Consider the following 144179-nt stretch of genomic DNA (forward strand, 5'->3'; position numbering starts at 1 on the left):
TGAAGGTTCCTTCAGTGCAGCCTCTCGAGATTCATCTCAGATCGTAAAATTTCAGTCTTCACCTGACGTCTGCAAGATGAAGACAAATCCCGATTTTCAACTATGCACGATGGAAAGCATACTCAAAAATATCAGATGAAAGCCATCTTTCTTCTTCTCCAGAGTCACGTACCACCATTTGTGCGACTCTAGGTGCCGCTTGAGGTTGAAGAGAAAATAAAAAAATATGACATTTGGCACAATTTCAGTTAGCATGCATACCTTGGTGAAGCTGCAGATATGTCGCCATACATTCGGCATAATCATACATAGTAATATTTCAAAGTACTGGAGGAGCACCATAAAAAAAAGGTGGAGAGGAAGCCTCACCCAGCCTGGAAGCACTCCTCGTAGAAGCCCATACGTCCTGAAAGCGGACAACAGACTCAATCGTCCGATCCTGAGACTTCAAGTTGAAATATGGGAGGTATTTGATATTGCTCATGCAATATGATTATGTTATGCTCTGTCAACTCTGATTTGAAGCCCAGCGGAGCAAAGTCAGGCTCCATGGTGGCCATCTCTATCTCTCTCTCTCTCATATCATGTGGGAAAGCCGTGAAAGGGTGAAGAATAGAAGAACTCACAGTAGAAGGAGAAAATAACTAGAACTTGATGAGGTCCCCCTCTCATTCTATCTGAGGATTTTAAATAACCTCAGACTTGAATGGGATCTTCAAAAACTGCCTCCCATTGGCTCATTAATTGCAAGAGATGTGAATCGATAGAAGACTAGCGTACGCATGACACGTGGAGACTACGAATGGATATGATTGCTGTCGTCGATATGGTAGTTAATGTCAATGGCAGACGAATCACACTTTACACCACTTTGAAGGAATGTGTGCAGATGTGCACCAATTCCTCCCATGCGGATGTAATTCGAATTTCGATCTTTTCAAAATCTATACGATAGGTATGAAAATTCATCCCGGATCGGAATGAGAATTATAATCTCTACTACATTTGTAATTCTCAATTCTAACTACAACCAGTGCTGGTTCAAATTTTTGTCCTAATTTTATCTCGGCTCAAGCCTTGCTTGAAGCATAATACAGGTTAAGTATTCGTCTAGGCTATTACTTTAATCAAATTTTGTAGTTATAGCCAGGGGCCAAACATATGTTAAGAATTTTGATTCTCATATTTAAAAATATGATTCGTATTCATTAGAAGAAAAAGAATACATCTGTTTCTATGGAGATTCTATTACATAACCAGGAGCCTCATATCACAAAAAATAAGAAAGAAGAGGGCATAAATCATTCCTCAGGGGGATTATCGGGGTGGTCACCTGTGGGATGGTATTCTTCGATACTAATGATGCTTTCAGTTTGGATGGCTGCATCGATCTTATCCACCTCATCTGAAAAGTGGAATGACATTATGAACCTCGATCAGTTATTCAATGATATTGTCTGTAAATCTTTATCCAGACAATCGATTTAAAGATGCTTGATGAAGTCAGGAGGAAGGTGCACCTGGATAATGAACTTGTCCTTCTCGAAGCCCACGAAGAACATCGCTTTGCAATCTTGGACTATGATCTTAACCCCTTCCTTCTCCAGCTGCTTTCTCATGCTTTCAACGCATTTGAGTAAAATCTTCTGATTTATAAATTTGCCCCAGAGAAGCTTATGATTTATCTTTCTCTCTTCCAACCTCTTCTTCAGGTGCTCCACCACCGATCCAGTCTCCTAGACTCTCAAGAGCGGCTCTGGAGAGGCTTGAACTTTCTTGGAAGCAGAGCGTCCGTCTCTTCGAGGAGCTCTCCCTCCATGGCTCATCCCTTCGAAAGTTCTGATCCTCTTGGATGGACCACCACTGGGGCTCCTTCGAGAGTGAGTTTCAAGATAAGGAGAACCTCTTCTCATCTCAAGTGTCCTTCTCAGATGCTCTAGGTCATCACGGGTCGGGCGATAGTCTCTCTCAGCCTCAGACTTCTGTCTCTTGAGGGTTCTAATCCATCCTTCGAGATATTCAACCCTCTTATCAGCTCTAGATTTTTATTGTTCAAAGTCCTCAATCTGTCTTTCGATTTATCGCAGTTTTTCATCTCGATGGAGAATCGACTCCTGGGCCTCATGAAGAGCCTCCTCTATAAAGCTGAGCTCCTTGACCAGCTCAGCATTATCCTTCTCCACATGCTCTAACCTGTACTGAACAAGTCGATCTCCTCTTTCTCCATCGTTGGAACATCAAGATTGAAATTGGTAAGACTCGTTAGACATTGACCTACATGCACCAGGGATTTTAAAGCATCGGTAGATCACTTCTCCCCCCTTTGTTCATTGAGGAGCAACCTTTTGACTGGCAGTAAGAGGTTCCTCTAGTACTATACCGTAAATTGAAGGCTCTCTTTTGTGGATGGAGCATAAGGGGTCAAATCTGAGGGCCCCATATGAGAAGTGGATGCAAGAAAGCATCTAGTAGGAGTCACCATCTCCAGAGATCCTCCAATCTCCATCATCATCGTCAGATCTTTCTTCGAAAGATTGTCGATCGCCTTCTCCATCTGCACTATCTCAGTCAGATCTTTTTTGGAGCGTTCCTCGATGCTCATTTTTGGTGCCATCTCCGTCAGCACCCCATCGATCAAAACTTTCTTTGGAGAATCCTACATCATGGCTTCCAATGGTTGGGTAGTGGGTTCAATGGTAGGAGCAGTATGTTCTTCTTTCCTGATCGTGGGTCCCATTTCAGCAATTGAAACCACGACCTACCTCCTACGAGCTAGAATTTGCTCAAGTCTCTTCATGCACCGTGAATCCACCTGGCTTCAAGAAATTACGATAAATAATCAGCACAAAAAAAAGATCTGTGGCTATCTGTGCCTTCAAAGCGCAAGTTAAAAAGAGAAAGAAAATGAAAAGTCACCATAAAGTAATTAAAACCTCGAAGAAACTATCGTCTAAGTGGTTCCATCAGTTATGCCCATCCGCGTCAATCACGTTAGGCTAACATCACACGCTTTAAATACAGAAGACAGGCGTGAAGGTAGAAGCGCATGGTATTAGATCCGAGATACTTCAGGAGTACTCATTTCGTCTGATTCTCAGACTTAGGAGTAGAGGGATAGTGTTATGGTGGTTACTATGAGCGTCTCGGATCAGTGCTATATCATAAGGCATCTCAAGTTCTCGAGTCATCAATATAATCGCTAACTGATGCGTATCGTAGCACACCAAAATTAATCCTACTCACTACTATGTAGATAGGATGAGTCGGAATCGTATCCACAGGGATATTAGGTCGATTATTTCAAAAATATAAAAGAAAAGAATAAAGATTATAGGAAACTAAGAAAGAAACAAAGAAATTATAATAAAAATATTTTTCATTAATCAAATGAAGAAGCATTCACAATGGGAAAGAAATAAAAGTGAGATACAAGATAACGAAATAAAATTGATCTTCTTGCTGCATCCGATAGTGGATGTGCTTCCTTGAATCCTTCATCTTCTTCTGTGCAGACAGCGGCAGGATGACTGAAAGGCTTGGTCTAAAAATTCCAAGGAAGAAAGGTAGATGAAAGAAGGTATGAAAATGTGGAAATGATAGCAGTACTAGGATTAGGACCTCTCATAGATTTATTAGAATGTGGAGAAGGGATCTATAGAGAAATATAGTGATGGGTAAGGAAGAAGAAGATGGATTGCTAGGATTAGTACCTCCCCTAGACTTACGGAGAAGAGAAAGAGTGAGAGAGGGAAGCTTGAAGAAAACTTAGGGTTGGCTTGATTGGAGAAGATGGAGGCCTTGGGGTTCTATTTATAGAGTGGAGAGTGGCTGATTTCTCATAAATAGGGGCACAAGAGAATTTAGAGTTTCATAAAGAAAGGTAGGAGCATGAATAAGGACCCTTAGATCAAGCCTCTTACTTCTTCTCCGTTGATCAATAAGTCGTGTCATACTTGATTTCATTTATCTTCTAATTTGGATCCTTGATTAGAGAGATTGCTTCTTGTCCTTTGATCTTTAAGTCACGTTTACACTGGAATGGAAGCTGGTTGCTAGTTTCACTTAAATCTGATCCGATTTGAGTCCAATTTGAATCGTATGAACCCAAACTCCAATTACCTACAAAATAGACTAGAGAGTATCAAATTCTTAATAAATAAAATATAATTAAATAAAATTATATATCTCTAGTGGCTTAATTCAAGTGTTCATCATACCTCCCAACTTAAACTTTACTCGTCTTCAAGTAAAATAGATACATTAACATTGTGCACCAAATTGTCCTTGAATCGAAGGTTATCCTAGGCATTCCTAACAGTAGTAGATATCCAGTCAGATCATTAAAGAGATACTTCATTGGATTATTAATTCGATCCAATTAGTGGTTAAGTATTAGCCATATAAATTTTTAGAGATCTTCTTTTACCAACTCTCCACTCTTCTCTTTAAATCTTTTAACTTAATGTGGATTTGGTGTAGTATCTTTTTGCAGTTTATTCTCTTTATTTTTTTTTTAATTTTTATAATAAAAATATTTATATGTACAGTCGGTGCAATGTCCTAACCTTTTAAGCTTTCTAATTGACTCTTGTAGCGAGCTTTAGGTCAATGACTCCCAAATCAGTTGGTTTTAGGGGATTAGATGTAAAACATCCCTCAGGCTTACTGACTCAAGTCAAAAAGACTATGAGTTAAAACTGACTATATAAAAGGTTTCTTCACATTCTCACTTTTTGACGTGAACAACAATACTTACTTAGACGAAGGGATCCAGTTACTTAGTGAGAAATACTATAAAAAAAAATTATTAATGATTAAAGTGGATTTTTTGCATACTTTAACATTTTCATTCATATCCGCATGAAGCAAATTCTTGATTAAGATAGGTGGGAAGAGGGTTCTAGAATCATTTCAAAATTTAGTCTGGTCTAAATTCTATCATTAATCGGATATCTTTAATAATTTTTTTCTCGATACCTCTAAAATTATCGAGATCGTTAATCACTCATTGATTAGGATACCTAGTTAACTTCAAATCAAGACAAAGTTCAGATACACAAAATTAATTATTTCTGATCATACTGAAGACTTAATTAAATTTATTATTCTCTCCTTCAACTAAATTTTTATTGTCCCCAATGGAAGAAGAGAATCATAATAAAGCTAGAATAGAATGTTACAAAGAAGGACACCATTTGAGTTCAATATGTGCAATATTGATTGAGAGGTCCTTCATTGCTGGGCGTAGTGTATTTTTGACTCCATTGATCATGGTACTCCCCCCAACTTGGCTAATTATCTTTCTTAGAGATTCTTACAAAATAAAAAAAAATAAAAAAAAATAATTACATATGTTAGGTTGCCTCTCAATAAGTGCTAAGTTTAACGTCTTTAGCCAGACTATGTCCGTTATAGACTGCATCTTGCAATTCAATTAAGTCAACTTACTCGCCATCTTCGATTTTATTTACATAATATTTCAATCGTTGGCCATTCACTTTAAAGGTGTTTCCCTATTTAGGGTTTTTGATTTCAATTTCTCCATGAGGAAACACTTGAGTTACGACATATAGTCCATTCTAATGTGAACGGAGTTTTTCAGAAAATAGTCGCAACCTCGAATTATAAAGCCATACTTTTTGATTAGGTTCGAATATTTTTCATAAAATATATTTATCATGATAAGCCTTAGTTCGAGCCTTATAAATTAGTGAACTCTCATATGCTTCATTGCATACCTCTTCTAATTCGTTCAATTAAAATCTCCTATTACTATCTGTATTTTTCATATCAAAACTGAATTGTTTTATGGCCCAAAATGTGTGGTGTTTTAATTCTACCAGTAGATGACAGACTTTTTCAAAAATGAGCCGGTAAGGAGACATTGCTATCGGAGTCCTGTATGCAGTACGGTAGGCTCATAATACATCATCTAATCATTCAGATCAATCTTTTCGATTAGGTCTAACCATCTTTTCGAGAATTCGTTTGATCTCCCTATTGGAGACTTTCACTTAGCTGCTAGTTTGGGGGTGGTATGGTATAGCAACTTTGTGAATGATTTCGTATTTTTTCATTAAACTTTCAAAGTACCTATTCATGAAGTGTGCACCTCCGTCACTAGTAATGGCTCTTGGGCAATCAAATCGACTTAAGATGTTCTGTTGAATGAATTTGATTACCACCTTATGATTATTTATTCTGGTTGCCATAGCCTCAACCTATTTAGATATGTAATCTACCGCAATCAAAATATATTCATATCTATAGGATGGAGGAAAGGGGCCCATAAAATGATTTTTCAGATATCAAAAATTTTCATGACTAAGATGGGGGATAGGGGCATCACATTTTTTTAGAAATGTTTCCCATTTGCTGATAGTGCAAGCACTCAAGATAAAATTTATGTGCATTCTTAAACAATATCGGCCAATAAAATCTACTTTGTAACACTTTCGCGGTCATTCTTTTTTCACTAAAATGTCTCCCGCATGCATGAGAGTGGCAAAAGGTAAGTATACTTTGACATTCACTCTCAGAGACACAGTGTCGAATCACTTGGTCAGGATAATATTTGAACAATTTGGATTTCTCTCAATAATAATGTTTGACCTGTAAGAAGAATCGATCCTTCTCCTATTTTATCCAATGGAGAGGAACTTGCTCTATTACCAAATAGTTAATGATATAGGCAAAACATGAGATTTGATCAGAGGAGGTTGCAAAAAATTATTCGTCAGAAAATTTCTGTTTGACCTTATCTATACCCATTGTATGATCAACTAAGATTCTAGAAATATGATCAGCGACCATATTTTTGAAATCCTTCTTATCTTGAATTTTTAAATCAAAATTTTAAAGCAGAAAGATCTATTTGATCAATCATGGTTTAGTATCTTTCTTTAAGAGCCGATGTTTCAGAGCCGCGTGATTAGAATACACTAGAATCTTAAACTCTAACAAATATGAACGAAATTTTTTAAGGGCAAACACTATAGCTAGTAGCTCTTTTTTCGTTGTGGTGTAGTTCAATTGGACATTGGATAGTCTTACTAGCGTAATAGATCACATGTGGCTCTTTGTTGATTCTTTAATCTAAGACGGCTCCTATTGCGAAATTGGAAGCATCACACATGATTTCAAATAGGAAGGACCAATCATGGGATTTTATTATGGGTGCTGTTGTCAGGACTATTCATAACGTGTAGAAGGCTTGTAGACATTCTTCATTAAAGATAAATGGTGTGTTCTTGGCTAGCAGATTGTACAAGGATCTTGATATTTTGCTAAAATTTTTAATGAAGCATTTATAAAATCCAGCATGTCATAGGAAGGATCGTATTTATCGAACCAAAGTAGAGGATGGTAGTTTTGAGATGACCTCAATTTTGACTTTGTTTACCTCAATTCTCCTTTCAAAAATAATATGTCCTAATATGATTCTTTTTCGAACCATAAAATGGCTCTTTTTCCAACTTAAATCAGATTTGTTTTCGTACAGTGCTTAAGGATTTTGGAGAGGTTGTGGAGACAATCTTCAAAAGTGGTTCCAAATACAGAGAAATTATCTATGAAAATTTCGAGATATTTGTCCATCATATTCGAAAAAATGGTCAAAATACACTATTAAAATGTAGCAGATGTATTACGGAGCTCGAACAGCATGTGCCGAAAAGTGAAAGTGCCATAGGGGCAAGTAAAGGTGATCTTTTCTTAGTCATTCGAAAATACAGATATCTGATTGTATCCCAAATAACCATCTACAAAATAGAAAAAATATTAACCCACTAGCCATTCTAGGATAATGGAAAATAGTCCTTCCTAGTAACGGCGTTTAGTTTCCTATAGTCAATGCATACTGACCAACTAGATAGTGTGCAAGTGGGAAGCAATTCATCTTCTTCATTCTCTACCACAGTAATACCTGATTTTTTAGGTACTACTTGGGTGGGACTGTCTATTTACTGTCGGATATGGGATAGATAATTTCAGCATCTAATCACTTTACCATCTCTTTCTTCACTACTTTCTGCATGTTTGGGTTCAGTCTCCTCTGCATGTCTCGATGGGGTTTGGCATCTGCCTCGTAATGAATGTGGTACATACAGATGGAGGGGCCAATTGCTTTTAGATCGGCAATGGATCAGTCGATAGCCTCTTTATTTTGCTTCAGAATACCAACCAATTATGCTTCTTAATCTAGGGTCAAGTCTGATGCAATGATCATCGAGAGGGTGTCATTAGATCCTAAAAATGCATACTTGAGTGCGGTCGAAAGTTGCTTTAATTCTAATGCAAGTGATGATTCTAATGATGGGGCTGGGGTGTATTGGTTAATGCAAGCAATGGCTCATACTTGATTGTCCAAGGGAGAGTAGTTTCAATATTTGATGTATTAACTAGAGTGTTTACTTCTTCACTACCTCCCTCTATATCACAGTCATCTGCTTCAAAGTGCGTCAAGTAGGTGTCCCGAGAATCATGTGCAAAAATTATTGATGTTGCTTCCTCTATGATATTCTTGAATGTATCTATCTCGAAGCAACTATCTATTGATGGTCCCTGAGATGCACTGAACACATTCAATCTCAGTTTCTTATTCCCAAATGATACGTCCATGACTCCTATCCTATAATTAATGCACGCATTTATCATAGCTAGGAAGGGTCTGCCTAAGATAATATAAATTTATCTTGGATTGCCACTTAGTTCCATGTCAAAGACTAAAAAATTAATTAAAAAATAGAACTCATCTACCTTGACTAAAATATTCTTGATCATCCCACGTGGTATCTTAATTGATCTATCAGCTAACTGCAAAGTGATCGACATGGTTTTTAATTCTTCGAATCCAAAAAGTTCATATACCAAGCTAGGTAAAAGGTTCACACTGGCCCTTAGGTCTAGAAGAGCTTGTTCGATATGAAAGTCTCCTATAATACAAGAAATGGTAGGGGCACCTAGATCTTTAAGTTTTGGAGGGATAACGTGCTGGAAGACAGAGCTAGCTTGTTCGGTGAGGCATACTTTCTTCAGAAGTTGTGATCGGGATTTACGTTTTTGAGTGCATAATTTCTTCAAAAATTTTGCATTAACTGGGACCTATTTGATTGTGTCTAGAAGAGGGAGATTAATTTGGACTCGCTTAAATAATTCTAACATCTCATCGAGTCTTTCTCTCTTCTTATCTGCAGGAGTAGGGGCTTTTAGGGCACTCGAAAATGGAGCTTTAGGCAAGTAAGGTGATTCCGATGTAGTTGGTTCATTCTCTATTTTTGAGTCCTCCTTATTCTTGGGTGATTCAGACTTGGTTAGAGGTCTAGGGTTGGTCTCATTGGTTTTACTCGTATGTTCAATGACTTTTCCACTTCTAAAAGTCATGATTGATTTGATGTGTTCAGAAAAGATTTTTGGAGCATTGGAGCTCTCAACCATGAATTGCCCTCTCAGGTTGCTCTCAAATTTACTAGGTAATTTTTCTCCTCCTCTCCTACTGAATGCGGTTGCTAGTTGATCTATTTGGATCTCTAGCTTAGCAATGGATTGCATGTAGGAGTTAAGGGTCTGGGTGTTGATTTTTAATCGTTCTAGCACTTTCAAAACCTTCTCCTCAAAAGCTGAGCTGTGACCAGTGGTAGATGGTTAAGGAGTATTTTGGCACTGATGGTATGGTCCATGCCTATATCTCGGATCCTAATATTTGGATCTAGGTACAGCAGGGCCAACCACTGGCTGTGGTCTCCAGAAAAAAATTGGATGGTTTCTCTAGCCTGGTTTATAAGTATTCGAATATGGATCATTTTCTGATCAACGAGCTTGTTGGGTTTGAGCTTGCTGGACCTACTCAAGCATGATAAGTCATATATTTTTATATTTATTGAAAATATTTTTAGTAATTTATGGTGCTAACATCTTCTAAAAAAATCTAATTTCATAAATAAATTAGATTTTTTTGTAAAAATAAATAATTTTAAAAAATATAAACTTAGAATATATTTATGATAAATAGATGTTAATTTAATTAAATAATTTAAATATCAAAATAATGAAGAATTAATAAGAAATTTTTTTTATTTTTCAGACACAAAATCAGGGCAAAAATCAAGTCAAAATATCTAAAAAAATAATTTTTATAGCCTTCGGTGCACGGTGGATTGGTCGCTCGGTCCATAAAAGCGATTGTGTGGTCCACGAGAATGTTTCACGACACACAATGCGGTTCACAAGTGGGTGACTCATTTTTGCATGATCCGACGGCTGATATCGCTCCAAATATGTGATCGGACGGTTGATATCATGTGATCCCATATCCAATGATAGTGGCCCACTCCTAGTACGCGATCCGACAGTTCAAATTGATTTGAAATGAGATCAAACGGCTGCTATTCATTATCGGTTGAAAACTAAGCAAAGAAAAAATTAGGAGCGTGATCCAACGGCTGAAATTCAATCTAGAGTCTGATCCGATGGCTGTGAATATTTCTGACTATGAATAGGAGAGATCGAGCACTGATCAACTGCTGAAATCAAATCCGACGTGAGATCCAATGACTGGCAGAGTTTATGATCGTGATAAGGACTTAAACAGTGAATTTTGGAGTGATCTGGGCAGTCCAAATGTAATATGACAGTCAGAATTAAATGTTACGGGTATATTACGAATTCTAAAGGTTTTAGGACTCCTTTTGCTACTAAAAAAAGGTGAAAAATTCATCTATAAATAGGAGGTCTGGAAATAAAAGAAGAGAGTAGAGAAAATCAGTAAAAAAATAAAAAAAATAGAGAAAAAAATTAGAGAGGTTTAGAGATCCAAGAAAAAGAAGAAGAGAAGTCGATTCACTCTATAAAGTATGAAGGAAGAATGAGAGGTCGTCAACCATCTTTCCGATGAGACTGCGCTGATCAACTTTAGATTTTTGTTATAATTTTATTTTATTTTATTATTTTTTTTAAATTTTTTATATTTAAATTTTAATTAATAAAAAATTATTTTTTATATTTTAAATTTTTGTTATTTATTTTTATTGCAATTAGATGCTACGATCTAGTTAGTAGATCTTAGTATCAATTTATTTTATACACTTTAAATTTTTATTACTTATTTTTATTGTAAGTAAAAGTTAGGATCTAAATAGTAGATCTTAGTATCGGATTTATTTTTCATACTTTTAATTTTTATTTTTTGACTTCAATTATTTTTTCTTCAAAATTTTATTTTTTCTTTATAAAATCAAAGATTTTAAATCAAAGTACTGTCTTCTCTATGGATTCGATCTGATTCACTATTTTCTATATATTTTTTATATTTTTTTAAAAAATTAAAATTAAATTTGATAATTATGATGTCTTAACAACAACATCGCGATCCTATCAATTTTTGACGTCGTTGTCGAAGAAGGCATCAATTTTAACATTTAATTTTTTTGATTTTCTTGTAAATATAACTTACTAACTTTTTTGATTTTTTTTAATCTTTTTACAGAAAAAAGAAGGATAAAATGCTTCAATTTGATGAGATCAATCCTAACCCTAACTATTTTTTAGTATTAATTATTATTTTTTTTCAAATTAACATAAAATTCATCTACATAAACCTAATAAAAATCACATGATAAAAGTAGAAACTTAATTGTTTAGAAGCATTTATCATCTTAGATTTACTTTTAGTGATCGCTGGAGATAAGGTAAGCTTTCAAGTTTGATTAGTTTCATGCATCTAATTTAGTTACATAGAACTCCTTGTTTGAAATTGGTTGTGCATATTCATCTCAAATTAACTTAAGGACAACATCCATAACAAGATAAGGTGAAGATTTCATCATCCTTTCTTAGCCCAAAAATAACCAACCAACATCTTGCATTAACTCTAGCCTAATTAAAATTCAGTAGACATTGGCCCTTAGGACAATTGAGTTCAATTTGAGTATTGTGGTGAAGTTAAGTGCAAAATAAATTTGGACTCACCCTTGAAACTGGTGTCCAAGACAAGAGATTACAAAGTAAATTTAGACTCACCCCTGAAACTTGGCCAATCCAATTTGTGTCTAAGATAAGCAACGGGGGGACCCCCATAACCCCACCTCTTACCTGGCTAGTTAAAGGAAGTGAAAACAGACCCAACTTGCATCTAGGCTAAGCCACTCTACATTAAACTGTTAGGTCTAAGAAATTCATAGGTGTCTAGGTTTAATTGTTTACTAATTTGCTTGCAATTAACACTTAACCACAACTAATTCTTCTCATCTTTCATCTTTAGGTCTAAAACTTTCTTAAGGTTCTCATCTTTAGAATTTCTCTCTCTCTTCCTCTTCTCCTTTCTCTCTCCCTCTTTCTTAAAAAAAACTAAACCATACACATTAGGGTTTGCACTGGTACATGCACGGTAGGAGATCTCTTTATCCTGACCTAGTTGAATCCAATTCTAAAATTGAATGGCCGATCTACATTAAACCTGATAATCAAATAGCCAAAAATTTAGGAGAACCACCTAGGCAAATGAAGAAATATTTTATTCCTTCCACCTATAACCCATCAATATTTTCATCATTCTATAGGATCAAATATTCTGACTCTAGTCCTAAGATCGATTTGAATCTGATAGTCCAAAAATTAGATAAAATCGACCTTCTTATAGATAAATTTCTAGTCCTAGGTCAACAATCTCCTGCGCAATACACAGCATCTCCCAATTATCAAGAGATCTGTTCTATCTGTGCTAGCCCAGCCCATCATGTGAGTAAATATTCTATGGCTATACAGTTTTCATCTTTCATCTAAGAACAAGTTCAAGCTGTCCAAGGTTACTCCAAGCCTGTCAATGACCCATTTTCAAACACATATAATCTAGGTTGCAGGAACCATCCTAATTTTTCTTAGAGATTCCAACTGACCCAGACCTAAATTTCTCCTGTGCAAAACTTTCAAAATAGGCTCCAATACCAGAATTATGCCTATAATAGAGGTTAGCCTAGTCAGCCTATCAGTCATCCTATTATAATCAGCCTTCATACCCACCTCCTCAACAGACCTCTCTAGCCGACGATAGGTTTAGCCAACTTCAACAAATGATTATGATCCAACAGCAATCTATCGTCAGGCTAGAAATACAAATAGGACAGTTAGCTGAGTCTTCCATGAGGAGAGAACTAGGTCAATTACCGAGCCAACTAATATCGAATTTCAAAAATAATCCACCCACCCACCAATCACCTGGACTTGGTCATCAATCTAATATCCCACCTAAAAATTCTCAATTTAAAAATGACAAAGTAATCTCTAGATTAGAAGTGGTAGGATTCTTAAGGATCCATACCAAGATCAGGTGAAAAAGACTAGTACTGATGCTAGTCAAAATGAAAACTAGAAAGAAGAGGTTAGTATTGAGACTAACCATATAGAAGAATCTAAGTTCGGAACTGGTACTGATGTTAGTTCTAGTTTGAGTGAGAAAGACCAAAGGAAGAAGAGAGCAGATGAGTTATCTGAGATATATAAACCTAAAGTTTCATTTTTTCAGTCCTAGAAGCTGGTTCTTCCACTCTAGAATTATCACCTCCTGCAGAACTGTCGTCTTTGGTCATACTTAGTGCGTATGTTTAGAATCAAGTGACATCCTTCCGATACCTATTGCATCAAACTCAACTCTTAATCCAAAAATTTAATTCATGAGCATTTTAGAAGAATAAATAAGAGAAATTCTTAACAAACAAGGGTCTGTGAATGAATTTATAAATTATCTTCTTAATATTGAAAAGATGAAACTAACTAAGAATGGGGTTATGAATTACTTTTTGGAGATTGATAATAAAGTACTGAAATTTATTGTAGGCCATCTTCCTGAGATTGGCAATCCAAAATTATTGAAATTTGTCAATCCAATATTCGATACGGGATAGGTGAAAGAATCAACATGGTCTGGCTGAAGACAGTAAATTTAGCACTTTCTGAGAGGCAATTCAATTTTAGCTTTTACTTTTTAATATTTTTTATATTTTGTTTAGGTTAATCGAGTCTTGCTTCGTGTCTTTTATAAGAATTTGAGGACAATATTGGCTAAGTTAGAGAATCAATTTTGAAAAGACTTCTGGATCAGGTGATATCTCTCTTTTTCTTTCTCTTTGTATGCTCCTTTATTTTTTCTACTCCATTGAGGACAATATCGATTAAATTGAGAGGAAAAATAAAAATTTTTAAAAATTTTTAAAGTCCTCAAGTAAGCTAGTAATTAGCATTTAAGCACCTGATTATACTTAAAAATTGACTTAAATCAAGTATTTTTAAAAGAAAATTGATGCACAGACCAGAGAGTTTGTGAGATATCGAGGGATCAAGTATTAAAAAAACTCAATAAAGAGTTAAGTTTAGAACTTAGACAGTTTTTTTTGAGTATTTCTAAATATTTCTACCAGCATCAAAAAAGAATTTACTTTCTATGGGTGTGTGTAAGATAACTATACGTTTCTTCATATATATATATATATAAGAAAAAAAAAATTTAAGTACTTCATGTTGAGTAACCAGACCTCTTTGCCTAAGCAAGCATTGAGTTTCGCATCAAAAGATATGAAGGATAAAGAAGCTTTATTGTAAAACTAGTTTTAACTCATAGACTATTTGATTCGAGCAAGTAGGTCCGAGAGATATTCTATACCCAGTGTCCTAAAGCCATTTGGTTCAGAAGTCGTTAGCTAAAAACTCGCTACATTGATCAAACAGAAAGCTTAAGAGATTAAGACACTCAATAGTGGTATAATATTTAAAAAAATAATAAATAAAAGATAGAAGTAACAATATACTTGTCCATATGAAGGTTAATGATTTAGATATAAAGGTAGAAGTAATTTAGAAAAAATTTAAAAAAGATTTAGTATTCTTAATTTAACTTTCATATTGATTAGTATTAATACTCCAATGACATACCTCACTCATACTCTACTAAATATCAGTGATTTTTTTAAAAATTATTTAGTAAAATTTGAAACTTTAAGTTAAACATATTTAATTCTAAATCCTTTCTTTACTTAAGAACGAGCAAAGTTCAAGTTGGAGAGTATGATAAGTCATATATTTTTGTATTTATTGAAGATATTTTTGATAATTTATGATGCTAATATCTTCTAAAAAAATCTAATTTCATAAATAAATTAAATTTTCTTATAAAAATAAATAATTTTAAAAAATATAAAATTAGAACATATTTATAAAAAAATATTAATTTAATTGAGTAATTTAAGTACCAAAATAATGAAAGAATTAATAAAAAATTTAATACATATTTTTTTTTATTTTTTAAGCATAAAATTAAAGTAAAAATCAAGTCAAAATATTCAAAAAAATAATTTTTATAGCCTTCGATAATGGTGGACCGATCGCTCGATCCACAAAAGTGATGGCGCAATTTACGGGAATGTTTCATGATGCATGATGCGGTTTACAAGTGGGTGACTCATTTTTATACGATCCGACGATTGATATCTCTACGAATACGTGATCGGATGGCTGATATCATGTTATCCCATATCCAACAATGGTGGCCTACTCCCAGTGCACGATCCGACGATCCAAATTGATTTAAAATGAGATCGGATGGCTGCTGTTCATTGCCAGTTGAAAACTAAATGAAAAAAATTAGGAGCACGATCCGATAGCTGAAATTCAATCTGAAGTCTGATCCGACGGCTGTGGTTATTTCTGACTATGAATAGGAGAGATCGAGCACTGATCAACGACTGAAATCAAATCTAACATAAGATCCAATGGCTGACAGAGTTTCCAATCATGATAAGGACTTAAACAGTGAATTTTAGAGTGATCTGAGTGATCCAAATGTAATCCAACAGTTAGAAATAAATACTAAGAGTATATTACGAATTCTAAAGGTTTTAGGACTCCTTTTATTATCAGAAAAAGATGAAAAATTCATCTATAAATAAGAGATCCAAAAATAAGAGAAAAGAGTAAAAAAAATTAGTAAAAAAATTTTAAAAAAAAATTAAGAATATTTAAGGATCCAAGAAGAAGAAGAAGAGAAGTCGGTTCGCTCTATGGAGTATAAAAGAAAAAGAAGAGGTCGTCAACCATCTTTTCGATGAAGCTGTGCTAATCAACTTCAAATTTTTGTTACAGTTTTATTTTATTTTATTATTTTTTTAAATTTTTTGTACTTAAATTTTAATTAATAAAAATTTTATTTTCTTGTACTTTAAATTTTTGTTATTTATTTTTATTGTAATTAGATGCTAGGATCTAGTTAGTAAATCTTAGTATCAATTTATTTTATATATTTTAAATTTTTATTATTTATTTTTATTATAAATAGAAGTAAGATCTAAATAGTAGATCTTAGTACTAAATTTATTTTTATATTTTTAATTTTTAATTTTTAACTTAAATTACTTTTTTTCAAAATTTTATTTTCTCTTTATAAAATCAAAGATTTCAAATCAAAGTACTGTCTTCTCTGTCGATTCGATCTGACTCACTACTTTCTATATATTTTTAATATTTTTAAAGAAAATTAAAATTAAATTTGACAATCACGATATCCTAACGACAATATCGCGACCCTATTAGTGCACAAACTCAAAAAATTGAGGTACCATTGGGCATTCACTAACAAAATGGGCGGGCTTGCACACAATGCATAAACATCTTGGACTGGATTAGGTAGAATCAAAAAGTATCCAGTATTCAGAAGATGGTCTAATTTTTGGGACAACTCATCTACCTTACTATGGATATCCATAATGTTTCCAATCTGATAAATTCTACCTCTTTTCTGTTGAGACATGGGTTGTTCTTTAGAGGTGGCAGACATGTGATGTAGGAAGTTCTTACTAAATATTTCAAAGAGCTGCCAAGCCTCATCCTTACTCTTTAGCATGAATATCCCATCACATGATGCATCGATCATTTGTCAGTATTTTTTCGATAGACCATCATAGAAATACTGAACAAGTTGCCATTTGGGAACAGCGTGGTGGAGACATTTACGAATCAGATCCCTTAACCTTTTTCATATCTCATGAAAAAGTTCACCATCCAATTGAAAAAAATTAGTGATGACTTTTCTAATTTAATTTATTTTTTCAATTTGAAAGTATTTATTGAGAAACTCTCTCTAAAGATGATCTCAAATTGAAATGTTATAGAATCTAGGGAGTTTAACCAATGCTTGACTTTGTCTTTAAGTGAGAAAGGAAACAGTTTCAACCTGAGGGCATCATTGGAGAAATTTTGAATTTTTACTGTGGAGCATATCTTAAGAAATTCGTTCAAATATTTGTATGGATCCTCGTTCGACAGTTCATAGAATGATGGTAGTATTTGAATAATGTTGGACTTGATTTCATATTATGCCGTCTCCATAAGAGAAGGCTGGATGTATGGCGAGTAGGTGTAAGATGAGGGAGTAAAATACTCTCTCAATTATCATGGTGGATCAGTCTCTTATTTTGGATCCATGATTTTGATTCAGTTTGTTCGAATCATTCTTTCTAGCTCTAGATCTAGTGGGTGTAAATCAGATTGTAATGATCGACATTCTAGCATGCATCCAAAAGATCTCATCGAGTTTTAATTTCAGCAAGTTTTTTTTTTGAAAGAGAAGAGGAGAAAAAAAAGAGGGAGAGAGAAAAGAGTTCTAAAAAAAAAGAATCTAAGGAGTTCTATAGCTAAGAAGAGAGAGAATAATTAATTAGGTTTAATATTTTTAGTTAGCAATCAAGTGGTTCAATCAATTCTGACCATGGGTTACTCTAGATCTAGACAGCTCCCAGCTATCAAGATCATCTTCAAGCACTTCAAGTAGCAGACTAGCCACTCAACTGACTAGATAAATGTAAGGTTGGTGGGGATCCCCCCGTTGCTTTCCTTAGATACCAACTGAGTTGGTCAGATAAGCTAACGAAACTAATTAATGACCTACCTTCTTTCAGGATGTAATCTCTGAATCACTTTTCTAGACATTAGTTAAACTGACTAATCTGAATCCGATCTCACTTTTAGGATTCTTTATCCTACTGAGCTCGAGGATCCTTAGGGGTCAACGTCAACTAATCGATTTTAAATTAGAAGTTTAGGTCAATGCAATTGCAGGATGATAGTTTGTAGGCCAAAAAAGGGTGATAAAATCTTCATCTTATGTTGATTAGGATTTTGTCTTTAAGATTTTTTATAAAAATATATAATGCAAAAAGAAAAGGTGTCCAAACATGTTAAGTAGTTTTTAAAATTTAATTGATTTATTTATATTAGTCAAGTATTATGTGACGTCTTTGTATTCTTTTTATATGATGTTATCTTTAAGTAAGAAGGAATAAGAAGTAAGTTTTAAATTAGGTTAATTAGGTATGAGAAGATCTAATGAATCTAATTAAATGAAAAGTAAATAATACTAAGATTAAAAAGCAAGTAGGTAACCTACAAATAAAGCAATAAATCAAATCTACTTTTAGGACAATAAATTATTCTAAGCTATGGAAAGCAGTAAATTATTCTAAGGTATAAAATGCAGTAAATCACTAAATTATAAAAAGTAAAAAAAAATTTATACATGCAAATAAAGTAATCTAACTAGAGAGCAGTAAATCTATCATATATGAAAAGCAATATAAGATAAAAATTTAAAAATAAATAAATAAATAATAATTAAATAATTAAAATAAATTAATTAATAATAAAAAATAAATTATCAATCAGTAAAATAAAATATGAAAAATAAGAGTGCAAAAAAATCAACTAGAAATATAAAGCAGTAAATATTTTTTTTGATTTTTTTTGATTTTTTTTCAAAACATTCACGTTAAGATCTTCGACAATAGTGCCAAAATTTGATATGTGTCGTAGCATACTAAAATTAATCCTACTTACTACTATGTAGATAGGATGAGTCGGGATCGTATCCACAGAGATCTTAGGCCGATTATTTTAAAAATATAAAAAAAATAAAGATTGTAAGAAATTAAGAAAGAAATTAAAAAATTATAATAAAAATATTTTTCATTAATCAAATGAAGAAGTATATATAATGAAAAAAAAATAAAAATACGATACAAGACAACGAAATTAAGTTGATCTTCTCGCTGCACCCGATAGTGGATGTGCCTCCTTGAATTCTTCGTCTTCCTCTGTACAAATAGCGGTAGGGATGACTGAAAAGCTTGGTTTAGAAACTCCAAGGAAGAAAGATAGATAGAAGAGGGTATGAAAATACGGAAAAGATAGCGGCACCAAAATTAGGATCTCTCTTAAATTTCTTGAGATGTGGAGAAAGGATCTATGGAGGAATATGGTGATAGGTAAGGAAGAAGAAGATAGATTTCTAGGGTTAGTACCTCTCCTAGACTTATGGAGAAGAGAAAAAGGGAGAGAGAGAAGATTGAAGGAAACTTAGGGTTGGCTTGATTGGAGAAGATAGAGGCTTTGGAGTTCTATTTATAGAGTGAGGAGTGACTGATTTCTCATGAATAGGGGCACAAGAGTATTTAGGATTTCATAAAGAAAGATGGGAGTGTCAATAAAAACCCTTAGATCAAGTCTCTTACTTCTCCTCCGTTGATCAATAAGTCGTGTTTATATTTGATTCTATTTATCTTCTAATCTGAGCCCTTGATTGGAGATGTTACTTCTTGACCTTTGATCTTTAAGTCGCATTCATACTGGAATGAGAGCTGGTTGCCTGTTTCACTCAAATCTGATCCGATTTGAGTCCAATTTGAATTGTATGAACTCAAACTCCTAATTACCTGCAAAATAGACTAGAGAGCATCAAATTCTTAATAAATAAAGTATAATTAAATAAAATTATATACCTCTAGTGGCTTAATTCAAGTGTTCATCACTAACCGCCGTATGAGCTGAGGAGTCCATCTCCACATTGAGCTGAGGTGATTCCGAGGTCTAATATGTGTATGAGCTACTCAGCTGATTTATCTCTTCAACATGCGCAACAGCTGTCTATCCCGAATAGATAGGATTTGGCGTAACCGTTTCCTTTGATCTCGTGGAAGCGATTAAGGGTTGAATTATCTCGTCCAGTTTGGTATGTCTAACGATCTGCGATCTCGGGATCGTGCAATCTCACAGCTAACAACTCAGTTGTCCGACATCTTTCTATATAAATCATCAGAGCCTCGAGGACCCAGATAAGTCCAATCAAATCCCTCTCAGAGAATCCGTTGTTGCTCTTTTGTTCTCTGCTCTTCTGACTTGAGCTTCGAAGGGTTCTCATCGAGCCATAACCTCCAGTTTGGGATTTGTTTTGCAGACCACTTCAGCGCCAACGTCCCTACACAAGGATTAGATGTCCGTCTCCCGATCTCTATCAATTTCAGCAGCAACAAATGTAGTACTATTTTATAATAGTGCAGAATTATTTTATAATAATGTAGTGCTGCTTTATAATTGTAAAGACAACCGAATCATTTCATTTCATTTGGATAGATATTTTTAAGTTATATTTTAAATTTAAAAAAATTATTTAAAATTTAAATAAATAATTATTTTTAAAATTTAGATTCATTTGGTATTTCCCATTAGTCTACCCTCCGACAATCTTTTGACACACGGGTTAATCAAGAAATATGACATTATTACCGAATCTGAAGGCAAAGTACTACCATCGTTGACGCCACGGTGGCCGTGCCCTCCAACCCAACCATCCCGCACGACACCACGGCACGATCTGAGAGCGAGCAGCAGCCGGCCGGAGTGGTTTAGTTTAACTAGGTTGGAGGGGCACCGCTCACAGAGACTACGAGAACACCACCACCCTAGGCTTATTTTAGAGAGAGTGAGAATTATTCTTGAAAAGAAAGAAAAGAAGGTAGACTGAAACAACGCCTCCTCCTCTCAGAAGAAGAAAGATCTGAACGGCCGGAAGAAGGAAAAGGATCATGATGATGAGCAGCTCTTCTTCTTCTTCGTCCTCTCCAGCTAGAGTGAGTAAGCGATCTCTTTCTCCTCTGCCTTCCTCTTTCTTCAGAATAGGGACATGATTAGGGTTTACGAAGATCTGTTGCTTGCAGATCCGGATCTGGATCGGTTTCTTGCCCTTCAAATTGTTTTTACTTTCTTCCCTGAAACAAAAATTGTAATCTTGTTATCGACTTCCCCGTCTTCTTCCGATGTCCTTCACCCAATTTTGCCGTCTGCTATATCACTAGATCTCCTCCTATCTCCAAGAAGCAGTAAAGAGCAAGAGACCAATAGTCCTATAACTATACAATCATCAGTCATGGGTTGAGTGAAAAGAAGCCAAGATTGGCCTATGCAGAAACATTTCTTATAAGTCCATCGATTCATTGTATTCGAGTGATTCATTATGAGCATTGGTTGCCGAACCAGTTAATGGGGGTGTGATATTGATTGGTATACTAACCAAGTGCTGTTTATTGGATTTGAATGTATTGAAAGAACCATAAATTATGAAAATTTGTAAGAAACTAGAAATCAAGACAGTTACAAGCAGTAACAAGTTTTGAACAAGGAAAAGCAATGAACTTTGGGAGGAAAGTATCTCAATATTTTAAGTTTCCTTGCAATAACCCCAGTACCTAGTGATCCTAGCATTGGGAATTGGACAATATTTATGACTATGTGCTTGTCATGCTTATGTATGAATGATTATGTCACTAGTTTATAATTCTATAACAAGGAAAATAGATGACAACCCATAAATTTATTTCATGGACTTTCTGTGGGCTCCATGAATCGTTTCTAGACTAGAAGAGTTTTAATCACTTTCAAACTCATATCTAGAGCTTAGTGCCGTGAAGAATCTGCTTGTTTCAATTTACATACAAGAAGTAATGGATGTGAGCCCCTTGGGATTGATGTTCACTTACAAGCGTTTGACATAGTAGAGGTCGTTTGTCATATAGGTTTCTTGAATACACTTCAATCACTTGGTTTACAATTTCTCAATCGTAATAAAGAGGCTGCATGAAGTGGGATTGGAAAGCAGGATTACTATTTAATGGAAGTTGTTGGTAGTTATGCAAGTGGGAGGCATAGGTTGCGAGATTTTACAGGTTAACCAGATTCCTGGAAGTTGATTATTTGATTTTTTTCTGGAGTTACACCATCCTCACGCATAAGTATGGCATGGTTTATAAACTTGATTGCAAAGTTGTTGGTGAGGTTCTGCATATAACTTTGTTCCTTTCTATTTATTTCTTTTTGAACTTGTTTTTCATTTGTAGGAACATTTGGAGCTCTATTACCATTCTGCTTTCAAGTCTGAACCAATATACCTTCGCAATCATTCATTTTCTTGCTTGGAATTATGTGACAACTGATAAGTTGACAGAGGACCATCTAATAAGAAATCCAGGCACACTTGTCTTCTGTGCAAACATAGAAATTAGAAAATTTTATTTTATTTGGAAATTAGGATTTTTTTAAAAAAATTTGGAACTAGAATTTTGTGGACTCTAGAATTAGAATTTTATGTGGATTCTAGTATTTTATTTTATGCAAACTCTTATTAGGGTTTTGGATTGTCTATATAAATCCATTTGCTTTGTTAATTAAGAATATAACTTGAATTATTGAGATCACAAAATATTAAAAATTTCTCCTTTCTCTCCTCATCTGCCTTCCTCTCTTCTCTTTTTCTTCTCCTCTTCTCTCTCCTTGTCTTCTCTCCCTTATTCTCCTTCTTCTCCCTCTGTCCTTTATTAGAAGTATTTATTATATAAAAGCTTCTTGAGTAAATTGTTAGATTTGAGAAAATATTGTGATAATTAGTATTCTGACAGTACTCAAAATGTTAGTAGTGAATGATGACAGAATTTTGTGGCCACATTAAACTAGGTATTTTTGAAAGTAGTTGTTAGTTACTATTATAGTATCCTCTCCTTTGATCATGATGTTCTAAAGAAAGCTTGTTAATTATTCATTTCCATTTTAAGTTGAGATGTTTGTGCATTTATGGATACACGTTGCTTAGGTTATCCAGTTTGTGTAATGGATTAATCTTTCATTAATGAAATCTTTTATGATTTTTGCATGTGCAATGCACTGGTGATCTTGTGATATCAGCTCAGGTATGCTTTGGTTTTTGATTCAGGGCAGCAGATTTTTCACAGGATTTACCCGATTGTGCAAAGGCCTTTCTGTGATACTTGTTGGAGGATATGTTTTACTGCAAATCTTTCCTTCAGCTGTCAATTATGTCGCACTTATTCCTGCAAGGTAACCATTGAAACATCATAATATCATAATTACTTGTATATTTCATTTTGCATAACTCTTCACACTTTTCATGAGGGTCTTTGCGTCTTACATTTGCATTAAACTTTTGTCATATTATGAGTGTATTGCATTACAGTCTTGCAATTTTACTATATTCTCTTAGTTTTGTGGTATTGGACATTGGATATGTGCTTGATAATTTCAAAGATTCTTTCTGAACAGGATTACAGGTTATCAGAGCATCATTATGCCACTTCCACCGTTAGATGTGATAACTGTGTTGAGACAAATGCGTAGCCATCTTTGTCAAACTTAACCATCTTTGAGTTTGATCATCAATGGTTAAGTGGCCAGCCAACAGCAGAACTGCTAAATCATACTGGAATTTGCATATATGCCCTGCTATGCACTCCGGCAGATGGAAAACAGTCTTTGAATGAGAATTTATGTGACATAGTATTTACCATTTTGTCCCTTAAAAGATTTTAGCACGTATACTATATAAAAAGTGCTTGATTATTCAATTCACATCTCAAAAGATGGAAAGGAGGCATAAATTTTATGCACAAAATTTTGGATATTCAGCTTCAAATTCCAAAAGATCACATATAATCAAGGCAGATTTGCCCCTGGATAACCTAACATAATTTTTCTGTCCAAACTCAGGCAGAATGTTAGAAATGAAAGCAAAATGATGGGACTTGGAAGTACATAAATGCAAATCATAGGATTTTTTTTTTTTTCTTTGTTTGGGGGGGGGTGTGTTGTTTTTTTTTCTGGTAGATGGAAGGGCATGTATTCACTATGTACTTTTTCAATGGTAAATAATAAAAGGGGTATGCAAAATTTTCAAAAATAATATTTTTGATTTTCTTCATGTGAAAACACTGAAACAATATCTGTTAAGGTCCCAAAAAGAAAAATATTTTTGATTTGTTTTTATTATTTTTGTATTTTAAGGCAGATTTAATTTTGATTTTTCAAATATATTTCAACTAAAAATCTCAAAACTTAAGAGGAAACCAAACCACTGTAACTAGAGAAATCAATTGTCATGTTAAATCAACAAGAAAACTGAAACCCAATTTTCTAATCTTCAATGAGAATGTGAAATAACTGTGCCCATCTTTGATCCTTGATGATACTGCTGACTGCTGAAAATCTAAAAGTAACTGATGATGTGTTCTTGACTGCTGACAAGTTGGGCATTGAACTGTATTTATACTTTGCCAGGAAAACCTGAATTTGACCAACTACATTTTTGATCATATGAATGCTGAATAAGCCATAAGTGCCTCCTTACATAAGACTTCTGTTTCTTCAATGATCGAGTAAGTCTGTGTTCCTTCGGACATCTTTGATTCTTAATCATGAAGTCACAATCTTCTCAAAATTGAAAAAAGAGTAATATGAACTTGCTAGGCAATGATAAGATTCATAAGCTTGGAACTTTGCCTAGATTTTCATCCATCTTGTGTATTTTCTTTTATCAAGATTGGTAACTGGAAGGTGGAAACTGAACTCCAGTGTGCCAACTTTCTTTCTAATGACTGTTTCATATGAAATTAAGCCTATCTGCATTCACTCTTGCTATTAATTAGTTCAGAATTTTTGCATCCTCATCTTTTAACTATAGGATTGCAACATGCAAGCTCAAATATGTCATCTTGAAACTCCTCTCTGTAATTCATAACACCATACTTTTGGATTCGGATACAACTCTCTTTCTAAAAGTATAATATATAGCTCTTTATTATGCATCTTTATTCATGTATGAAACAGAGTACTCTGCTAGTCTATAATAGCTAACTCTCTAAATTCTACTTAACCATAAGAGAACTAGCTTTCTTAAATCTTATATGCTGCTTACTTTCATGGAACCAATAATTAGTAACTGCTGGCCGTGCAAATGAGCTTAGGTATCAATTTCATTATGAACTACTTTTGAGAAGTCGTGAATTTTGTAGGACAATTCCATTTGCGTGGAACCTCATCACTGCTGGCTACCTTGAGCAATCACTTCCTGGGGTATATCCTTTTTGCCTCATTTGTATTTAATGTGCACTCTGTCGTGAATATCATATTTTCATAGAATATTTTATCTCATAGAGTGTTTCTTATGCCAATTGTTACCCTCTGGTTCAAGATTTTAGTCAATGGTGTTCTTATCTGCCAGTGTTTTTTCTGTCTTGTGTTCCAATATTTTCACTGTGCTCCTTCTATGGTAGGAAGTGAAAAAAGACAGGCTATGAAACTTGCTTCAAGCTTTATTTGTAGATGATATCATAGAATCTTTACCAAACGTTGGTCACAGAGAAATTGTTTAGTCATGACTTACTAGGGAGGCATTTCTTATTGCTTTCCTTTAATATGAACATCGGATAAATAGTAATCTAATAATGTCAAATTTATACTCTGCATTAAAAAATGTTAGTCCAGGTACACTTATGTGTAGCCCATTTTGCTCACATAAGTTACACCAATTTAAGTAAAACTTGAAATATTAATAAGCTTTTGTTTTGTTGGATATGTATCATGTTTGCAGGGTCGTTAGCTCTCTCTTTTTTCATTTGTTGCAGACGTTGCGCAAGAAAGGAAGTACTAAAATACAACATTTTGTTGCAGGATCGTATGCATTTTGTTACTAATAGATATACTAGGACTATTCGCAACATCCTAATTTTTCCAGCTACCAATGATATAAGACTTATTATAATAGTAGAATAAAAATATTATGTACTATAAACATTGTTTTGGATCTTTATTTGAATCCTTTGGGTTTGACTTTTTTAAATATCGTAAAGCAGGTGTGGGTACATATGCATGTATGCAGAATTGCCAAGTTTTAAAAAGCTGGGGCCAGAAGTGTCTAGGAAGTAGGAACTCATATGAATCTATATATATAATTTGTTTTCTTATGCTCTTTCCTTTCCTTATTTACTGTAGAAAGAACGTGAATGGGTGTATTTGTTAAAAAATGTAGTGTATATAGTCAGCAGTCCAGCATTATCAATTCAATATTCCAGCACCAAGCAAAACTGAGATAAAAGAAAAAAGTTACAACTCAGTTTTCCATGTTCACCGACATGCAGTTACAGTAACTGCTCAATTGCACCCTTTTCTTTCCTTTCAATTTTTTTTCAAAGAAATTCCATGTTTTTTAGTGTACCCACCTAAGCTATCCCTGAAGTAACAGTATTAAACACCACTATTTACCTGCTTAGTTAACTTTTTTGATGTGTCAGGAGAGATAGGCAGGTGCAACGCACGAGGGGTTGCACTGTTCATGGAAAGGCACAGTAACCCCATATAGTGTTCGTCTCCTTTTCTTCACCCTCATTGCCTTCATCTTTCACCTTTCCATCTGAGACTGTAACACCTCCTCCCCCTCATCTCTCTCTCTCTCTCTCTCTCTCTCCCCCTCACACACACACACACACACATACACACGCACGCACACATTCATCACCCTCATAAAGAATTCCACAGCTAGCTCTCTTCTGGAATGCTGCCAGCCCTGAGTTGTCCTCTGCCTGGCACTTCAACTACTTCACTTCCAACTTGAGGCCCTTTTAAGTGCATTGCTATTGGGATCTTGCGACTGGCTTTGTTCCCTATCTGGTCTCCATGGAAAAGCCTGCCATGATGGCCAGATTTGCATTCTCTCTCTAAGGGACTTGCGTCTTTGGATGGTTGAATTGCGCTTCTATGCTAATATTGTTCCGAAAAGCCAATTTGTGTTTCTAGATTGGGAGTGCCAAAGGGTTTGCATGTTTCCTGCATTTATATTTTATTTACCAAAAGGATCTTGATTTGTATTAGGTTGGCCATGTATTTATAGTATATTGCTTGTTCCTTGACGAGTAAAGTCCTCAGAATGGAATTTGTGACTTCTTGAGATTTAGGAGCACTTGTACATGTCAAGGATTAAACTATTGCATATTGTGCCCATGCTGGACAGGTGTCCTGTAGCTAGGCTATTATAACATTTGGTACTTGTCCTGGCAAGCAATGGTACAAAAAGTTCCACAAACTTGGAAAATTGTTCTCATTTAACATACTAAGATCTGCTACTTTATTCAATCTTTTAGGACATAGATCCATGTTAATTGCTTTATACTATATGAAAGCCATATTTTTTATAGGAAATTAATCTATATGATGAAGAAAATAGGGGAAAGTAAAGTAGTACCAGGATGAAGAGTATAAACACTGACTTACATAGACGATCCATTTGGTCAAGTTACTAGTGAACTAGAATGATGTCTGCTGAAAGAAGAATAGGTAGCATACTCACAGTTATGTTCTTGATTTACGTGACTCAGAGCCCTGTGTCTGTGGGTTTGCATATCTGTAAAGTTAGCGAAGCAGTTGGATGAGGACTTACCTACATATGTCAAAGTTATAAAGCAACTCTTACAACTATTTGGGTTGCCTGTACCAATCATTGTTCAAGTAATATTACTATCAGTGTCTAGCTGTCTTTGATATTAATACAAACTTTTCTAAATCTTTTCTCATTATTCATCTATCTTAGCCTAGTTCTTCACCTTCTCTTTCCTGACACATCAACAATAATTCAAGAGCCTCTATTTACCATGTTCATCTCAATTGGTTCTCAATTACATTGCCACAACTCCTACTAGTCTTACACCTCCTCCAACATGCTCATTCCTATGTCTTCCAACTTTTACTAGACATGCATCTTGTCTCACGTCATCTGTGCAATGTTATATTTATATTTGCTCGAGCCTTTCTCTATTGCCCAACATTTTGAATCATACCACTTCACTGGGCATATTATCTTCTGATTTCTTTTCCTCAAATTGCTGAGGCAAGCATTTGTCACCATAAGACTCCTGATGAAACACTTTACGTCATTCACAAAGCTCTAATTCTGTTGGACAAAGTTTCTTATTTTGCATGACAGCTTTTAACCTTTATATGGTAATGATCGTTTAGTTCCACTAATTTTTTATTTAACATGAAATATGCTTAGATTATAACACCCATGCACTTGCAGGTGGTCATCAGCATGGTTGGTCTTCTTTTATTTGGGAAATTGCTGGAACCCCTATGGGGTTCCAAGGAGTTCTTGAAGTTCATTATTTTGGTGAATTTTTTAACTGCAGTCTGCGTCTTTCTCACTGCCATTACATTGTACTACGTAACAAGGCAGGAAAGTTACCTGTAAGTTTCAATATACTCCAGAAACTATCAATTGATTATTGCAGCATATTCTATTCTTCGCCAAGACTGCACATTTTCCCGACCTGTTTTTTGTTTTTCACTAAATTATCTGGTGCATCTTACAAATTGTCATTTCTTTTTGGTAGTTCTGAGTAAGATTGGATGGATACTGAAAACCAAAATCTATATTATAAGAATCACTTATTTCCCTGGATCACTAAGTCTGCCACAAGGACATAATAGCTCTACCGATATGAGAAAGACACTTTCTAGTTTCTGCATTATTGCATGTTTGGTTTCAGTTGGTCCTTTAATTTCAACACTTGTAAAAGTATTTTCTGCAAGAATGCTTGCAACAGGCAGACATTAACTGTCAGTATGCTACATGAATATATTAGCTTTTTAATCATCCTAAGTTTGATTTTAGTGGTTGCTTTGCATCATACACTGATAGAGTATTTTTCTGCAAGAACACTTGCAGCAGGCCAATTTTCGCTCAGTGTGCTCATGCTGCTTTGGCAGTGATTTGATTGAGGTGTTATACCATTATAATCTGTTTTGCCTATGCAATAGTTCATCTGTTTTGTAAATTTACATGATATGACTGCTGAGTTCTCTTTTCGCATACTTTTGTTACAGTTATACCCCTCTTTCTGGCTTCCATGGGGTTCTCTCTGGATTTCTAGTAGGGACAAAACAAATTATACCAGACCAGGAGTTGAGTCTAGTTTTTCTTTTGAAGATCAAAGCAAAGGCATGTTTACCTTAAATAATTATTTTTAATATCATCCATAATGTTTCCTGGGGATTTTTCTGATTATTTGTTAATGCCTTTCTTACATTCCTCAGTGGATGCCAACTATTGTTGCATTGGTCTCAGTAGCTATAAGTTTTTTTACAACAGAGCCTGTATCTTTTGTTCCAACTATACTATTTGGCATTTATATGGGTTGGATTTACCTGCGTTACTTCCAAAAGAAGCCAGAAACAGGCCTTAAAGGAGATCCAAGTGATGAGTTTTCTTTCTCCAGCTTCTTTCCTGAATTTTTGCGGTAAGATTTGCTCCTCATCATTTTCATTGAATATCTTCAAGCTGATAATTTCTTATAATGATCTGCATAATAAAACTTGCAGGCCAATTTTGGACCCTATCGCTTCATTATTTCATCGGGCTCTTTGTGGAAGATCTGAAACTTATTCTGAAATGAGAGGTGATACATTGACTCCATTGCCTGGTTCAGATCCTATTGAGGCATCTAGGAGAAGGTGGGTTTCTGTCTGTTCTTGACTTCATTTTTCATTTTCTGTTTTGTCAATTGATTTTTGATGCTTTAAAATTGCATGATAATCCAAAAGGTATAGCTTGTCTTCATCTAATCTTCATATAACTCAGCATTTTGCATTGGGCTTCCAGCTCCCAAACTGTTGTAACATTCAGATCCTTCGCAGCATTGATAAAATGTAAACTGGAGGAAAACAAAATGCTTCTTAAAGTTGTTCATCATTTTTTTTTTTTTTTTGTTTACTTTTTTCATGCATTTAGTGGAAAAATTAATTGGATGTTATTTTTAGCTCTAAATCTTTTGATGCGTTCACTTGTGACAATTGAGACTTGAAACCCTTTATTTTTTTTCACTGCTGCAGAGAACGGGGAGCAAGGGCACTGGAACAAAGGTTGGCAGCTGAGAAACTAGCTGTTACAGGGAGCATAGAGGTTACATCACATGAAAAGGCTGCTGAAAATGTTTGAGAACTCATCGAGGAATCTGATAAATTCACTGCTGCTATATGTCACTGCAAACAAATTCTGTAGGAAAAAATGCATTCATTTGCTAGTGCAAATGGCTGCAGTCTTCATGTGGAGAGGCCATCAGTTTACAAGGGTTTTTTGTACTGTTTTTACTATTTTACGTGGTAGTATTTAAAGGAAAATCTTTTTAAATACAATATAGAAAAGCAATATGATATCATATTTAGCTTTTGTTTTCCAATGAGTGATCAGGGCAACCTTCAAATGTTGAAGATTTGCATGAGACGTCAACCTCGATATGAAACGGACACAGGAGCCAAAAGAAATGTGAAGTTACTAATATGAATCACATCTTTATTCATGTATGGGCATTTACATTGTCTTTCAGACTCCTTCATGTGTAACCCTAGGGTAGGAAAGTGAGCCCAGATCAAAGATTCCAGGTCTGGACATTTGTTCGTTGTTCAAGTGCAAGTGCAATATCCGGTCCAATCTGATCATGTTTGTCCTAGAGAAGCTCGTTACTCTGGAGATGCTGCGCAAAGCCTAGACCACTGCCAGAGGGGAAAAAGGAAAAGATTAAAAGCGTGAGCTTTGCTTTCTGGTTGCACGCAGCAAGACTTGCTGCAGGTCCGGTCGCCGCAACAGCTCCATTTCTACTGTATTTTGCTGCAACTACATAATTTCCCTGCCTTCGGTTGTGAAGAGATCCAGGCATCCAAGTGTGATGGATGTGATATTTTAGAGCTCGAAACGAACCAGAGTAATAGTGCCTGGTTGGATAGATGAAGGAGGAATGTGATACCTGTTTACATGAGCGGACAATTTCAGAGTATCTGAAAGTTTCGGGGAAGATGCAATTTCCGAATTCAAGAGACTGCAATTCTTACGTCATTTGTCCGAATTGCAAGCTCCCTTATTATTGCAGGTACAGCCACTCTGTGAAAAGAAATATACGTTGGCCAGAAGCGCCCGCTGCTCTGCCCATTCGCCCATGCCTCACCCTTTCCGTTCCTGTGAAGTCTTCTATTGCAGATTGAATCATTGCCCTGTGGGGCATCATTAGAAATATGAGATGATCGGCAGTTAAAAAGGTAGAACTTAAACACCATCAGATATTACGTGAATTGAAAAAAATAAGGGATGTCATGAGCTGCATTTCGCTACAGACATAAGGCGTGCAACATGTGTTGATGATTTGAATGCCTCTGAACTTAGAGAGGGGAAAAAGTAAGTAAATCTAATTTCCATAGCAGACCGTCTTATGAGAACGATGCAGTTTATGGCCTCATGCAAGATTAAAAGCCATAAAAGGGCAGAACTATGTCAGATAACCTATCATTTTATTTTTATTTGTCACACTTGATGAATATTAAATGTGCAGAACGGTAGAACAGAGACGCGAGCAACTTACCGGAAGCTTGTAGACAGGTGGCAAAATCACTGGAGCTGATGCACATAGCAACAGTATCGGCTGCATGCACGAATTTTCAGATCTGATAGAGAAAAGCTGACTTAGATTCTTTGTTTGTTTTGGTTGCTTGTCAAACTCTGCATGGGCATCTGCCTTAATCTTACTAGTGGGTCTTCAACTACTCTTGCTTTCTTAGGTAAGAACTAAGTGGGTTCAATGAGCGGGTCAAGCATTAAAGTTTTTGCTTATTTATTATTTGATTATCGATTTTAGTTACTTGCTGAATTGTTAGCTCATTTTTTTGATGCCTACATTTTTCAGAGCCCAAGGCATAGGAGAAAACATGTAGACGTTGCATTGTGAGATTAAAATGAGACTCTAGATTTAGTTGCATCAAATCAATCTTTGCAATTTTGCTTGGAATCCTCCACCATTTGACCATGGAGCACTACATGCTTGGTCGTTTCCACACAAAAATAAATTGTTGCCCTCAACATGGCCTCCCTTAAATCTTCATCACACAAGCTCGCACCGCCGAAGCAGTCCTATTTAAAGCCTCCCTGATAATTATATATATATATATATATATAATATATATATATATATATATATATATATATATATATATAATATATATATATATATAAAAGACGGTCACACCATTTTAGTGCAAGTACAGTTTAAAAAGTCAGAGTTTAGAGTATCTTTTAGGTCCCGGGGACAAATATCACCTTAGCATCAAGTCCAATCTCCAATATGCTCAGCAATAAAGGGAGTAATCCAGTCCATGGTACTGTTAGCCTTCCAAAAAATATACCGAACAATCATCATAGTGGAGTGACGAAGGGATCTCCAGATATCATATAGAAATGGGTGAATATCCAGATGCTTCGCCTCATCCTGGATCTAGTCGATGATTGTGGTGGAGTCACCCTCAATGAAGATCCTCTTAACCTGCAACTCCTGTCTCATGCAAATAATGTTCGTCCAAGTGATATGAAGCTCGGCACCGGAGATGGCTGGTTCAAAGGGCTGTGAGCCCCCCACTACCAACAACATAGCATTTGGGCCCCCACTGCCAACAACATAGCATTTGGGCCTTGGACGACATAGCCCAAACCACCTCTGTCATTTCTGACACTGTCATCGAAGTTGACCTTGATAAACCTCGAGTGAGGAAATTTTCAGAAAATGAACAGAACCCTCTAGATCGCCACGCGTAGCAAGAGAGTCTCAGAAATTTAGGACGATAAGGCTCAAACTACCAGTATCGAAGTGGCAGTACTCCACAGCTAAATATTAAGCTCTCTTAAGCACTCGCTGTATAGGTACAATTTCAATGTCGAACACAATGCTATTCTTAGATAGTCAAATCTGATAAGCGACATACATCATCCTACCGTCCCTAAGCGAATCCTTGGTCATGCTCTGATGGATCACATCTAGAAAGAGAGGAAGCCAAGGGCACTAATTGCTCCCTACGGTTGGCCCATCCACCATCTTCCAAATCAAACTCGCCTTCGGAGAGCGAAAGAGTATATGCTCTATCGACTCCTTTAGCCCAGATGCTGGGTAGGTAGTCGGAATCTCCATATCTCTATCTTTGATAAGTGTCCAAGTTGGGAGTCGATCCCAAGCAAGCTTTTAAAAGAAGAGCTTAATCTTGAGATGGGCAGTCACTCTCCAGATCTAAGTCACATCGATCTTTTTGTCTGGCATTAGTCCTCTCATATCAATGAGATTTCTGACAGGAACTTTAGGATAGTAAGATCGCACCCACATCCTCAAGTCCTGGCTCCGGTGAACAGGAATTGGGATGGCAAAAATTCTGTCAGCTAGTTGCCTACCAAATAAGCAGATGACTTCTTGAGCCCTCCAACCTCCGTCATTTGCAGTGATCAAATTATAGACCCGTAGGTAGTCATCCACCTTCATATTGATGTAGATCGGTTAATGAGAGATAGGTAGATTGGAGATCCAAGCATCCTAGCTCACATCAATCGAAGTCGTATCTCCAATCAGCCACTTGATCTGAGTTACCACTGTTGGAGCGCAAGCACAAGTCTCTCTCTAGATGAATGAGCAGTCATAATCAATCCGGATATGGGACCCAGGGCTCTAAGCTCTATATCGAGTTCTCATCACTTTACTTCACAAACAATCAGGCTGGGTGAGGAATTTAGCTGCATGTCTGGAAATCATAGCCTTCCTCCTGACCAACAAGGACTGGATCCCAAGACCCCCATCCTGCATCGACTGGTAGATCACATCCCAGGATAGCAAGTGAAGCCCATGCCCTCATATCGAGTACCCCATAAGAAATTTTGGAATTGCTACTTCAGACCCTAAGAGAAGATTATGGCACTATAGTATTCACTAATAGGTAGATCGGAATGGAATTCAAGACCAATCTCATGAGGATAGTCTTGTCCATTATAGAGAGAGTATTGGCATGCCAGCCATCGAGGTGCTCTCGGATTCACTGCTCCATGAGCCTGTAGTCAGCTCTCCGAAGTCTCCATTTCGTGATAGAGATCCTCAAATTTGTCTCAAATCACTTGCTTCACTTGGGCCCTTATATTGGGGCTAAAGGTGACATTGGACTTTTATAGATTCACAAGCTAGCCAGAAGTTCGACAATAGGCCTTAACAATAGTCGCAAAGTACATTGCGTTTCGGATCGAGACCTGACTAATGAGCAAGCAGTCATCTGCAAAAAGAAGGTGCGAGAGTGGTTGACTCTCAAGAGCAGATTGGTAGGGCTCCAGCTCCGTCCTCTGGACCATCGCCTAAAGAGTACGGAAAAGAGCATCATCACACAAAATAAAAGATAGGGGACAGAGAGCATCCTTAGTGAAGACTGTCCGTCGAGTGAAAAAAGTCCGTTAGGAAATCATTGATTAAGATGGTAAAGCTTGGGATCTTCACATAGTCCATAATCCAGTCGATCCATCTGTCCTAAAAACCAACTTTATAGAGTGTTTGATACAAAAATTGCTAGCTCATCTGACTATAAAACTGCTCCATATCCAGCTTGATTACCATTAAACTCTGATGAATTGGTAGGCTTATTAATTAGGTTAATCTTAACCGGTGTGGACTCATGCCAGTTTCTCTTTTTTTTTTTTTAATTTAGTACAGAGAGTGCCAGTTCCTTCTTTGCTGGATGGTTTGTGTATACGTTTAAAATCATGTTTTCAATCTCTTTGTTATCTTATTTATCAAAAAAGCACAAAAAAATCTTCCTTACTATCTTCAAATCTTTCTATCTCGAAAGGTTATCTGTCTAAATTTATGCTTTATTTATCTCATATTATTTATTTATTTATTTTTTTGCTCCCATGAGAAATTCTTTGTACACCACCCTCGATGCAGAAAACCTGACATGGAGCATTTAAACCATTTTGTCCGATTGGTCTATGTAGTCACCACTTTCCAACGTGCATTTAATATCTGGAGTTTTATTTTTTCATTTAAAATTTTGAATAATAAAAATATCTTTCCACATCTGAAAAAATTATGATATTCTGTGTTGATATTATAACATCCTGTGGTGAACTTATGAATTCCTACACATAATTTCATAATTTTTTCACAGAATGTCATAATAAGAGAGGGGCATTTTCATATTCAAAAATTTTATAAATTTTTAATAATAAAAATATCTTTCCTATTTTATAATTTTTTTAAAAAAAATTATGATATCTTGTGCAGTATGCAGGAAGTCATAATTTGATCGTAGAATATTATAATATGATGATAGGATGTTATAATTTTTTTTGAAGAAGAGAGATATTTTTATCATTCAAAATTTTAAATAAAAAACTAAAAAATAAAATATTAAATATATATATTATAAATATTAAATATATATTAAAAAATAATATTATATAATTCAATCAAATGGAATAGTGTATTTTTTGTATAGGAAAGGATCGACGGCCGAACAAGCCGTGGAAAGTCCTGGACGGCTAGACCGGCCCAGTTGGGCCTGCTTTGCGTCAAGGCTGCTGTCCTCCGCCAACGGGCCTGGTATCGCAGTTTTTTCACTCCACCTTCACCCCATCGTCCTGCTCTTGCCCACCCCCTATCAAGCCTCAAATCTCAAGAATCTGAATACCCCAACCACCGTTCCCGTTATCATCTCTGTCTGGATCGTCCAAGATGTACATGGCCTACGGATGGCCCCAGGTCATCCCTCTGCAGCCGGGCGTCTGCCCTTCCCCCTCTCCCGACCGCATCGTCTACCTCAAGGTCATCGGTCGCCTCCTCCTCGCCGTTGCTCCCACCCGCCTCGAGCTCTGGAGTGCCTCCCAGGTTCCCTTCGCTTCCTTCCTTCCTTCCTTGCGTTATCACCCTTTCCCATGCATGTGCCTTCCCTTCGCTTGCTTACATGCTGATTGCTGCCGCCTTCTCTGTGGTTTTTTTCGGGGGAGCGCAGCATAAGGTGAGACTGGGCAGCTATGCGAGGGACGTCGATTCCGTGCAACGAGAGGGCGAGAATCTGCAGGCCATCTGGAGCCCCGACACCAAGACCATCGCCGTTCTTGTGAGTCCCTTTTTTTTAAAAAAAAAGAAAAAAAGGAAAAAATTAATTCTTTAGATCTTGAATTCTTGGTTCATCTTTTGGTACTCCGATCTCGAGATCCACTGGTGATATGGTCTCCCAAGATCATATCAATTCGTCTGATTCCTGAAACCGGACGGCGGAGGCAAGCATGTTTTGCCTTTTGCTGTAACGCCATTTTCCGTCGTCCCCATCTCCCCTTTTGTATTTGAAGTATTCAAAGTTTCTTGCTAAAGTGGGCAATTACATTCCGTCACAGCGATGCTAGAACTCAAGATTTAATATATTTAGAAATTATTGGACACGAGTATTAACATGCTAGGAACCTGAATTGTCTAGTTTGACATCTAGGTTTTGCTTTTGGATCTTTTGAGCTCGCAAGAAAATGCGATTTCATAGGTTATGATTACTTTGATGCCTCTCACACTTGGTTGATACAGCTAGAAAGTCCACCACGCATGATATGATCTGAACCATTACATTGTGTAATAGAAAAACACCAACTCAACCTCCAGGAGCCCAGATGATAACATGACCTATTTAATCATGATTTAAGGAACGCTTTCCCATTTGACACCTTACCTCATTTATGGGTGACAAGGCCAAGTGGTTGTTACATATGAAATCTTTGCATGCACAGACGTTCTTTATGTTGACTGCAGTGGTGAATCCATACAGGTACCAACCTATATTATTACTTGGATTTAGCTTTTAGCAATACGAGACCCTCCAAGTAATAAACTCAGCTGTTCTGAGAGTATTTTGCTGTTACCAACAAATGTTCAAGGACTGGTTTTTGACTTAGATATTGGTCAGACCAAATGAACTTTCATTTTGGCCATATTTATACTTTCAGTGATTTTTGTGCTTTGTCTCTTGTCAGAAAATACAAAGAAGTCAAAAATAAGAGAAATTATAAAGGAAAAGTGTATGATATAAATTTTAGAGTATCACATATTGAAGTGCACATTCCGTAACACCTTCACAACAAACATTTTTGTTGTAATGTCTCATTATAACCTATATTTAGCCTTGTTGCAGACTTCTTCATCATTCTTCCACATTTATAAGGTCCAATTCTCTGGAAAGAGACTGCTAATTGGAGGCAAACATCTCCCTGGGCTGTTTCTCGCTACCGTATCTCTAGTTATCACCGAGAAGGCACCTTTTTCAGAGAACTTAGTAACGTATAATTTCTTTATGATCAATATAGGCTCACTTTCTGTTCCATTTAAAATATTAATTTGTCTGTTTTCCTATTATCTGTTTCCTAGGAGCAATTTTGTCTGCGACAGCAAAAACGTGCTCCTTGGACTTCCTGATGGGCGGTTACAGCTGTTTTCCTGGAATGGAGAGGTACGTACAAATGCCATTTCTCTTTTGCTATTATCTTCTTGCACTTTGATATCATACATCAGCTATTATCAACATTCTGATTATACTTTGTGGCCGTGAAAGAACTTATATTTCTTGCTTGTTTCCCATCTAATTTCTATCGTATATTCACTTGACATATTCTTTCTATGTCCAGTTATCTGGCATCTCCAGACTTTGTTGCCATCCTTGTACCTCTGAGAATTTGACTGCACCTATTCATTCTTTAGTGGATGTGTCCTCTGCTTGTGAAGGGGGTCCAAGCATCCCAACATCTGCTCCCTGCTGTGCAAGAAGCTCTGCGGTCATCCAGCTCGAGTTGTCATTGCAGTTGAGGTTGCTAATTGTGTTGTATTCTGGCTGTCAGATTGCGCTATGTTCAATAAATAAGAAGGGTCTAAAGCAAATCAATTCCATTAAAGCTGAAAGATGGTTAAGCACTGATGATGCTATGTGCGCTTCTATAGCTTCCGATCAGCAGATCCTTGCTGTTGGTTGTAGTAGAGGTGTGGTGGAGTTATATGACCTTGCAGATGGTGCAATGCATCTTCGTACGATATCTTTGTACGATTGGGGGTAAGTATTGGAATCATTTTTTCAGGCTACTGAATTGCTACTAGTAATCTCCGAATTTCTTGTTTTTTTACCAACCTAAATGGTTGTGATTTTAGGGCAATGTGTGCATGTTTGAACATAACTCTTTTAGGCGAAGAACATTAGTTGTCTGGCACCTTTTCTTTCCTCTGTTCTGATCATTCAAACATGGTGGGATATTATGTTTCATCGTGCTAAAATGGTTGAAAAGCTGTCGGGTTTAGGGTACAGATGTATGTACCTAGTTTTTGATGCAAACATATGGTTGCTGATAGGCTGGAAGTAGTTTCCATTGAGACTTGTTCATGGGCCAGGTTGGGCTTTGCCCCAAAATTAACATAATTTACTTAGACCTAGGCCCTGCCCGGCCTGGCTTTGCCTTGGGGCCTACTTTCTAGGCCCAAGCCTAGTGCTTACTTGGGCTTCAGGTTCCTTGCTTGGCCTCAGGCTTCTGGAACATTTTTTTTTTCCAATTTCTAAAAAATGCTTAAAAAACTAATTATGAATCATTAGACATTTTTAACAGCAATTTCATCTCAATACTTAATAACTACTCTAAGATTCTAGATCTTCTTCTATTAAATTACATCAATAAGACCTACAATTTAATCATAAAAGCCTAGAGTTTAAAAATTTTGAGGCAGACCGGGATTGGGCCGGGCTTTAATCCCCAAGTCCGATCCTAGCCTGTTTAAGAAACAGGCTTATTTTGCAAGCCCGGCCCGGTCCGTTGAGCCTAAAACCTTGGCCGAAGCTCATGCAAAAGGCTTCAGGCTTGATCAGGCCGGGCCCGTGAACAAGTCTACTTAAGACATTTTCTTTCCTAGCTGATAATTTCTTATGAATTTGCACTATTAAGTTTCATGTAAAATAGTTACTGTATTTAACACAATCTGATATGCTCTATTTTTGCTTTTCCTAATCTATCATTGCTAGATTTGAAATATTTTTGGTTTCTATTCTATTTGAACATCTTGTGAATTAGGAAATTGGCTGGTAGTGGTGTATGTACATGGTTTGTGGGTTCATCAAAAAATCAACTGAATTGAAAGTTTGGGTTCAGCTAGAATTCAATTGGAAACTGGGTTTGGTTTCAAAAATTCAGCTGAAACTGATTTTTAGGACCAAATTAATGTATATATGAGTTGTTTATTCCAATTATTTGCATTTTATTTTTTTTTCAGATTTCAAAAAAATCATTTTCCTCTGTACCATAGCATGAATTATTCGCACAGCACAGGACACATGTATTGTTCTGCAATTAATTTGCTGATCCACGAATGGATTGTAAATAGTTCACAAGATTTTCAAAATTAATGAACAAACCACAAAATAACAAATTATTCAAAATAGATTATCATATTCTGGAGTTGCAGATGGGTGGATATGTCTCGATTCAAAGTTGTGGATAGGTAGAGGAATTTGGGAGTTTGCATTGAAATGGGTGTGCAGGAAGGTTTTGGGGAGTATGAAACATTTTCCATCCTGATGATGTTCAAGATTTTTGGGAAACAGGTGTGCAAAATATAGCTATGTGTAGTGGAGCCCATGCTCCAGTGCACTGGTGTTTGAAACATGGAAAATATTCCTTTTCTCTCCTTCCTTTCTAAATTCCAATTATTTCCTATTCAATTTTTTTTTAAAATTTTTGAAGTCTATAAATCTATTGAACATTTAATTATTTTTACTTTTAAATTAAATTTTAATTTTGAATTTCTTCCAAATTCTTCCTGGATCGTGGATTTTTTTTTTTCCAAATTATGCAATTGTTCACCTTGTGGAATTATTCCTAAATACCAAACTTCTGACTATGCTCTGTACTAAATTTAAATGTTAAAAATTTTGAGAACACTTGGAAGCACTATGAATCTATGATGTTATATGAAAGAGAGACTTATAAGAGAAGTGCTATCCTAGAGCTTGAATTTCATAGGTTTCTTTATCTTATGTTGGATTGTTAACGACATTATGCACTCTAAATATGGTTTTTTGAACATTTTATTTTGAAAAAGTAGTTTTCTAGTTATTTCATTGTAAAATGACCAGAAAACATGCAGATATCAAGATAAAACATTCCAAAATGGTGTCAGATTTATTGTTCATGACTGGTCTTAGTTTATTCTATCATTATTTATTTTCCTTAATTATGATAAACATTTGTTGAATTTCCTTATGATTTCAATCAAAATTCATATTACCTAAAAATTTAAAATTTTGAAATCAATTATTTAGTTAACTTGTTATTTAGAGCTAAAGCTGTTAGAGGCTATGGGTTCAAATCCTTGCCTAGCCAGTTATTTATTTAACTAATTTGGTTGTTTTTCCTACTCATCTCATGTTTTGATTTCTTTATCCATCTACATGGTCCAGGCCACAAAAGACGGAGGGGTTTAGCTTGATATACATTGTTGGTCTATTCACTTGCTTAAGCTTTTAGCTTTAAGTAGTTAATACACTCAAAGCTTGTCCAGGTTATGAAGATTGTGAATGTGATGAGAAAATCATTGTTCGTAAAACTTTCAATATGCATGTTGCGAATATGGGACTGGAAATGGATGACTAATTGGCTTAGGGGGCTAGTGGAACTTTTTTTAAATAGTGCCTTAAGAAGCAATTGTGTTATTATTAAAATGAATGTTATAGTATATTATGTCATCCTTTTGTGATGAGTTTGATTGCCACCATGTTCCGAAGGTTGCACTATATGATAAGTGATCAAAGTTTAGATGATTGGGAGGATTGGTCTTTCAGTTTCTCATACTTGGATCATTTATGGATGAGGCTGGACAAACATGGTTCCTTTTTAGAACGTTGTAAATATCAGGGGGTGCAATTTATCACCTGACCTCTTAACTCGACCTGCAACTGACCCGAGATAAGTGAGTTCAGGTTTAGCATAAACAAGTTCACATTCAAATGGATCACCCGAGTAAAACCAATTGTTTAATGTGTTAGATTTATGTTTAGATTCCTGACTCATCTAACTTGTTTTGATCTATTTAGTAATTGGGTTGGGTCGACACAGTTTGAAATTGACCTATTTAAGATCCATTTAATTCATTTAAACTTTTTAAGACATGTTTAACCTATTATCATAGAGCTAACCCAATCTGACCTGTTTATTTAATGAGTTACATGTGTTAGGTTGGATTACAAATTCAATAAGCAGGTCTGGCTTGATTTTAGAGATCTGTTGCGGTCAGGCTGACAAGTTTTCCATAATGTCTGTGTCTCAACCTGAAGCCATCTGAGTGAGACTTGCCAAACATGAAAGTGAATTGCTAGAGTTGAGAATTTGGATGGAACCCCAATTGGCATGGGAAATATTGATTTGGCACTGGACTTCTAGACTTCTGAATCTATCTTGTTCCATTTTTCCTTCAGTCTTAGCTCATGGTAATAACTAGTTCTTCCTACTAATTGCGATACGGCCAAACAAAAATATTATCAATATTTTATTGATTGGAGCACATTGGGTGGCTAGGATGGTTTTCAAGTGGAAATTTGGAACCAAATATTTGATCAAGAGATTTATTACTTTAGTGTATCCATGTCAGATCATGTTCTACATCATTTCTAATTGTTCCATGCATCTGATTAGATACTGATCTTCTTGACATTGTCATGTAGCAACTTTGACTTAGAGAATGCTCTCATTGTAGCAAAAGACCTGTAAGATAATGTTGTATCATACAGGGATTTTATTGCAAAATATGTCAATGTTATGTATGGAGTGACCTAATTCTAAAGCTTATGTACTACATTGACATCAACTCTTCCTAAACTCTCCACATCTTTACCAACATTGGCTGGCACCCTAGGAAGGTACACCCTTGGTCAAAACCTAGGAGAGAGAAAGAGGAGACAGTAACTCATGGAGGATCATATAATTATAGCCCAATGTTGGTTATTTATCTAACTGAGCCCTCTCGAACACCCTTTTTTAAAAATTATCTTAGGTTATGTGCCCTAATATGCACTTGGGTGATGCATTTTTTTTTAATTGTTTGATGGACTATTATATTGGAAAATTGCTTACCCTGATCATCTAAACTGTTTGTTTGCAACAACATGCTGCCAAGATCAGCTAATGTGTTCTTCCATACTTGATTATAACTCACTAATGTGGGCTGCTGTACATGCTTTTTTCCATTGTCCATTGAAAAAGCAATATGCTAGTTTAACATTTTTTCCCCATTAAATGCAGTTACTCTATGGAGGATACTGGTCCTGTTACTTGTATAGCCTGGACGCCTGACAATTGCGCTTTTGCAGTAGGGTGGAAATTTAGAGGACTTACTGTCTGGTCTACGTCAGGGTGTCGTTTGATGTGCACGATACGTCAAACTGGAATTAATTCTGCTTTCTCTCCTGTGGCGAAACCCAGTCAGGATTTAAAATTTGAGCCTCTTATGGGTGGAACCTCACATGTGCAATGGGATGAGTATGGATACAAGCTCTATTCTGTTGAAGAAAACTCATCAGAGAGAATTCTTGCATTTTCATTTGGAAAATGCTGCCTTAACAGAGGACTTTCAGGCACAAGTTATGTTCGTCAAATTATTTATGGTGAAGATCGGGTTCTGGTGGTGCAACCTGACGATACAGATGAGCTAAAAATAATGCATCTTAATCTTCCAGTTAGGTTTTGCAATAGAACAGCTATTGCTTTCTTTTACATCCTTTAGATATGGAATGTTTCACCAGTTTTCTTAGATGATTGTATTTCTGGACCAGGTTTCTTATATTTCCCAAAACTGGCCAGTTTTGCATGTTGTGGCTAGCAAAGATGGCATGTACTTGGCAGTTGCAGGTCTCCATGGGCTCATCTTGTATGACTTACGCTACAAAAGATGGCGTGTTTTTGGAGATGTTACCCAAGAACAAAAAATTGAGTGCAAAGGCTTGTTATGGCTTGGCAAAGTTATTGTTGTATGCAACTACAATGATTCTTCCAATATGTGAGAACTTCAACCTCTTTGCTTTGTTTCTTTCCCTGTTATTATTTCTCAAGTTTTGCACTGCCCAAGTATCTAGTCAAAGTGGAAACGAGCAATCCAGTATAAGGTGGTATTGGCATATTAATCCTTAGAGTTGCTTTGATCAAGCAATTGCTTTGATGAAGCAATGTTGTGTTCAGTCTTGAGTTCTCCCAGTTGGAAATGTTGTTTTATTGGCCAACTACCTTCATGGTCATTGTCTTTGTGACTGCATGTTGCATACTTTGATCCTCACAGTCCTGTCTAATGCTTATAAGTCTCACTTTACTGGAATTATTTTGGATTTGGGCAGGGTTTTGGTTTCTGCATGTGTGGGTGCTGTAATGTGTGTGTTTTCTCCACCTTATTTCATGAGAAAAATTCTTTTTTTTTTTTTTTTAAATTTTTTTTGCCAAACTCTATTGTTTTTGAAAAAAACATATCACCTGAAGTCTAGAGTTTTAGCTTCGAAGTGAACGGTAGAATTCATTGACTATAGGATCTGTTTGGTTGTGGAGAAAATAAATGCAACAAAAGAAATTACAATGAAGATAAGAAGATTTATATTTTTCTTCTTTGTTCTAACTGAGAAAACTGCACTGAAAATAATACAAAACTGATTGGCATATGGATTGTTGTCATAATCCACCTGCATTTTCACATAAACTCACTGCCTAAAAGGAGGAAAGGGTTATGCCATTTTGAACTGTAACTTTCCTTAAGCTTTTCTATGGATATTTTTCATTTACTGCTAGACAAGAAAAATGCTGGTTACCCTGTATCTTCTTTTCTTTTACTTTCTAAGCAGCCTACTGGAGTCTTGAAGTTTGCTAGTTAGAATTTCCAGCAAGCTCTAACCCTGCTTGATGTATTTTAGTATTCTATTTGAATATGGTAGTCTATCTTTTTGTTTGAAAAAGAGAGTATATCATGTTAATTTGTAATTCATGCTATTTCTCAGCAAACATGTCTAGTTCAGCTTGAGCTGGTTATTGATGAAATTCTTTTTAATTTGAATGCCTTTGGAACTTTTTCCCACAAATAACTGGCATTGAGTTATGAACTACATCATGAAGAAGACTTAGTAATTCCTTGTAGGTATGAGTTGCTGTTTTTTCCAAGATATCATCTTGATCAGAGCTCTTTACTTTGTCGGAGAACATTACTCGGGAAACCTATGGTCATGGATGTTTTCCAAGACTATATACTTGTTACTTATCGCCCATTTGATGTTCATATCTTCCATGTGAAGATCTCAGGAGAATTATCTCCAAATAGCTCTCCAGTTTTACAGGTAAGAGAAATCTCTTTGAGCTCCTTCGATTTACTATTCGTTGAGAAAGCTATCAGTTTCTTTTTTAAGTTTGGGTACACTCAGCAAAGCAGCATTATTCTCTGTACATTTGTAGCTAATTAAATGAATAACAGCTTTCTACAGTAAGAGAGCTTTCAATCATGAGTGCAAAGAGCCACCCTGCATCAATGCGTTTTATTCCTGATCTGTTTTCCCAACAACCGTCCAGGTATATATGTTTTTCCAACTACAATTATAACTTCTAGTGTATATTGGGCTTCTCGTCAAGGCTTTCATATAATGTCAGATGTCTAATATTACGGACCAATGGAGAGCTTTCTGTTCTTGATTTGGATGATGGACATGAACAAGTGCTCACAAATTCGGTTGAATTATTTTGGGTGACTTGTGGTCAATCAGAGGAGAAGGCAAATCTAATTGAGGAGGTTTCCTGGTTAGACTATGGCCACCGAGGCATGCAGGTAAGAAGATACAGAAGTGCATGATTTTCATAGTTTTCCAATCTTTGTTGCAGTAAACAGTATGCAATCCATGTTATTTCTGTATTGATTTTATGGAATGGCATATTTTGCCGGTTTTGCTTTCTGATACAATTTTCAAATGGAAGCTGATCATTGCAGGTTTGGTATCCATCTCCTGGTGTTGATCCTTACAAACAGGAGGATTTCTTGCAGGTACATATATATTCTGATGGATGGTTTTTAAAACAGTATCAGTAAATTTCATAGTCGAAAATGCATAAAATCAGGTGCAATCTGTGACCTATTTAGTCAAGGGAGTGACAAACTTTTAGTCACATGACCTATTTAATCACATAAATTCATGTTTTTTTGACTGTAGGCTTTGTGGTGTCATGGTACTGCCTTAAGGCCTCAAACAGTGAAACAATCCCTTCAAGCAATGATAAACAACAGAAAGGGTAAAATAGAACATAATAGATCAAAGAAATGATCAGTAGTTAATAGAAAGAAGAAATGAAGAATATAGAAGAAAAGAGAATAAGAATAGATGGGAGAGAATGTTCCCAGCTTAAGTATACAGTCATGCATGACAATGTTCATTGTGGAAAAGCCAGGAGCAATGGCTTGTAACAGGTGGTGGATCAAAATGGAAGCAGTTTGCCTTGTATACAGATACAATCATCTCTAGATGCTGATGCATGTAATGTGGGCCAAGGAGCACATCAACTGGCCCTGTCTGAATGGTTTCCTTGAGGTGTGGCTGGCTGATCCACATGGGGCCATTTGACACATTCCACTGACCATCCCAGCATGCATCAGCAGCTAAGTGTGATTGTATTTGGGTTGAGCTTAACTGTTTCCGCTAGAGGTGGCTGGCCACTGCATGTTATTTTTGCAGATTTTTTTTTTCACCTGAATTTCAACTTTGAGTCAGATCAACCACTCTATTAGCTCTTAAACCTTTAGATTCCCTATCCTAGAACTCTCTACACTCCAGTCCTAAGAGCAGCTTTAAAAACCTCTTCCATTTCTCATAATGTTCAAAATATATGACTTACTTTTTGTTTACAGAATCTGTATAACACGCTTACAAACTTGCTTTAAGATTTCCCCTTTCATATGGCCTAACCTTGAAGCTCTGATGACTTGGGTGATGTGTCAGATAACCAACCATAACCATAACCATCAAGCTTTATCCAAGTATTTGAACCAGCTTTGTGGTTCTTCATTTGGTAATAATTCTTATTTGAGGCCACCTATGAAGTAATTTCAAGCTTTTCCACATTTTTTCTCACAATCTCCATCCATGTCATCTTAGATCTTTCCTTTTTCCTTCATCCTACAGTAGTTAAATTACATCTTGTTATTGGAGCTTCCTCATGTCTTCATTGCACTTGCCCAAACCATCTTAATCAAATTTTCATCTTTTTGTCTTTAATTTGTGCAGCCAACAACTTCTATGTGCCAGAAACCTGTCAAAAACAATGAATGAAGAGAAATGGCAATTTAAATTTGTCTGTTGTGTATTGCCCCACCTATATCGACCAAAGGTGGCAGATATGTTGGATAATGCATCAACGCATTTCTCTCATGCTTGACAATTTCCTAACACTCTCTAATAGTCAGCCAAATACTAAAGCTGTCTATTATTACCATCAAACAAATTGCACATTTAAAGTTAACTTCTTCAACCAAATTTTCCACATGGATGGTTTGCAGTGTCCATAAGCTCTAAGCTCCGAGGGCAAATCTAAAGTTTGGATCAAATTTCAGTAATATGCTCCAAAGATATTGGATTCTGAAATTTTATGTATTCTGCTGTTTCTTGCTTGTTGCACAGCTTGCTTTATGAATATCTTTCCACCATTTATCTCTTTGCACTCATGAATGCACGTTGTATTCTCGAGTCTTACATATGGAGACATTTGTGATATTACTGAAACTTAAAATGTAAAGTTTTCCTCAATTTCATTTAGTTTATTCCAAGAATACAATATCTTTGCATATTATAAGAGTAATATTTTGGTTCTGTCTTCAATTGCAGTTATTGAACGACCATTTATTGTACATTAACTGTTTCAATTTATGATGAATTTGATTTTGAGGTAATGAAGAGCTTAATATTTGACTTGTAGTTGGATCCAGAGCTTGAATTTGATCGTGAGGTTTATCCTCTTGGCCTTCTTCCAAATGTCGGGGTTGTTGTTGGTGTTTCTCAGCGAATGTCATTTTCAGCATGCACCGAGTTTCCATGCTTTGAGCCTTCTCCTCAAGCTCAAACCATACTGCATTGTTTACTGAGACATCTTCTTCAGGTACTGATCAGTGTGTTACTCTCAAGATCTATTGAATGTAGAATATAGCTTTTTATTATGCTTCAGACTATGCTTATACTAATAGCATTTAGAATGGTCTTAAGGTGAATTAATGATGTTCAGATTTCATCAGTGACTTAACTGTAGAGCAGCATAGGCTTTTTAGCTCTGTCACTAGGATGTTCTTGAATGTTGAAAAGAATACATCATGGAGGAATCATAAAACAACTTAATGAAGGTGGTCTGATAATCATGCTGGGACAGTTATTGATATTGTTTTACATAACTAGAATCATAAGAGGAAAAGGAGTAAAGGGCATTAATGAGACCATGCAAATGACGATGCAGCAAAGCATTGAGGGTTTTGATAGAGTAAGGGAATAAAACCAGTATCTATCATGTCAGCTGGTACAGTTATTGACATTTGCTTGGTTTGCCATCTCAGTACTGGACTTTTTACTGGTAACATGCTGGTACAGTATTGTTATGCACCGTACGGGGTCGGTTTGGCATACCTAGACTTGGTTCACCACTGTATTGAGTTTGGGTTCAGTGCCGTTATGGTATGGTGTGGGTGGTATGGGGTGCCATGCACCGGTACAATGAACCTTGTGTCCAAATGTTAATATGGCATTCACTTGCCATAGATTTTTGGTGGATGGTGATCGCGCTGGTGGTCCAAGCCTCACCTTCATCTTAGTTAATGCATATACTTGGACTCCTTTGGATTTTAGTTCATTGAGTGGGCAAAATATCACCTTATTGAGTCTGTAGCCATAGACCTTTGCACTATATATAAGATATATCAAAATACAAAATTATATTCTGTAATCATTAAAAAAAGTGCAACATCTAACTGATAATTAGAAATTTTCATTTAAATAATTTAATAAAACCAAATGTCTTGTTATTAATCTTTTTAGTTCAGATATTTTAAATTTTTAATCAGGGTTAGTTCTATAATTCATATTGAATAACAAACACATACACTTGATTGCAGTAACTAATCAATTAAATTGTTGCCAAAATATCTGACTCGATATTATTGTTTTTCACTGTTATGTTTTGTTTTGTGCTTGGCTTTTTGAATCCTTATTTTCTGAAATTACTGAACAGCAATACTGCATGCTTTTCCAATTCATTTATCACAGCATCCGTTATAGCTTAATGGTAGCAATGTAGTTTTCTGCATGGTTCTGTTCTGTTTAGTATCATATAATTAGCATAGATATATTTTGTGTATATAGGAAAATCTAATTTGGAGTTTTGTAGGTTGGACAGGACCAAGGTTTGCCATACCGTGCCGAACCGGCCGGTACATCCCATCTCGTACCGGACCGGCAGGGAACCTGCACGATTCGGCCGGTAAAATCAGTACACCAGCGGTACCGAAGAATAAAGAATGGAAAGTGAGAAAGAGAGAGATAGGGGAGGGAAGGGAGGGAGGTGGGAGCCGCCGGAGGCCGGCGGTGGCTGGCTGCGGCCGTCGGAGGGCTTCCGAGCCCCGTATCGTCCGATAGAGCTTTCAAGAGAGCAAAAAAGAGAGAGAGAGCGCTCGGAGGGGGGGCGGAGAACCTACCGGACAGACGGTGCCTCCATTGTGAGGCTCTCGGTGGCCGACGAGCCGACGTCGACGGCCTGAGGGCGGTCGAGCGGGCGGAGCCGCGGAGCGGCTCTGTCCCTTTTTCTTTTTCGAAACAGACGACGTCGGTTTCGATTTTTTCTTTTTTTTTTATATTTTAAACTTATGAAGTCGGCAATTGGGTTGCCAACTTAAGAATTTAAAAAAAAAAAAAACAAAAATCGTGAAGTCGGCAAACGAGTTGCCGATTTAAGAATTAAAAAAAAAAACAAAAATCGTGAAGCTGGCAAATCGTTTGCCGACTTCACTTAAAATCATGTTTTTTAAAAAAATTGCGAAACAGGGGCGATGCCCCTGTTTCACGCCTGCGGTGCCACACGCGTGGATGGCACCCTCCGACGGCCAGTCGGAGGCCATCCGGCGGCCTCGCCGGCTCCTTCCCCTCCCTCTTTTTTTTTTTCTTCCTCTTTCTCTCTCTCTATTTCTCTCAATTTCTCTCTTTTTTCTTCCGATTCGGGTCGTCGGTATGGTATGAAACCATACCGAATTGTACCATCGGCCGGCCGAAACGGCCGGCGGTACCGGTTCGGCAAACCTTGGACAGGACCCAATAACAATATCAAAATGTACACCCATTTGGATGGGGTTGTTTTTCAAAATTTTTAAATTACGAGTGATGGCCAATTTCATGTTAAAGTTTCTGGCTATTTACGTAGTTTTAACTTTTAAGGATATACTACTCAATGCTTTCACTCTTATTTTTCATGGTTTGGAATTTTTGGATTACCAACATGATTGGAACTTTTTTTTTCTTTAGTGTTGTATACAAAAACTACAGGAGTAACATATTTCTTCTATCTGATACTTGAAATGGAGCTTTCCCAACCTAAATGGAGTCATTTTGATTAGATTCCAATAATAATTAAGCTCTGGGAATTATTTTGGTAGGGGATGGTGCTTGCAAATGGGCCGAACTCAAACAATTGAGTCCTAGTTGCAGGTGACTTTAAAGTTTAAATAAGTTATTTATATGTTTTAATCGGTGCCAACCTGTATTGTCACATTCAGGTGTGGTATCAGTGCATCAATTACACTGTTAAAAGATATCAATGTCTCAGTTCTTTGAAGAGAGCCTTCATGTGACATGTTTTATTAGTGATGATTGATGACCATGCCTCTTTATTTTATCATATCATAAGTTCTTGGGAATGCAGATATCCACTGCTTTATTATATCTATTTTCTCAAGGCTGGATATATATTTTCTTGCTTTCTTTTGTTTCACCCTTATATCTCTGTATTTTGCTGATGTTTCTGTTAGAATATTTTCCAATGCTAATCAAAATTTCTGCATTTTCTGCTGGAATGCTGTGTAGCTCTGAGGGGCATCGTTCTTCTTGAAATCCAATGGAAATTATGACCAATTACATGGACCAAGTTTTTCGTGCCCATCTCATAATACTGTGAAGAAAGCTTCCTTTTACATAGCCGTTGTTAGATGCACAAAATGTATACTTTAGTAGGTGATATCTAGAACTTTGTGGTCATGGTTTTAGACTTGAATACTTAGATACTCCTTGGTATTTATGTTGCCTCATGCCTGTTATCTCTCTTAAGTTATGTTTTGGGACTCTCTATGTAAGTCTATAATTTCATTGTTTCTCTCGTTAGAATTATTGATTGAACTTAAACTATATCTCAGGGAGCAATTTATCTTTGATTTGTTACAACTTGCAACAGATATTTGCTTTGAATTGATTTGGTTCTCTGTATTGGGATTCTGTTATGTATCATATATACCATTCTAGGATACTATAATTTTACTGTTGCCTTTTGAGTTGCTTTTCTTATTTACTTGCTTCTCTTTTCTAGAGGGACAAAAGTGAAGAAGCTCTGCGGTTGGCATACTTATCAGCAGAAAAACCACACTTCTCCCACTGCTTGGAGTGGCTCCTTTTTACAGTATTTGATGCGGAGATATCAAGGTATGCTAGGACAAAAATTTGTATCTAGAGTTTAACAAAACTGATTTCATATCACTTAATGGACATGTATTGGTTGTTGGTATATTGTAATTCCAATTTTCCCATTTAGACTGCTGATGAGTGGCATTCTTTGAAAGGAGTAACATCTCTTGTGGTGGTTGATCATGAAGAGGAACGATGTCATTCAGTCTTTTAAAATGAAGATCAAAATACTGCACAAAATTAAGGCAATTTAAAAATCCGGTCTTACAATTTGTTAATGAATTCATATTTGGTATATGTACCAACATGACTGGCAGAAGCAATGTCTTCTCTGCAATTGTTTTTCCTTGATACAAGTTATTATTTCAAATTATTCTTTTTCTTGAATTTCTGTTCTCGTGTGAACCATTTTAATGATTTTCTCTTTGGACCATTATCATTTGTGTTGGCATATGTTATTGATTAATTGTTTTCATGTGTCAGTTCATTAGGACTAGTGTATTTGGGCCTTGTTTTAGGGCATGTTTAGATGATGCAATTGGCCAGCCGCCTTCATCGTTTTCCTTCAACAGTCTGCAGAGAAGAAATGGAGGGCCGGGCTTCCACTTGAGCTATGACAATCCCTGTGTTTAAGGGATAATAGAGTCAACCTTAGAGATGAATAGACGATTCATGCTATTCCTAAGACAGAGATTAGTTATGATCGGTGCATTCTCCCATTCCTCTAACTTCACCAGTCAAAAATGCCACTATCTCTTCGCTCGGAGTTATTCCCTGTATTAAAGTCCTTAGTTGCAGAAAATTACCACCTAGGGTGACACACTCGCTTCAGAATCTCTCTAGAAACTCATACCTGCACCTGTCTCCTAAGCATTTCCTCATTCAAATTTTTCTAAGAGATCCACATTGGTGTATTTGCAGCCAAACTTGTGCCCTAATTCTGGAAACCAAGGATTAGACATTCCAGTAGCCAAACAAGCCCTTAATGTTAAATATAAACAATTGTGGTATGCCGACACGTCTGCTAATGGAGACTCTTGCTGATATATGCAAGGGTGATGCATGTACATATATTATGCATGTGTGGAACATCAACAAATCTCTTGCCTGTTTTTAGGTTAACATGATTAGCCCTCAATCAAAACAAATTCAAGTTAAGAAGAGCAACTCATTTGCTGTCCTGAACTGGGATCCAGTCCAGTTAACCTGTTCAAAAAAATCATGGAGTTCCATGGGCATAATGAGTGATGTAGATTCAACCTTTTGATGGTTGTATGTATGTTATGTGTGGATGTATGTATGCAAGACAAGGTCCACAATCTCGGGCCGGGTACCATATTAGTACCTTATCGATACGGTACGGACGGCTGGTATGGTATGGTGTACATTCTATACTGAAACAACTCTCTAACCATTTTTCTCACTTTTTACCTCAGTATACTTCGGTACACCTCGGTACGCTTTAGTAAAGTCTTGGTATGGGGCAATGCACCTCGATATGGGGCAGTATGGGGCCTGTACTAATCTAAACTTGAGTTTCATATGGGTTCCCTCCCAATGTGGTATGATACGGTACGCTCTGTATTGGATGGTGTGGGGTGGTATGGCAGACCATTTGCAAGCTCTCTCTGGCTATTGGAGCAGGATTTTCTATATATCATTCTTATTCATAGCCTGTATCATTATGGATTCTGGGATGTGTATATGTATGTAAGCTTTGTCTGGATGAATTCCATCTAACTATTTAAATTCTCCCATTTTTCTTATCAAACTTCTCAAGTTGTCCTAGATTTCATGTTACATGAGCTATTACACTTTTTCACTAGCACACTAAGTGCTTATTATTGTTAGAAATGCTCCTGCCATTCCCCCTTTCAGTATAGCAGAATTTTGGTCTTGAAATGCTGTATTATTAGAACAGCTTGTTGTTTGACCATATGTTAGTAATATCACATTACCTTTTCCCATGTTTTTATGCATGTTATAGCTAAAAAGTATACATCCTTAAAATGCATGCCCTTCCATATTTTCTCCCTGATGTTTTGTGATGGTGTTCACAGGCAAAGTGCAACCAAGAACCAGTTATCTGCTTCTACAAATTCTTCAGGCAATTCACTTTTGGAGAAGGCATGTGATCTGATCAGAAATTTTTCTGAATATGTGGATGTGGTTGTTAGTGTTGCGAGGAAAACTGATGGCCGGCATTGGGCAGATTTGTTTTCTGCTGCTGGACGATCGACTGAGTACGTTGCGGCATATTACCATGAAGACTTATGAATGATTTTCTTCAATCTTTTAGTGCTTGTAATTCTTTATTCTATTAATGCTGCATACCAGTTCATGAACTTCTTATGCTTTCGATACAGTTTTTTTTTTTTTTTTGTGTGTTTTTGACTTTTCTTAGTACAAAAAAGTATAACCTTACTCAACGGACATCTAGCATCGTGCTTACCATTAAATTGAGTAGTTTCTTTTGTAGTTATTAGTGATGTTATATGATAGAAATGCTTACTTCTCTTTTGTGTACAGTGTTTTCCTTTCAATTCCTCAGCATGCATTTCCATAGTAAGCATCCAGAAATCTTTTTTGGATGTTAGACTTTTAATACTTTTTCTTGTGCATATTCAAATTACTGATGCTGGATTTGTTAGCTTTTCTACCCATGCTTGTTTTGGAAACTAATGGATGGGGGCCATGATGTTGCCAATTCATGGCATGGTTTGTCGAACTGCCCCGAACCGGGCTGTTTGAGGTGTGCTGAACCATATTGGCGGCTAACCAATGTGATTTGGGCGTTCGATTCGGAACAACAGTGAAAACGTAGTGAGGGAGAAAGAAAGAGAGGAAAAGAGAGAGAATAGAAGGCAAGGAGAGAAAGAGGCTGGTGGTGGCCCGCTGAGGCCGTCAAGGCCTCTGGGGCTTCGGGCTCCTCTGTGAGATGCAAGAAAAGAGAGAGAGATAGAGAGAGAAGGGAAGGGAGAGAAGAGGAGTGAGAGAAGACGGTCGGGAGGCTGCTAGGTGGCCGTCGTGATTGCTGGACAGCTCAAAACCGTCCCACGGCCGCCGAGGCCTCGGACAAATCCTTTGTCACCTTCACTATTTATTGTGTTTTTTAAAAAACACAACGAAATAGGGGCTTCGCCTCTGTTTTGAAGCCGTGGTAGCCGCGGTGTGGTTTTGGGCTATCTGGCAGCCACGGCAACCACCCTGGCAGCCTCCCCGCTGCCTTCCCTTCACTTTTCTCTTTGCTTCTCTCTCTATCTCTCTCTTCTCATTTCCTCTTGTGGAGGATCGTGGAGCCTGGGAGGCTTTAACGGCCCTCTAATGGTCACCGCCAGCATCTCTTTCCTTCTCTCCCTCCCCTGTCTCTATTTCTCTCTTCTTTTTTTTCCGGTTCATCCCTCGTTTCCGTGTCATTATGGTCCGGTATGAGGGCATACCGACTTGTACTATCAATGGGCCGGCACAGGGTCCAGTTTCGAGTTGGTGAGTCTTGATTCATGGTGGTAAGAATGGTGAAAATAATACTATAAAGATTAAAATGTATGCTTAAATTACTATTATTATATGTTAGGAACTTAGGATTATATGAAAATTCGATAAAAACAAAATAGACAAGTATTTTTGAAAATAATGGTGATTGATGACTACTGTCGCTATTCATCCTCCATTGCTCCTTTATGGATAAGGTATTGTTCCATTGTCAAAATGAGGATATCGCAATCTCCACATGCCCTTTCTTATCCTGCACGGCTTACTCATTTACTTTTGCAACTCTAGCACATTTAGGTAGTCATTCTTGGTTGTGGGATCATGTCTTTTCTACTCTTAATACATTATTTTCTTTTGGTTCATCAGTTAACTTACTAGTTGGATTATCAAGTTTAGTTGTTGGTCAGGGAACTACTTGTTTCTATCCTTATATTTGTCTTCTCCATCACAACTTACTTAATTTATACATCTTCAAATAGTATGCACCATGTCTCATCACATGTTTGGTACGAAAGATAGATTGGAGGAACGATGGATAGGAGAGGAGAATGGATGAGGAAGGATGGAAAGAAGGACGAGAATGATTCCTTTGGTAGAGGAGGAATAAAAGGAAAGATAGATAATTTATATGATATTTTTACTAAATTATCTTTTGATAAAATATATTATTATTATCATTAATTTATAATACTTATTTAATAAAGAAGTAGGACAATATATAAACTTATAATCTTTGTAATTTATAATTATATAAAAAATATATAAATATTTAATTTTAATTTAATTTAATAAACTTAAAAAATATAAAAATTAATTATATGTGAATTAATTTATTTATATAAACTAATTATATAAATAACTAATTAATCTATAATTTAATTAAATAGTTTATTAATTTTATATGAATAGTTAACTAAAAATAGTGAATATTAATAATAGAAAATAGAAGAAGTGTTAGGGTATTTTCAAAAAATTAATAAGGGATAATTTTGTCAATGTAGAAATCCATCCCTCATATGCTCCTTTCATCCTTGCATCCTCTTAATTTGGGAAGATGCAAATTGGTGGTCCAGGTAAGATTTTTTTCATCCTTTTTTGAACCAAATAGTGGATGGGGTCATCTATCCTTCCTCTCATGATCCCAACCAAATACAGGGTTAATCTTGCTTTACCATACCCCCATAATCTTATTAGTGTGTTTTGTTTAGGTTTCATGTTTGGAACAAATTTGTACATTCCCTATCATCCTATAGTGATTAGTTATCTTGCTGTATGACTATAAATAAGGTTTTGAATTGAAGAAATCTTATTTTACCAATATTTTTCCAAAATTCCATCAAAATGCCATGTTGTCTTAAAGCCTTAACTTATGTATGGTCAAATTGTTCAATTTCTAGCTTACCACACACATTCTTAATGATTTTGTGGCATCATATGCAATCTCTGTGATACTAGTTTAATACTTAGTGGAAGCCAAATGATGCAATATTTTTTTTTGTACTCTATACAGAAATGCAAACTTTTGGGTCTTTAACTCATTATCAATCATCGCTTTTCAATAGTTTATGTGAAATAAAGTTTAACTGAAAATGTGGATCATTTATATTGCATGTGAATCAAATTGTAGAGATAAAGCATAATTTGAGATTTTAATAATTACAGTTACAATTTCTTGGGTCCTTAGTTTGTTTCTAAAAGCCTGTGCTGCCCCTCATTTAGGCAGAAGATTTATTGCTGCAAGTAATTAAGAATAATGGATTTCAAAATCATGTTATGCCTTCTTGACTGTGAGCAACATTTATCTCTCTGTTTCAGGTTGTTTGAAGAATGTTTCCAACGAAGATGGTACAGGACGGCTGCTTGCTATATATTGGTATGATGATTAATCTCTCCTATATCTTTTGGTTGCTTTGATGTATCATTTATTCTAATTGTGGTCCTCTGGGTTGCTTGCTCAAAGGTAGGGAACTACCGATGGTTTTGTCTGAGTTCATGGACTGTCTGTTTACCCATTGTTCTCAACATTCCTTTCTTATCCTCTAAATAGGACTGGAGCACAATTATCAATTAAGCAACCTTTCTGCAGTCTCTTGCAAACTATTTTGAAGATTTTCTCCTTTAGATATGTTCCCAATTCTGCTACCTTGTGCTCATCGCACAAAATAAACTATTGTGAAATCACACAAATACAGGTTATTGCGAAGCTAGAAGGCCCTGCTGTGAGTCAGTACTGTGCCCTTCGCTTGTTACAAGTGAGCAAACTTTACTGTTAGTGGTAGTTTTCAGATTTAATTTCTTGCTGGATTTTTGTGTATTATAATTTAGATTATCTTGTTGGAACATGTGAATGACATGCGTGCTCTTGCAGGCAACACTTGATGAATCTTTGTATGAGCTTGCTGGGGAGCTGGTATGATTTCCATGTGATATAGTATCTCCATGTTAACAGAGTTGATATATTCTAAGTTTTGGGCAGGATGTTTACTCAATTTGATGATCAGGTGCGGTTCCTGCTGAGATCTGGGAGAGAGTATGAAAATGCCTCTTCAGAGTCCGACAAGCTGTCTCCAAGATTTTTGAGCTATTTCCTTTTCCGCTCTCCATACAGGAGGCAATCATCTGACACTAAAAGGTGCAACCATCTAAAGTGTAGATCTTTTCTAGCACTATTTCTGGAAATAGTTCCAAAAGGACTCACCTTTAATTTATGTATTGGAACAGCACATCACTCAAAGAGCTTAGTCCACATGTTGCTTCTGTTAAGAACATTTTAGAGAGCCATGCTAGCTATTTGATGTCTGGAAAAGAACTTTCCAAACTTGTAGCATTTGTAAAGGGAACACAATTTGACCTTGTGGTGAGATTCTTGTAAATTTTCTCTTCAACTTGCATACTTATGCATTTGAAATCTTGATATCCACTATATTTTACTTATAACAGGATTATCTTCAGCGAGAAAGACTGGGAAGTGCTCGCCTGGACAATTTTGCTTCTGGGCTGGAACTGATTGGTCAAAAGGTCTCATCTTCATACTGTAATTCATTTTACTTTACCATATGACCAAGCAAATAAAACTAAGCCCTCTTGATTATCATGTAACTCAGACAACAATCAATCAATATTTCCAACAATCACTTCTAAAGAGAAAAAAAAAAGCGCTGTTGTGTATGGCTTCCATGGGCTTTGTATTACATAAATTAATACATATGGGATGTGGTTTTGATGTGTTCAATTGTGGGATACTAGAGCTAATTGACGATGCACAATTTGAACATTACAAGAAATTGAAAAGCTAGACTTAATGTTTTAAAGTTCAATTTGTTCTCAAATGTCCTCTTCCTTTCAACATCACTCACATACAACATACGATGTACATGCAGAGTAATGATGAATGAAACAAATTTTGGTTGGGAGATGTGGTGCAATAGTTTTTCTTAGAGGACCTTTGACCACCATTGTGACATTATCGAACAGTCCCAATGTCTCAGTGGTGGTCAAGTTTATCAGGGTATTCACTCAGTTTACTGACAGACACACATCAGAGTGTAGCTCTATCATAATGGGATATAGTTTCCAACCATGGCTAGTAGTCAACATACTTCAAGTTGGACTTTTATTTGGCAATGAAATAAATAACCCTAAATTTTTTTTGACTTGAGTATTTTTGATCCCTATCAAATTTCTCTCTATCCACTTCCAACAAAGTGGGTTTAAATTTTGATTAAGTTGAAATTTGAAACAGGTTTTTGAGCTAGGCCCTACAAGGTGAAAATTCCAGGTTGCTTTTGGATTCAAGTTCTAAATTATGTTTCACCATTCATAATATTTAATGTGACAGGGGCTAAGGCCCTGTTTAGTTTTTTAATGACTGGGAGTAAAACTTAAAAAAAAAAAAAATCACTTGTCGAGCTTTATTCTGCTAAACAACTTTTACAGATTAGAATAAAGTAGGTTAAAAGAAGGTTAAAGTGGTTTATCTGAAATAGCTTTTTGGTGAAAGGCACCTTTTTGCTCACATATTCCATAAGCTAGATGCAACTATTAAACCAGAAGGTTGCACGATTTTTTTCAGACCCATCCCTCCATTTTTTTTCTTGAATTTATTCCCCTAATTCAAATAACCTGGATAAAAATTGTGCCTGAACCAAGGAGGGCCAACATGTTGGCTTGGAAAGACACATTGGGACGCAAAGCAAAACAGTTACTTATTTAAGAATGTATGTCTATTTAGAACTTTGACAAACCACTATGGGATTTTTCTTGGATTTTTTTTTGTTATTCTGCTGATCTGTATTTTAATTTTATCTTGGTTTATAGCTCCAAATGGATACCCTGCAGAGCCGATTAGATGCAGAATTCCTTCTGGCACATATGTGCTCTGTCAAATTTAAGGAATGGATTGTAGTTCTGGCTACTCTATTGAGGCGTGCAGAGGTATTGCTGGAATTTTTTTTGCATGATTAACTCTAGTTATGCTATGTACTATGATGGCATTTTTCAATAACTACTGCTTTTCTGTTTTCACTTCTACATTTGATCATTTAGTTCATGTGTATGAAAATTTTTCTATCATTCGTAAGAGTATAATAAAGGTTCTCCTAATGCCGAATGGTACTCTTGACTAAAACCTTCTTCTAACTGTTACACATCAAGGTAATTGATGCTCTTCTTAAATTCTAGACATGTACAGATGTAAATTATGGTGCTTAAAATCATCATGTCTCCTAATTTGTCATAGAGTTTGATGCAGTTGACTCCTTTGAGAAGGAGGATTAACCTTTAACCATTGATTGAAGAACATGCTAAGTTTCAAAAGAAAATTGATTCTACTGAATTACATGGCTAAAACTTGAGCTTCATGTGCTGGGGATGGGCTAATGCACCATGGAAGTGTGGAAGTTATTGATTGCCCTGTGTTTTCTCTTACACACAACAAGACCTCCCTAGCTATTAAGTAATGCATTATTCAACACTTTTGTCAGATTGGAACTACTAGTTTTTAGGACATTTATTTTATCTTAAAGTTTATCATAATATATATGTTAACATTATATAAACCTAAAAGTTGAACATTTTAACAATTAGTGCTAGATGTCCCTGTGTATCCTTAAAAGGAAGCTTTGAAGTGATAAGATTCAAGTATGGGCATGCATTCATATCATTGGAAATTGTTGTTACTAAGGGTGTGTTTGGATGTCCATAAAATCATAATATTTGGAGACATTACATGTTTTTTGAAAATTGAAGTTATGATTTCATAGTCCTGAGTATTTGCTTGTGTGATGAAATTTCCTAATATCATGAAATTGGATAGTTTTTACTTTTCTCACTTTTTTCCTTTCTTCTTTCCCCTTCCAATTTGGAACCCTTTCCTAACAATCAAACACCTCTTAAGCAATCTTAACTCTCTCTCTCAAAAAAAAGGAAAAGAATAAAGATTTTTGAATTAAAACCTTCAAATACAACCTAAGATTTATGGGGCTATCACATGTCTCAAAGCTTTATGTGGATCTTTTGCTAAAATACTCTACTTAATTTCCTAAATGAAGCATAATAAACATTTGCCTCTTTCGTTCCATGCTTGCATGACAAGAAGCATAGAAGTTCACATTTCATGTCAAGATACAAGCCACTTGTCATTTGTACATGTATAATCATTCCAAGAGACTAATAAAATTTAATCATATTTTGGTAAATAATATTAGAATTTAAAGCATGAGAGAGAGAGAGAGTATTGTTGGGAATGCCTCGTTTTGAGTGTGCATCTGGTTGCAGGGATTTATCGAGGTGCATTTATGACTTGAGTTAATCTAGGGTCAAGTTATAGTCTTAAAACTTGTATCATTGTAAAGGAACTAACCTAGCTTACCAGCAAGTTGAGATTCATGTGCGAGGCTGGATCCAGTTTCACAGTCTGACTCTACTAGCATACTTGCACACAGGTAGGGCAGTCTCATGTGACAGCTTATAAATGATAATGGAATCAGTATCTGAAAAGAGAAAAGGTCTTCGGTTTTTACACCAATTTAATATTATTATGGTTGAACCACCAGGGTTAAAGTGAAGCTCAATGAGATATGGATATGGTTTGAGTTTTTTTTTTCTTTTTTCTTTTCTCTTTCTTTTTTTTTGGTGGGGGCGCGGGGGGGGGGGGGGGGGGTGGTGGGGTGTTGGGGCAGAATGTTGGTGCTAAGGTTTTATCAAGGCAACGATAGAGATGGTTGAATTTAGGGATGTTAGAGAATTTCGGATCATTTGTAAGGCATGGGAAGAAAAGGATGGTATAGTGAGCAATTGGTAGAGATGAGGGTTCTGTTTGATTAGATCTAGGGTATGTCTCTGTGTTTATTGAATTCAGGCTTATATCATGATCCTTGGAATATTCAACCTGATATAACTTTATCAACAAGTTATAGTTTTATCCCAAAGAATCAGGTCTTACCCCAATGGACCCACTACCTTCACCTTAACCTAGTGGGATTTGTGTGACCAAACCCTGCCCAAACTAGATTAGGTCAGGTTAGTTGGTCAGATCAGAAATTAGCCTTACAGACACATCATTGATGTACCAAAGATGTATCACAATGGATGCGCTTTGCAAAAATAGGACCTACAAACATATTGCAAGAGCATATTTATTGAAGTATAAGAAAGGAGTAATTTAGGGCCTTTTGGGATCACTAGAGATAGAAAAAATGTGTTGGTGAAAACTGCAGCTCCTGTTTATTTATATTAGGGTCATTATTAAGTTCAAATGTAACTATAATCCAGCCTCCCACATTCGTTTTTTATGAAGTAGCAGAATGGAATTTTTATTGTAGTGCCTTATTATATTTGTTTCTTTGCACACTATAAAAACAAAATTTGGATCAAGTTTAGTTAAGTAATTTGAGCTACATTATTAGGCTGGGTTGGGATGGTGAATTTGGTCAAGTTTGGTATGGTACAAATGGACTGGCACTGCTCTTTTTAGAACTTCAGATAAAGTTGGGTCCATGTGGGTTGGGTTCGAAGAAACTGCACTTGGTACAGTTTGAATGTTTCATGTAGGTCAGTTGCACGCCATGTTTTCAGCCTTTCCCGCTTCCCCAAATTTGTCTTTACCTTTTTTTTCCTCAGGTTAAAGACAGAATAATGAAGTTGAGATCCAGGTTTTGCCGTTCACTTTTTCTATAAAATGATAAGTGCCTAATTATTGGTGAAACCCCTGCCCCCATCCTCCCCCAAACCACCCAACCCCCTGCCCACAAAAAAAGAAAAAGAAAAGAAAAGAAAAGAGAGAGAGAGAGAGAATGGACTCTTAAGTGCAAATGAAGAGAGGAAAAAGAAATTAGAAGGAAATAGGAAGAGTTCCCATGAAAAGTGAGAAGAAATATAGTCAGCTTCTTTTATGAAGATCTGGTTCATAATTTTTAGCTTTGGATGTGGAGTTTGAAAAATTAGATAAGAGAAAAACTAGTATGTAACAACTACAGAAAGGAGTTGAATTAGAAGAGGGGATATTGGTAATTTTATTTTATCTGTATTAAGTCATAGAAGTTGAATGAATGGAAGAAATAGGCTTTTTTTTTTTTGGTGGGTGTTGTGCGTGGGGGGGGGGGGGGGGGAGGTGTGGTGGGGAGGGGAGTCTTACAAACCCTGCCAATTGCAACTACACACTTTAATTTAAGCACAACTCAAGAATTTGTATTTCCTTCACCCTTATGGTTGGGGTACCAAGCAGTGACAACAAGTAGGTGAACACTGATAAGTTCTTTTTGAATGGTGTGGATGGATGTGGTGTTAGTGCCAAATCCAATTCAGCACAGGCACAGCTGGTGTAAAATTTGTCAAGCTTGTTATCGGGACAGCCATCAGGTTGCCAATTGCTTGTCAACATCGTATTTACCCTAGACCAGAGAGCGTTTGGGTGGGGGCCACTTTCCACTGGGCTTTTGTATTTCTTGGATCAGGCTGACGCTGAGACTGTCGTTTGAGTGGGTTTAATGCTTAAGGGCTCTTTCCTTCCCCAGTTTCCTTACCCACAAAAGGAAAAGAATTTGCCAGCCTTGTAAAATTAAAACTCAGACATAAGGTTTGACTTAAGCTAGATCCAACATGTTAAAATTGATCCTCCTTGGTTGGGTCAGGTTTGATTGAACCAGCATTAATCAACAAGGTCAATTAGTTGAGCATGACCATAAGTTTGGCGTCTTTTGGCTGACAGGAAATTATGACAGTACTCTCAATAATTGCTTTCATCAGATTGTAATTACTGATTAATTATGGAAGCATTTGAATTAAGTATCTAGATCAATTGAGTACAAATTACACATTGATGCTAGGCTTTGCAGAACAAGGCAAATGCATTTCAAGATAAGAGCTAGAAGGTTAATGGATGTCCTATTTAGATGGTTAACAGATATGAGTGAGAAAAAGTGTTGTGGGAAGAATATGGCCAAAAGGTAGATTAAGGTCACACTAAAAAGGAAAGCAAACCTACTATAGTTTAGAGTTCATTGCAATACATTTTAGTTTCAGCAGACAGTTAAAATTTGGGGCCTTTACACGGAAGAACTAACATATGAACTACTCTTGCATAAATTGAAAGCCTTCCAATGATATGAAGATCTTTCAAGGAAATGATATGGAACATTTTTTTAACTGAACCACACAACTTGGTTAGTTCCTCTAGACTATAAAACAGTTTGTGAATTTAGGTTGAAAAGGTTTAAAATTTTTTCTGCTCTTTTATGTGTTGACTGGTTTTCTTTACCTATGTATGATAATTTTGCAGTTGATTTAGTTTCATATAGGGTATATGCTGCTCTGGTCCGAAATTTTGGCTGAAAACTTGTGCTCAATGTTGACCTTAAACCTTGAGATGCATTAACTTTTTTCTTTCTGGAGGTTCCACTAAAGGGTTGGTTTTCATGAGATCTTTAAGTTACTCTGATCCTTAAAAATGTATTAAATTACATGTTAAATATCTTGATTTTGATGTAAAAGATAATGCCTGCATATGGATGACCTACATATTAAGTTGCACTTCTTGTCAAGTATCACTTTTACTCATTGTCCAGAAAGATTTTTTTTTCTTTTAAAGGAGATTCACCAGTTTTAGTCCATAACCTCTAAACGATTAATGAAACATCTAACATAGTTCCCGAAAATGCTGCATATCTTCTCAAGTTGTGTCTTGATGCCTGGTATAGACTGAAATGACAAAGTGGCATGCACAAATTGCTCAAATTATCTGCTTATGGCTTCACGTTGAACTCATGGCATAAAAAACAAATATATTACACTGTAGTTAGTGTACTGTCTTTTTTGCACATTGTCATTAATTCTTAATTTATTCAGGTATTGATTGATTTGTTTCGACATGATTTGAGGTTATGGAAAGCATACAGTACAACTCTTCAGGTTTAGACTCTCTCCTTGAAGCTCAATAGTCACATAATATTATAATAATTAACCTTCTTGACACGTTTATTTTTTGAACTTTCCAGTCCCATCCTGCATTCAGGGAATACCTTGATCTGCTTAATGTCTTGGAAGTAGAACTTTCTTCTGTTTCAGATCTGGACATCAGGAAAGGGCCCTCCCCATCCTCCGATCACTCTTGAGGCTTTGTTAATTCATTTGCCTGCATAGCGTATCTTGCCTGTAATCTTTCTGCCTAGGAATTAATATTAGGACTTTCTGAAGATTCTGAGATGTTTGATGTTGTATCAATCAATTTCAAAAGAACAAATTTGTTAAAAATGTAACAGTGACACTCAGGAATATATATATATATATATATATATATATATATATATATATATATATATATATATATATATATATATATATATATATATATATATATATATATAATTTTTGTTGACCTTGTTTGCCATACAATTACATTGTTGGAAGATGTATCTTGATTTGAGAGCCAATCATCTACCTGCTTGGTCTCTACAAACTTGACATACTTTAGAATAGTCAGTTTATCTTTGATGTATCTTTTCTCTTTGTTGTATTATGGTTTAAATGCCGCTAATCTTATAATTGCTTTTTTAATAATTTACAATTGCCAGATTCTACCATGGACTTCGCTCATTTGGCTAGAGATATTGTTACAGCACCAGTGAAAAGCAACATTAGGGCCTCTCTGTTTTATCATGTCAAATTTGTATATCCTTGTCAGAAAAATTTTGGAAGCCCTCTATTAAAATGCGGGAGTAGCATATGAGGCTCATGGCTTGGTATTGCTCATATTTGTTTGTAATTAAATATCTAGAGCTTTTTTTTAGCCAAAAAAAAAGTTTAGTTTATATCTTGAATCTTCTTCAAACTTGACCCATCCTGCGTTCTTTAGCCGCACCGTCTTGTCTTAAGGATGGCTTATAGATTATATTAGATGGAGCATCGTAGTTGTTTGTACTTATTTGGAATATTTATATAATTCAGGAAAGGAGAGCTCTGGTCTCTTCCAACACGAGAGCATGACGCGTGTCAATATTTGAGCCTGCCGTGTGTGTGCCATCTGTCGAGCCTTTGGCTCCCTCCATGTCTTTCTTTTCTTTTTTGTTCGTCGGTGTGCACTGAAACTTTCTCGAGCCCTCCAGGCGAGGTCGGTGATGGTGATGACCCTCCTTGCTCTCTCCTCTTCCCCACTCCTCTACCCTCCCTCTCTTTCATGCCTCCACCACTATCGCCATCATGTCCGGATCTATCGTTATTATCTTTGGCTCCGTCCCCTCTGATCTCTCTCAAGTGTTTCCTTTCTCACAGAATTTTTTAAATTTTTGTCGGAGATAAGGTTAGGACTCCTATCTCTTCTTTATTTTTTTTTCTCTAGATCTTCTCCCATCTTTAGTATGCCATTGTCGGTCGGATTCTATTGAGAATCGGGATTCTATTGAGAATCACTGGAAAATTGGTTTGAAAATACACCCCTGTTTCAGGCTGTTTTTTCATCCTTCCGTTTTGGATTTTTTCGACATCGATGGTCACTGCCGACCACCGATCTGGGTTTTCTGGATTGCAGTGCAGTAGCTCTAGCTTCTGTTGGCCATCGATCATCAACAGTGGCCTCCGGTGGGGCGTGGAACGGGAGAAGATAACTCCCCTATTCATGTTTCGGGAGAAAGAAGATAGGACGCGGCCCTCTCTTTCGTAATAAAAAAAAAAAAGAGAAAAAGAAAGAAAAAAAAAATAGAAGAAGAAAAGAGAGATGCTCTCTCTTCTTTCTCTTCTACTAGACATCCACTTTCTCCATCGACCATTGTCCCTGTCACTTCTCTTGCCCTCTCCATCAGTCCGCGGTTCCGTTCCACCGCCGTCGAAAGAGGGCACGATGTGAAGAAGCTGGCGGCCGCTTTCTTTTTTTTTTGTGTTTTTTGTTTGATGGGAGGAAGACGAAGACCGAGCACAGTGGAGAGAAATTGGCGCTGGTCGTCGCAGGCAGCGCTGTGCCGGATGATCGCACGTGGGAAAAGAGGGAAGGAGTATGGCGGGGAAGAATTGTCGGCCCTCTTTTTTTCTTTTGCCTTTTTTTTTGTTTGGATCTCTCGATCCGGACGGGATCATCGGCCTCCACCGCCACCAGATCCCGATTGCCGTCGGACTTTGATCCACCGGAGATGGGTTCGATCGATGAGGTCGCGACTAGGGCCTCACGCGGTGGGGGCGGCGGGTGGGTTGGGGGCTGGGGTGGGGTGGCGGGAGGAAGGGAAGGGGGAAGGGAACGAAAGAAAAAAAATATTTGGGGAGGAAAGAAAAAAATAATTATTTTAATAATAATAATAATTTAAAATATTTTTTTAAAAATAATAATAAAGTAGTATTTTAAAAAATTAAAAAAATAATATTTTAAAAAATAAAAGTAGGGGAGGCATAAGAGATGAAAACAAAATTTTTTCAAAAAATATTAAAAAATATTATTATTTTATGCTTAATAATAATTTAAAATATTATTTTTAAATAATAATATAATAATATTTTAAAAAATAAACGTGGGGAAGGGATAAGAGCCGAGATGAAGGGGCTCGGTGCCATCACCACACGAGCACTACAGGAGTGGGGTTGGCATGCATGAAGCCGTTGCGGTGGTGGTGGGGCTCGAGATAGTTTTTCCCTCTGTTTCGTGAAGAAGAGAGGAAAAAGAGAAAGAAAGAAAAAAAGAAAGAGAAAAAAATTTGATTATGATTTTGTTTCAAAACTTTGATTTCATTCATGGTGATTCATTTGTAGTGTGTTGCTTCAGCTGTCTCTCTCAACTTCTCTCACTGTTTGATCTGATGCTCAAGGAGTCTTTTAGTTTTGCTCTTAGAATCGTGGAAGTTAGTTTTTTTTCTCTCCTTTTGGGTTTGGTCAAAGGATCTAATTTTTTCTTTTTAAAGGTTTGGATCTGATCACAATGTGTCCTGCATAGGAAAGCTGAGATTTTTACTTTTGATGCTTTCAAAATTTATTCTAGAGACCGGTTTATGTTTGGTTAACATCTGATTTCAATTATGAGGATACATATGTGAAGAGTTTAAGAAACAGATTGACATGTTTTTGATGAATCATGTATTTTTGATGTTGTTTTTGGTGGATTTTGATTAGAGCTCTAGCTTTTGTTTTGCCTGTGATAAGAGATTTATTTAGGACCCATCATATTATGTTCTCCATATCATTTTCATGAAAATTATTGTAGATCTGTTGCACATATTGTTGTCGTCTGGATTTTGTTGTTGGTTTTGTTTTTAGCATGTTTATTTTTGCTTATGATAATTTGTCTTTTGGATTTTTTTTTCTTTAAGAAAATCTATTATATGATGTTTTTTCATTTGTGAGTGGTCATAGGCACAATAAATAAAAAAATAAGTAAAATTTGTTTCTATGGTCTACCATTTTATATCAGACATTTCAGATTTTGGACCTCACGTGGTGGGGATAGAGTGTGGGGGGAGGCGGCAAGGAGGAAGGGAAGGAAAAGGAGAAAAGAGAAAGAAAGAAAAAAAAAATTGGAGAGGGATAAGAGATGAAAACAATATTTTTTATTATTTTATTAATAATAATAATTTAAAATATAATTTTTAAATAATAATAAGGTAGTATTTTAAAAAATAAAAAAAATAATATTTTAAAAAATAAAAGTAGGCGAGGGATAAGAGATGAAAACAAGATTTTTAAAAATATTTAAAAAATATGATTATTTTATTATTAATAATAATTTAAAATATTATTTTTAAGTAATAATAAAGTAGTATTTTAAAAAATTAGAAAAAAATAATTTTTTAAAAATAAAGTGGGGGAGGGATAAGAGATGAAAATAATATTTTTAAAAAATATTATAAAAATAATAATAATATTTTTTTTAAAAAAATACTAATTTATTATTATTTAAAAATAATAAATATTATTTTTTACTTTTAAAAATAATAACATACTAATTTATTTTTTTTAAAAATAATATTTTTATTATTTTTTTAAAAATAATATTTTTATTATTTTTTTAAAAATAATATGGTTCGAGATCTGAAACAATCCACTCGATCAGTTCAAACAATGTTATCTTATTTTATATTGATTGTTATTATAATTATCTTTATATATTTTATAGTATAATGAATAATTTTATTATCTTATTGTTGGTATTTTTGTTAGGATATTTTGTAAATTTAACTTATAGTATCATCTTATTTTATATTAATTATTTTGATAATTATCTTTTTATATTTTGTAGCTGCACTTATTTTGTTATTTATTTTATGTTGTTGGTATTTAATTATAAGTCTCTTAGTAAGCAAGATTTAAGATATATTTAATACAGACTTATAAGAATAATATTAGTCTTAATTTTTGTTTGAGATTTTTTTATTTTCATGGATATGATGGATGGCCGCTAAATTCTAGCAGCAACCTCTGTTTAAGTTTATAGGCACCGGAAGGCTGCTGCACTATAGCGGCAACCGTGCTTCAAAATTTTCTGTGGGGATAGTAAGACTACTATATCGTGCCAGCAACTGTGTCTGGATCCTCTAACTGTCCTTCCCCTCAAAATAATATTATAAAACAAGGAGCGGAAGGCTGTTGTTATTAAAATAGTGACCCTTCTATATAGCTGATGAGAAATCGAATTAGATTTCTCATACGATGCTAAAAACTACATAATATTGATGGAGAACAAAAAAATTATTTGATCCTACTTTGGCTACAAACTCTCTCGCTCAAACCAAGATATGGTTAGTGGTATTATTTCTTGCTGATTGTTCTTTTCCTTCTAATTATTGTTGTTTGGTTGTTTCACCAGTTTGCTCGAAAAGAAGCTTAGAGAATTGAGCCATGAAAGATGAGTTGCATATCTTTTTCTTTTTTATTAGTTTGTTTGATCATTCATTATATTTTGTATTTCCTCATTCGCTTAATGAAATGATGTCGATGCAAATCTGACAACTTCTAGATTTTAGGAGAGTTCAATATAGCATAATGAAGTTGATATTGAATATGTAAATTTAAAGTTTGATATAACATAATGAAATTATCGACTGCACTTAGCAGGTAAGACGGTGAATCTCATTGCTATTTTTTTATTATTAATTTTTTTATTATATTTCAAAAGTATGTTATTATTTTATGGATTTTAATTCATGGAAAAAATAAATTTTAAATCTATGCAAGAATATCTTGCATTTTATTTTTTTCATCTTCTTTATTTTTGTTGATTTTTTATATTTTTAAAATTATTTTTTTACTTTTTTCATTTGTAGAAGTCTCAATCAGGTGAGAGGTTTGAAGTCGCTGAATAGAAAAGTTTAGATCCATATCAATCGGATAGAACATTTTGAGCAGATAAGGTAGCTTTTTCTTCTTCTCTCAATAAAATTTATTGAAATCTATTATTTCTTAAAGATTATTTTTTTCTATTATTTAGTAATTAAAAAAATTATTATTGTCTTGATGTTAATTCAATTTTCAGATTGAACAGCTTGAAGGTAATTAAATGATGATAGAAAAATTTATTAGTATAAATATAATTTTAAAATTATAAGTTTTTCTATAATCTGAATGGATTTTTCAATAATAAAAATAATATTTATGGTATAAATATATTTTTTTGTTAGAAAAAAGTGAGTTATAAGTTTTTTTTTAAAGGATTTTGTAGTTTTGCATCCATCTATTGAGTATATATCTTTAAGAAGGTATTTGTTATATTTTACTCTATATTAATTTATTGATAATTTAAAAAATTATAATTTTTTTAATTTTTATTTTATTAAAATTTATTTTATTATATTATTTATTATTAGAGTAAGTAAATCGAGTATTTTTTTCATATTTTTAGGTAAATAATAATATATTATTTTTTTAAATACTAATTCATTATTATTTAAAAATAATAACATATTATTTTTTAATTTTAAAAATAATAATATACTAATTTATTTTTAAAAAAATAATATTATATTATTTTTCGAGATCTGAATTAATCCATCGAATTGGATTAGATCAAACAGTGTTGTCTTATTTTATGTTGATTGTTATTGTAATTATCTTTTTATATTTTATAGTATAATGAATAATTTTATTATCTTATTATTGGTATTTTATTAGGATATTTTCTAAATTTAACTTATAGTATCATCTTATTTTACATTGACTGATATTGTAATTATTTTTTATATTTTATAGCTGTACTTATTTTATTATTTATTTCATGTTGTTGGTATTTAATTATAAATCTTTGGGTATGTAAAATTTAAGACATATTTAATACAGATTGATAAGAATAATATTAGTATTAATTTTTATTTGAGATTTTTTTATTTTTATAGACATGATGGATGGCTGCTAAATTCTATTAAATCAAACAGTGTTGTCTTATTTATTTTATTAAAATTTATTATATTATATCATTTATTATTAGAATAAATTAATTGAGTGATTTTTTTCTATATTCTTATGTGATTTTATTAATTTAGTTATATTTGCTCATATCACTTAACAGTAGAGTATTTGATCATTCAGATAATTTTTTTTACTATTATATTTAGCTTTTTAACTCTATTTAAATAGATTTTAGATCAAAATAAATTATTATTCTAAAAAAACATGATGTATATGATGTTAGGCAGGTTTTTAAAAATATATATCAAATTTTAAAATTTTTTAAGATATTTTTAGTTCATAACTTTATAAATATTTTAAAATATATTTAGGATTTAATTGTAATTTCATAAATGGATATTGTTGAAATTTTATCATGAAGAAATTTGAAAAAAATTATAAAGAAATTAGAATTGCTTATACAAAATCGAGGTTCAATACAACATAATGAAGTTATTGATCACACAGATCAGATAAGATTGTGAATCTCATTGTCTTTTTTAGTTATTAATTTTTTATTATATTTTAAGAATATGTTACTCTTATTATAGCATTTCGTTTGTACTAAAATAAATTTTAAATCAATATGAGAAAAGATCTTGCCTTTTCATTTTTTTTCATTTTTTTTTATTTTTATTGATTTTTTACATATTTTTTTTCTATTTTTTCTTTACTTTGTCTATTAACTTTTTTCTGTTCGCAGGAGTTTCAACTTATTGGAAGGCTTGGAGTAGCTAAATAGAAAAGTTTAGATCCATCTCAATCAGATGGAAAGTTTCAAACGATCGAAGTAATTCTGTCACTATTATTTTATCATTTTACTGACAGTAGTTTAAAAAATTTATTACTATCTTAATGATAATTTTAATAAAATTTTAAAATAAAAAATAAAATTCTAAATAAGAATGATATTTGATGTCTTGTACATGATGTAGGTAGCTGTTTGTTGTACCATTGTTAAGTACTAATTACTTTACATTGAATGATTCTATATTTTTAGAGTGTGCAAATAGGATCAATATAGACTTTTAAAAAATAAAAATATTTAATATTTAAATATAAAGTATGAAATATTTAATATTTAAATTATTAATTATTTTTTTAATTATTTTGATTCATATTTTATTATGGAATTTGATTTACTAATACTTTAATAAAATTTATTGATATTTATATTTTTAATTTAAATAAAAAAAATATATTAGATGAAGATCAACAAGAGCTTCTGTTACTAAAAATATTATATATTATATTATATAAAAAAATTATATATTAATAAAATATTTTAAATTTTTATTTAGATGCAAGATAAATTATGCCGCGTAGCGCGGGTTACACGCCAGTTATTCATGAAAAGGTTCTTGTCATTATCATGTCTTGACATTTCTATATAAATCCAAGGTTTTGGTAATTTGTTATGGGACAAGCAAGGCAAAGTGAAAATAAAACGGGAATCCTCTCGTCCACATTATACGTGAACAAGTTAAATTTAAAAGAAACCTTTCACATCATAAGTCAATGACTAATGTCATGAGAATCCATACATGATTTGGATATTAAACATGGCAGACGGCTAGATAGAACGTAATGCTGTTTCTCCCTTCATCATATCCGGCCCGAGGATCTCTTCGGTCTCTCCATTGTTGCCTAACGATGCTGACCTACATTGGAGAATGGGGGCCACCCATGTTCGCCCGGTAGGTGGATGCCGGAAAGAATGGTACGTCCCACCAACGATTGTGCAATAAAATATCACACGTTACGGCTCGTTGATTAAGACAAAAAAAAAAAGCATGAGCTACCAGAATTGGAAATTAATCTACATTGGAGGTGATGAAAATTTTTGCACAAAAGCTTAAAATTGCTGTAACCATTCACCAGGCACTTCGATCATGTTTTTGTTCCGTGCCTCCATGAGCATTGCATCAAGACAATCTTAAGATGTATTTGATTCACTGTTCAAATGATAATTAAAATGAATTGAAATGAGAATCCCAATAACCATATTCTCTTATTCTTGATTGAAATCAAAATGGGACTTAAATGTTGGGGAGGCGTTGGAATTGAGTTTTGTTGCGGCAAATCCCCTCGCCGCTTGATCGCTGGGAACGAGCGCCTGCAAAAGAAAGTCCGCGCTGACCGGAGGTGGCTCCGACGGGGATCCTCCGACGGTCAAGTCAGAGAGGAGACTAGGCAACAGTGAAAAGAAAACAAGGAGCTCAACGAGAGAGAGCTAAAGAAGAGGGGTTCAGGGATTTCGAATGGACCTCTAGCACTGTTGCCTTCCCCGATATATATAGTGGAGCATGGTATGGCGCTGTCATTAATGGCGCGAATAATTGAAGAATTGTCAAGTCACTGAGGACTGTCAGAATCGCCGTGAGGGTGTCAAATCGCCGTGGGGCTGTCAAATCGCTAGGGTTGACCCATGCCTTAAGTGGGATAATGCCCCTAGGCGGCAGCGCCGCACGCCGTTGTCAGGACTGACAGTTTTCGGCAGCCGTACGGCATCTGGGGGAGTTGACCGACTATAGATCGGCGGCTGGTTGAGGGACGTCGGGTGGAAACTCGGAGCCCCTCCGACAGTCAGTCGGGCGCGTTGCCAGAGTCGGGCGTCAGACTCCACAGTGCAGCCGGTCGGGAGAGAGGAGAAGGTCTGCCCGACCGACGTATCCTCGGTCGGTCGGTAACGGCAGCCGTCGGTCGGTCGGTCGGCAGAGTCGGACGTCGGCCATATAGGCCCGACGATGAGTCGGCGTGAGTGGGGTCGGTCGGTATTCCCCAACAGTTGCCCCCCTCCACTCCTGAGTCGGATGGTGCGCTGGCCAATGTCTTTGTTTGGGCGGCAGCGTCGGGCGAAAGGAGTGGATCCTCGCCGTATTAAATTTCGATTCTGACGACCGTATCGTGGGCTGATATGACATCAGGCGCCTCATGCATGCCGGGCGATTCGCTGGCGTCAGACGTCCTTTGTCAAATATCCCGTCGGTGTCCCGTCGTGTCAGATGTCTTGTCGGTGTCAGATGTCCTGTCGGTGTCAGATGTCCCATCTCATCGGTGCTAGACGTCTCATCCCATCGAGAAGGAAAACCGTCGTTCCCGTCGCCCCCTCGGGGATGCGAAACGTCACAGCCTCTTCGCCACGTGGCAGGTGGCCATTGGGAAAGGTCTGTTAGAGCAGATGGGGGTGACGTGGCTTGATCTGAGGATGAGTGCGTCGAACCGTCGGGCCGAAAGATGGTCCGGATGTCGCCATGTGGCGCGATCTGGGGGCTCCTCGCTGGTCGTGCCTCCATCCCGACCGTCGGGGGGTGCTATATATACAAGGTCGCCTGCATCCAGGTTTCCGCCCCCCCTCATTTTGCCGTCGAGACTCTGCCCGCATAGTCCCCCGCTCCAGGTACTCATCTCTGTTTTCCTTCTTCTTAGGAGTTCTCTCTTTTTCTTCTGAGGGTCTTCATCATCTTCTTCCTTGCCTTCTCACAGTCTCCTCCTTCTTTTTCTTTGTTTTCTGTCTTCTGTTTTGGTCCATGGCCAGAACATCTCCAAGAGGAGGTCGGTCGGGAGATCCGACTGACGATCCTCGGTCGACCTCGGAGATGGAGGTCTCTTCACTTTCGGGGCCGAACGTCGATCGGCTCCGGGAGCAATATTGCATCCCGGAGTAATTTCGACTGTTCGCCCCTGGTGCCAATGATCGGGTCAATAGCCCGCCTGAGGGCCAGGTGGCGTTCTACGTTGAGGACCTCCGGGCCGGTCTTCACTTTTCGATCCTGGAGTTCGTCTGGAACGTACTTGACTATTACGGACTATGCCCGACGCAACTCGCACCGAACTTGGTTCGGTTAATAGTCAGTTTTGCTCTGCTGTGTCAGCTTTTGCCGACTGACCCTCGGATTTCCCTCTTCCAAGCCTTCTTCGTCCTCCGACCCCACCCTAAAGCCCGAGGGTGGTGGTACTTTAATCCTCGAAAGGGGCTTTCTTTTATCATCGATCTTCGTCGTCCATTCATGGATGGAAGAACCAGTTCTTTTTTGTATCTTCTTCTATTCCTTGGGGGTTCTCTGTCCGTTGGGGGGACCCCCGAACCCAACCGAACGAGAACAGTCGGGTGGAAGCCGAGGATCGGGAAGACTTCCACCGTCTGAAAAATATTTCGGTGACGAAGCAGAGGAAGCTCGTCACCGAGCAGGCCCTGTACGACGTCGGTCTCAGCCCGGTCCCTCGCTTAGGTCGATTTTTCATTTTTCTTCTCCTTTCTTCTTTCCTTTCCTTTATGGTTCTGACCATCTGTCGTCGTTTGCAGATATGCCACGAGGTCGAGACTGACGGCAGCCGACGTACGGCAATACGCCGTACGGAAGAGGCCGGCACAAGGGGCCGAGCTGTCGCGGCCTCCCAAGAGGCCCCAAGCAGCTCCGTCGAGCGAGCCGACTGGGTCGGAGGTGGAGCCCGTCATCGCACTGTCGGCGCCGACGGTGCTCGTCGAAGTCCCGTCCGAGGGACTGTCGGGCGAGGGCGCAGCCTCTCCCGAGAGAAGGGCGGCCGAGGAATCGGTCGACGATGCACCGGCTGCTCAGCTGGCAGAGGAGGATCGGGAGGAGGCGCGCGAGCCCGAGCAACCCGCGCCTGCTGCTGCCACACCTTCGGGGGATACTCGGTCGGGCTCAAGCTTGCCGTCCTTCTCCGACATCAGGGCCTGGATGTCCGGCTGAGGGAAGGCCCTGATGGCGTCCGACGATGAAGGAAGGTCGGCCGGTGGTGGGGGGTCGACCGACTTCCCACTTCCCGAAGGTGCGTCGGGTCTGGCCAACCATGACTTGGCCAAAAGCTGTGCCAAGCGCTCCTTCTCCCGGCCGACATTGAGGCCATGAAGAATTAGCGGATCTCCGATATGCTGTCTTCGTTCTACCCGATGATGATCCGGGTGGGTTTCTCTCTTCTTTATTTCTATTATTGTTTCTGTGAGTTCGGTCTTCTGACGGTCGGTCTTGTTTTGTGCAGCTGGTTTACAACATATCCGAGCTAGAGGTCGGATATCGAAAATTCGGTGATCTGCGCGCGGCTTGGAGAGATAAGGTCGCGGTCGCTGAAGCCGACAGGGTCATTCTGGTGGACCAGCTGCAACAGTCGGTCGATCGGGAGGGCCGACTTGAGGGGGAGGTCTCCCGACTCACAGAGGGGGTCTCCCGACTCACGGGTGCCCTGGCGACTTCAGAGTCTGAGCTGCAGTCGACCCGGAACGACGCCAAGAAGAAGTCCCGAACCGTCCGTCGGCTTCGGCACGAGAGGGACAGCTTCGCCAAGGAGCTGAAGGCCGAACGTGAGCAACTCCGAGTAAGCCTCGAAAACCTCGCTAAGGCCGAAGAAGGTCTGTCCGTCGCCCAGGCCGACGCAGACATCGCGAGGGTAGAAGCGGAGTCGACGAAGGAGGCCATGGGTTGGGCTGTGGAAGACTTCCGTGACTCGGAAGAGTACCGGAAGGAACTTCTGGAGAGTGGCTTCCTCTCGTACCGAGTGGGGTACGAGGATGCTCGGGAAGCCGTTCGAAGCTTGTATCCAGAGCTTGACCTCGGCAGCATCATTCTGTCGGAGTCGGAGGCCCCAGCTACGGAGGAGACGGCCGACCCATCATCGGGAGGTCTCACCACCAGGGCGGAAGTCGAAGAAAACACGGAGCAAGCCACCGAAGATCAAGTGGCCCCGACTCTTGAAGCCCAAGCAGATTCGCCGACCGCCCCCAATCTCCGCCCGATGGAAGAGGCCGATTCCGAGGGCTAGTCGGTCTTTCACTTTTCTTTACTTCTATTTACCATACTTGTATTCGGGCTTCGGCCCAGTTTTGTAAACTTGACCCGAACTTCAATGAAATTAAAGTCAAAGTCTTTTGGACTTGAACTTTTCTCCTTTGTATGTCTCTCTTCTTTCATGTGTCGTGGAATGCCTTTGAACGCATAAGTCGCCAGCCCGATAGATTAGTTAGGACATTCGGTAATGCATGCCGCCACGAAGGCAGAGCAAATCCCGACTTTGGATCAGCCCCCCGATGATCGAGGGCTTAAGTCGGACGTCCGTCGTTCGGTTGTGAGTCGGGCGTGTTCATCGAGTCGAAAGCCGACCGACCACCGGGCAAGACTCGATGGTCGGATCATTTCATAAGGTCCGACAGTCGAATATCTTTCGACGTGTTCAGTCGAATGGCGTCCGGCACGTTTAGTCGGGGAAGCGATGATAGGTCAGACCTCGATACCCTTACGTCGGGTATTCACGTCGTGCCGCATGATAGACGGTGGTAAGCCGAATATCCTTTGACCGACCGTAGCTCGGTCGGTGAGTCATGAACGCGACAGTGGTCGCGTCGTGTGATAGACGGTGGTAAGCCGAATATCCTTCGTCCGACCATAGCCTGGTCGGTAAGTCGCGAATGCGACAGCGATCGCGTCGGCATTTTGCCTATCTTGGTCGGGGCTGAGTCGGCGAGTTAGCCGATCGTTTGGCCCGAAAGTTCGACCATAGAAGGAGTGTAACTCCCGTTGTCATGGATATTTCGGCCCTTGTAAGCATCCGATGCATCGTCGGCGATTGGGCCATCATTTTCGAGGGAAACGTTAAGTCCGAGTCGGGACGTCGGGACTCGCACTTCTTGGCGAGCATCGATCATCAGTCGAAGAGTCGAGACTCCAAAATTTGGAACTGAATTTGTATTCCGAATGAACAGGTACAAAGTTCATTGGTGATACAATTTTAGGTTGTCGGCATTCCAGGTCCGGGGAATGGGGTTCCCTTCCAGAGTTTCCAGCCGGTAAGCTCTTGATCCGTAGGTGTCTGCTACCATGTAGGGTCCTTCCCAATTCAGAGCTAGCTTCCATTGGTCTAGAGGCTTCGAGACATCTGCCTTTCTCAGGACTAGGTCCCCAGGCCTGAAAAGCTTTGGCTTGACCTTGGTGTTGTAATAGCGGGCTACTTTCTGTCGGTAAGAAGCCATGCGAAGTTGAGCCTCGCTCCGAAGCTTGGGGAGGAGGTCTAGGTCGGCTCTCTGGCATTCAGAGTTGTTCAGCTCTTGATACTGCTCGATCCTAGTTGATGGCAGTCCGATCTCGAGCGGTATCATTGCCTCCGTCCCATAGGCCAAACTGAAAGGTGACTCTTCGGTCGAAACGCGGGGGGTTGTCCGGTAAGCCCACAGGACGGAGTTCAACTCCTCGATCCAGAGGCCTTTGGCTTCATTTAGTCGGGTTTTGAGCTTGTGTAGTATGGTCCGGTTGGTCACCTTGATTCACTGTTGGACTGTGGGTGCCCGACCGAAGTCAGTCGGTGCATGATGTGAAACCTCGCATAGAAGTCTCTGAAGTTTTGGTTGTCGAACTGTCGCCCATTGTCGGTGATAATGGTATGCGGCAATCCGAACCTGAAGATGATGGACTTCTGAACGAAGTCCTCCATCTTTCGCTCGGTAATCTGCGCCAGGGGCTCGGCCTCCACCTACTTGATGAAGTAGTCGATGGCTTCGACCCCCCATTGGGCGAAGGGCCATGGGGCGACAATAGGAGCGATTTGGCTGGCTGGCTGGTGTTGTACATTGGCATACTTTTGGCATGGTTCACACTTCCGGACCAGCTCAGCCGCATCCTTCCTTATGGTGGGCCAGTAGTAACCCTGCCGCAGGACTTTGTAGGCCAAAGATTTGCCCCCCAAGTGACTTCCACAAATCCCTTCGTACACTTCTCTGAGTGCGTAGTCTGCATCGGTCGGTCCCAAGCACTTCAGCAAGGGAAGGGAGAACGATCATTTGTAGAGTCGGCCATCCATTATCACATAATGGGAGGCCGACCATCGGAGCCGCCTGGCCTCCACGGGATCTTCAGGGCTAATCCTGTCGGTCAGGTACCGAACAATCGGATCCATCCAGCTTGGTTCGGCCGTCAGTTGTAGCATCTCCTCGACCTTGTCGATGCTCGGCTGCTCGAGATTCTCCACGAACGTTCGGCCCAAAGCGTCGTAAGCTGAAGTCGCCAGCCTGAAAAGTGCGTCGGCCCGGACATTCTCTGACCTGGGGATATGGGAGATCTCGAAATATCCGAGGCGCGCCACAAGATCCTTCACTTCCTGAAGATATTTTGCCATAGCTAGATCTCGCACCTCGAATTTGCCCTTGATCTGCCCCACGATCAGCTGAGAATCGGAGAATACCTGGAGGCTGTCGATCCCAAGTTCCTTCGCCATCCTCAAGCCGGCGAGGAGTGCTTCATACTCGGCTTGATTATTGGAGGCTTTGAAGTCGAATCGGAGGGCATACTCAGTGACTACCCCCTCCAAATTGGTGAGCAGGAACCCGGCCCCGCTCCCCTGAGCGTTTGAAGTTCCGTCGATGTGCAGTACCCAGGTGGACATCGGGTCAGGCTCGAAGACCGCAGCTCCTCCGGGGTTCACGCCTTCCGATCCTTGGTTGGTCGTCGGGCATTCTGCGATGAAGTCGGCCAGGACCTGGGCCTTTAAGGCAGGTCACGGTCGGTACTGTATATCGAACTCGCTGAGCTTCATCGCCCACTTCGCCAGTCGTCCCGATGTATCGGGCCGACGCAATATCACCCTCAGGGGTTGGTTGGTGAGGATCACAATGGCATGCACTTGAAAGTATGGGCGGAGTCATTGTGCGGAGACGGTCAGGGCGAAAATCATCTTTTCTGTCTCCGAGTATCGAGCTTCAGCGCCGCGGAGCACTTTGCTGGTATAGTATATAGGTTGATGAATTCGGCTCTCGTTCTCTCGGACGAGCACTGAACTAACCGCCTCGGGGGAAGTGGCCAAATAGAGATACAGCGTCTCCCCAACCTCTGGCTTTGCAAGCAACGGCGGAGAAGCCAGGTACCTCTTCAGATTCTTAAAGGCCCGTCGGCACTCATCCGACCAAGAGAAGCCCTTCACCTGCCTCAGGGTCTTGAAGAACGGGAGGCATCTTTCGGCCGACCGAGAGGTGAATCGGCTGAGAGCGATGATTTTTTCATTCAGCTGCTGGACCTCCTTCTTGGTGTTCGGGTGGCGCATGTCGATGATTGCTTTGATTTTCTCAGGGTTGGCCTCGATTCCATGCTGAGAAACGAGGAATCCGAGAAACTTCCCCGAGGTCACTCCAAAAGCGCACTTAGTCGGATTCAGCTTCATTCGATGTTATCGTAGAGTGTGAAAAGCTTCTTCGAGATCTCGAACATGATCTGCAGCCTGCGCACTTTTTACCAGCATGTCATCCACATATACTTCCATATTGCGCCCGATCTGGTCTTTGAAGACCTTATTGATGAGTCGTTGGTAGGTAGCTCCGACGTTCTTCAGTCCGAAGGGCATCACTCTGTAGCAGTAGAGGCCCTTGGGGGTCACGAAGGCAGTGTGCTCCTCATCTTCGGGCACCATCCGGATCTGATTGTACCCGATGAAAGCGTCCATGAAGCTGAGCAGTCGATAACCGGATGTCGCATCCACCAGCTGGTCGATCTTTGAAAGTGAAAAGCTGTCCTTCGGACATGCCCGATTCAAGTCGATGTAGTCGATGCAAATCCTTCACTTTCCATTGGCTTTCTTCACTATGACAACATTGGCGAGCCAATCGGGATATGTAGTTTCTCTGATGAAGCCTGCCTCGAGTAGCTTGTCCACTTCTTCGTCGATGGCCTTCTGTCTTTCAGGAGCAAAAGACCTTTTCTTCTGCCTCACCGGCCTCATCGTTGGGTCGATGTTGAGTCGGTGCGTTATTGTCTCCGGAGAGATGCCCAACATATCTGCTGCTGACCAAGCGAATATGTCGGCGTTGGCCTTCAGCAGCTCCGCCAACCGTCGTCGTTCTGGGTCGGGTAGTTGAGACCCGACCCATACCTTTCGATCGAGATTCTCCGCTATCGAGATGAGAATGAGCTGTTCGACCGGTTTACCCCATTCTTCCTCCTCCCGTTGGTCTAGCTTGTCGATCGTCAGGGAGCCCTTCAACTCCTCGCTTTGAGCGGAGATCTGAAAGCATCGGCGAGCGAGCTGTTGCTCTCCGCGTATCTCCCTGACTCTGTTTTTGGTCGGAAACCGAACCAGGAGATGATACGTCGAAACTATCACCCTGAGGGCGTTTAGTCCGGGTCTTCCAAGTGTGGCGTTGTAAGCCGAAGACACTTGGACGACCGCAAAAGTCAAATGGACTGTGCTTTGTCATGGTTCGGTGCCAACCGTCACGGGCAGAGTGACTTCTCCTTCCATAGTGACAGCGTCCCCAGCAAAGCCTATCAAGGGCGTAGAGACTTTTTTGAGTCGGTCGGTCGGTAGTCGCATCCGGGAGAAGGTCGAGTAAAACAAAACGTTCGTTGAACTTTCATTATCTACAAAGATTCTTTTTACATCATAGTTCGCTATTGTTGCCGAGACAACAACAGCATCGTCGTGGGAAGTTTGGATGCCCCGAACATCTTCTTTTGTAAAAGTAATTACGTTGTCCGGGTGCGGTTTCTTCGTTGGCTCCCCTCCAGCAGATGTCCTCGGGCCCAGTCATTTGGAAATCATATTGATGATCCCGGCCGTAGGCTGATTAGTCGTCGCTTCTTCAGTCGGCTGGGGTCGTCGGTCGACAACGGGTTGAGTCGGCGGGTTCCTCCGAAATTTATCAAGATATCCCCGACGGATGAGAGCTTCGATCTCATCCTTAAGCTGGATGCATTGCTCGGTATTGTGGCCGTGGCTCCGGTGAAATCGGTAGTACTTCCGTCGGTCGAGGCCCTTTGCCTTCAAAGGCGGAGGCCGTCGCAAGTACTCTTCCCCTTCGATCTCCATCAAAATCTGCACACGAGGAGCAGAGAGAGGAGTGTAGGAGTCGTACCTGGGGTGTGTCGGCCTTGGGCTTCACCGTCGGGGCGACCTCTGGTTCCGTTGTGGGGGTGAGACCCGACTGTCGGTCGGGGGCCTGCTAAGCACGGCAGGGTTCCGACCCTTCCTTCTCTTCTCCTTCGGGCCCTTGGGCTCGGCCAGGTGCCGGTCGGAAGCTCCTTCATCCGCACGCATATACTTGTATGCGCGCTCCAGCAATTCAACGTACGTTTGGGGGAGGGTTTTGTCCAGGGAGTAGGTGAATCGGGATGCCCTCAGCCCGCGCTTCATGGCCAAGATGGCCATGTCTTCATTGAGGTCCCGAACCTCAAGCGTGGCCGCGTTGAATCGCGCCACGAAGTGTCGGAGCGTCTCATTTTTTCCTTGTTTGAGGGAGAAAAGGCTGTCCGATGTTCGCGGCGGCTTCCGACTGGTGCTGAAGTGGGCCACAAAGGAGTGCTCGAGCTGCCCGAAGGAGTGGATACTTTTCGATCGAAGATCGGAGTACCAGGCCCTGGCAGCTTTGCGGAGCGTGGCGGGGAAGCCGATGCAAAGGAGAGCGTCGGTTACCCCTTGGATCGTCATGAGAGCTTTGTAGCTCTCCAGGTGGTCGATTGGGTCGATGGAGCCGTCGTAAGGCTCCACGTGCGGCATCTTGAACCGACTGGGGATCGGTTCGTTGAGGATGAGTCGGGAGAGAGGTTGGGCGGTCTAGAAGTCAACGTCGTTCGAGGACTTCTGCCCGTCCACCTGCAACTGGGCAAGCCGACGGTCGATTTCCTCAAACCTGCGTTCGTAGTCATCGATCCGTCGGTGCTGAGAGACCCCGGGGGTGGAGTCTCCTGACGAATCCGAGAGGGAAGCAGACGGTGTTCGTGGCCGCTTCTCCTTCCTTGCTCGTTCCAGCTGGGAAGGAGATGGCCGTCGAGACCGATGGGTGTCACGCCACGGGCGCCCCTCCTCCTCCCGGTAGGAGCGCTGTGGCAGGTGCTCCTGCGGAGGCGACGGAGACTGATGCGGGCGTCGGCGGCTGCTCTTGGAGGGCATCGGACGTGCCGCCGGTTGCTCGGCCGGTGAAGGCGGTAGCCGGATCAGTTGTTGCTGAAAGCTTTTGACCGCATCTGTCAGCACGGTCATCTGCCGCACGATCGCTGCGATCTGCGCCTCCGTGGTCACCGCGGGGTGCGGAGAGCTAGGTTCCGCCATGGAGGATGGAGGGGAGGCCTCTTCCCGACGGGAAGAGCGCTTCGCCGATCCAGTGACCCTCGACCGCTGAGCTCTTGTCTTTGTCATCTTGGATCCCGTGGGGGTTACAATCCTTGGTGCTGTCAATGAAGCACTAACTTGTTACTGCGTCCCCCCTACCTGGCGTGCCAATCTGTTGTGGCCAATCCCCTCGCCGCCTGGTCGTCGGGAACGAGCGCCTGCAAAAGAAAATCCACGCTGACCGGAGGTGGCTCCGGCGGGGACCCTCCGACGGTCAAGTCAGAGAGGAGACTAGGCAACAGTGAAAAGAAAACAAGGAGCTCAACGAGAGAGAGAGCTAGAGAGGAGGGGTTCAGGGGTTTCGAATGGACCTCTAGCACTGTTGCCTTCCCCGTTATATATAGTGGAGCATGGTATGGCGCCGTCATTAATGGCGCGGACAATTGAAGAATTGTCAAGTCACTGAGGACTGTCAGAGTCGCCGTGAGGGTGTCAAATCATCGTGGGGCTGTCAAATCGCTAGGGTTGACCCATACCTTAGGTGGGATAATGCCCCTAGGCGGCAGCGCCGCACGCCGTTGTCAGGACTGATAGTTTCCGGCAGCCGTACGGCATCTGGGGGAGCCGACCGACTATAGGTCGGTGGCTGGTTGAGGGACATCGGGTGGAAACTCGGGGCCCCTCCGACAGCCAGTCGGGCACGTTGTCAGAGTCGGGCGTCGGACTCCATAGTGCAGCGGGTCGGAAGAGAGGAGAAGGCCTGTCCGACCGACGTATTTTCGGTCGGTCGGTAACGGCAGCCGTCGGTCGGTCGGTAACGGCAGCCGTCGGTCGGTCGGTCGGCGGAGTCGGACATCGGTCATATAGGTCCGATGATGAGTCGGCGTGAGTGAGATCGGTCGGTATTCTCCGACAAATTTTAAGCTATTGGAGCATTTGTGTTCCTCTCCCCGAAATCGGGATAGAATGAGACAACCCCACCAATGAAAGTCACTTATTTCTATATAGATTGGGTTTGAAGATAATCCAAACTCATATGACTGGAGGTGATGGATATCTATTTGTTTGATCCCGATAATACTTGAAGCAGAGCCATCCGAATAATATTTTGGACATGGATGAATTGAAAAAATAATTATGTCAACTCAAAAATATTGGTGATGGTTATGTCTTCACGATCATAATCATGCATTTAAAATAGTTATTACGGTGAGATGATATAGAAAGCTGTTATTGTATAGTTAAATATGATGAAAATTATTATTATGCAGTTAGTGCATATTTCATTCATTTTGGTAATAATTATCAAATTCACTTCATAAATAAAGAAGGGTACGAGGCTATTCAACTACTCTATTACTCACTATTTTCATTCTCTCTCTCTTTTTTTTTATATTTATTTTTTTGAATTTCGATTGATTTGACATCGAAGGATATTCCATGAGAAAAATTTCTGACGAGGAGACTCTTTATGGATCCGTCAATCGAGATGCCATGTAGCGCTCCGAAAGAGGTGCCATGATCTCATTCATGCTGATCTCAGTCTGAAATTACTTTATTATCAAAAAAAAAAGAAAAAAAAAAAGGCAACACCACCCATCACGGGGTACACCGACCAAGAAACCTCACATGGCAGAAATCGAAACCGTTGATGGCCATTCGATCGTGCAATAACGTGTGGGCTGACCTCAAGATCAACGGGAGACCACGGGACCCATGATGTCAAAGTATTTTTTTTTTTTTTTTTTTTGTTGGTAAAGATGGTGCGAGTGGCCAGATGTCAAAGTACTTCAAACCCTCCATCCTAGACACGCGCACACGCATCGAGCAAGAACAAGTCTTAAGCCTCTGAATTTGTCCGCGGCTTTAGAATATGGTATGGTAGGATGGGAATGAAGAAGAAGCGTCCAAACCAATGTGGAATGCGAGGGATAAGGGGTTGAGCGAGGATAAAGAGTGTCCGGCACCAGCCAATCAGAAGCCTAACAAGAGCCGAGATCCGATCCATCGCACTGGATTTCTCGGCACCACCAGCACCACGCGCCACGGACCCCCAACAACCCCAAACCTTCTCTCGAGTAGGGACCCAACCTCCGCCGCCTCCTAATCTGACCATTTCCAACGCAGCCGGCTATTACCCCCTCAACGTGCCGTTCCCGAGTCCAAACAGACCACCGATAACATCTAGTTTGGAGAGGTGAAAACACAGAGAGAGACGGAGAGAGAGGAGAGGCGGCGATCGGAACGACTCGGCGCTTCTTCTTCCTTCCTCGCTCTCTCGCTTGCTCGAATTCCCTCTCTCTAATCCCACAAAGGACACAAACAAGGAAAAAAAAAAAAAAAGCATCCCCAAGAAAAAAGGAAGATTTTTCAGGGCTAGGGTTAGGGTTTTGATTCGATGGCGGCTGTGAGCGGTTGCGCGGCGCCCTTCGCAGGCCCAAACGCGGCGCCCTTCCTTCGCCGGAAGAGCCCGCATGCTCCGTTCTCTGCGACTTACTCTGGTTTCCGGATCGGCCCGCGAGCTCCGATCTATGTCGGGAATCGAAGGGGGTCGCTTCGGAGGAGCCCCCGCTGCGAGGCCGGGGTGGATCTGGCGGAAGATAGGACGGCGTCCCGGGCGTCGAGCTTCTCGGCTCTCGAGCAATTCAAGATCTCCGCGGATCGTAAGTCCTTCCTCCTTGCCCATTGCTGCTTCTTTTTCTTTCCCTTTCCCTCCTTCTCCTCTTCTTCCCCCATAAAGATGGAGACCTCTCAGAATGGGGATAACAGAGTTGCAATGTATTAGCATTTGACCATTTTTTCTTTGATTGCTTTATTCTTGCTGGGAATTTCTGCTCTGCTGGCTATGGTGGGATTAATTCATATATCACACATACCGAGATTCTGTTATTTGATCTAGGTATCGCAGCAAATCTGGAGTTCAGTTTAGGCACCTTTCCTCTCTTTTTTTTTTTTTTTTTTCCCTTTCCTATAGACATTGGGTCTATCCTAGCATCATGTTTTCTTCGTCTGATTCATGTATGGAATAGGAGCATGTGTTGTAATGTTCATTGCGGTCGGTCTGAGTTTACGGACGTTGCCTTTCTTTTGTCTCTCTTTTGTTGAATTAGAAGGTTTGGCATTGAAAATTATAATGCAATATGAGGTGAAGATTTTGACATTGTAGTTCCACAGATTGATGCCTCTGCTGTCTTCCTCACACAATGAGGTGGGTTTCAGACATCTTAATTCCTTTATTGCTGTAGCAGTGACCTAGTAGCATATAAATCGGTTCTATCCTGGCGTCAGAAAGTGTACCACTTTTTGTGTTGTCTCGCATTTATATTTGCATTCTGATCACATTGTATGCAAATGTTGCACCTACATGTGATCTCCATTATCTTCCATGAAAATCTTGCATTAATTTCTGGAGATGCAATGCCATGTCAATATGTGGGATGCTAATATTTTAATATTACAAGGTACAGGAATGGTTGAAATATCTTACTCAAATATTTCTATGTTTACATGACTATGGAGGCATTGGCTAGGTTCCTATTAAATTTGCATTGGTGCAAAGTCTCCTCTTAAGATCAATTATTTTCCTTGATAAGATATTGATCATTTTAAGATAAGCTACTGTGTGGAGCCTCTGCAGGGAGTAGAGGAACCAGTCCATTCATTTCTCATTTAGTCTTTCACTCAGGGCATGCAAGGTACCCCTAGGATCTCTGTGGCGTGAGATGGCTTGTTTGGTGTTTGGCAATGATCTTAGAGATATTCATCAGTTTGAATCAAAAGCTTGTATGGTTCAGGGGTTCCCCCTTGCTATCTTGTCAGCTTGTTAACCTTATTAAGTTTTATTCAAACCTTTTATGGCCTTATATAGATATATGCATTAACTATTAATTCCATCTCCAATCCATGTGAAGAGGAGTTTGTCTTGATGTGCATATCTCTGGGTTTTCCAATAAATGGGCATTTTAGAAAAGCTTACCATGCTACCTTGATTTTCTTCTGGAGTTTCCGTTCTTTGAAGTCATTCATCAGAGTCTGCATTAATTAGCATATTCTTTCACTTGTCTGACACATGTTTCACATCTGTTTTCTATGCAAGTTAACATTACTAGTATCCTATTCCTGTGCAATTTGTGGATTATTGGTTAAAGCTGATTTTTATGATGGTTATGCAACAACTTTTTCTGATAACTCTTATGCTTTACTCCTAGGATATATGAAGGAGAGGAGCAGCATAGCTGTTATAGGTCTTAGTGTTCATACGGCTCCAGTGGAAATGCGTGAAAAGCTTGCTGTTCCAGAAGCTCAATGGCCTCGTGCGATTGAAGAGCTCTGCAGTTTGAATCACATAGAAGAAGCTGCTGTTCTCAGTACCTGCAACAGAATGGAAATATATGTGGTGGCTTTGTCTTGGCATCGAGGAATCAGGGAAGTGACAGAGTGGATGGCTAAGGTAATCAATGTGGTGTCCTTCTTATGCATTAGCATTTTTATTTCCACTTTTTCATTTTGACTATAGAAAATGGGAATGTGGTCAAGGCTTTTCCATTTTCAGCTATTACATTATGTGCTTCTTTATTCTGTTCTACACAGACCAGTGGAATTCCTGTTTCAGAGCTTCGACAGCATCTCTTTATGCTTCGTGACAGTGATGCTACTCAACATCTGTTCGAAGTATCAGCAGGGCTTGACTCTCTTGTCCTGGGAGAAGGACAGATCCTTGCACAAGTTAAACAAGTTGTTAGAATTGGGCAAGGTAGCAGAGGATTGGGGAAGAACGTTGACAGGATGTTCAAGGATGCAATCACTGCTGGAAAGCGGGTTCGTAGTGAGACTAACATTTCATCTGGTGCAGTCTCTGTCAGCTCAGCTGCAGTTGAATTAGCACTGATGAAGTTTCCAAAGTCCCACCTGCCATCTGCCAGAATGCTGGTGATTGGAGCTGGCAAGATGGGGAAACTTGTGATCAAACATCTTGCTGCAAAAGGATGCAAAAGAATCATGGTTGTAAACCGGTCAGTGGAAAAGGTAGATGCTATACGTGAGGAAATGAAAGATGTTGAAATAATCTACAAACCTTTCACTGACATGCTATCTTCAGCTGCTGAAGCTGATGTAGTGTTCACGAGCACAGCATCTGAGACACCGTTATTTTTGAAAGAACATGTCAAAACTCTTCCCCCTGTGAGCAATGCTATTGGGGGTGCAAGGTTTTTCATTGACATTTCTGTTCCTAGGAACATAGGGTCCTGTGTTTCAGATCTTGAATGTGCACGAGTGTACAATGTTGATGACCTCAAAGAAGTTGTGGAAGCCAATAAAGAAGATCGGCTAAGGAAAGCAATGGAAGCTAAAGCAATTATCACTCAAGAATTGAAGCGGTTTGAGGCATGGAGGGACTCTCTGGAGACTGTCCCCACCATCAAGAAATTAAGGTCCTATGCTGATAGAATTAAGGCTTCTGAGCTTGAGAAATGTTTACAAAAGATTGGTGATGATGCACTGACAAAGAAAATGAGAAAGGCTATAGAAGAGCTTAGCAGTGGTATAGTCAACAAGCTTCTTCATGGCCCATTGCAGCACTTGAGATGTGACGGCAGCGACAGCAGAACACTTGATGAGACCCTTGAAAATATGCATGCACTCAATCGGATGTTCAGTCTAGACACCGAGAAAGCAATCTTGGAGCAAAAGATTAAAGCCAAGGTGGAGAAAACTCAGAGTTAAGCTTATAGAAGCGTTGAATAATCTACTGCTACATTGTCAGAGGTCTTTCATCTGTATGTATTCATCTTCACACCTTTTGGTCGATTTGTCTGCACATTCTACTTACCTGATCCTCTATTTTTCAATTAGAGAACCTCCTCAGCTCCTCATTGAATTCAGCAACTATATCAAGATATGGTGACCCCCTATGTGGTATTTCCTTATAGAGAGATGGTAAAGGCTCCCTCAGCTCTCTATAGTTTTCATTTGCAGCTGGTGTTATACGATGGCCATTTAAATTTATAGGAACCGGTCAGTTACCAGGGAATTCAATCTGCTAATGGGACGTGTCAAGGTCCGCAGTAATATGTTAATACATTGATTTTTGTCTATTTAGCATTTACTTCAGAAAAGATCTTCTGATTCATGCTTGGTGATGTGGGGTTGGATCTATGCAATTATTTATCCAATACTATTTTGATGGAGATAAAAATTTGGCATGGTTTGAATTTTTTTTTTTTTTTTTGTGGTGAACGCATGGTTTAAAACTTAAAAAGAATTCATCGATTCTTATCATGGTACAAATGGTGCGGTAGATTGGGCTTGCCGGATCTGGATATTTCCTACTCCTCTTGAAAATCTGGTATTCTAATTCCTATTGATGTATTTATACATGATGTAGAGTAAATCTAATTAGAACTAATATCTAAAAAGAAAATCTAATTAGATATTATGGGATATGAAGAGCTGCGAAACGTAGCCTCTTTGTAAGTTTTTCATCCTCATTTTAGATATTTGGTATAAGATGTGATGTCCCCGTAGCCTTATTCCTGCATGACATAGTCTAGCATTTCGACCCCCATAAATTTTTTTCAGTTATATAGAGATCTATCAAAAGTCGCTAGTGAGTCAAAATTCAGGTATTAAAAAGTAGTTCATGAAGCCAAGCGATCTTATCTCAATTCGTTGGTGTCTTTATCTAATGGCCCTGCTCAGACCTCGCTTTCAACCCTTGGTAATGGCATATTTCCACCATTGTTCCGACCAAAAAAGAAAAGAAAAGAACGTAAGAAAAAAAAAAAAAAATGTAGCTGATGAAATCAGTGTTCCAAGTGGTGAAAACAAATTTTGGATCTAGTCTAATTGGGCAGTAGTTGCAGTTTTTCTAATTTAGTGGTTAGTTTGTCCTCCATCACATGATTGGAGCAAAGCATGGTGCTTATACAGTCCTTGGGCTCCCCAAGCTAATACAACGTTTTATAAGGGGAAGTTAAGACAAAGCTTTGGAACAAGCATCTTAATCAGCTTAGGGCACCATGGCCTTAACTTAGGTCATCCAACTAATACAATGCTTCCTGCGGTACAGGTCCCTTTTTTTTTTTTTTTTTTTGGGACGAGGATAGAGATCCTTTTTGTGGGGCATTTCTACAGTGGTAAAAGGCTGGACTGAAAAGGCACAAGCCGCTGACAAGTGCTGGAGTCCTTCAAAATAATCACTTTCCGTAAAAACAAAATGTGAAAGATTAGATCTATCTCCAATCCACACCTCCTAAGACTAGGTAGTGGTACCCTAACCAACATAATGCTTCCAGTGCCCATGTCACAGTTTTTCTCGCTGGTTCTGAATGTTGGAAAGAGCAGTGAGACAAATTAGAGTCGCTAAAGATAGCCTCCATCCAGCCATCCAGCTATTAGAGAACTACCGGCTTCACAGAAATACTTGACGGAAAAAGTAGCAATCAGAACTGATTCTTAGCATTTTTCCTTCAATAATCATGGGTCTCAGTGCGCTTTGCAAGAACACCATAGTTAGCCTTCTGCGGAAAATTATTGGCCAGGTCAAAGCCAAATAGCTCCAATATGGGCTGAGGATCATGCTCACGATACATGGGAGCTTTCTAGAAGATGAGAGCTGCTCTTTCTCAAGAATGAAGTTATTTCCAGATGTAAGACATCATCCCAAGAGTTGGAATGCCCTTGCTGTCACACATCTTATTGTCATGACCATCTTCCAGCAGGGAATGTCATCCCAGCTGGAATACAGTGGGGTGCCTTGAAGCGCTGCTCCGGCACTCTCTTTCCCTTTTATGATTGCTAAACTTGTTATGCGCTCAAAGGAATTTATGCAGCTAGAGACTGAATTTGAAATTCAAGGATTGCCGGACGAGGGATCAGCAGAAAGAGTTTCACATAAGATCATATATAATTTATCATAAGTTACGGTAACAAAATGAACTACTTCACTAGCTAGCTAGTAAGGCTTCTAAGGCTGTCGTCACCATCCATACTTTCGTTCGTATGTATTTTGTTTTCATCCATTATATGATTCGCATCTCTCCTCCTGCTTTACGAAGGTTCAGAAGTTGGGGCCAGCAGCAAGGATTTCCTCGGTTAGCTTGCTGTCCTTTCCGATCTTGTAGTTCGCAAACACCTCGAAGTTCTTCTTGAACAGACCAGCGAGCTTCAGCAGAGTCTCCTTGTAGGCCGCTTTGTCCTCCCACTGTCCACCAAACAAACCCATCGAGGCCCAAGGCGATCCACGTACAAAAGGATCCATTGGAATAGCATTCAGCATGCAGTGAAAATGTGGATTGGATGATGAAGGATGAACGCAAAAGAAAGAGTTAAGAAACAAGAACAACTTACGGTGTTCACCGGGTCCAGGATTTCGGATGGCACGCCTTCGACTTCAGCCGGGATCTCCAGCCCGAACACCTCCGTCTTTTTGTAACCGGCGGTCAGGAGGCTACCAGAGTGTATGGCATCAATGATCTTCCGAGTGTACGCCAGCTTAATGCGATTCCCAACACCATATCTGCCGACCGGGGAAAGAGAAAGACGGAACGTTGTCAAATGGAAACACAACGCTCCATCTGATCCAGAATCCGAGTGAGAATGATTGATGCTAATAATTATTACCTTCCACCAGACCAGCCGGTGTTGACAAGCCACCCAGTGGCACCATACCTGTGCATTTTCTCGGCCAGCATGGCCGCATACCTAGTGGGATGGAGCATGATGAATGCTGCTCCGAAGCAAGCAGAGAAAGTCGCCTGCGGCTCTTTGATGCCATCTTCCGTGCCAGCCACCTAATATATTTAGTAGTAGTGTAGAAACAATCAACCAACAAATACAAAAATTCCAAATTTAGGGTGGTTAATTGCAAGGTTGGGGTTCGAGGATGAAATCGTGTACCAGTGCAGTGTAGCCGCTGATGAAATGGTACATGGTCTGAGCAAGGCTCAACTTGCTCACAGGTGGGAGCACGCCAAAAGCATCACACGCCAGGAGGATCACATTTTTGGGGTGCGGCCCAACGCACGGAATCTGTGCATTGGGGATGTATTCAATGGGATAAGAAGCGCGAGTGTTTTCTGCCAAAATACAGCAAGCAACCACCAGCAACGTCAGATACAGCACAGCACACACACAGCCTTCCTGGATTTGCCCTGCATCGACTCATGAACAAAGGAAAACAAAATTTACCGGTAACAGATTTGTCCGAATAGTCGACTTCCCGGGTGTGCTCATCAAATACCACATTCTCCACCACTGCAGGAGACCGACCGTTATCAATCTAGCGAGAAAGAAAGAAAGGAAGAAAGCAAGCATGCATTCTATTGTATATTCTACAGATGGAAGAAATTATCGAGGAGGAGGTGATATTATTATTATTATACGCATATGATACCAGTTCCGAACTTGATGGCGTTCCAGATGTCAGGCTCCTTGTCCTTTGATAGATCGATGCACTTGGCATAACAGCCACCCTCAATGTTAGAGACACCGTCGTCGCTCCAACAGTGCTCATCATCACCGATGAGCAGCCTATTATGATCCGTGGATAGAGTGGTCTTCCCGGTGCCTAAGAGGAAAATTAAAAAGGATAATTAATCAATGCCAGGTCAAGGACGGGTGCGGCAAGCAGCAAGCCAGACGATCATAATAGATGATGAGAAGAGAGAGGTATGTTCCCAGAGTGAGGGGTGGGCAGAGTGCGGGTGCGGGTGCGGGTGGGCGCGCAGGTGACGGCACCGTTTGGAACTTACCTGATAATCCAAAGAAGAGGGCAACGTCACCATCTTTGCCCACATTGCAGCCGGAATGCAAGGAGAGGATTCGTCTCTTAGGCATGAGATAATGCATCACACTGAACAGACCCTTCTTCATCTCCCCGGCATACTGCGTGCCGAGGATGACCATTTCCCTCCTAGCAAGATTTAGATCTATGCTAGTAGAGGATGTCATGTAATGCGTGTAACGATTACATGGAAACTGTCCTGCATTGTATATCGTGAAGTCCGGAGTACCGAAATTCTCCAGTTCTTCAGGCGTGGGCCGGATGCACCTGTCACCCATCCAGTTATCGTATGCACATCAACTACACTACTACTACTACTACTACTACTACCATTACCATTTACCCAATTCTCATGCTTGCCCATTGTCTTGGAAAGCACACCTACGTGTCATCTACTACCATGACTGATACTGATATAACAACAGGCAACGTTAAGAGCATTACTTATCTGGATACCTGTAGCAGGCCCGCGATAACTAGCGTACTGCAAAAAAGAACTGCATCCTACTATTCTAATCAGTACTTACATGTTATGCATGAACAGGGAATGGTAGGCCCTTGCCGAGACGATCCGGACTTTGATCCGATTCTCAGGGTCCCAGTTCAGGAATTGATCGTTGACGAACACCTGTAAATGATACATATCATTTTAACTCTGAAAAATCCCCAGGAATAAACTCTTATCTTGCATTCAACGGAATTCTTCACTAATCCACTCTTAAGAGTGGTCTCAGAAACCGGAGATCTATAGAAAAACCAACCATGTTGCGGTGCAAAGGGAAGTTTACATCGTCCCCAGTTCACTCAGACAGAACGGTGTTAGAGAGGAGCCCTAAATAAATGAATTAATTCAGCACAACATCTCAAGTAAAGTGGAGACCGCTGTCACAAAGTTTTAGTTCAGTCAGCCACAATTAGATCCACTAAATTAGATCACATGCATGAGTCTATGTAACATAGAAAGAAAATCTACTGTAGCCTTAAAAATGATTACATAAGTTGGTAGGGTTTACCCCCCAATTTCTAGACAGAAACGCCTTTTTAACGGTTGCAGATACGTCATTGTGTGGTAATATTGGTTTGCTTGTCTTATCATATTATCAGCAGGTATCTATGCAATGTACAGAGTTGAATATAAATAAGAATGAAAGTCTCCTGGATGGACATTCAAGCCAATAAGCAAGCTCTTCCAATTTGGTGTGAAAAGGGAATGCCTCGCTTTATCTCAAAAGGGAACAGATGAAACCTTAATAAAATGTGCATCAACTGTCACTGCCTAGGCCTGCATAAAGTAAGCTTGCTATCTACATACAGAAGAAACAAAAAAAAGGAGGAGAGAAGCAGGAAACACAGTACCAGTAATGAAACAGAGAAACGAAAGGGAAATATTATGAATTACAATAATAACAAGAGAGTATAGGCCAGAAGAGCCCCAAGAATTAGAAAGCATGGACAAAGTTTCAAAGTCATGCAGGATTTTCCACATATTTTCGACTGCTAGAGGACTTTTATTGTCTTAGATGCGGTGTTTCGAGAGCTTTCTGAATTCTTCTTTGTACCAAAAGTACTCAATAATAGCCAACTTTCTCTGTTCAATTCTGCCTACAACCTGTCTAACCCCCTTATTGAATACTAAAAACTTATCTCCCTTTCAGCAAAAGAATTCTACATTCTGGACTGATTTATTAAATAAAAAGAGAGTAACGATTAAACTAGAATTGTTACGAAAGCAGATTCGCAAGTACCTTGTCCAGAGAATTCAGGTAATCAACAGCCCTCTCCCTGTTCACCAGGAACGTGTGTTCATCCATCTCAATGTTGGGTGAGCCCCTGGATGCAAAAGAAAGGGAAAAGGAATCAATCAAGGATGAAATATGCTCAAGCAAATGTTTCCATAAAGAATGTGCGGTTGATACTTACTTTCCCCACCAGAGCTCCTCTGCGGTGGTCTCATCCTTGACGACACGTTTGTCCCTTGGAGAACGACCTGTTTTTGCACCAGACAAGGTGGCCAAGGCCCCTGTCGACGTTATAAATGATCCCTTCTCATACTTAATGGCTTGTTCATACAGCTCTGTTTTTGGGTACAAATCAATTGTTAGACATATGCTCGAACAAAAAGAAAATGATGTCTACTTTGATGTCACGCTCCTTATTTGAGAAACCTCATAAGCAAATATGGCAGATTCAAGAAGACAAGTGAACATTTAAACGGGTGAAGTAGCACAGCTCAGATGCTAATTGCGCATCCTCTTTTCCATTATCTTGCGGACAAAGATGAAGGAAGCGTGGAGAAGAGCGCAGTGACAAGAACAGTCTTAGTGGTCAATCATGGCATAGTCAAAATTTTGGTGCTTGGGAACAGTATGGCTAGAGGCTCGGATCAAGAATCTGGAAGGCAATAGGGAGAGCTTGTCAAAAAGTTTTGGGAGCAGGGGCAAATGAAACATGAAAAGAACAAATATATGTGAACGATTTAAGATAATTGATATATAATTTATTCATCTAACAACAAGAATGGAAGAGACAAGAACGATAGGCGGTAGCAAGATAACTGGCTATCACTAGCAACACATAGAACCGTTAAATTTTTAGTCCCAATTGCTCACGAGCGTCGTAAAATCAACTAAATATTATATAAATCTTGATTATTCTTCATAAAATCAACTTAGTTCAACAGTTCTTCAGTAGTTTGGTGCAATACATCGTTCCTCCGAACCACGGGCATGGCGGTGTCAAGTCACCAATGAGGTTAAGGTAGTGAGCGGGACATGGCAGCACGCCACACGACAACGGGTGGTGGTGACGACAGTGCTCGGGGAAGGGCGATTTTGGCAAATCATAGCAAGATATCAAGTATTTTCCTCCTCCTTCACCTTAGGGTGGGTCAACATCAACAAAAAGTCAACTCCTTGCTCCTAGAGAAGCAGTGGGAGGTCAACATCAATCAGGATCCCCCTTTGCACCGGGAAAAAAAAAAAAACAATCAGGATTCCCCCGCACCTATTTTCTCAAACAAATACGGAGTCAATCACTGACCGCCAAGAAAATGGAGGACAGAGTCCAGTGCTCGTGACAAGCGGTTGGCGCAGGTGACATGAAAACTAAGTTGCGCAGGGAAAGCAGGAAAGAAAAGAGTGGAGAGGGAAAAGGAAGAAATGAACTACCGGCCGGGGAGAGGTTGTAGAGGACGTGGGTGAACTTGAGGGCGCTGTCACTGACGCTGATGGCAGGGGTGAAATAGTGGTGGTGCTCCGGCCCGACCCTCGGTGTCTCTGACTTCCTAGCCGGGTCGCCCTTCACCACCTTCGGCCCTGTCTCTCGAGTCAAGGATGCCAGCGACGCACTGCCATGAATCACCCACACCAGCACGTTAAGGCAACCAATTTTTTTTTTTTTTTTTTAAAAGCAGAAGAAATGTATGCATGGCAAGAAAAGAAAGAAAGAAAGAAAGAGGGAGGTTATGCTTACTTATCCCATCAAGTATCGAATGAAATAACCTAAAGTAAGCTTTCCACGATAGATATGTTTCTATTCTTCTTCTTCTTCTTCTTTGTGTGTGTGGCCGGGGGTGGGGGCGGAGCGGGTACATGTATTTTTCTTTTCTTCTTTGTTGATGTGGATTTGCAAGAATACAGACAATTTTGGCGGAGGTAAGTAGTTCCTCTAACATTTATCAATGGAATCTTCATGTTCTAGGCTTGCTTGTTCAAATATCAACAAACACTCTAATAATGGATGCAAACGAAATAGTTCTTTTTCTTACGATGCAGATTGAGGAAGGACGACCTTCCCCAATTTACTAAAGAAGAATAAAGGATATTGAGTTTATAGAAGTACAACGTAATTAGTTCTATTACCAACATAGAAAGAACGTTTCAGCTGTTAAACTAAAATCAGCTCGAAGAACCATCACAAAATTTTTAAAGATATTTGTGTGTATAAAATCATGTACTTCGACATTTTTTTTCCTTAAGAACAAAGCAATAAAGGAAATTAAAAAAATCAATATAACACCGAGCGCTGTTTTGGTAGACGGCTACAGCTTGTAGGCGCCGTGGAGCTTCAGCTCACGCTTGGCTCGGACTCGAGTAAAAGCAAGAAATAAGAGAGGACAAGTCAATTGGAAAATTCTTTGTGCACACTTGCGGCATAAAAAATTCAAAGTGAATTGTATTGTCTTGTCTGATTGGTTGATTCATATAATTATAATTTTTTAATATATTTTTAATATTTTTAATTTTATTTTTTTATTTAAAATTTTAAATGACAAAAATATTTTTCTCTCTAAAAAAAATTATAACATGCTGTTTCAAATTATGACTTTCTACATGCTTCTTCAAATTATGATTTCTATATGCAAAATGTCATAATATGATTCAGGATATCATAATATGAGAGGAGTATTTTTATCCAATTACTTTTCAACGCATATTTAAGTTCTATTTTTTCGTTTAAAAATTTTAAATGACGAAAATACTCCTGTTTTTTGAAAAAAATTATGACATCCTGCGATATATTACGACATCCTGTGTCAAATTATGACTTTTCTACATGCAGGTATTATAATATGAACGTAAGATGTCATAATTTTTTTTAAAGAGTAGAGATATTTTTGTTATTCAAAATTTCAAACGAAAAAATAAAATTAAAAATATTAAATATATATTAAAAAATTATAACTATATGGATCAATAAGATAAGATAGTGCATTTAATTTTCTGCGCCTCTTGTGGTGCACAAAGAATTTCTCCAGATCAATTAGCTGGGGAACCCGTCCGTGCGTGCTTGGCATCTAAAGTGGAAGTGGCCAATCCAAGTGGGTCCTCCCTTGTTTTGAGAGAAAGCTGGCCCTCCTTGAGATATTATTTGTCGGCCCAGATCCATATTAGATCAGTCCAGCTGCAAAGGACCACGAACAACATCAACAAGCACTAACAAAAAAGAACGAGATGGATACACCACCTAGTCTAATTATTTGATGGACCAAATCCGGTGGATCAATCCAATAGTCATGGGATACATTACCCCTTTATATTTAAACAATTCGAGGTCAAATTAGAGACGCTTGTTGTCCGCCATTCATATGCTTCGAGATTTGGATTGGCCCATTGGACGTGGTCCATATGATAAGAAAAAAATGTCTAATTATTAGATAGACCAGATCCCATGCACCAATCTAATAGTCACTTATCCATGTAATAATTTCTAAAGAAAGAAGACTTTTTTCTTGAGAAATAATTAATTGCATCAAATCCACCAGCTGAGCAATAGATCATTCTAACCAGAAAGCAACAAGAATAAATACGAACAAAGAAGAAGAGAGAGGAGTTCCACCACCTCTTTGTCCGTGTGCTTTTTGATAGGATGGATCCATCACTGAACTAGCAGACTTGGTCTATCTAATAATTCTTTCCTCCTTTCTAGAAGGAATTATACCATACACCAACTGCATCATGCCAACGATCATAGGAATAATCCGAAATAAGGTGAAGAGGACGATAACTCGAGATGAGCTACATGATGAATACAGGAAGACACATGATCTAGTTTTTCAGCCGGTGGTTTTTTTTTTGTTTTTTTTTTCTCTGAAAAATAAAACTGATAAACAGCTGTTATTATCTTTAAAAATAGATATATACATGACACTAGATGATAAAATATTAATAATACCAATAAGGAGCGGATCAGTAAGACGGCATCGACAACTGGACATAATAAAGGATGACCACCAACTGCCCCACCCCGCTGGCCTCTAGTGCCCCGTGGCCAGGTCCCATGAGTTCAAGTGGTTACTTTTCTTTTGGGTAAATCACGAGTTAAAGTGGTTTTCTTTAATAGTACTGTATTTCTCGCGGGTCCGAGGCCCTACCAGAATCTACCAGATCTTGGGCAGAGCCCGCATACCCAATCCAACCTTTTGGAGGCTCTTTCACAAGAAATCCATGGACTAGGATGAAATGTGTTGCCCTTTTTTTTTTTTTTTGGATGTGTAATAGCAACATGCGCCAGGACAATTTCATCCTATAATTTCTCCAGTTTGATGCCATTTATTATTTTTACAAAATTTATTTTTATTAATATTTTTAAAAATAAAAATATATTTTTATCATCTCCACAATTATTTTGTCTATTCATTATTGACTTTACCGCTACTTCCACCGTCTCAGCACCTACAATCACTTCTTCCACCACATTAATTATTAATATTTGACCACCATCATTTTTACTGCAGCTATTCTCTATAACCACTACATAGTTATTATATCATTTTCATATTCATCTTCACCATATTATTCATGTTCTAATCATCATCTCCATCTTTATTATTATCATTATTATTTTTATTGATAATAATCACTGACATCTTTATTGTCCCATTATAATTTTTATTTTTATCATCATCATCATATTTATATTTTAAAATAATTAATTATATCAAATATATAAATATATTTTAAAAAATAAAAATAAAAATAATTATAAAAACATAGAAAAGCGGGAGAGTGATGCCAAACGATGCCATCTTCTTGTCACAAAATATCATGTTGTATGTCGTATCCAATAATCCATTTATCTATTTTTTCACTCCTCCCTTTTTTCGAATGTTATTTATTTCATTACCTCGTATTAAATGACAATAATGACAATGATAAGAGACATCTCATACATACTTTAATCAAGTAGAAGTAGATAAGCAAACATATTATATGTAATGTTTGATGTATCTGATACATATTTTAATCAAGTAGAAGTAGATAAGGAAACATATTATATATAATGTATGATGTACGGGGAGGTCTCTTCCTCACCTGATGGATTGGAGCTGGAGCTTGTGGCGCTCCTCCTCGGAAAGGGTGGCGAAGGGGGCGCCACCTTGGCCGTCCTTGTCCTTGATGGGGGTGGTGGGGGTGGATCTCTTCTTCTGGAGGGAGTGGAGCTCGTCGATGGTCTGGGCCTTCACCGGCGGCGTGCTGTCGTCGTGGCAGATCCCGTTCTCCGGCTTCGTCTTGCTGCTGCCATGGGTCTGGATCCGAGGAAGCCCGTTGCGTGCCACCACGTTGCCGTCCTTGGCGAAGCTGAAATCCCCGTTCTCCGCCATTGCCCTGCTCACATATTTTATTAAAGAATAAAATCTTGAGGCCCTTAAATGAACTACATGATATAAAAAATAGGTCGCTCTGTTTCGTTATCTGAAAACAGAGGGCTAGGGAGAACTCTTCAATCTACTAGTTAGATCCTCCTATTTACGGATCGGAGTGGAGAAGGCCCTCTTCTTATCAATTCGAAGACCAAACACTCGTCATAATCGTATTTCCATCCAAACTAACAAGTATCAATACGACCCATTCATTGAAAAAACAAAAAAAAAAAAAGGCTTGCACCAAAATAATTAAAAAAAAAAACAAAACAGAAGGCAAATGGAACTCTAAAACCTGATGAAATTATGATGCGAAAGAAATTTCATCTTTGCGGCAATCGGAGTTGACTTGCCGATAATTTTAAAAAATAAAAAGCTCTTTTTCGAGCTTGAATCTCGACCGCCGACATAGTGAAAATCTGAGAGTTTGCATCATGATAATTTAAGAAATTTCCCGTTTTGTCCATGTTTTAATGATTATTTAAGAATCCAAGGGAGGAACAGAACCCCCAACCCAGTTAAAATGGGCAAGATAGATCTAATTAATCCGCAGCTGTCTAGTCTCTGGAGCTCCCCTTCTCTCCCCTCTTTTGCGTATTCCTCCATCCAAAAGATGGCAGTATGAGGAGAAGAGAGGGAGGACCGACACAAAACCACGGAGAGAAGAGGAAGGAAGCAGCCCCACCTTGAGAGGAGAAACGCGGTATTGAAGGGGCGGAGAAGCGAAGAAGAAAAGGCAGGAGGAAAGAAGAGGGTGAAGAAGAAATCCGGTCTTTATAAAACGAACGGAACGACCATATAGAAAGCGGTGGGCATGCGACACTCCAAATCTAACGCACACAAGGAAAGGGAGAGAGATGGGAGAAAGAGGAACGCCTAGGGGTCCCCTTTTATAAAGACGCCACACCCAACCCGAACCCTTACCCCTGGTTAACAACAACCGAGCCTAACCCATCCTGCCGTCCCACATTAAACAAGAGGGCGGAGGGGTCGTAACGGAATCCGAAGGCTGGATAACGATGGTACAGCCAGGACTCTTCCCCGAACAAGTCTCCATCTCCATCCTCATGTCATGCTCTCTCTCTCTCGCTGTTTTACGTCTTCTACGCTCGCTGAGGGTGTCCTGGTTAGTAGTGCAATTTGCATATGTCTGATCTGAAACCGACGGTGGCTGATAAGATAACGTCTTTCATCATAGAGATCGAGTCGGACGGTCCATCTACTAAAATTCAGCAAGCGGACCCATTCAAATCACGGCGTTCGCTGCATCTCTCGTGGCAGCTCCAACCAAAAATATTATGATTGAGGCAAAAATTATATTATTAGAGTAATTGAGCCATTTATTTATCATGTGGACATGGTAGTCACGATTATATATCACCGCATCTTACACAAACCTCTGCGATCGGGCATCTAGTTAAACTTTTTGTAAAGATGTTGGTGTGCGGGTACCGATAACATTGTAAAACGAAGCAGATGCAATTTTTCTTTGCATAGAAAGACTTGTATGGGTGCGATCTCCGACCTCTGAAAAGGTAGCACGTACTGTTATGTTCAGCTAGGGCATGCCGTGAAGAATGGGCAATGGCCAACCGACTCCGCTCCTGCTTTCCCACTCTCTGTCTCTCTCTCTCTCTCTTACGGCGGTCGCGTGATCGAGCCCCTACACGTGTCAACTAAATTAAACACACGTCAGCAGCAGCAGCGAGTGCGTGTCCACCTCATCTATTTCCTTCGCCCTTTCGGAAGCTAAGAAGTTGATCACATGTCCGATCCAGCAGAGTCGTTTTGACGGGTCGACGAACGAGCATGCTACTTTCAGCTAATCACCACCGTCCGTCTTCGTCGGCGTCTCCCGTTTATGTCGCAGATCAGGAAGGGGCGACGGCTATGATCGCGCTGGACCGAGCCTCGCTGCGAGGAGCAGCGATTCTCGCATCTGCCACGGCGGCCGCTCATCTTGTGGGCGTGGACCGGGTCAGCGGGAAAAATATCAGAGGCTTAAAATTAAGCGAGCGTAAGGGGACGCCACCGCATCATCACGTCGCCAGGGAGCGGAGAGGTCGCTTTTCGCCGTTGCTGCACGTGACGGAACGACGTTGGAAGAAAAGAAAACAAGAAGACTCCAAAGAAGGTCCTCCTTTATCCTGCGGCTCGGGCTGGGCTGGGCTGGGCTGGCTGCCTGCTTCAGAAGGACAGCGTCCGTGGAATCAGATTCGATGCTTGGCCGACGCTCGCCTAAAATGGAATCGGATACGAATTGGATACTAATATATTCGTACTTTATATATATATATAAATATAAATATAAATATTATTTAAATATAAAAATTTATATTTATATTTATTTTAAATAAATATAGATATATTTTATATATTAAAAATATAAAAATAATTATAGATATAACTAAGATAATTTAATTTTATGACTATAAAATTCAAAATCTTATTAAATAGATGACAAATCAAATTAATAATATATTCATATGATTGTATATTTTTTAAAAAAATTAATAAATATTATATAAAATTATATAAGATTATATATCAATTCGGATATACGGATACAGATCGAATAATTATCTATTCATATCCATATCTAATTTTTCTTAACAAATATGAATACGTATATAGATATTAGTCGGATCCTTAAATTTTTATTTATATTCGAATTAATTCGAATACGAAAATAAATTCGGACGGATAATATCCATATTACTTTCACGCTTACTAATTTCAATGCTCCGACCTTCTCCTCTGTGATATGTTCGTCTGTGTTCATCTGGATTTCGTGCTCGATCTGATCAAAACAATTAACCATTAGGATGTGCGGAGCTGAAATGCTTCTATTCACATTCATCAGTGATCGAGCAGAAACACGAGCATAAAGGGAACCAATCAAGCACTTAAGGTTCATTTGGTTCACGAAAAGAAAATTCTCTCATCTAAAAATATATGATGTCCAAAAAAAATGATTTTGATATATTTGAGTGGCCATAGAAAAATAGTATACTATAAATTAACTTATATTTTATTGCAATTCTATTTTTCTTAAAATGCTATGTAAAATATGTATTATATTCTTAATAAAAAAAATCTTATCCCATTATATTGATGGCTTTTAGGATATTTTTGAAAAAAAAATCAATTTATTTTTTAATTTTTTACAAGTATACCCTCCAAAACATTCAAATTTGCATAAATGCCTTTTCAAAATTGATATCTGCATGTCTTCATAAAATATTTTTTTTGTATATGTATCTATATCATCTAATACCGTTAAAGTTTAACAGTTTAAAATTAAAATAACTAAAATATCCTTATCAAATAGATGTGCAAAAATAAAAATTTATAAGGATATATATGTAAATTATAATTTTATGAGGATATTCACATAAATTTGAATATTTGAAAGGATATATACGTAAAAAATCTTAATATAAATACATCTCTCTTGATTTGTTAATTCTTTTCTTATTCTAACAGAAAAAAATTAATATATACAATTAAAATAATAAATTTACTTAATTTATTAATTTATATAGATAAAATGATCTTTCTATTAAATGATGGATTAAAATTATTTTATCTAAAAAATAATGAGGTCGCAACCATCTATATTTTCTCTAACATATAATAATATGCTTCTAAAAAAATATTTAAATCTAATATTAGATAAATAGCTTGTACATTTGCATCGAATGGACATAGTTATAGATTTGGACATTATATAATAATAAAAAATTATAATCTTATTATATTTTATTTTAAAAAAATTTATCAAAAATATCTTGGTGAAGTATATAAGGTATATCATATTGTTATAAGATGGACATAATCATACCATCTTGCATAAAAATAAAATAAATATAGCATTCTAATATATAAAATATTATATGATATTATCATCATATTATTATATTATGTAATATGTTACTAGATTGTAAAGTAAGAGGGCCTGAATCTATCTAGATGAAATAGATAAAAATTAAATTAAAAATTTTTATATGTATATCTATTTAAACATTCAAATTTGCATGAATACCCTCACGAAATTGCTATTTGTATATAAACCCTTATAAATTTTTTTTTGCACATTTATCCATAAAGATATTTTTAATCATTTAAATTTTAAATCATTAAATTTTTAACGGTGTTAAATGATGTGGGTACATATACAAAAAAAAAGAAAAAAGAAGGATATACATGTAAAATAAGTATTTTATGAGCGTATACATACAAATATCAATTTTAAAAAGATATTCACATTAATTTGAATATTTAGGAGGGTATATACAAAAAAAATCTTTTATTTTTTATAAAAAAGCCAATAATCTATGACTCATATGTGTTTTCCTTTCATATAAAATACATGGTGTATTGGAAGAGCTCTGAACTCTTCTTTTATATATATTATATATATATATATATATATAAAGTCTAGCATGCAACAATAATTGTAATTGATGATCCATTAATATTTGCAATTTATAATTCAAGGCATGGACCAAAGATGACCATTAAGAAACCAATGTGCTTATGCCACATGGTTATGTGCATATTTTGTCGAGGATTGTCGGGGCATGATTTTTTTTTGAAAAATTAAAATTTTAGTATGGGTCTGGAGAGGTGAGTCTCTCTATGGTTGGCCACCTTATATATCAATCTGGATTGTACTTTTCGCATAAAAAAATGATCAATCTTTTTTCATGATATCAATTGTTGAATTGTATTTTATATAGTTTTTAGAGCGTAATGCCAACTTCATAATCTTTGTTATGAGTAGACCCTAATACCTGATCTAAAGATATGGATGAACTTTGGTAGTGGCCGATCCATGCATCGGCCACCGACTCTCATATCAGCTATCGATCCCAGCATCGACGGTCGAACTTATCTTCAAGTATACGAGACTGTCAACCTATGTAGCAACCTTTGCCTGCATCATCAAAACAATATCCGAACATCGGACATCGATTTGGAGAAGGTGCTGACCTTGGCCACATTGGTTTTGATCTAGGCACCTACCATCAATTCTCACCTCAACAGTATGTATGGCAGATCTTCATGCCACACTTTCTTCACTCCTAATTTCAATTGCCATACTCAGCAAGATCGATAGAGAGCTCCCATACGATCATTTCAAATCAAGTCATTAAGAAAAGTGGTTAGCCACGCACAGAAAAAAGCCACATTAAATCTTCGAAGCTCAGGTACTCAAACCATAGCCATTAAGAAAAACTAGTCATGCGTGGGATAAGGTTATATAAACTGTTAAATCCTAGGGGCTTCGGTATTGAGATTCAAGTACTCTAGAAGAATAAATAGATAGAACAAAAAATTTACACTAACAATAAGCACAGAAAAATCACAACAATCACAAGAATACTAGAAATTTTTTATAGTTCAGTCGAAGCCTACGTCCATACAGGAATCAGAGTAAGAAGGAGCTTCCACTATAATAATAGTTTAAAGTATAAAAATTTTTTCTAACATCACATCGAGAACACACTTTTGATACAAAAAAAAAATTCAAAGATTAAATAAACCTCCAAAAAAAATTTTCTCGATGGAATAACTCTATCTGAAGGTTGAGTGAACTTCTTCAATCGATGTTCTCCAATTTTTTTTTTTGAACGAAGCACTCTCCAAACCTCTCTTCTTCTTTCTCTCTTTCTCACCTTTTGATGGCTCACAGTCTTCTCACGGCCTCCTCTCCTTTTTTTTCCTCTTGTATTTTGTTCACCACATTTGCGACCCCCTTTTTATAGGTAAAAAAAGATAGCAGTCCTTTACAGACTCATTTTCCATGCAACTAAAGAATTCTGCGCATCAAAAAGGTTTGGCACAAAAAAAAACTTTTTCCACACGCCACCCCGAAGCCTTTCACGTTGTTTTGGTTTAAAGTGATAGGTCCCATTGAGGAGGGACCACACCAACATTCGATTGGAGCCATTCATGGAAGCGGCCGGCCACGTACCTGATGAGGCAATGCCACCCATTAAATTCATGAAAATTAGAGCAAAATTTCGAGGATATGCTTGATGGAGGCAGAAAGACTTCTATAATTTTTTCTTCTTATAGCTACTATCTTTGTAAATAGAGATAATCAAGGAACCTCCAAGATACGCAAGTCTCAGACGCACTTCTTTCATCTATTCCAGATTTCTGACTTGAGCATCAGAAGATCTTCCAAAATGATCTTCGATCAGAAATTTATTTTGCAGATCCGGTCGCCACTATCTTCGTCGGACATCACCACACTTCCATGACTCCAACCCAATTCAGGAATCTGCTGTAACAATCTTGCTATAGATGAAATGTAGAGCTTCATCGTTCTTTGAAAGTTATATCAAATGAGATTCAATGATCATTTTTTCATATGAAAGATATGGTCTGAGTCCTCCATATGCTCATGCTTTGCACGGTTAAATCATGTACATTATTCCACCAAACCAATAAGATGGATCAAAAATGATAAATAGGTGTGAAGTGCATCATTGCATATATGAGAAGGTGCCTCCCTTCCGGCTCAGCGAGGCGGATAGAGGTCCATGAAATCTAGCATTCATCAGATGCCTTGTATAGTGAAATTTTATTTTTTTTCTTTGGTAAATACAGTGAAATTCTATTTGATAGATCGATGGATATCCGATACATGTAAAATCTTGGAATTAAATTTTTTAATCTTTCTGATATATGTGTGTGTGTGTCTATATATATATATATATATATAAAAGTTTATAATCGCACTTTTAACGAGATGAGGTACTTGTCAAAAATAGTGCATATAAAAGAAAAAAAAAAGAGAAGAAAATATGCCCAAAAGATAAATACATACAAAAGGTAACGTTACGGGCTCCGCAAGTTGCGCCTCCGATTCCTTTGTCCGATACTGAAGGATGTATGGCCAACTTGGTCTCGGAAAAAAAATGATAAATCGAGCTCGAGAAAAGAGAAAAAAGAAAATAGAAAAAAGAAGGAAAAGAAGGAAGAGAAGGGGAAAGGGGAGGAAAGAAAAGGGCAGCTCAACTACCACTATTCCATCCTGCGTGGCACTGGTAGCGCACCAGCGGAGGCAGAGGAGTGGTCCACTGGGGGAGGTAGCGGACAGGTGAACGGGCATAACCCATTGGTTAAGGGTGCAAAGAACAGCGAGGCAAGGGAAGGCGTGTCCGGGGGAGGAGGGAATTCAATTCTCGCTGATCTCCCTCCACCATGTGTTCATTTGGGTTGGAATGGGATGGTTCTCTCTCTCTCTCTCACTTGGTCAGTTGGCGCTGGGTCTCACTCCACTCGTCCTTTTTTTTTTTTCTCCTTCCAGAAAAGCAAGTGTTAAACGGGTCTAAAATCTATATTATCTTCTATCACTGGCTTTCGACAAGACACACACACGCACACAGGGAGAGAGAGCGTGTGTGTGTTTTAGGTTCTACATTGGTTTGGTTGGTCGAGTCTTTTTGACTTTTTGGTTGTGCCCTAGGAGCTGAATCTGAGATTTTAAAGTTGTTCCGGCTTTTCTGAGTTCCTTGAATTGAGCTTGCTGGGCCTCCTCTTTTTCCTCCTTTTCATGGAAAACGTACGCCAGAGGCTTAGAACTTTGGGAATGGGTGAGGTTCCAAAACAAGTCAGGACTGGGCCATCCATTGCATTTCTTCCCCTCCGCTGCTCCGAGTGGCAGACATATCACCCAAGTCTACCTCGCTTTATTTCCGGACCATCTTTCCCGCACCCAAAATTGTATTGTATCTGAGATTCCTTGTTTATATCAACAATGAGAAATTATATCCTACCACTATATGCACCACGTAACCATGAGTACCGATAACCCCAGCCGCCCATTTTTATAATAATATATTGAGATGAATGTTTGATGAATAAAATCTACAAAAATAAACGATTGTGATGTATAGCCACAAAAACTTCCAGTACCACACCACTACAGAAGCAATATATGGATCTATGCATGGCGACTGGATTTTCTAATTACTTGGTATTTAAAAGAAAAATTGAGAGAGAAAATCAAAATGAATTAACGGACCGACCAAACTTTTTCCAAACAGAAGAAGAATTCTCTCATCCAACGTGGGTGATTTTGAGAGAGAAACTGGCAAGTGGCATATAGTTCAACATGATTTGATGTAACCATGTTTCACAATTTTTTTTACAAATATTTTTTATTGACCAAACATGGGAAAAAATCGCTTTCTTTTTTTTTTTTTCAATGATCAAATAGAGTCTTAAAGTGAACGGAAATAGAGGGGTCATCAAGAAAATGATGATTTCCATATAATTTTTGTTGGAGTAAACCGACCGACCTCCATAAATCGATCGATCTCCGACACACACCGACCGACGTCCGACTCTGACCCATCAAATGAACAGACGATCCTGAAAGCGATTACCGACATATGTCGGCCGAGCAGATCGACGCTACTCTCGACCGACCAACCGAACACCCTTCACTGAATTAAGATCGGCAGACGGTCGATGTTTGGACTCTACAGACAATAAGCTACTTCGGCTGTCGATATTTCAGAGTTATTAACCGACAACCGACTCCCGACGAACAGTCGGTTGACTCATTCAAATATATCATAACCGTCACGAACGGTTATTCCACTGATATCGCGGCGTAATCTATGGAGATTAATAACTCATTACGAGAATATCGTCCTGTGATTCTATGCCGTTAAGTGTAAGACCATATCCGGCAGTTACGATGATCTATTCTATAAAAAGGGATAAGGCAAAAATTTCGGTAAGCTAATCTTGATACATTGAGCTCTATCTCCGTTCTCATTCGATTGTTGTCCAGTCTCCTTCTCTGACTTAAGTATCGGAGGGTCCCCATCGAAGATAACTCCGGTCAGTGCGAACTTCATTTTGCAGGTGCTCGTTCACGGTGAACAGGAGACGAAGGGATTGGCAGCAATAGATTGACGCGCCAGATAGGGGGAAGAACAAGAAGGAAACTCGCAATGACGAAAATCAGAGCTCAACGATCAGCGACGATCGGATCGGCAAGACACTCTTCCCGTCGGGAAGAGGCCCCTCCCCCGCCTTTGGTAGCAGAGCCCAATTCTCCACGTCCCGTGATTACTACAGACACTCAGATTGCTGCGATCGTGCAACAAATGAACGTCTTCGCGGAAGCAGTCAAAAGCCTCCAACAACAGCAAACCCAGCCACCACAACTATCGACGGAGCAACCGGTGGCACATTCAGCGCCTTCCAAGCATAGCCACCATCATCCGCGACAATCTTCGTCTCTTCTACCAGAGCGGTGATCTCGACTCTCTCAACAGGATGAGCAGTGGCACTCGCGGTAATCTCGACGCGCCATCCACCATTCACGGTGCCCCTCTCCTTCCCAGTTAGATCGAGCAAAGAAGGGGAAGCGATCGCGAACACCGTCTGCCTTTAATTCATCGGGAGGATCAACTCTTGGAGTCTTCCACCACCGACAGCTTGAAGACTACGAACGTAAGTTCGAGAAAATCGATCGCCGACTCGCCCAGCTCCAGATAGACGGTCAGAAATCGTCAAACGACTTCGATTTCCATACCGCCCAGCCTCTCTCCCGACTTATTTTGAACAAACTGATCCCGACTCAGTTCAAGATACTGCATGTGGAGCCTTATGATAGTTCCACCGACCCAATTGATCACCTCCACAGCTACAAGGCTCTCATGACAATCCAGGGAGCAACTAATGCTCTTCTGTGCATCGATTTTTCGGCCACACTTCAGAAAGTTGCTCGGGCCTGGTACTCTGGGCTTCGGTCGGGAAGTATTTACTCCTTCGAGCAGCTGGAACATTTCTTCGTGGCCCATTTCAGCACTAGCCGAAGGCCGCCACGAATCTCGGATAGTCTCTTTTCGATCAAATAAGGAGAGACCGAAATACTTCGAGATTTCGTGGTCTGATTCAATGCGGCCACACTTGAGGTCAGGGACCTTAACGAAGATATGACCATATCGATCATGAAAAGAGGTCGAGGGGTCTCGATTCACGTACTTACTGGATAAAACCCTTCCTCGGACGTATGCTGAGCTCTTAGAACGCACGTACAAATACATGCATGCGGACGAAAGAGCTTCTGGCCGGCACCAGGTAGAAAATAAAAGTCAGAAAAAAAAGTAGAAGAAGAGTGGGGCTCCGGCCAAAACGAGTAGGCCCCCATCCAACAAGCAAGCCTCACCCCGACGACGGAGTTCGAGACCGACACATAATATGTATAATTCCTATATCCCTCTCTCTGCTCCTCGTGCATAGATTCTCATGGAGATCGAAGGGACGGAATATCTACGACACTCTCCGTCGATGAAAGTGAGGAACCGTGATCGAAGAAAGTATTGCCGATTTCATCGAGACCACGGCCACGACACTGAACAATGCATCCAGTTCAAGGATGAAATAGAAGTCCTGATACGATGTGGTTATCTTGAGAAATATAGGAGGGAGCCGTCGACTCAACCCCCTCTCAATCGACGACCCCAAATGACTGAAAAAGCTGTGAATAACCAACCGACCACGGGAGTCATCAACATGATCACCAGACGATTGGATCGGGGGGCAACTCCCAACGAGGAATCGACGAAGCGCCCAAGACTCCATGATGTAATAACTTTCTCAAAGGAAGATGCTCGGAGAATTCAAACTCTCCATGATGACGCTGTTGTTGTTTCAGCAACAATAGCGAATTGTAATGTAAAAAGGATACTTATTGATAATGAAAACTCAATTGACGTTCTATTTTACTCGACCTTCTCTCGAATGAAATTGCCAATTGATCGACTCAGAAAAAACTCGACATCGTTAGTCGGATTCACTAGAAATGCGGTTACAGTGGAAGGAGAAATCACCCTCCCCCTAACTGCTGGGATTGAACCACAACAAAGCACCATCTTCATAATCTTTATGGTCGTCCGAGTACCCTCAGCCTACAATGCCATACTCGAAAGATCCGGACTAAATGCCATGAGAGTGATGGTCTCGACATACCACCTATTGGTCCGATTCTCGATCAAGAATGACATCGAAGAAATGCGTGCAGATCAACAATTCGTCCGACGTTGTTTCACGATCTTCATCTAGAACAATAAACCTGAGGACTCCCTGTCGGCCGACAAATTAGACCAAAGGGAGAACCAAGAAAGTGGTGAGCCAGTCGAACAATTGACTTCCATCCCGATAACAGAAAATTTCAAGCAAACGATCCGAGTCGGGTCACAATTGTCCGATTCGGAGCAACAACAACTAATCAAATTGCTTAAAGCCAATGCCGACATCTTTGCTTGGTTGGCCATGGATATGCCTGGCATTCCTCCAGAAATAATGACCCATCGGCTCAATATTAGTCCAAACGTCAAGCCGGTGAGGCAGAAAAAGTGGTCCTTTGCCCCGAAAAGACAAAGCAATCGACGAGGAAATCGACAAACTACTCGCAGCAGGATTCATCAGAGAGGCCACATATCCAGACTGACTTGCCAACGTAGTCATGGTAAAAAAGACTAACGAAAAATGGAAGATCTGCATCGACGACACTGACCTGAATCGAGCCTGTCCGAAAGATAGCTTCTCACTGTCAAAGATCGACCAGCTGATAGACGCAACATCGGGTCATCGACTACTGAGCTTCATGGATGCCTTTGCTGGATATAATCAAATCTGCATGGCACCAGAGGATGAGGAACACGCAACTTTCGTAACTGACAAGGGCTTATACTGCTACAAAGTAATTCCTTTCGGTCTGAAAAATGTCGGAGCCACCTATCAATGACTCGTCAACAAAATCTTCAAAGTACAGATCGAATGAAACATGAAAGTGTACATAGACGATATGCTGGTGAAAAGCACCCAGACTTCGAACTATATTCGAGATTTGAAAGAAGCTTTCAACATGCTCCGACGACACCAAATGAGGTTAAATCTGACCAAATGTGCGTTCGGAGTGACCTTAAAAATTTTTTTTGGATTCCTTGTTTCGCAACGAAGGATCGAAGCCAATCCTAAAAAAATAAAAACTATTATCGACATGAAGCATCCAAATACGAAGAAGGAGGTACAACAATTGAATGGCGGAATCACCGCACTCAGCTGATTTATCTCTAGGTCGACTGAAAGGTGTCTACCATTCTTCAAGACTTTGAGGCAAACGAAGGACTTCTCCTGGTCGGATGAATACCGACAAGCCTTCAAAAATCTAAAGAAGTACCTGGCTTCTCCACCTTTACTCATAAAATCAAAGGTCAGAGAAATACTATATCTCTACTTGACGACATCGATAGAGACGGTCAGCTCGGTACTCATTCGGAAAGACAAAAATTGAATTCACCGACCCGTCTACTACACCAGCAAAGTGCTCCATAACGCCGAAGTCTGATATTCAAGAGTAGAGAAAATGATCTATGCCCTGATCATATCGGCACAACGGCTTCGCTTTTACTTTCGGGCACACTCCATTGCGGTCCTTACCGATCAACCATTAAAAGTGATCCTGCACCGTCCTGATACATCGAGATGAATGGCGAAGTGGGTGGTGAAGCTAGGTGAATTCGACATACAATACTGACCACGGCTATCCATGAAGGCACAAGTCCTAACCGACTTCATCGCAGAATGTACAATAGCTGACAACAAGTCGGAAGATGCAACCATGAAGGAGGCTGCAACCCCCAAGCCCGACCTAAGGTCGACCTGGGTGCTGCATATCGATGGGGCATCGAATGCTCAAGACAGTGGAGTTGGCCTCATTCTCACCAACTCAGAAGGGGTAGTCACCGAGTACACCTTTCGGTTCGACTTCAAAACTTCAAACAATCAAGCTAAATACGAAGCTCTCTTAGCCGGTTTGAAAATGGCTAAGAAGCTCGAGATTGACAGTCTGAAAGTCTTTACCGACTCTCAACTGATCATGGGATAAGTCAAAGATGAATTCGAAGCTCGAGACCCGATCATGGTGATATACCTTCAAAAGGTGAAAGACCTCATGATGAATTTAAGATACTTCGAGATCTTTCACATATCCAGGATCGAGAATGCTTGAGCCGATGCACTTTTCAAATTGGCAATGGTTGCTTACAATTCGCTGGGCCGAACATTCATGGAGTGTCTTGAATAATCGAGCATCGACAAAAATGAAAAAGTGTTGCAGCTAATAGTCAAACCTAGTTGGATGGATCCGATCATCCGGTATCTGTCTGACTGAGTCCTCCCTGAGGATCCTGCGAAAGCAAAACGAACCCGATGGATAGCTTCTCAGTATGTGATGATGGATAGTCGTCTCTACAAAAGGTCATTCTCCCTTTCCTTACTGAAGTGCCTAAGACCGATCGATGCCGATTATGCACTTAGAGAAATATATGAAGGAATTTATGGAAGCCACTTGGGGGGCAAGTTCCTAGCCTACAAGATTTTGCGACAAGGTTACTATTGGCCCATAATGAAAAAGGATGCGGCTGACTTGATCCGGAGGTGTGAACCATGCCAAAAGTATGCCAACATACAGCATCAACCTGCCAGTCGGCTAACGTCCATTGTCGCACCCTGATGTTTTGCTCAGTGGAGAATCGACATACTCGATCTTTTTTTTCCGACGTCTGGCCAAAAAAAATTCATAGTGGTCGCAATCGACTATTTCATCAAGTGGGTAGAAGCCGAACCCCTGGTCCAAATCATCGAACATAAAATGGAAGACTTCATCCAGAAATCTATCATCTACAGATTCGGACTGCTACATACCATCATCACCGACAACGGATGATAATTCAACGATCAGAACTTTAGAGAATTCTGTACGAAGTTCCATATTACACATAAGCTTACATCAGTCGGGTATCCGCAATCAAACGGAGAGGTTGAGGTGACCAACCGATCAATCTTGCACAGGTTAAAGACCCGACTGAATGAGGCTAAGGGTCTTTGGGTCGAAGAGCTATATCCAGTTTTATGGGCGTATCGGACAACTCCCCATATACCGACTGGAGAGTCTCCTTTCAACTTAGCCTATGGGACGGAGTGTCATTTCTACAGTGGTAAAAGGCTGGACTGAAAAGGCACAAGCTGCTGACAAGTGCTGGAGTCCTCAAAATAATCACTTTCCGTAAAAGTTGAGCAATATAATGAATCGGACAACTCCGAGTGTCGAAGAGCCGACTTGGATCTCCTACTAAAACTCTGACGCGAAGCTCAACTTCGCATGGCCACGTACCGATAAAAGATAGCTCGATACTATAACACCAAAGTCAAGCTGAAAGTTTTTCGATCAAGAGACTTAGTTATGAGAAAAGCAAAAATTTCAAAACTTCTAGATCAAGGAAAGCTATCTCCGAACTGGAAAGGACCCTACAGGATATCAGAGACAAACAGACCGGGTGCCTATTGGCTCGAAATCTTGGAAGGTTCGGCTATTTTCCGAACATGGAATGCTAATAATCTAAAATTGTACTATCAGTGATCCTTGCACGGACTTAGAAATATAGTTCTGTTCCAGAATCATAAACCAGACTTCTAATGAAATGTCGATCCTCATTGTGGAGGCCGGATCATCAATGTCATGGCATGGGGTCTGATTTTTCAAAGAAGTCAGAAACCTTCAGCCTGACCACCGACTGCATCCCTATTCTCCTACAGAACCGACCTATCTACTTCAACGGGAGGCTAGCGCCGGCCACGCAGATTTCTTCCACAAAAGCCGTGCCATCCCCATAGTCAGCTTTCTGTTCAAATGGCTGGCTAATTTGCCGACTTGATATCAATCAAGAAAGGCAAAATACCAAAACGATCAAGGTCGGATTGAAATTATACCAACATGGCCACGATCAGTTGAGAGATATTCGGCTTGCCACCATTTATCAGATAATACGACATATGAACCCGATCAAAGTTCGAATAACAGATATACAACTTACTATCGTTATCCTAACTAAATACATTGGAAACTATACGACTAGCAGACCTTACAATCTGCAGAATGGTCGGATCTACGATCTACATTCGGAGACTACTCCATGGACGGACATCACAGACATTTCAGCAAATAAAAATTCTATATCTTGAAGAAAAATATTTTCATTCATTATCAGAAAAGAAAGTACAAAATTGGATCGAAGTCCGATTACAACTTTCTTTATCAAAAAAAAAGATACACCGACTAATCTTTGTTGCTGCCTTCCGCTGAAGAATCGGTGGACCCACTTTGAATCAGTTTCTCCAACAAATTTTACCTTCCAGCTCGAAAATGGTACGAATCAGATCAGACTGCGAAGATGGTTGGCCGATCATACTGCCCAACCAACCATGACAATAGTCTGATCCACTTCTACATGAAAAATACGATCAACGACCGCACCCTCCTTACTGTAGCCCGATCGGCAACTAGAGCTAGAGGCAGGCTTTAAATTTTTGTTCACCGACGAAAATGACTTTGATCATGCAGCTGAGATGGAGATGCGGGATACACAGAAATGGATCATCGACCCCACCATCGGTATCAGGAGTAAAAAGCTGACATCGGTCTGAAGCACGATGCCACTTCTAAAACCGACTAATGGTCGGACCTGACAACGGAAAAGCCTTTGAGTCCGACAGGAAGTCGTCGGCCGAAACTCACGACCGACCACCCCCTGTGGCAACCTCACTCATCGAAAATACTCAAGGAATCTAGACTGAGGAAAGCGACAAGAGGTGATTTTTGCTCAACAGCTGCTCTCCAACAGAGCCCTCTTTCCAAAAAAGACAAAATGAGGAATGAGTACCTGACTGACAGAGTCCCTTTATATAGGAATGCCTGACAGCCCAGATGAAAGCGGTCAGATCGAGAACACGCTGGATGACGACACATGGCAATAGATTGAAACATCATCAGACGACGGTTCGACGCACTTACCTCAGATTGAATCATGTTATCTCTATCCACGTGAACATCTCCGACCCAATGGCACCCCGACACATGGCGAAAATCTACATGCCAGAATTAAATCCTGCGACGCCGGTTCGCCTTCCCAATGTAACAGCTGGCGTCGGCTCACCTTCCCGATACGATGCCTGACACCAAATTCTCCTACCAATACGAAGGCTCGAAAGCAACAAAATGACTGTTCGGCTGACTCCAATGAAGGTGGTGTCAGAGCCGAAATTCGACATGACAGACAATTACTCCTTTCGTCCAAGGCAATTAACCACATGACGACACACGCAATGATCCACCATTGGACTCGAGAGTGGGGAGACAACTGTTGTAGTAAACCGACCGATCTTCATAAACCGACCGATCTCCGGCACACATCGACTGACGCCCGACTCTGACCCACCAAACGAACAAACGATCCTGGAAGCGATTACCGACTATATATCGGCCGAACAGACCGACGCTACTCTCAACCGATCAATCTAATATCCCTCACCGAATCAAGATCGACAGACGGTTGATGTTCGGACTCTACAGACAATAAGCCACTTCGGCAATCGGTATTTCAGAGTTACTAACCGACAATCGATTTTTGACGAACAGTCGACCGACTCATTCAAATATATTATAACCATCACGAACGGTTACTCCATTGATATCGCGACGTAATCCATGGAGATTAATAACTCATTATGAGATTATCGCTCTGTGATTCTACGTCGCTAAATGTGGGACTATATTCAGCAGTTACGATGATCTACTCTATAAAAAGAGGATAAGACAATAAATTTCGGTAAGTTGATCTTGATACATTGAGCTGTCTCCGTTCTCATTCGACTGTTGTCCAATTTTTTTTTTGATTTAAGTATCAAAAAAATTTTTATTAAAAATAATTTTGATCAATATGAATTTTATTTTGTAGATGCCCAATGAACAGACGGTGAAGAGAGCGGCAGCAACAACTTTCATTAAAAGCAAGCTGTCCTCGTAAATGAACGCAAATTCAAGTTCAACGTACATAGTTTATTTGTTATTCCCGAAATCTATCTTCATTTGGAGCGGATTGGTGGAGAATATTTTTATAGTTTTTTTTATTATATATAGTACAGAAAAATTATTCATGGGATTTTATAGAATAGAATTGAGGCCAACATATCAAAACAAAAAGTATATCAAGGATTAGTGCAGTATCTGAAACTAAAATGGGTTGAATTGCTACTTTTTATCTTTCTTGGCCTACTCGGACGTTAGTGTTCCGATATTTCTCATTGTTGAGGGTGCCATTCCTGCATTTCTTATTACTTGAGAATATGGGCTTTGATAACAAAAAATTGAGAACCAGCTGGATCAATTCCTATCGGTCAAAATTTAATAAAAATATGAAGTTTGAATTAGAATGTAATGTCATATGATTGGTTAATTGTCATCGTTGGAAGCTATCTCCTTGCCATCACCATAAAGTTGGATATAAAGCGGCAATTTTGAGGCTTAGAAGGAGTTTAGTGTGAATGGAACATGAGAAATTCTTTGTGCACCACGAACAAAAAATTTGATATGGAATGCACCGCTTTATGTAATTGATCTATGTAGCCATTACTTTCCAATGTATATTTAATGTCTGCAGTTTCATTTTTTTATTTAAAAATTTTATATAATAAAAATATCTTTTTTTTTTTTAAATTATGACATCTTATGGCATATTACGACTTTCTATACGGAGAATGTCATAATATGGTCCAAAAAATTATGACATTCTACGTCAAATTATGACTTACTACATGTAGGATGTCATAATATGACTCAGGATGTCATAACATAGAAGAGGTATTTTTATCCAACCATTTTTTAAAGCACATTTAATACCTGCAGCTCTGTTTTTTTATTTAAAAATTTTAAATAATAAAAATATTTCTATTTTTTGAAAAAAAATTATGATATCCTGTGGCATATTATGACATTATGCGTCAAAATTATAACTTCTTGTACGCAGAATGTCATAATATGAACATAAGACGTCATAATTTTTTTCAAAAAGTAAAGATATTTTTATTATTTAAAATTTTTAAATGAAAAAATAAAATTGTAAGTATTAAATATACGTTGGAAAGCAGTGGCTACATAGATCAATCACATAAAGCGATGCGCTCCACGTTGAATTTTCTATACTGCCCGTGGTGCACAAAAATTTTTCATGGAATATATATGACGCTGTGAGAGACACCAGTGGCTTGTTCGGTTCGGCGATGATTTCAGCCCATGAACATTCCTGCATCTTTGTGGGTCTCGTCGGCTGGAAACAAAATAATATCCAAACGAAAGCGGGGTCATATATATTCTCCACATTCACTATATATACTTGGATGGAGAAGTTAATAGCCAATATTGATGATCAAAGTTTGTTACATTGGCACACAGCACCTATATCAAACATATCTTACTCTACTATATCAATATCAAATCTACTGAATTTTTGTATGCCGAACCAACCCTACATTGGATATATCCATACCATACTGAGATGATATGGGCATGATGGTATATCTTGTGTGTGATGGACATAAATCTTATATTGCTAGAATGATTATTGTTTTTTTTTTTGGGTAAGATTGGAATGATTATTGTTAATGATTTAAAATTTACTACATTGTAATGGAACTATAATAATGGTTGTTATCAAACTTTTATTTTAGTGATAGCTATTGTAATAAAAACTACTGGTGATTATTATTTCAAATTATTTTTTTAAATAAATCAGATAAAATTAAATCATTCTAAAAATAAATACATTCATGGGAATTAAAAAGATACTAAAAATTGAGCAAGAAGATCAGTTATGAAATACCATGATGTAGTTGTGGTTGGTTAATTATCACTCGGGGATGGGATCTAACGGCCATACATGGTGAATCTGAAAACTATGTAATAATTATCAAAAAAAAAAAAAAAAAAAATCTCTTGCTAAATGAATGTTGGGAACTTTCATTATCTATGCAGCATAAATTCGCTTTCTTCTGACGGCACGGAATTTCGCCATCGAAAGTGTAGTACCAAAGATTCCGACTCTGCTGTAACTAAACTAACAGACCAAAAGCAAAAAAAAGATTTTTGCACCAGCTAGCACAAAACAATTCTTTATTGGGTCATTAGTTAAAAACACAGATTTTAAACCGGTCATTAATGAATGAGCAAATGATGATGTATTGTTTCCCTTGTTTTATTATATTAATGACAGCAACAAATCGTGGCGCCGTATGTGTCATCATCATTTAAAATTTCTGAATGGTCTCGATTCGGGCAACTAGGGATCCACTGCAGCGGGAGGATACGGCGCTATCAAAAACCTAGCTTGCTTGCTTTCACCATACTCATGACGAGGCGCCCCCACAAGAAGGTAAGGCCTCATCTCATCCAGGAGCTGCCAGCCGTGACTGCTGAGTCATTGACGTATTTCCTTCCCTCTCTTTTTAAATTTCTTCTTTCGCTCTTTCTTTTTCTTTTTTTTCATTCCAAGGCAAGGCATCTCCTCCTCCAGACTTCCACGCTCGAACAACCCACCACCTATCGTGACGTGACGTGATCAATTAATTGAATAAATGCAAAACCAATGGTAGCATTCAGACGACGATTTCTTCCTGCTTCTCCCGCTTGGTCAGGCTAGGGTGGCGATAAGGCTCTTAAGCAGAAGTCAACACTTTTTTATTCTGTAAAAGAGAGAGAGAAAAAAAAAAAATTATACATTTAAGCTGCTGTCTCCACGTGAATAATTATCCTTTGAGATTAGAGATTAGAGACGCTAAATATTCAATGTAATCTGTTTGTTAATTAGCCAAGGATCCAACCGGGCACCAACTCTCCAAGTCAGTGGTCGCTTGGTCGGCCCGTCAGACGTACTTACTACGTACCATCTCCATTTCTCCAAACGGGTACGCCACCACCAAGAAAAATAGTAGGGAAGTGCTCCGCTAGGCGGATGACTGGATACATAAAAGTCAGACAACCTCCCATTCTCAAATGAATGATTATGTAATTTAATGTAATTTGTTTGTTAATTTGCCAAGAATCCAGCAGGACCAACTCACTCGCCGAATTGGGCCGTCGGACGTACGTACCATCTCTCATTTCTCTCAATGGCTACGCCATCGCCAAGAAAAATGGTCGAAGGTTCCGTCAGTAATAAATCGGGAGGCATCTCGTTGCTTCCCTTATAATCAAAAAAGCAAAAATCGTAGAAAGTGACGGGAGACGCTCGGTAGGATGGCCAGACGGACGCAAGGATGGATCGAGTCAAACAAACTCCCCTTCTCAAAAGGCCGGAAAGATACACCTGGCTAACAAATCAATAATCCTTCAAATTAAAAAAAAAAAAAAAAAAAAAGGGTTGGCAAGTCCAGTAAAACCTAGCATACACGAACAGGAACGTGGATGGGTTCTCTCCTACTTCCTCCTGATGGTAATGACATATCCAACCTGGATCCATATCGAAGTACCTCCAAGCACTGGTCCATTGAACATTTCTTACTTGTGTTGTCCATTTTTAGTTTCTTATCACAAGGTCAAATAGCATTATATTTCCTTTGATAAATTAGGTGGATTCGCGTGTTAAAAAATAAAAATGTAAAAATTTTGGTGGGTCCCCCTTCTTTTTTTAGGAAAAAAAAGAGAGGAAAATAGAAGAGGGCCTGGTCGGTATTGTTTTTGTTTTCTATTCTTATTTTCCAAAAATCTAAGAAACAAAAGTTGAAGTTGACCAAACACACATATATAATAAGGGTTTTGCTAACCAGTGCCCTTAGGGAACATTTATTGTTCCTCCAAACCCAGCAAAATCAAATAACATTTATTATATTTTTAAAGTTCTCATACTAATGCACTTACGTGATATTAAAGATAAATATTTTTTTATAAAGACAATTATACTCTTTACAAAGAAAAAAAAGCAATTACTTACCTTCACAGAAGGTGAAAAAGCTTAACAGAAGGTTCCCGTATCATTTCGGATTGCTTGAACAAGCATTAGAATTGGATGATATTTTTTATTTTTTTATTATGAATGCTACTAATTCTATTTGACTATGTACCTTTTTCTATTTAATATTTTAAAAATATTTTTATTTATAAATTATTTTTGAGTCTATTTGAATTTTTTTTTAATTTTTTTTATTTAGTGGATATCTTGAATATATTGTGGGTATGTTTTTATTTATGAGTGCATTGGTATAAGAACCTTGAAAATACAAAAAATGTTATTTACTTTTGTTGGTTTTCAAGGAACAATTCATTGTTCCTTAACCAGTGCCTAGCAAAACGCATATGATCAACCATTTTATGTGTTAAATGATGTGTATATGTTTGGATAGAGAACAAGTAGGGAACAACCTCCTATTCCCTCCTTATCCGGCCAAACGGCCTTTTTTAACTGATGAAATAGGATCATTTCGTCATTATGATGCTCGAGGATATCCCTCCAACTTGCTTCATAAGTCAATTCCATAAAGAGGGATGGAATAAACTTATTCCCTTCCGTGGTATAACCCAATTACCACATTACCCGTCCACTTTTCCGTTCACTCTCAGATACACGAAAACCACAAGGCAATTTTATCTTTATGATATAATCCAAATTATTGGAAACCCAAAAAACATTAAATGCACTATATACTCTCCCCTTATCCTCTCTTAATTATTCCTCCAATCAAATACTAAAAAATTTTTATCCCATGGAATAAGCCTATCCCTTCTACAGTGCCTGAATAATTTTTTTCTTCTTCTCTCTAAATCTATTCTGCCATCAAAAAGCAGCAATTTTTAGCAACCAATATTTATTACTTTCAAAAAAATGAAAATAAAAGGTTTAAAAAAAAAAACACAAACAAGACAACAAAGACTGTTTTATTTTTGTTCTTCATCTTCTTGTTGTAGAACCAGAATGTGATTGACATTGAATTGGACACAAAACAGGGAACTACATTTTAGAATTTGGTATCCATTATGCTACAAGTGGTGCTAAAGAAAAGTTTGAAAATTACAGTTCTGTATCTTCATCTTCCTTCGTCCATCCGTATTTGAACTGGCAGGTTTTTGTACCAAAACTAGCAGGTTCAGCATCTCCCTCATCTAGCAGTCGTCCAAACTTGAGAGCCACACAAACGTCCAATGCAGCCTCTTGTTTGTATACACCTGACAACATAGCAGTCTTTTCCAACTTATTTTGACGTCATGTTCCTTCTACGATGACAAGTTTTAGTTCCTGACAGAAAACGCTAGAGATCCAATCATAGTGCGAGGATGACTTTTTACAACAATCAGAAAATTTTCTTTTAAATATTTACATCAGTTATTAATTTAATTACAAATAGGCATGCCTAAGTCACAAGACGTGGCATAAAATCCTGGCTCCGCTACTTTATTCACTACCTCGAGCTTAACGGTCTGGCTGGCTGCATACTGCATCAAAGGCAAAACTAACTGCATCAAAGGCAATTCCCAGGCATCCAGCGAGCATCCACCGAGAGGTTCGAAATAAAAAAAAAATATTTTTTTTATCCATGAACGAAGAAAGAAGCATCTCTTATCAAAAAAAAATCTCTCTAAAAAAAATAATATCATCAATTCTTAGCATGTCTCTTGATGGTGAAAAAAAAATAAAAAGAAAGATGGCTGAGCGCTGGCTATGATACATATGACCAAAAAATCCACTACAAACATAACGAAATTTGGAACAACTATACAAAAGAGAAAAATCGTAGAAGCGAAAGATGTTAAAAATAAGAGGAGGAATAGAGAATCTTAAGCCTGTTCGAAGCGCTTCCTCATGCAAGCCAAATCGACTAGGAGATGGGTTATTCACCCGATCGTCAGCCTTTGGGAGTTCTAACTCGAACTCCAGAGAGACTCCGTACCAAATCCGGGACCGACTCAAGTCGTTTGAAGTTAGTACGAAGCCAAGGGCGCTAGGCCCAACCTCACTCCGTTCTCCGATTGGATTCTCAGGATTCATCATCGAAGAGGATTGGTCTCCCGCAAAATTATCGGAACCCGCCATTCAAGTCAAAGTAAAAAAGCTAAAAAGTAGTCTGAAAAAAAAAAAAGAAGGAAAGATAGATGGACGAGGAACGATGAATGAAAACCCATCTGACAACAAGACAGATGACAGAGGAATAGAATGGCGAGAAAATACTTTCAGAAATCCTTTCGAAGGGCTATAGTGAAAACAGTATGGTGGCAACTCGGACAAAAGAGACGAAAAAAGAAAGAAAGCGAAAGAGGTTAGGAACAATCGAAGGATCGAGAACAGACTTTTTTCCCTACTTACGGTCGAAGGAAATAATCCCCAGAGATATCGAATCGCTTCTTGCCAAATGACTTGCGGCACGTGACGTCTCCCTATTTGCCAGCCACAATCACCAGTTGATCAAATCGATGCTGTGCTATAAAAAGAAGATTTTGAATCGATGTTTATTTAATTCAGCCAGGATGGCTTGGCCATGATGTTTCATATTCGTCTCAAAAATCGCACATATCCCATCAACTAAAAGATCTTTTCATATCCTCAGTTTAGAAAAGTAGGTGTACTCCCTTCGTCCGACCAAAGTTGAGACTCGGGAGTAAGGGGCATATGTTAGGAGAAATTTCATACGGACCGATGATATAAAAAGACTCAAGATGTCCCGACCTAGTAGGCTCACCTGCTAGGCCTTCGCTGACCCATCGTTAGTCATGATTTCCGTCATTTCATCACCGACTACGTCCGTCCGACCAACTTTATGCTATTGAACAAACCTCAGCTCTGGATTTCTCCATCTGATGATGGCACAGAGCATCCGACTTCTGATCGTGACTGACCAGTCATCGGTCCATTTACACCAATTGACATATCAGTTCAAATTTCAATATCTGTCAGACGACAACTGTTACAAAGCGAATAAAGCAATCACAACCGTTATATCTTGAGAGTCTCAAACGACAATTCCATCACTACGCATAAATCGCGCTCTAGTCGGATGAGATCATACCAACCGACTTACCAACCACAGCTTCTATCTTTGTCCATAAAAGGTCTAAAGAGAATCCTAAAAAAAGATACGTTGTTACTCTGCCTCTCATGCTCCTCTTTCTATTGAGAAAGAATCCTGATTTGAACATCGGAGGATTTCCGCTGGAGTAACCTCCAGCCAAAATTTTTTTGCAGATCACATCCCAGAAGACCCAACCTCACCATCCAATCTGACATCTCGGTGACCTACGGAGTCTTGCACCAACATATACCAATGCAGCCATTATGGTAAAGGCACCTCTCTACAGAGGAAACGATTATCTAACAAAATAACTGCTCTTGTAATTTATGCGGTTGTGCCTTCTTGGTCTTCCTTTGTTACCTGTCATCTAACATGATGAGGCGTATCTTAAAATTCCACAATCTTAACCAATATTATAACATCTAGAATTTCAGCATGATGTTTTGCTTATAAAAGATCAGTCCATCTCAACCGCTACCTCGCTGTTCTTCATACATCTGTGGCCTCATGGTTTCAATCCTAGAACTCTAATGCCACTGCTATGCTCTGAGCACTTACAAGCTTTATCACTCGTTTCACACTTGAATAGCTCGGTGCATCTCCATTTATTCTTCCAAATGTTTCGGAGGGTGCAAGAAACAGGTGTCCTAGTCTTCTCAACTTGGGTGCTAGTTTGTCGCCTAAACCAACCGCTTATCTTTCCGAGAGTAACTTCCACATGAGTCTGAGCTTTGATAACCTGCCACATACTAGAGGACATAAGATAATCCAAAAGGCAGCATGATACAAGATCCTTACATGCACCAGACCTATAAATCATTGTAGAGAGTATGACCATAATTCCTCTAGTCCCCAGGTCTCAGGAATGCAATTGAACAGAAGCAATTTTAACTGTAGCAAAATAGGAGAGAAACATTTCTTTCAACCAGACGCCTTGGGATTAGGTTGTATCTTTTCTGCAACACAAGGATTCACCTTTGCACAAATCCATCGTTGATCACCTGCCCCACAAACCTTCTCCAAACTCCATGATTTATCCACCTGCACAGATCTCAAAGCAACCAATGGATAATCCAACAGCAGATTCGTGCGAAGGAAGGTGAACCCTTCTTTGGGGCGCAAGATACAACCTTGATCCAACACCTTGATGCTTTGGGATGGGACTCACTATTATATTGGAAATCTCAAGCCAACCAACGGGAAACCACGTTATGTTGATTTACTTGTTACTCAGAATGCATACAACTTACACAGTCTATATGATTTATATCTAAAAAGTATGGTAAGACTGATTCAATTAGCCGGACAAGATGGTAGGTTTGTCGATAAGAATCATTCTATTAGAGGTAGAACCTAATTCTTGTAAACTACTGGCACCAACCAGAAATGCAAAACTTGGTGCTACGAACCAGTTTAGATGCACTTGTCTCCAGACTCCAGTTTAATATTGCATAAATGAAATTGGAGGCAGTGAAAATTCAGGGCAACAAAATAAGAAAGAAATGAAAATCTAAAAGAGAGACTTTTCCATCTAACGGTTGCAACTACCCACAAGCTATAGGTTTTTAAGTGCTTGGACCTAAATATATGAAGTTGTAAACAGAGAACTTATGTGGTTCATTGGAAAATTATAATGCACTTAATGTGTGATCATCTAAAAATAAGCAAAAAATATTAAAAGCAACTAAAAAACACAGCATGCTGTTACTATTTCTTCTGTTAGCAACTGTTAAATAAACAAAAGAAAATAACTTGCACGACCGACTGAATAACCTACAATAAGGTGGTCAAATCCTTAGAGATTGCAAAATCCTCTTTGGAAATTGGAATTCATGATTGCAGAAAATCAAATTATTATTCCAAGCATACCCTTAAACTAATAGAACAAGATATCTACATGGAGACTATCATATTCAACAAAACCAAAAACAACAAAATTGTACTTCCACTCTACCAACGATGTACTCCTCTAAACTTGTAGACCCACTGCTACTTAGATTATGGAAAAATTAGATAGAATAAAATTTGTAATTCTAAAAGAGAAGACAGTTTCACTTATATACATTCATCTTTACCTCCTCTTCATCTCCACACATTCCAGAAACCAAAAAGGAACCAACTTGACACTTAATGCAAGAAAGTGGGATAGAATCAGTTGATCAAGCTCCCTGGTGGCACTGCCTTCATCTGGGACTAAGCAGTATTGGAGATACCTAGATCAAGAAAAGCAAGAAAAGAAGAGAATCTAAGTTTATGCTTTCATGGGCACATCATTTTATTTACAAATCTCGTCTAGGCTAACCTTTCACCAATCTGGACCTGCCAATAATCAGAACTGCAAGATCCAATCCAACCCAAATCAAGCCAACACAAAAATTATCATCCTCATCCAATTATACTCCACAAAAATCATAGGGTTGTTTCTATCTAAAATGATAACTTTCCAAATCATTTTTAAAAAAAAAAAGAAATACCGAAACCTCCATCTGAGTAATATTAGGCTTGTCCTTCCCGGCCTTTTTTTAAGCTTTTCAGTCTCCCTCAAGATTTTCCTTTCTTCAATGCAGCAATGCTATATACTCTTAGAGCATCTCTGGTTCAAAACATTCACCTCTACAAGTAGAACCTTTTGGCTCCTCTACATTCCATACGTTGTCTTTCCTAGCCTGAACCTCCATCACTTAGCATGAGGAATACAGTACTAACATCCAACCTTGCAATTTACTTTAGCTAGTGTAAGGTTTTACTTTCAATAGTTACATTGCGTTGAATCTGCTATACCAAAGCTCAACATATTATTTATGTTTTAAAGGTTGGTAACTGGTTTCAATTTACCCTATCCAATACTATATCCAATCAAAAACCCCTAAGCACATTTTTGCTAAAAGATCTCAATTAGAACGGGATTTAATATACACATACAGTCAAGGAAGGATCCAGGCTGCAACCACATGGGATCCACTCGTAAACTCCTGATTTAGGTGTTTTCTTATTATCCAATTGATCATCCAATGCCTTAAGTGTTTTTTATCCCCTTATATTTAATCATTACCATACTTGTTCTCAATATGAAAGATCCCCAGTGATTTGTATTATGAGACTCAGATTTCTAGTCTGACGGTAGGAAAGTTCTGGGCTGCCCATGGCCATACCCAAGCTTCACTTGAAACCACAATGTACTAATAGTTTATATGATAAACTATGGGATATTCAAACCCCATATAATATACGACAGTCATGGCTCCTCATTTCGTTCTTCCCAATCCTCTCGTCCTACCTCCTCTTCCCTTATCTATCTCCTCCACAATCCTTGCCTATACTCCCTATGCATCCCTGGTCACAATGAAAATGACTGCAGAACCTGGTGCATTGGTTACAATTCTTCCGGCCTTAAATGCTTGTATCCAAATTTGGCCAGATTTGGCCTTAAGATATTATCCATTTGCTTTGACAAAGCTCATTGATCCTTTTCCTAGAACGTGAACATTAGGAAACAAGGATAGTAATAGGAGTAAGATTCCAGAAAGCACAATTGTGGAAGTCAGATTGTGACATAAGATGACATCAAAGGTTGAAAAATTCTGATAGAAAAGTGTATATTCAAAAAGGAAGATGAAAAATAATTGGTAGCAACACTTTCTACAGTAAGCAAAATTTGAGGACATAAAGTATAAAGAACTTTGTTAATTAACTTCCAAGACCTAACAACACCAAGAACCAACGACAAATGACCAACAACCAACAATTTCATTCAATTCTTATGATAAGAGCAATAAGAAACAGTCATCTCCTCAAGGTCATATAACAGAAATTTGAGATCTGGGTTTATTCCCCCCTCTCCACGGTCAGATTGATTGCAATCAAGATCCTCACATCGACTGTTATGTAGACAAAATTTCTAAATCTTTGCCTTCATGCAGATTCCTCCATTTCAAGCATCTTCTTATAGCCTCTCAATATCCACTTTCCTTTTTTCCCTTGTTCCAACAGAGAATAGCCTACATTTCCTTTTGGTAGAGTTTGTCAATCCTTTCAAACTACATAAGAAAAAGAAAGGAATAGAAAAGCAGAGTTACTTTGTCATTTAGATTTACTGCAAACTGTCTATCCCTTCTCCACCCCCCAAAACCAAAAAAAAAAAAAAAAAAATTCAAATAAAAACAAAAACAAAATACCACCTTAATACACATGTTTTGTCCCCAATGATGTATATATCTCTGATTAAAGTTTAAACGTTCAGTATATTGACATTGGATAAACACATGTTTGACTATCCAAATTGAATTTCAGCAGGACATAAGAGAAAAAGAATGGCTATATCAGTTAAACATTTATAGAATAATTCCATATGAAAAGGGAGAGCACAGCATAATCAATATAACAATCTCAACTCATGATATATAGTATGCAGTACTTGTCAATTAACTCATAATATATATCAGCTAAAGCATTGGGTTACGATTTTGCCTGGTAGAAGTCTATTATCACCAGAACCAAGAAGCATACTTAGTATTCGGTGAATGATGCCTCGTCATCTTTGTGCTTCACCGTGTCAGAATCTACCAGAATGGGCACCTCAGCTGCAAGCCATGGTGCGAGGCCCAAGCAAAGGGCATGTGCAATTCCAAACGGGGGACTGCCGCACAGATGAAGGTAATCAAGAGATAAACAAATAAGAAATGGCATTCAATGATCTGGTTAAAAAGAAAGAACTTTCTTTAAGGAAAAAACAAGCATTCCCACCTCAAGATCCTCCCAAGTCCTAAACATTTGTATTGATGCCCATCTCCTCTCCCACCCGCAATAATGTCGCAAGTACTGAAGGTAGCACAATGTTTTTCGGAATAAAAGGGAGATAAAACTATATTCCAAATATTTCCTAATTCACTGTCGTCCTTTAAAAGAGAAAGGAAAAGTCTAATCATGTATGTCTGATGCAGTTTGAACGACATCACAATAGCGAACAGATACAGAATGAACTGAGGGGGGAAAGAGAGAAGGAGGGTCAAGAATCAAGATTGTTCTTCCTTTCTTTCTTTTCGTGGAGGAAAAAAAATGAAAATAAAATAATGCTGATTAATGACCAGTTCTTGGCCCAGAGGGATTTGAAGTGGACGGTGAGGCAGATCTTCCCTCCCCTGTACATCTTAGAGTCAGAGAGATGAGACAAGGTTAGAAAGAGATTGTCCATCGAAGAATCAATGAATCAGACGCCATGCATGCTGTGTGCAGCATAGAATCAAATAGATCTGCTGCCATACCTTGTCGGTCTGGCCGTCGAGCTGAGGAAGCTCGATCTCGGGGGCAGTGGCGGGGTAAGTGACAGGAATGTCCAACTGGACGGCGAATTCGTAGCTGCAGAGGCTGGGGACGTATCAGCAGGTGCCCTCCGGGTTGGCGGCGGCGATGTGGAACCAGTCGTTGTCCCCGGCCTTGTTCATGTTCGTGTACGCGATCAGCGCCCAGTACACTCCTCCTTCAGCCGCTGCGTCCACGCTGCCCCATCCCGCGGCCCTGGCCCGCGTCGACAGCAGCGGGATCTGCGTCCAAGCCGGCTTCGTGCTCGGGTCCCAACCTTCCATGCTCTGATCCTGACCTCGATCAATCAATTGATTTCCTTCTCTCATGATTCCCCTCGATATTCTCTTCTTGCCTCTCAGCTGATGGCCAAACGGCGATACGGAGGGGGGCACAAATGCGTGGTGCCCTCACATATGTTTTAGCCACCATCCTTTCCCTTTGAGCGTAAAAACTCCCTCCCACTCCCACTCCCACTCCCACTCCCAGCTAATGATAATTTACAAAAACGTCCCTCCAATTCTGTTTTGTTACGACGGTACGAGGTCAAGGCGGCTATGTTCTCTCGATCCCTTGCAACCTCATCAACTCCGAAGATCAACGAGCCTTCATACCCAGGAGAGAGGCTTATGATATGCGACAATGCCTCGAAGTTTTTCATTTTGGTTGGATGGGAGGTAGCCCTCGAGAACTACATAAATAAAGGATACAAAAGCAGTGAAGGAAAGCATAGCCATGATCGGTCGGGCCTCGATCTGGGAATGTAAGGTGCTTTGAGTTTATTGTCAAAACTTATTGTCGGACTTCGGATCAGTGTATAAATCTATAAAAGTCTACTATCATCTTTAGTCCTAAGACGAAGGTCCAAATAAAGCAGAATATTCGGAACTGACTTGGAAATCCAAGAGCAAACTGAGACTTTGAATCATCTGAAGATTTCTATCACGAGTCAGCATCTTTAGAGGACTGATTACAAATCTATGGAGCAACGAGTTCGGGACTGTCTCGAGAGCTGGCAAGTCAATATTCTCTCTATGATGGACAGGACGACTCTTATGAGATCGATTTTAAACATCATTCCGATCTACCCTTGACGAACATGGCGGTGTTGAGCTCATGTCTTCGAAGATTGGAATAGCTATTTTGAAACTTCTTGTGAGACTCGAGGCATGATGGTCGGGGGCTCTATTTGTTGTCAGGTGGTCTGTCAGCTTGTGAGGGATGAGGGTTTGGGGATCCGATCTTTTTTCATCAGGAGGGAGGCTATAATTGTAAGGCATGCTACTAGATTCTTAATATAGCCAGATTGCTTATGAAGTAGAATGATTAGGACTCGATATGGGGCATGGGATCAGGGCTCCATAGTCTGGGCTGGTTGTGGTTGCTCTTTATCTGGAACGAGATCTGTGTCTGCGTTCGTTGCTCTTGCTCAGGTGGGATGGCTGATTGGGGACAAAAAGTCAGTGTTTGTGACCCAGGATGCTTGGATTTCTAGCTTGCCTCTCATCCATTGGCCGACCTATATCAGCATAAAGGTGGATGTCCAGGCTCAAGTTTGTGACTTACTCACTACCAATGGTAGGGGCTGGAGAACATAGGATATCTACCATCTCTTCGGTGGCTTGCTCATAGATTAGATCCTCGCCATCCCATTCCTATCCACCGCAGTCAAGATGTGAGGGTGTGGGGCCGATCATGCTGTCCTAAGATCCTTATGAGGGATTTGTACGAGATATGCAGGCCTACGGCAAGTAGAAGAATTGAGGCAGTCTGGATCTGGAGAGTGACTTGCTCATCTAAGGATAAGACTTTTTATCTTGAAGGTTGCTTGGGATCGACTTCCAATGCATATGCTTCTCAAGGACAAGGGGATGGAGATTCTGACTTCCTATCCAATCTGTGGGTTAGAGGATGAGATAATAAAGCATGCTCTCCTGCGCTGCTTGTGGATGAGGTTGATTTGGAGGAGGATGGATGATCAACCATGGGAGGAGAGCACTAGCCCTTAGCTAAACCCTTTTCTGGATGCGATTCATCAGAGCACTACTGAGGGGTCGACCATACCTAGGGGGTCGAATAGCATATATTGCCTATCAGATCTAACTTGCCAAGAACAACTTGACCTTCGAAGCTAAGGTGGTCCTTGCTTATCAAGTGCTGGAGAGAGTATTTTGCTGGACTACTGAGTATAGCCGATTCGATAATACTGGTCAGATCCTTAATGCCTTCGAATCTTGGAGCTCCCATGCTGCTCCAACAGCAACCTAGTGAGGATGAAAATCGGGTTGGCGCATTGGATCTACTCGGATCAGATGCAGCAGAATTCAAAATTTTTTTCATCAACCCAGCATGCCTTTCATAGATCTAAATCAGATTAATTAAGCATGTTTTATATGATCAGCATATAAAATAAAAATCAGCATGCAAAATAGAGAGGGGAGATCTCATCACTTTGTATGGACAGATGAACACCGCAATCTGTATATCGTGGATCTGAAAGAGGTTCACTTGTGAAGCCGCACATGTATCCGACCTCTACAGATATCCATCGAGATCAGCTTTGGATCGTTCTTCTATTGAGCCCTTTTAGATCCTGGATCAATGCTTGATCCTCTTTCTCATGATCTCAATGCTTGAGTTCACACATTCTTTTCTTTTTGGCATAAGGGGATTCACCTAACTACTTTAGACCAGTGGAGATGGGAACGCCCAACCCTTTGGGTGTGCAAGGGAGATGGGAGAAGGAAAGAGGCGTGGACATTGGGAGATGCAACTAAAAAATCATATTTTCAAAAATCTCTCCATGAACCCAAAAATAAGGCTCTTAAATGGAACCCATATTTCGAATTCAAATCAGAATCAAAACTGGAATCCAGTCAAATTTATTAGCAAGTTTTATCATACAAAAATTGATGCTTTATAAGCTGATTTTCTTTAAGCCTATATGGAATCCAATCTCCCAAGTAGGAAACCATAGTGGCCGCCAAATGTTCTCATCCATGCAAGAGAGAGAGCGGGGCATGTGCCCACCCTCCCTCCTCCTCATACTGAATTTAGAGAGGGGCGTGTGCCCCTCTCAATCTCCACATGCATTCCATGTGGCTTGCGTCCATGGAACCTACTAGAAGAAGAGGGGGCATGTGCCCCTTTGGATCTCATCCAAAGGTGGCATGCACCCCACAAGTTTTTTTCCAAAAGTTCAATGCCAAGTCAAAAGGAAAAAAGAGGAAGGCTTGAGGCTTGCACCTCCAAATGGGTTGGATCTAATCCTCTTAGGCACCCAATGTGGTGCCTCTTAAACCCAATAGGATTAGGTTAGGATGAAGGCTATTGATTTGATCTAAATCTTATCTAATAAAGAACCAAGTTCTGAGAAGAATTTTGATTTAATCATGTGCTAACATGGTGCATCTAAATCTAATAGGATTTCACCAAATCCTAATCCAATTGTGACCAATTGGATCAATCCAAGATTAAATTTCTTATTGTATGATCCCATAGATTTGATTCTATCTGATAGTGAGATATACCATAATCTCCATCATAGTATCATTAAAACTTCTTTCAATGGGTTGGAACAATTCCAACTCATACTTATTAAGAATCATCGATCCATCATAATGCTAGTGAGCTCTCATAATCCACCAGTGACATCTAGCAATATGTAGTGACAAGCCAGTAGAACTGAAGAGATGAATCTCTAGGTACAGTTATTGTATGATCCAATTCTTTTATCGTGAGTTTCGATAGGATCAAGATCAAGATTAACTCGTCAAACCTCATCACTGTCATATAATAGAATCATTTGATTTAAGTCCGATGTGAAACCCAATAGAAATATATTTCTATCTTTCATAATGCCATGGTCATAGGCTTGTGGACTCAATCTCATGATCTTCATAGGACTATTCCTCCTCTATCGAGATCGATAGATTTCATTTTGATGTAATTCAATTCTTATAATGAACATACTGCAGTCAACATAGACCTCAAAGCTCCGTCTGACTAAAAGATCGAGTTATGATATAGTCAAACTATAGCACCCTTAAGATGAATGGTCGATGCATCTCAAGTTAGAGAACTAAACACATAACTGCAGTTATGAATATGTTACTGACGAGAAGATAATTTTTTTGTAACTGTTCGTAAATGATCATGCTCAGTACTTTGTTCTTAACAAGCACTTGTATTTTCGCTTCGGTGTCTCCACACCGTAGATTCAAGACTTATCTATCTGAAAGAAGCGATCATACATCAATCTTTCAGATTGATCACCTTCCTCGTGATGATCCTATGATCACGAGCAATTTATGAGTTAACTATAATAACACATGTCTCAAATTTTTAACTTTTAAGAATATGTGTTATCATACCTATTAACCCACTGGACGATTCACAGACACAATTAAACACAATGTGAATAAAAATAACTCAATTTTTATAGCGATCTTCATATCATTGAAATTAGGATAAATTATATTCTTGATCTTTAAACCAAATCAGATTTTTTTAAAAAGTTCATAAATTATAAAAAGCTAAAGTTTAGTCTCTGAATCATCTGAACTAATTTAATGTTGCCCTCAGATGTGATTTCGATAATTTTCTCTCACTGAAAGTTTGATGTGACAACTTTCGATGCTTATATGGTACTAAAATTTAAAAAATTTATTAATATGGTAAAAATAATAATTATTTCTTCTTCTCCATTCTTATTTTTCTTTCTTCTTATTTGATTATCTGCAGGTTCTCTTCTTTGAGGAAGATGGGGCCATAAAGGGAAGGGGGCTTGGAATGGGAGGAAAAGTTGATGAAATTAACGCTGACTCAGCGAGAGGCATTGAGAAGAGACAATGAGAGACTAGTGGAGGAGATGAATAACCAAAGAAGAAGGATGGGGTCATGAAAGGAAGGAGATTTTTCTTCTTTCTCTTCTTTAATTTTTCATTGAGATTTTGGAGATGAGAAAAAGAAAGACAGGAGATAAGAGATTTGAGAAGGGGGTGGATGGGTGGGGAGAGTTTAGAGATGGAGTGGTGAGAAATAAAGAAAAAAAGTTGTGAGAAAGGAGGAAGATGGGGCTATAGAGGGAAGGAGATTTTCTTCTTTCTCTTCTTTTTTTATTGGAGTTTTAGAGATGAGAAGAAGAGAGATGAGATATGAGAGATATAGGGAGGGATAGGTGGGGAGATAGATGGGAAATGAGAGATTTGGAGAAGAAGATGAAATTAAGATTTTGGATCGTGTCAACAAATTTAAATATATATATATATTACTCAATATATTTTAAGCCACGTTAGTGCCAATTGAGCCATGCGTGCAAAAGATACTCTATATAAGCATCGAAGGTTGCCATATCAGATTTGGTGGAAGAAAATCATCGAAATCATACCTGAGGACAGCATTAAACTAGTTTAGATAATTTGAAGACTAAACTTTAGCTTTTGATAATTTATGGATCATTTAAGAAAATTTGACTTAATTCAGGGATCAAAAATATAATTTATCCTTGAAATTATTATAATAATAAGGACTACTGTCAATTCAATCTTGGGTTTAGTTAACCCTAGCTTTGGCTCGAAGTGGGTACTACCTACATGACCTAGCCACTTGATCTTGATTTCACCTAAACCTAGCCACCTGATTTGATCCAATGACACTTGATCATGCCCTATGACACCCACCTTACTTAACCATAACCCATTCCAACTCGATATGACTTAACCATAGCTATCCAATCATACCCAATCTCATTCAATTTTATTTGATCCTTCCGATTTGACCTAATCCTTGTTGCCTAAATCGATCATTCTCGATCACACCAAATCATACACAAATCGATCCGATTATACTAGATCTCATTCGATTACACCAAATTTTAGTTACTCAAATGTCAACCTAGCTACTTGCTCTTATGCGATCATATTCAATTACAACCGATCATCTCTTATTTGACCTAATTATATCCGATATTATCTCATCATACCCCATACAAGCTTATTCTAGACTTATGTGAGTCTAAATGACTCAACCTTGAGACCCAAACATAACATATACATCTACAAAACCTAAAAACCTATGGTTTTACCCAATTTGAACTCGACTTAATCTAATATAGCTTAGGCTAGACTTAATAATCATGATAACACCCATGATATCCTTACTCTTTCCTTTAAAATAAATGCAACCATGAAGGAGATTCCAAGGATGTGCACCTACCTAAAAATACCCTCTCTTTTAACCTCCATCATGCCCACGTTCGGACTAGTTATCTTTTAATATAATATATGGCACCCTAACAAGTCTCGATCTCATGATTTTTTATAATTATTTTGATTCCTCGCTCCCTTCTCTAATGTCATATGTCTCTTCAAATACCATTCCTTCGTGTTATCACCCTGTCATCGAATCCCAACCAAACATCATAAGAGACATTGACAAGATATTATTTATAACAAACTCTCTCCACTCTTGATAACATTTCACAGCGTGCACTCAATTAGACTTGGTGTCTTGGGTTGGTCTTTATACCTCCCTTAAGTAACCTATTTAACCTTTAAAATCTTCCTTAGATCTAATCCAAATTATATCTACACTATCCTATCCTCCTCCCTTGGATCCTCCCTTTCCTCCTACAAAATCTTAACCATTCATTTCCCCTCCACCTCATCAATCCAAGAGGAGAAAGAATTGGCCCATATCATTCTTACACTAAAGAACCTTATACATCCTTTGATTAAAATCCCTCTCCTCATTCTAGCCCTCCTATCCATCCTTTCATCCTATCCATCTAAAATATAACTCTAAGAAACAAAATCTCATAAAATCCTGGCCGTACACCTCCATAATCCCCCTATCTCCTTCTCTGGCTAATAAGAATATATCTTTTCATATCAATCCTAGCCACTAGTTCCAAAGGGCTTTACCAAGATCTTCTATCCTAGCCCTAGAGTCCTAAAGAAAACACAAAGAAGCATAGTCATACTAAATCTTGGCCCTTCAATCTAGATACCATATCAATCCACTCTCTAACACCTTAGCTAATAGGTTCAAGCTATGTAGCATTTCATGACAATCCTTGGGTCTAATACTATCCCATCGCTTACTAAAACTTAGCCCTCAAAGCATCCTATTCTTTTATAAATAATCCTTATTCTCTCCTAAATTCTAGTTAAAATTATAAAAAACAGAAAGCCACATGGAGACTCTACCAAAATTCCTCAAAAAATTCTAGAGCTTTATCCCTTCTTCATGCATTCTTTTATTTTCATCAACCACAAGAAACCCTTATCTCTAGCCATACATAGCCTCTTACAATTAAGAAAGAAAAATGAGCAAAAAGAGATGTTGGGCACCACATCCCCTTCTTCCTCCTCTTGTATTTTCTTTTCATTTATTTAAAATTTAATTAAACAATATTCTATTAGAGGTAGGATATTTTCTCTATTTCTAGAACCTCCTCAAAAGAAATATGGTGGGGTGCACCTTCGATCTCTTCTCCACTATTAATCTAGATCTTAATCAATTTGTATTGTCTTCCAAAGATTTTTTTTGCTTATTTACAGGCTAAGCAGTGGTGCACCTGAACTCCTGGATTCTCCTACCCAACCTCCGTATCGAGATTTCGGAACCTCCATGTCGTCACCTTGGACGCCCGGAAGGGCATCACCAACTACAATCTTGGAGTCAAACACCGCTCTCGGCCACCCAGGATGCTTTGCCCATAATTGTCCTACCCATCCAGAAGAAATATTTAAAATGATAATGGGAAACCTACTAAAAGAACCGACACCAGGAATGCAACGTACTGCCTTGGTTGCTTGGAATCACGAGACCAACATTTCGTCTAACCGCATCTGTACTCACTAACTGAGGGTACACTTGATTAATCATTAAAAAAATATTTTTTTTATTTTTAAAATTTTAAAAAATAAAAATCAAAAAATAATATTTGATAATATCATAAAAAAAAAAAATTAAAATTAAAATAATTATTTTATATATAAAATAAAAATTTATTTTTCAAAACTTTTTTTTTTTTTTTTTTTTACTTTCACACGCCTAAAATATCAAATCAAAAAATAAAAAATTCAAATTTTCTCCCTCATTCACTCTTCACCTATCCACCTCCTTCTTCCTCTTTTTTTAATTTTTCTCTCTCATCAAACTCTTTACTTATCATCCTCAAATATTACTTTTTGCTTTATAACAATGTAATTATCTAAATATTTTTTTATTTTTTTTATTTTTATTCAATAATAAAAATTTAAAAAAAAAAAATATTTTTTAAAAATTAAAAAAATATAATCAAAGACATCCTAAATAAAATGCTGGTAAGAAACCAAATGCATTGTAAATTTTTTTTTTTTTTTTTTTTGCGGGGCGGTGGGGGGAAAAAAATACCCTGGTTTCGGAATCCACGGTCTAGAAATAGTATTCAAAAAAAAAAAAGAGTTCGCATGTCGGTCGGTCTCCTAAAGAACTCTCGTTGTCTTGAGTGTTGTCTGATCAAACCTTCTAGTCTGCTCGTCATGAGCTCCCGTAAGCCACTGCAGATTCAGACAAACGGATCGATATCTCTCGTTGTAGTAGGTGTCACATCCTGGACACTCCACGCCACGCATCCAGTAGCCATCCCTTTTGATAAAATCAAGACCATATTTGCACTTACACATAAATAGTAAGCTATCAAAAGAACGACGCTGCCAATTCTACGGCTGAGCACAAAATTGACGCTGGGAACAGCGTCTTACATGAAAACACTTTGGCACACTTTTAGTGGTAAAAGAACTTCTAAACAAACCCAAATTAAATGGGCTCCACTCTAATGAATGGGTACATTGAGTGCGTACGTCTTCGACAGAATGTGAACCGGTATCACGGCAAGATGGTTCTCTGCCCCCTGAAAGAATATTGAATATTTTCATTAAGACATGTCTGACTGTGGTGAGCATGACCAAGCGCTCAAGTAGGTGCTTTGTCTCGATAAGCCAACCAGCATTGAAGACCCGGTACCACGATGGCTGTATGGATGGACATTTGCTGAACCCACAGTAAACAGAAATAGTTTAGAAGACGGTAAGTGACATATAGGCAGGTAAGAAGATAATGAATCAAATTAAACCAGTAAGCAATCAGACAAGCGAAAACAAATTAAAAAAATGCCCGACGTCATCAATAACGATGCTGTTTCTGGTAACAGCAAATGCAAAAGAACATAAAAATTCAAGGGGGGGGGGGGGGGGGGGGGGAAGCTCCTGACAAGAAAAAAAATTAACGAGCATTTCACTCTAAGAAAAATTAGTTTTTCTGATAATCAAGGAATTCAAGTGAGTTTGTATGCAATCATAAAAGTTAAGGAGAATTCTCTCCAAGAAAAGTGTTCTTTCAAATACTAAATAAACTTGAATGAGTTTAAGCATGCAATAATATCCTTCCATCAACAGATCCTGGTAAACACTGAAGAAAAGATCATGGAGATGGAATCATCAAATCTCACAAATTAAACTGCATAGGTGGAATTACCTTGCCAAAGCTGCATTTTCTATTTCAAAGGAATGACAACATCAAGATCCCCAGAGACTTGCCACCCTTCAGGATAAACAAGATTTCTAGCTTCCAAGTGAAGATGCCAATTCATGATCCTTGAGCAATTATTTGGAAAGCCTTCCATTTGACTTTCATCTTCGATTATCTGTTCTATAAATGTTGTTTCCTGCAAATATTCAAATAACTAAATTAGATGTTAAATTGTTGAGAAGATGGCAGGGCATGAAAGATATCAGCTGTGAACACTGAAGTCAATGGTCTGGACCAGCAAGTTGAGCAGTTTAAATAAAACTGAAGTGAAATTAATTGAGTATTAGCTATGTTCAATCTTGTAACCAAGATTCACCGTCATGTTACCGAAACACGAATCAATACCACACTAGTACCATGAAATACGCCTGGTACATGGGTTGGTTTGGCATACCAAAAGACCCTGTACCATGTCTTAGTTCAGTACCAGTACGGCATAGAACAGCCAGTATGGGACAGCACACTATTACAGTGAACTATGTTTGTGACGTTAGTGAACATTTGGATGGTGCATGTGGCTAGCCCTCAGAATAAATTCCAGTTGTTAGTGAGTTGAGGCTAATTTTCTGTTGTAAGAAGAGGCAACTGTAGTCTAATCTTGGCATATGTCTTATGCATCTAATCAGTAGGGAAGTAGTAGCTCACATTAATGCAGACCAGGGCTGCCGCAGGCTCACTCAAAAGTTTTGTATTGCTGGGCCCAAATTCTACCTATTAACAGCCCTACAACAAATAGGTATTTAAATGCATTGACTTATTGAAGCTAGTTAACATCCTATGTTGCTATTTTTCTTTTTATCGTAAAATGAAGCTCAAAAAATTATGTTGAGCACTGCCATGACTATTCATGCCCTATTATTCACATATCTGAGTAAATGTGCTTCAAGGGTTTGGAATGAGAGTAGGGCATTGTAAAACTTGATTGTGAATCAAGGTTCACAAATCCAGTTTTTAAATTGGCTGGTTCTGGTTATGGCTTTGGGTGGTTTCAATCCAAAAAGGAAAAAGAAAAACAAATTACATAAAGAATACAAAAAGGGCCATATGGATCAAAAGAATGATTGACAGACATAAGTTTAGAGTATGATATGTTGTTGGCTCCATGGTTCTAAGCTTTTAATTATTTTTGTTCAAAACTATTTATAAAATATAAAGTGGTTAAAAATTGAAAAAGTAAAAGAAAATGACAAAATCTTAACAAAGTAATACAAGTTAAATTTATATTAGATATCATTTCATAGTACAGTGCATCATGTGGCTATAATCCAACTATAATACTGTGGTTGGATGAGGTCACTTAGTAACATTTGTATTGACAGATCTGTATGCACTAACACTACTGCCTAAGATACTAATTAAAAACATAATTATAGCATAAGGTCAACCTCAAATATTGATCAGTGATAGAACTACAAAGACACAAATCATGAGGATATCACTACAGTATCATGTACTACAAGTGACTATAAAAACTATCCCATCATCAATTGGAGATCCCACTTGTTGATATACCAGTATATGTGTTTTTGCCTTTCTAAAAAAATAAATAAATAAATAAAAGAGCAACCTTTGTAAATTTTTGCAATATTTTGCCTCCAAAATTGGGGATTAAAAAGACAGAATCTTGCTTGTGTAATAGTGAATTTACGTAAATTACATTTACTGAATTTCTGAGGATGGGTCTTGATGCAGTGGTAAAGTTGCTCCATTTTGATCTAAGTGTCATAGGTTGAAAGCACAGAAATAGGCCCTTCACATGCAAGGATAAAGTTGCATACGTCTATGCCACAGTGGCAGGAGCCTCATGCACTAGGGCACCCCTTTTACATTTATCGAATTCCTAAAAGAAAAAGATGATATCTATTTTTTCATTGTTTCCAATAGAATTTATTCCCTCTATTTATGGTTCTCATGAAATGTAAGATACTTGACTACTAATAAACTAATTGTTTGAAAATTTTTTATCTTTCCTTTATATTTCTTCATACCGTATAGTGAAGTGCTTCCAGAATCTTCCCAATATATAAAATTTCAACTTAACCATGCAAAACTGCTACTTGGAACTTAGACCTATCATATTGCCAACAAGTTAACCTCCTACAAGCTCATAATTAATGAAGAAAATGCCCCAAAAATGAGGCTCATAGTCCATATATAGTAGTCTTTAATCAAAACCAGTTTGGTTCAACTGAAATGCTGAATACAATCTAAAACTAGGTTTGAGTTTGCCAAAAAAGGTTTTACTGAAATCCCAAAGGAGAGACTCTGTTGAACTTGTTAAAACAGGGGACAAAATTATGTTGGGATGAACAGCACAGATGGATTTACAAGCCAATCTTGAATAATAGGAATGATGCTCAATAGTTCTAGACATATGTGCATGCAAATAGTTAAGATCTTCTCAATTAAAATAATAATTAGCAGTTTTACACCATTAAAAGGATAGTACATCTTTTTATGTCATTTTATTTTCATAAGTTTAACATTTCAAAAGTTTTTATCCCATTTTGTAGAACAAACTTAGTTCTCATGACACCCCGTTGGCCATCATAGCGATACTTGTATCGTGAAATAGACATGTAATGGTTGTCCTAGGCCTTTGAGTCAAGATTATTATGATTGTAACAATAACACATCAGAAAATAATTAACTGCTTCAAATTTGCTGCATTGACATTCATCTCAGGTTGATAATGTCGGACACCAAAATGGGATATATGGCACTTTTAACAGTAAAATGAACAATGCTTCCAAGCAAAAAGGAAAGTTAAAACAAAAGGCCCAAAATACAAAGCACAGTACAAGAGTCTAAGAACAAGTGACAAAAAGATCTCCAACAGAAGATAGCAAACTTGGGATCAACTCATCACCAGATAGCCAAGGATAAATGACAACAAAGAAATCGAAAAGGCACAAAGAAGAAACTATGAAAAGTGGGCCCAAATGGAGGACAAGATTGTAAGGAAATAAGATAATTTCCTGCCGAAAAACAGTAGTCCTGGAATACTCAGCAGCAGATGACCATGAAACATAAAACAACAAAGTGGCAGCCAAGAATGCAGCAATTATTATCTTCCCATAGTTTTGGTTATCTGCTAATATGATGTTGGATAATGTGATACTAGAACATCAAGTGCCTCACCAAAATGTCTGCACATTCCATATTTGGACTTCAAAAGACCATCAATGTCATGCTAGAAATATGTCAGAATCCTGTTTGAGTTTTAGATGGATAAGATCAAACCTCTACTGTGATAAAATGGATTTTCTAAGGATCTGGTTATGAGATGATGGATTCTGAACAGAGACAACATGTCAACATTATGTTAGACAACCTTTCTGCAGCATGTTTTCAATTCAAGTCAATGGGTCCCCTCATCACTTCTCTAAGACTGGAAAGTCAATGCCATCTTAGGCAAATAGAAACTCATTTTTTTACTTACATTTTTGGTAGGACAGGTGTAAGGTTGAATAACAAAGTAGGAGGGTGTAAGGTTGAATGGCAAAGTGTTTTTTTTTTTAAGGGTATTTAGGAAGAGGCATAAATTAAATTTGTTTGCTTGTGACATTAAGATCACCGATTCAAGCAAAAAAGAGCATTGATGTACCTCCCCATTTACAATGCATCCACATTTTAGACTGTAGTAAATTAAAATGAGAAAGAAGATATTCAACTTCTCAAACAAGCTAGAAGATGTAGAAACAATAATAATGAACAAGGAAATGATCCAAGAAGTTATATATTTTCCATTTATTCAGAATCTTGCTTTTTTATACTTAACCATGGTATTATATCTCAAAGTAAATTGCATAGACAAGTCCGAAAATACTATTATTTTGCTCTTGTTGAGTTAGACTATCCAACAAATGTCATGCCCTAGTCCTCATGTGTGTCTATGCAACACAGAAAGAAATACAGTAAGTTTTACAATTCTATAGATCTATAGACTATATAAATGTTTTCCTCATAAAAAATTATTCAAGCTACTCCAACAACCAATTCCCCTGCAAGAGTGAAAATGTATTCTACTAATACCTCAGCCAGATAGAAGAATACAGTTACCAAGGGTTTCCAATGGTCTTGTTATAAACTTATATATAAGAAATACCTGCTAAGTTGCCTTCTTTCAGAGGTTGCTTTACCTAAGCATGATAGATTTACAGCCAAAATATGTAGCATAGGACTTATCACATGAAACATAATGGGCCAGTGTAGCAATGTTATTAGAAGTCAATGTCAGGTCCTTTGTTCATCCTGAAAGTTTCTAATATTCCATATAAAGTTTAAAAATGCAACTTTCTAAATAATGTTGCACACAACCTGTGAACTCGAAGATACAAAAAGAAAAAAATAGCATTCCACGTGAACAACAGACTTGTGATTCCTCATATTGAGCTATTGTTAAAAAGGAATATAGTGCCATTATCCATGTCATAATTGTTGGCAAAGTTCCAGCAGACAAGCATTTTTCAGCTACCATCAATTCTTTTGACACCTCAACTAATAATTTTGTCAGCTTCCACTAGAGCATGTTTAATGCTCAACTGAACACTGGTATATAGCAGCCCTGTCATTGAGCATCTTTGAGCTCAAAATCACATAAATTAGGTATTCTAACACAAGAATTTTCATTCATTCTAGTTAGAATAATAGATTTGATGAAAAGGTCACCATGAAATTTTTACCACGTACATTCTTGAATTGTATGAAAAATGACTACAATTGAGACAGAATGCTCAGGTTGTCATCAACAGGAACAGACACATCAACCTTACAATCTCTGCCAGAAATTAACTATTCAAAGTAAATTATGGTTTGAGGTTGAATCACATTTTGAAGGTGTATGTATAAAATCTTGTTATGATGATGGTGTCAATATGACTACAGGACTACTAAGTAGCCAACTTTTCAAAATCCAGTCTTGTCGATGAAGAGAGAGAGAAAATAAAAGCTCTTTCAGTTGAGAATATATGTCAACAAAGCTGAGGGCTATTGCTGTTTCTTGATCAGATGGACAAAAATGCACCCTTCTAAAATTTGTAGAAACGAAGATAAAAGATGTGTTCCTTTTGTTTTCCATTCTTAAAGTATCTCTTCTGATTTATCGTTGTGAAGTCTATAATACATAAAACTTTTATCAGCAATCACAAAACTATGAGAATTTTTTTTCCAAAAAAAAAAAAAAGACGTCAGTCATACCTGAAAACCCTCCTTTACTGTGTCTAGTTGCCTGATGGCATTTGAGGTTAGACGGTGCCACCTCTTGGGGTCCCACAGTATCGTGCTGTTGAATGCAAATCCTGACATATCAACATGGAATCTTCGAAGCCTTTTGCTTTTTTCATTTGTGTGCCAACCAATCACTTGACTTCCATTGCATACTGGGCCTTCCAGTATTGCCTTGTTTTTGCTTTGAGCAAGCATTGCAACGGGCCAAGTGCCAAACCTCCTTAAAACCACATATAGATCAGTTCTATAGTTGAAGGACAAGTAAATGGAAGCAGACATAGCTACCCTTCTCATAATTGAAGCTCTCCAAATTGATACCTTAAAGATACAAAAAATGAATTGGTATTTTTTTTTTTTTTTGACTATGGACAAATCATAATGGCCTAAAATGGATAAACAGAATAGTACATTCTGGACATTTAATATGACACTACAAATTCTCTTAAGTATGCATCAGTGTCTTCAAACTCAAATAATAGATCATACCACATCTCTATTCTAATAATTACCCATGATGTAATCCAATTTTTCCAGTAAAAGTGTAGCAAATGTACTGATTCATTCAGTGTTGTGTAACTTGAGATTGCATACTAATACATTGATATGCGGCTTTCAAGAAATAGGGGAAATGCATTATGCTAATAAGACCCTGACATGGCATATAGTATGTGAAAGGAATAATTCAAACCATGTTGACTAGCACTATACCAAATTTTGTATGTCTAGAAGAAATTCCCAATCTCAAGTTTAAGCTTTGTAAACGTAGGTCAAGCTATTCATGGGAGCTTCCTTTGTTTTGTGTCCTTTGAGAAAGAAGAGTTTTAAAGTCTTAATACCCTACATGCATACATGTGTTGGTTTATCATCTGCAATGATGTTAAAGTGTCTGGCTGTGGTGAGAACAAGCTGTAGAAATTTAAGTCTTCCAAAGCAATTTCAATCAAACTAAAAGCACATGCTCTTACTGAAACACCTAACCTGAACATACTGATGGATCAACCTAAACATCAGCGGACTTGTACAGACTAACATTATACTGGAATGGACAACCAACAACACATCGTAATAAGCTTCAATTTATAAAGTGAGCTGTAGGACAAGATACAAAGAGGATAATATAGGCAAGAAGCTTTGGATCAA

At 38.4% G+C, this 144179-nt stretch overlaps 6 protein-coding genes and 1 pseudogene across 8 annotated transcripts in view; 4 read left to right on the forward strand and 3 right to left on the reverse strand.

Annotated features, from left to right (window-relative positions):
* Positions 1-20615: 20615 nt before the first annotated feature.
* LOC105054527 (rhomboid-like protein 19) lies at positions 20616-30377 on the forward strand. 2 transcript variants are annotated; one of them, XM_029267396.2, is made up of 8 exons: positions 20616-20943; positions 23044-23196; positions 25164-25224; positions 28220-28386; positions 29026-29140; positions 29236-29438; positions 29521-29652; positions 30031-30377. In XM_029267396.2, exons 2-8 carry the CDS (start codon positions 23051-23053, stop codon positions 30134-30136), a joined length of 930 nt encoding a protein of 309 aa, XP_029123229.1. In that variant the 5' UTR covers positions 20616-20943; positions 23044-23050; the 3' UTR covers positions 30137-30377. The 2 variants fall into 2 exon arrangements, with proteins under 2 accessions (XP_029123229.1, XP_010934363.1); XM_010936061.4 differs by having other exon boundaries at positions 20617-20939; positions 23072-23196.
* Positions 30378-35607: 5230 nt separating this feature from the next.
* LOC105054528 (uncharacterized) lies at positions 35608-63981 on the forward strand. The gene is made up of 23 exons (XM_010936063.4): positions 35608-35867; positions 35992-36099; positions 37159-37304; positions 37392-37473; positions 37649-38067; positions 42293-42725; positions 42823-43046; positions 44163-44358; positions 44493-44587; positions 44666-44840; positions 45000-45053; positions 46976-47155; positions 50609-50721; positions 52764-52946; positions 56011-56068; positions 56388-56447; positions 56564-56605; positions 56697-56827; positions 56917-57052; positions 57136-57213; positions 58513-58629; positions 63538-63600; positions 63687-63981. Exons 1-23 carry the CDS (start codon positions 35715-35717, stop codon positions 63801-63803), a joined length of 3363 nt encoding a protein of 1120 aa, XP_010934365.1. The 5' UTR covers positions 35608-35714; the 3' UTR covers positions 63804-63981.
* Positions 63982-71372: 7391 nt separating this feature from the next.
* Positions 71373-83417, forward strand: LOC140852651 (uncharacterized). The gene is made up of 2 exons (XM_073246223.1): positions 71373-74968; positions 75046-83417. Exons 1-2 carry the CDS (start codon positions 74936-74938, stop codon positions 75820-75822), a joined length of 810 nt encoding a protein of 269 aa, XP_073102324.1. The 5' UTR covers positions 71373-74935; the 3' UTR covers positions 75823-83417.
* Positions 83418-83953: 536 nt separating this feature from the next.
* LOC105054529 (glutamyl-tRNA reductase 2) lies at positions 83954-88279 on the forward strand. Of its 2 annotated transcripts, XR_833608.4 has the most exons (4): positions 83954-84746; positions 86292-86533; positions 86674-87860; positions 87937-88279. XR_833608.4 is itself a non-coding variant. In XM_010936064.4 (3 exons), the coding sequence occupies exons 1-3, from the start codon at positions 84482-84484 to the stop codon at positions 87805-87807; spliced, it is 1641 nt and encodes a 546-aa protein (XP_010934366.1). In that variant the 5' UTR covers positions 83955-84481; the 3' UTR covers positions 87808-88279. The 2 variants fall into 2 exon arrangements, 1 of the variants encoding a protein (XP_010934366.1); XM_010936064.4 differs by having other exon boundaries at positions 83955-84746; positions 86674-88279.
* A 1678-nt stretch (positions 88280-89957) lies between these two features.
* LOC105054530 (phosphoenolpyruvate carboxykinase (ATP) 1) lies at positions 89958-99885 on the reverse strand. Its single transcript, XM_010936066.3, has 13 exons — positions 99694-99885; positions 98680-98973; positions 95035-95213; positions 93788-93941; positions 93613-93697; positions 92395-92495; positions 91836-92134; positions 91478-91651; positions 91273-91338; positions 90982-91160; positions 90706-90875; positions 90433-90601; positions 89958-90286 (listed from the first exon to the last, which is right to left on the reverse strand). The coding sequence occupies exons 2-13, from the start codon at positions 98967-98969 to the stop codon at positions 90143-90145; spliced, it is 2010 nt and encodes a 669-aa protein (XP_010934368.1). The 5' UTR covers positions 98970-98973; positions 99694-99885; the 3' UTR covers positions 89958-90142.
* A 20908-nt stretch (positions 99886-120793) lies between these two features.
* Positions 120794-128900, reverse strand: LOC105054531 (ubiquitin-fold modifier-conjugating enzyme 1-like; annotated as a pseudogene).
* Positions 128901-136912: 8012 nt separating this feature from the next.
* Positions 136913-144179, reverse strand: part of LOC105054532 (probable beta-1,4-xylosyltransferase IRX9H) — an 8878-nt gene continuing 1611 nt past the window's right edge. The window contains exons 2-4 of the mRNA XM_010936067.4: positions 143010-143259; positions 137757-137946; positions 136913-137273 (exon numbers count right to left, since the gene is read on the reverse strand). Coding sequence (XP_010934369.2) covers positions 137776-137946; positions 143010-143259 — 421 coding nt within the window. The 3' untranslated portion in view covers positions 136913-137273; positions 137757-137775. The remainder of the gene's footprint in view (positions 137274-137756; positions 137947-143009; positions 143260-144179) is intronic.

The sequence above is a fragment of the Elaeis guineensis genome, chromosome 11 (assembly GCF_000442705.2).
Source record: "Elaeis guineensis isolate ETL-2024a chromosome 11, EG11, whole genome shotgun sequence".
NCBI lineage: Eukaryota > Viridiplantae > Streptophyta > Magnoliopsida > Arecales > Arecaceae > Elaeis > Elaeis guineensis.

Excerpts from the sequence above, each read along its gene's own strand:
- LOC105054527 (XM_010936061.4), top strand. The coding sequence starts at position 20,895 with ATGATGATGAGCAGCTCTTCTTCTTCTTCGTCCTCTCCAGCTAGA. Across the intron at positions 23,197-25,163 it reads GTCGCACTTATTCCTGCAAG|GACAATTCCATTTGCGTGGA; the intron begins GTAACCATTGAA and ends TGAATTTTGTAG. Across the intron at positions 29,141-29,235 it reads TTTTGAAGATCAAAGCAAAG|TGGATGCCAACTATTGTTGC; the intron begins GCATGTTTACCT and ends TACATTCCTCAG.
- LOC105054528 (XM_010936063.4), top strand. The coding sequence starts at position 35,715 with ATGTACATGGCCTACGGATGGCCCCAGGTCATCCCTCTGCAGCCGGGC. Across the intron at positions 44,588-44,665 it reads TTTTCCCAACAACCGTCCAG|ATGTCTAATATTACGGACCA; the intron begins GTATATATGTTT and ends ATATAATGTCAG. Across the intron at positions 58,630-63,537 it reads CTCTATTGAGGCGTGCAGAG|GTATTGATTGATTTGTTTCG; the intron begins GTATTGCTGGAA and ends TAATTTATTCAG.
- LOC140852651 (XM_073246223.1), top strand. The coding sequence starts at position 74,936 with ATGCTGTCTTCGTTCTACCCGATGATGATCCGG. Across the intron at positions 74,969-75,045 it reads TCTACCCGATGATGATCCGG|CTGGTTTACAACATATCCGA; the intron begins GTGGGTTTCTCT and ends TGTTTTGTGCAG.
- LOC105054529 (XM_010936064.4), top strand. The coding sequence starts at position 84,482 with ATGGCGGCTGTGAGCGGTTGCGCGGCGCCCTTCGCAGGCCCAAACGCG. Across the intron at positions 84,747-86,291 it reads ATTCAAGATCTCCGCGGATC|GATATATGAAGGAGAGGAGC; the intron begins GTAAGTCCTTCC and ends CTTTACTCCTAG. Across the intron at positions 86,534-86,673 it reads TGACAGAGTGGATGGCTAAG|ACCAGTGGAATTCCTGTTTC; the intron begins GTAATCAATGTG and ends TGTTCTACACAG.
- LOC105054530 (XM_010936066.3), bottom strand. The coding sequence starts at position 98,969 with ATGGCGGAGAACGGGGATTTCAGCTTCGCCAAGGACGGCAACGTGGTG. Across the intron at positions 93,942-95,034 it reads CTACAACCTCTCCCCGGCCG|AGCTGTATGAACAAGCCATT; the intron begins GTAGTTCATTTC and ends ACCCAAAAACAG. Across the intron at positions 90,602-90,705 it reads ACCGGCTGGTCTGGTGGAAG|ATATGGTGTTGGGAATCGCA; the intron begins GTAATAATTATT and ends CCCGGTCGGCAG.